This window comes from Zophobas morio, unplaced genomic scaffold (genome assembly GCF_036711695.1).
Source record: "Zophobas morio isolate AGI-343-1 ecotype UQ-CSIRO unplaced genomic scaffold, CSIRO_AGI_Zmor_V1 ptg000022l, whole genome shotgun sequence".
Lineage (NCBI taxonomy): Eukaryota > Metazoa > Arthropoda > Insecta > Coleoptera > Tenebrionidae > Zophobas > Zophobas morio.
The window spans coordinates 9,714,258-9,857,407 of NW_026972127.1; the positions used below are offsets into that span (position 1 = coordinate 9,714,258).

Here is a 143,150-nt window from a genome sequence, read left to right on the forward strand (position 1 = left end):
CGGCGTTGTGGATACACTTTTTTATAGAAGTTGGTCCAGTTTTGTTAGATCGGAACCATGTTTGTAGAATAGATAGGTTCGTACACTAACGGCTTGGGATTGCGACCAGAGGTATGGCACTCATACAAAATTGGTTGAATCACATTTAGTTCTGGGCGGAAATCATAGAGGACAGCACAGTAGGAGTTTTCAACAATTGTCACCAACTATTGGTTGGCACCCCTGTAGAAATTCCCAGAAAATGTTTGTTGTTTGAAAAGCATTCCGATAAAACTTCTTGTTTGTTTGGTTGTGAAGATACAACTAGTCGCAGATAAGTTGTAATATTCGACATTAAAATTTATTACGTTGATGTAAATGTTACGTGATAACAGGATGAAGTAACAAAATCTGTATCTTTTTTTTTTAGATTCTTTATTCCAAGGCGAAAGGAAGTTGCGGATATATGGATTCATCGCGTTGGAAATCCAAAAATCTATTTGGGAATGAAATCTTTACATAAAAATTACGTCGTATGTGAAAATCATTTTTCACGTGTATGTAAAGATGACAACAGGCGGCTATTAAGATATAGTCTTCGCATTTTAAACTTGCCTGGTAAGTTGTTATCTATTTTTTTACCAGCTAAATGAAATAAAATTATTTTTAGCATTTCATGAACCCTCAAGTGAGGAAAATTGTTTTTATCACCCCCGAAAATTAAGAGGTTTAATAATTTAAATGTTAAATATTTCCAAACAGTTAGTTTTGTCATGTCGTAGAGTCTCGTCAAATGATCCCTTCAACATCGACACATTCACCACAAACCTGCAGTGTAAAGATTCCTGAGAAAGTGTATGGTGGCAAGGTGAAAATGAGCGCAAAAAGGTCTCTGTTTTTGCCTGAGATGGCTAGAGGTACAATCATTCTTTTTTTTTATTACCATTTCATCAGTTGCAATTATTTGTTAATAGATCCCTGTGTTCAAGAAGAAACGAGTGTATATCTCCCAAGTACATCACATGTGGTCACTTCATCATCAGAACATGAACACCTGCAACGTCTTACATGTAAGTTTGTTTTTAATTTTTTAAATAAATCTTTAACAAGGGAATTACTTTGGTACTCGTAATAACTGCTGTAAATAATTTTGTTAATGTATATTGTTGTAATTATTATTATTAATTATTATTAACCATTTGCTTTACTAATGTGTCTTCATATCTCCATCTAAATCCAAAGACTTTTAAGAGGAATAAAAGATCACTTCGTTCTGGTGGAGTCATCCGTCAAGAAGACCTACTGCCTCAAACTAAGTTTTTCTACAAAAAAGCAAAGTACTTGCAGCAAGTGGCATCTTAGTTGCATCATAAACAAAGTTCAATCAGGAGCAAGGTGAATTATTATTTACAAAGGATTACTTGGGTATTTAAAAGATGTGAATGAAATTACACCAAACTTCGTTATGTCACAATTGAGAAACCAAAAATTCAAATCTAGGGGACGGCGATTTACTATCGACGATAAAATTTTGACTTTAGCAATAATGAAACAAAGTAGAAAAAGTTATAAATTTTTATCAAACACTTTCAGTTTACCGTCAAGTGAAGTACTTAGTACCATGTTAAATAGCATCCCATTCCGGGCAGGTATTAATGAACCTCTTTTCGAACATTTGAAAAACGGGTATCATTTTTCCGTTTACCCATTTTCCGCAATCTGAAATTTCTGCAACAGAAACTGTAGTGAACTTTGCATCGAACTATGTAGCTGGATATGCAGGGAAAAAAATTCTGAGCAAACACCCGTTCAAGTTTTGTAAACAGATAATGTGCAGTTCAGATACTATGTTGGAAAACCTGCTAATTTCTGAGAGGACTTACGAAGGATGTCACTTGATTCATCCATCTAGTAAATTTTTCAGGATTTTTAAGGAAGTTACCATTACATTGTTACAGTTTATTAAAAACTATATTTTATGTTATGGAATCAAAAGAAAACTCCAAACATTATTGGCTAACAATAGTAATATTCTCACACTTTTCTGCTCAGAACATAGAGAAAATGCCATCAAATTTATTAACGTTTGCGTAAACGTGCTTTTATATTCATATCTTAGAAATGTGAATAAAAAATTGTCTGGTAAGGATTTACGGTATGTTACTCAAGATCTTGTAGTCGCTTTGGCTTATCAGAAATATTTAAAAAGACGAAAAGAGTAGTACATATTATTTCAATTTTACTTTATTTACGTATTTTATTTTATATTATTATTTCAATTCATATACATATTATAGTTCATATTTAATTGTTCGTATGTGACTTTTATTTATTTTTTACTGTTAATTAGCTTCAATATATTTTGTTTCCACATGTTTTTTGTGTTTATATTAAACATTTCAAACAAAGTAAAAAAAGATAAAATAAAAGATTTAAATATCCCGGTCATAACCTCCCTGTACATAATTACAGGTTTCCAACACATGTTGTTAATTTTGGCCACTGAGGTTTGTGGCGGCAAATATAGATGGCGCAGAAATTCAATATACGTTTTGAGTGAGAGAGTCGCCCATATATTTCCATCTGATCTATGATTGCGACGCTTCATGCGGATCCCTATATCCATGGAAAGGACACGTACAATTAACGGTCTAGGACAATTAGGCGCGGCCGACTTGGCCATTGTTTAAATATATTAAAGTACTAGGAAAGATAATTGCAAACGCCATCAATTACTTTATGAGGGGTCTTTAGTACTTTGGACCGCAACCTGCAATAAAACCATTACAAACCCTTCGCAACGAAAGTACGACTTCGGCCAGGGCCGGACTTCAAATTTTGGAGCGTTCATATATGAATCATGGTAGAGTTAATTTTTATTGGGATTTTTGTAGGAAATATGTATTTGCAAAGATTTAAAAAGTTTTAAGAACCACACTTTAATTTAATTCTAAGATTAAATTTCTTGAAAGCGGTCAGTTTAACAATCTACCTGTTCATGTATTGAAACAAATACGGTCCTGGGAAGGTAAAGGTGGCGAGTAATCTTGATTGACAGTTTTATGCTCGGTGCACTTTTCGAAGTGGTCCGAAATTTTACGGCTGCAATTCCCATAATTGGAGTCATTTGCAAATATCTTTCGTCGTATAGTATTAGAAGCTATAAGGTTATATGGCCATCATAAAATTATCCCATTGTGTCGAAGTTAAGTTGTTACTAAGTTAAGCTTTCACTAAATATGAAAATCCACCACTCCGTTAATCGGCTACTACCTGCAGCCGCAGAGGGTTCCGAAATAACCAGTCGCTTTGAAAGCCGACCCTGTTAAATGTGAGCAAGATATGTTTTGAAGTAAGCTTAGTGCGAACGACACAAAGGAGGTAATTATTTTACTTTTATGGTGATCATATAACTTACAGCTTTTGGGCTACTTTACAATACCTGATACATAAGCAAACTTTTTACCGCAATTCGGTCAAAATTATCCATATAACAGAGTGCCTGATATTTAAGCGAAATTAGCACTTCAATTCGTATACGACCATATTTCTAGATGCCTGTTTTTGGTGTCGTTATTTTTATTTACAAAGAACAAACTTTGCTCTACAAAATTCCACAACCTTGAAAATTAAAGTCGATTTACTTTCCAACTACAAGCTAAAGAAATTTTGTAATTGAATCCATCGAGCGACAGCCTATTTTCATGTTTTCTCGACATTTCATGCCACTTTGAGTTGGAAAGATAGGTCTCCCGTTTCCGTCTGTCGGTCTGTCTGTCCTTTGTCAATTCTTATTAGACAAATAATCTTCGAAACTATCTGACCGATTGTTGTCAAATTTTAATATATGTTAGGTTTAATGTTATTTAAATTTTATTAAATAAAATACTCCTACACTTGTGCTTTAAGAATCCGTGTTGATTTTTTACACAAACATTAAGATTTTTGAAAAAAAATCAAAATTACATAACAATATTTTGCAGTTTAACTTTGAAAATCTACAATCGAATGCCGTGAACTTAATGTAACGTGTCTATAAATGATTCTGGTATCAAAAGCGGCTTTGAAAAATGTGCCGCAATGTGGTAAAAAACGGAAAAATAATAATTAACAACATAAATTCCTGAGTCATCCTTGATGTCACAATAAACACGATATAGAATCTCTATATTTGTACACTAAAACATTATCAAAAAAGTACATAAAAACATTTCTAAAAATATGCCAAATTTTATGTGTATTATAAATATTATGTACATGGTAAAATGCTAACCAACTTTGACTAATCATCCCCATCAATAATGTAATGACGTCACATCAAAATTGTACATAGCAAATGGGTTTTAAATTGTATATTCGTAAAATAACATAGTCCTACAGATGTAGTTTATGACTTTTTTTTTAAATCATGCATATGTTTTAAAGTTATGACAAGCATGATAAATTTTTTATCAAAATAAACTTGCTTATCCCTCCTCCTCAAAAAATTCGTGACTCAAAATTTTGACAATTAAACCGATTATATTTTAGATTTGCTTGTATACATGGTGTTTCAAAAAAATTAATAACTGAATCAATTTATTTTATTGATTTAATCAGGAACTGCAAAACGAACTGCTCTGAAATCTTGCAGACGTTTTGAAGATATTGTAAGCGTGGTAATCTAAATGTATTTACCTAGCAACCCCAAAAAAATGATGACGTCACCTCAAAATTTTGTCGAATAAATACTATCTAAAATGTGTAAAATTTGATCAGTTATACTTGTAATTTATCACTGCATTCATATTGTTTGGATTTACTTAAACAAGGGAAATCAAAAAAATTAATGAACCGGTCAATTTATTTTATAGAAAAAGTCAAGAATTGCAAAACTCAATACTTGGAAATCTTGCAGACCTTTTAAAGTTATCGTAAGCTTGGTAAGTTATTATTAATCAAAATATATCTGTTTATTTCCCCAAAAAACTGATGACGTCATCTCAAAATTTTGCCGAATAAATCTGTCTAAAATGTGCAAAATAAGACAAGTTTGTACTTGTGATTTTTTCTTGCATTATTATTTTTTAGAGTTGCTTATACAAGTGGCTCAAAAAAATCAATGAATGAGTCAATTTATTTTATTGATTAAATCAATAACAGTTCATTTCATTTTCCCAGAAATTTTTGAAATGTAATACGTTTGTTTTTAGTATTACACTGCACCGATCTAAGCTGATAAACGTGTTCTTGCAAAAATATTGATGATGTCATCACAAAATTGTGTAAAGTAAAAATTCAACTCGGGAATTTTTGTGTATAAGCCGAGAAACCAATCTGCAAAGTACTGAAATTTTTTCTTGCATGTAAAAATAACCTTTCAATGAAAAGTAATACTTAATACTAATTATCTAAAGAAATTTCTTTAGATAATAATTTGGAGACCTGAGTTTATATAAGAACTAATAAACGGCAGTTGATTGATATTAGAATGTAAAACTGCTTTTGAAACTTTTATTTAACTTATTTGAATGCATATATATTTAAGCTCTAATAACTCAATAAACGTGGGCCATTAGTGGATGTAGGTACCTCATAATTTTTTATGATAATTTTGGGCTCCTAACAATGTGGTGGAGCTGCGGTAAATCCTATTGTTACAGTGTCTCTTAAATCTACCTGGTTTGTAATCCAACTTTAATCTATTGTAACATGGGGCCTATATATGTATGAGGTAGGTATACCCTAAAAGACCCGAGATTACTTAATTGATTCCTAGAATTACATCCCCACCAAAAGGTCCCTTCAGGTATATAAGCAGGAGGAGTTGTTCCAATTTGTATACACAAATGGTGAATCGAGGTGCCAGGTGCCTTAGCTTAGACCAATTGAAGTTTGTTACTTGCTGAAGAAGTTCCGGTAAGTACTGTTATATTATCTGTGTAAAATAAACAGTGAGAAGTTCAATCGTAATAAAATTGTATATTACCGAAATTTCACTTTTGAAATTTTTTACTTTCGAACTAAGATGTGTGGATATCACCTTTGAGTCAGGTATACATTAACACTGCAGTTCTGTGTAGTTTTACAATGTTATTTTTAAGACAACAGTAAATTTCGCGCTTCTTATAGTACAAAATAATTTTTATACCGACATTTCGTAATTGTGTAAATAAAACTACAATTTTTGTTTATTCTTTCAGATACCATCATGTCTGCCGATGAATCTCAGGCCGAATTTAACGTCGATTACATCTACCCGGGTGTACACTTTTTTCGACAATTGGAATACGGTGTAGATTTCGAAAAAGCCACCGTTGAGCAGCGTATTCTCGAACTTGTCGCAAAAATCTTCAATTCCGACAACCCTCCAACAACAGATAACGTTACTCCGTGCATAAACATTCCTCGACGCCTAACTTATCTCGTCAACAAACCCAACCTCAGAATCTATGGACAACTGTGGCGATGGACACACATCCGTAAACTCAGAGCAGAAAGAGAGTTGTCACAATTTAAACCCGACAGAACATGTTATTCAGCAATTCATGGTGAAATTTGTCTCAATCCATTACACTACTTGAGGAAGAGCCGACCAACTTCAGGCCTCGCATGGTGTCCACCTCTTCATCCGTGGGCGACCATCGCGTATTACGAAAAGTCTCGCAAGTTAGAAACTTTTCAGTGTTTTCCACCTGAGATTCGTGTAACGTTTAATACCGTGCCTGGAGTAGGGTGTTTCAATTTGGAGGGAATTCAAAACGAGTTACGAGAGGACGAAGTGGCCAATACGAGAAGACAAATAGGAGACGGAATTTTTCTATATTATGAGAATGGGCAGGTTGTTATGCAACTGTTGTCTGACTCGGGCGTTTATATCCAATCGATTTATTGTAATAGGATAAAAAATCATGGAGAACATACTCTTCATTGGTTACAATCATTTGATTTAAGATCTATGAAACTGATGGATGATGATAAATTCCATATCTTATTGGATAAGGCGGTACAAGAAGGAGCTGAAGCCGTCTATGAGCTTGCAAAGATTTTTACCATACGAGTAGTTTTTGTGGACTACTGGAGTACGAATACACCGGTTACAGATTACAATTGTTGGATAGAGATACGATTATGTAGACAGATGAACTGGTTAGACAACGCTTTGCGCCAAATGGGAGCTCCTTGCGTATAAACTCCATTAGTGACATGTTTTTAACAATGTACGTAGCTTCAATTTTATAATAAAAGTTTTATTATAATGTTTCCTTTCTGGAATTACATTTTTTTTTGTGTGGTGACTGGTGCTATTATTAGCCAAAAGAAAAAATAATGAGAAGAAAACTAATGCAAATAAAATTTGTAAACAACGTGGAGAGACGCCAATCTCGAACATAAATCCTGAAAATTGTGATCCATTATCTGACACAACTATTTGCGGAAAACCTAATCTACCAAAAATATTCTTCAAGTGTTAAATCGCAGTATCAGCTGTAATAAATAATAAATTTTTCTTTCCTTAATTCGTATAAATCGCAACCTATTTTCTGCCATGGAAATTTTGGAACAGTAGGCGGTATTAACGGTTCCCTAAAATTATTCCTGCAATACTTCTGACAAGCTTCACATGACATGACTTTATTTTCTATGTCGCGATACATACCTAGCCAAAAGTAATTGCCTGGCTTTTAAGAAACATTTGCTGATCCCTAATTGACTCACATGAATAATATATAACATATTTTTCTCTAAGGATCGTGGTACTACTAAGCAATTTCCTTTATAAATCAAATCGTGCAAGAAAAATACTTAAAATGGACATTGGGATTGGAAAAGTATACGCTGGGGTATATAATGAGAGAAGAAACAAAAAGAGAGAAAATGAGAGTGGAAGGGGGTAAAAGGGCGGTTGGATTTAAACTGAAGTTTAGTGAGAGAGGTGATTGTGAGATATTGAAAGAAAGTTGAAAAAAAAATAAGAAAGGAAGGGGGAAAACATGTTCGGAACGAAAGAGACAAGTATTATGAAGGAAAGAAATATACATGTGAAGAAATAGGGAGAATGAGAGAAATGGGAAGGAGCATGAAAGAAGAACCGAGTGTAAGAGATAAGGATATAGATAAGCAAGAACGCAGATCGAGAATATCGGAGTCTAGATATAATGCAACGCATACATAGAAAAATAATAAAGGAAGAAGTACCAAAGTATAGAAACACAAAGAGAGAAAGTATAAGGGGGAAAAGAATGATGGCGAGATTTAGGTGTGGGAAAGAGAAAGAGAATAATTTTTGGATGGATGAAACTGACAGAAGGTGTAGGATATGTTGGAGAGAGGGAGAAACAATAGCGCATATGCTGGAAGGATGTGAAGGATTGAGAGAATCGAAGGAAAGTTCTCGATACGCAGGGAGTCCCACTGAGCCCATAACGCCTTGAAAGAGTTTGACTCGTTTGATATTACCGACCAAGCTGGCCGTTCTGCCCCAACTTCTTTCCATTTGAGCAACGGTCCGATATCCACGTCGTCTTCTTGATCTTTTCTAAGCTAAGCTGTAGTCCATTCTTTATCTTCGGTGACTGCTCTCCTCCCACATTTGAATGACGTTTCACGCTGCTCGATCTTGTCGCAGGGTTTGAAGTTCTTACATGGTCTTCTCGACGAAGAGTCCGCATTATTGTGGAGCTTACCAGCCCTGTGTCGAATTTTGAAGTGATACTGTTGGAGTCGTTCAAGCCATCTAGCCACTTGTCCTTCGGGATTCTTCATCTGAAAGAGCCATGTGAGGGCTGCGTAATTGGTTCTAATCAGGAATTCGCGTCCATAGAGATACTTATGGAAGTGTTCAACAGCCCTGACAATCGCCAGCAATTCCTTCCTCGTAGCACAGTAGTTCTTTTCGGGTTTCAAAAGTACGCTGCTGAAATATTCGATGACTTTTTCTTCCTTGTCCTGCACCTGTGACAATACAGCACCTATTGCTCGCATCCGTGTCCAAGATGAACATTCCCGATGATTGAGGATAGGACAGAATAGGACTAGAGCATAGCGCGTTCTTCAATCTTTTAAAGGCGGCTTCACATTCAGCCGCCCCATTAAACTGAGACTTCAAATCCATCAGCCTGTGCAGAGGAGCAGCAATATCAGCAAACCCGTTGACAAACCTTCTGTAGTACGTACACAATCCCAAGAAACTGCGGACTTCGTGTTTATCTCTTGGTCTTGGCCAATCGCGAATCGCGTTGATTCTAACTCAGTCTTTAGTTGGTGTTCAATTTCCTTTTTTACTTTTTCATCCATCAAGACCACATTTTCTCCAACAAAATTTTCCACAACCTTCAAATTTGTTTGTATGTCCTTCATTTGTTCTTTAATTCCCGTGATTTCATTTTGGTTTGCTTCCACTTCCATTTGGAATTTTTCACTTAGGCTGGTGATTATGGCATGTTTTTGCTTGTCTATTTTTTCGTCCGTCTTTTCCATCCTTGCATCCATTTTTTCGTCCATTTCTTTGTTTCTTGCCTCCATTTTCTCGTCCATTTTTTCCATTTTCGCGTTGATTTGTTCGCCTCTTGCATCCATTTTTTCCATTCTTGCGCCCATTTCTTCCTTCATTTAGTTCCCCATTTTTTCCATTCTTGTGCCCATTTTCTCGTCCATTTGTGCAAGCATAGCGATGATCTTTTCCTCCATTTTCGCAGTTTGAGCTCTCGTCTCGATAGGCATAAATTCTTCAGAGTTCTTGTCCGATTTGCCCAGATGTCGTTGTAATAAAACCGGTTATTAATTTTAGATCCCACTTCTGACACCAGTGTTACGTTTGACGGGTGAATAATTAATCGGGCGTAGGTTAAAAACTCTACAATTTATTCCTTTAACTCGAATTACACTACTAACTATAACAGCGATAACTTCGCAACTTAAACGCATTCGCTCATTCGACTCTTGACTAAATTATTAATTAATCATTCCCGATGGTGGTCTTTATTTATCCATATTTCGGAGATCCAGCTCTTTCTCGAATTAGGTATTCGCGACTTCCGCTTCCAGGCTTTTCGAACTCCGTTTTACGTACTGTTTTAATCACCTGATCACCCCACATTAGTATTCACTGTACCTATCCAAAGTGATAAACGTGTCCGTGCAAAAATATTGATTACGTCTTCACAAAATTTTTTCTAATTGAGAAACTCACTTGAAACATACGCGTAGCACGTTCCTTTATTTAAACTTATAGAGGTTCTTTTATTACTATTATTACACCCTTGATATTTAAATAACTGTTATGAACGTGAAACCGTCATATGATAACTTTAAAACATCTGCAAGATTTCAAAGCATTCGGGATGCAGATTCAAAATTAAATTGCAAAATGTTGTTTTATATGTAGTTTTGATTTATTTTCGAAAAATCTGGACGTTTCGGGTAAAAACTCAACACGGCGTGATAAAATACATACATAGGACTATGTTATTTTATAGAATTTAAAACCCATTTACTATGTACAATTTTGAAGTGACGTCATCACATTATTAGTGGGGATGATTAGGCAAATTTAGGTTAGCGTTTTACCATCCACACGATATTCCTAATACAAATACAAAATTTCACAATAATCGGTCCAGTACTTTCGGAGATTATCTGTCTAATAAATATCCGGGACGGCAGACAGACGGACAGACGGACAGACAGACGTAAACGAGCGACATATTTCTTCGTCTTCTAGGTGTCATGAAAGGTCGAGAAAATGTAAAAGTAGAGAGTCGGTCAATGGACTCAATTACAATATTTCCTTTGGGAAGTAAAAAGCACCTTTGACAGGATTCGAAACTTTGCAATTCACCAACAAGGTTTCTCTAAATGGCTCGTGAAATATTGTAGATTAATTACAATTACGACTTAAATAATACAAGTTTGGAAACGTTTATATAAGGAATCCAAATAAATTTATTTTCAGTTCAGAGACATCCGTCATACGTGCAGTTTAGTTCATCATTTAAGTCCGTTATTATCGTGTTTTCCCAATAAGCTGTAATTATTTAAGTAAATAATTGTAAAGTAGAATTAAGTGATACATGTGAATAATCAATAATCAATACTCAAATCATAAATAAGTAATCAGTGTTAGAATAGGAATTGTGAATAAAAATTAAAGTTCATTTTAAAAACAGGTTTATTTATCAATAAACTTAACCAGCAGTTAATTTTTGTTATAATTGGGATTTTGACTTATATTACATAATACCATAACACAAACTGACTTTTAAAACAGTCAAGAATCGACTGTTGTATTAATACAAAATACAATTATTTTTTTAATATTTATTTGTCTTATCTTATTCAGTTAATGGATGCACTAAGTAATTAAAATTCTAGCAAAAACAAGTTTGCATTAATTCGTTATAAAACCGCATATACCGCAGGATTCAATTTTTCCATAAAAAAAAACAAATTTTTTCATTCGAATTTTTATGCAATATTTAAATCTGTCAAGGCGCACATATTAACAAGTTTTTTTTACTATTTGAACTAATATCTATATATTTGAAAAAAGTAGTTGATAACAAGTAGTGTGCGAATACCTTGACCTGGAATGTCATCGACTTTCTTGCACAATTCTCCAAAACAACAATCTTAAGTTTAATTACAATGTTTCTTATTGTCAAATGGAAAGTGATCAATCCGGTTTTTAATCCACAAATTTTAAATTCGTTTTATCCGATTTTATTTAAGAATCTATGTAAATAAGTTAATTAGAGCTTCAGAAACATACTACGGAGAAAATGTTATTTTATTTTATTTTATTCTATTATGTCTCCAACAGACCGGAGGCCCAATTACAGGAGACAGGACAAACACAACACCCAGAGGCAGGGCGGGAATAGAACCCACGACCCAAAGTGTGGCGGGGAAGCACACAGAAGAAGTGCTTCCGACAATTTGGTGTTCTACCTTAGATATCGTTTTTAAAGATTTATTTTTGGAAATATTAAAAATATTTGACACCTTTTTGTAATTATTTTTATATTTTATTTTCTTTTACGTTTTCTCGACCTTTCATGACCCCCAAAATACGAAGAAATAGGTCTCCCGTTTCCGTCTGTCTGTCCATCTGCCGTCCTGGATTTTTTAAAAGTAACATTGGGGGCCGTGCATTCAGAACTACTTTCTAGAAGAAATACTAAATTTGTACCGGATATCGTTAGGTATTACATTTTTGTTACATCTTACTCTTGATACTGGACCTTGGTATGTACTTTCAGATTCGAGGAATTACAGAAATTGAAAAAAATTGTAAAAAAAATTTATAAGCAACTTAAGAAAATCATATATTTGGAAACAAATTTGTGTATATAATCGACTCAGTTTCGGTTCACGGAGATTTTGTTTCTAGCATTCCCATCAGAACTATATATTATTATGATATTATAATTATCTTTATAATTTAAAAAGTTATAGTTAAAATCTATATTTTTGTGAAAACTAACTCTTGCGGTTTAGGAAGCAATGTCAATCCACAAATCGGAGAAAAATCCACATCACCAGAGTTACATGCCTCAATTTTAAAATTTTTCACCACGGTAGCAACAAATAAAAACATCATCATTTTTCCTAATTCCTCTCCAACACACATTCTCTTGCCTGAAAACATTACGTTATACTAACTTGTTCACACGACCGCCAATTCGATTTTACCGGTCTGGAAAGGAAGAAATGCTTCTAATTGCAGAAATCTTCCTTCATCGTCTAAAAATCGATCAGGGGAAAATTCTTCAGGATTCTTCCAAAATTTCTGGTCCATATGAATTGCCCACAACAGTGACAAAATCATGCAACCTTTTGGTATCTTAAAATTTTCTATTTGTATATCTTCTAAAGCGTAGTGAGGAAAACCTAATGGTACCACAGTTCGAATTCTAGACACTTCAGAAATAGTGGCATGCGTATACGGCAAATTTTGTAAATCTTCCATTTGTAGAGATTTGTTTTGTAAAACATTATTAAGTTCGTTGCGTACTTTATTTTGCACGTTTTGGTACTTTGCCAGGTACAACAGAATCCAGAATAACGTATTTGAAGTAGTTTCAATGCTAGCACCAAACACATCGAATAGCAAAAACTGCAACTGCTCCGTGTTATAAATTTCTTCAGAGTCACACTTTAATTTCTGCTGAAAAAATGCTTCGATGAGGTTTAAATATTCGTCCTCAGAGTTATTAGAAGAACATTTTTCTGCCATTTCGATACATTGGTTTTGAATATGATGAACGTCCTCAACATATTTAGTAAGTGAAGAAATTGTGTGTTTGTACTGTGGAAGGAATCTGAAAGTACATAATAATAATAATACAAGAATTGTAAGTTTTTTTCGGCTGACCGTAAAAATGGTAAAAAATTTATAGGACCTCCAACAGCTAGTAGCTTTGTAACTTTATCATAGCTGTCTAACAAAGTTTTTCGAATTTTGTCCCCTCGGTTAAATGATTTTCCTAGAAACATGGTACTGGCTACACTAATTACATAATTTCCTATAGCTTCTGATGGATTCAGATTTGTTTTTTCTCCTTGACTGTTTAATAACTGTGAAAATAAGAAAATGTGTAATATTTTAACAGTGCTTAAGTAAGTGTAAACTTACTTCCATAAATTCTTCTACATATTTTTTTATAATATTTTCTAATGTTTTCTTTTTTGATGAAAATTTGGCTGCACCCGATGTCCTTAGAAAATTACTTACAAATTTACGTTGATCCCTCCATAAGTGCATAGGTGCATACGCAATTCCTATTTTAATAAAAAGGTTTTACACATAAGTTTAATAATATTTGATATACTGTAACCTCATTCGAGATGGACCAACTTTTATGACTGAAGCGGCTTAAGCCAAACCACCATTATAAGTCAACCTGGCTATTGTATTACTTAACTCAGTTCACAGCTACATTATGCCAACAATGGACAGTAATAATCTTGCGGTTTGGGTCCACAAAGCTTACAATAGCCAGTTTTACTTATAAGGGTGTTTTGGCTTAAGTCATAAAAGTTTTAACAAGTGTATCTCAAATGAGATTACTATAAGCACTATTTTAAATAACTCACCCTTTCCTTTAAACACACCGCTGAAAACATACATCGGCGGTCTTCCTAATGCCTCGTCTTTAACTAAAATTTTTTTTAATAATTTTGCATCAGAAATAACGACTGCTTCCAGTAATCCTAGTTTAATGCTATAAATAGGGCCATATTTTTGTGCAAGTTCCGTTAATGTCAAGTAAGGTAATTTTGTATCTAGCTTGTGTAAACAACCTAAAATGGGTAAGTTCCATGGCCCTGGAAGAGAGGCAGTTTTTCTGTGAATATATATACACAATAAAAATAAGGCCGTGGTGGCTACTGCAACAAATAGTGCTGTAGTTAACATCTAAAATGAACATATTATACAGTTTTAGTTTTATGCAAGTACAGTACCCACTCACCTTGTGTTTAATTTTAATTTTATAAATAACCCTATTTGTGGAAAGACACTAAGAATTTATTATATACATATACCGAACTGATTTAAAACGGCATACTACATTTGTAATTTTGTACCGAACATCATTTTTCGTTTCACGTAAATTTCTGTGTAACTTACACAAGTCTATGTGTTTATCAACATCGCGCATTATTGTGATTGATCGAATGATCGACCTTATTCTTTTAAGCAAATTATACAAGGTCAAGTGACTCTTTCAAAACCTGTTAAGCATATACTTTTTATTACATATAATGTTGTTAATATCCTTGGAATTCAAGAAATAATCTCAACTCAATTCAATTAAGTGATATTTCATTTTATAATAACTTGGTTTACCCCATCTACCTCGTAAACTCATAATGTTCAGCACTAGAAGTTATAAAATCAATAGGCCCGTCCTAAAGTTGGGTAGGCAATATTAATTTAATACGATACGCGTGATATTACAGCCCTGTAAATCAGGGAAAATATGGGAAATTCCATTCAAATGCAAAGTAAAATTATTCTTCTTTAATATTATTATTTTTTGAGGAAGCTGAATTGTCAATTATGTACCAAAAATCTATAATCTTGATCAAATTCATTGTCACTTAAGCATCAACAACGAATGAAGTGGGATATTAATAATAATAACAATAATAATCAAACTACATATTTTAGTATACTGAGGTGCTACAGATTCAAAAATTGATCGAGGGTTGTTTCGACAGAACTTTGCGCATTTTCTAAAAATTATGAAATTTGATTTTGCGAATTTAATTGGTTTTTTTAATGAGAACCCCTATGAGTTAAGATAAAATAGACTCCCATAGTTAATTCGTTTTACAGCCTTTTTCGAACCATAGCTTTTCCAAGAAATTTGTACCTGCCTGCCAGACTGGGTACAGTAAACTTCGGATTTGCTCTGACAGGTTCTTTATCTGTACAATAAAATTGGCGAAAGGGCTGTAAAACGAATTAATTTTATGGGAGTCCATAAAATTCTTACAATTCTAGACAAACTTTACAATGCTTATGACCTTTGGTGAGGATTGGTTAGGAAATCCTATTGTATGTTTATAGACACTACTTAGAAAGTTAGAGCCATAAAAACGGAATATCCTCAGACAACCTATAGGTACCTGTGTACTGAAAATTTTCAAAATGCAGGAACAAAATATGTATTTGATTGATCATAAACTTGTCATTTACAACGTGAGATAGAATAGCGCATGAAATTTCGATCTTAAAAAAGTAACATTAACCCCGACAATAAAAAAATAAAATTCGCAAAATCTCATTTTATAATTTTTGGAAAATGCTGGAAATGTTTCGTTGTGTGTATTTCAAGGACGAAGAAAGTTCTGTCGAAACAACCTTCGGCCAATTTTTTATAGAAAGTGAAAAACTCTCGGAGGCCCCTTCTATGGATTTTTTTATGAATCTTAAGAAATATCAGGGGCCCCTTGTGCCATTATTTTAAATAACTAGCGAATGTCAAATTTTGACTTGATTCGGGTATTTTTAGGCTCCACTCTACAAGTTTGTTGTGGGGGTAGTTTTTAACGGTTTCTCCGAACGGATTGAAATTTTGAATCAACAATCTTGGTATTGAGAAATAAGCAAATATCGAGTTTTAACTTGATTGAAGCATTTTTAACCCTCAGTCTGCAAGGTTGTTTTAGGGGTGATTTTTGAGGGTTTCTCCGAATGGGGTGAAATTTTGCATCAATAATCCTCGTATCGACAAACTAGCGAATGTCAAATTTTGACGTAATTAGAGTATTTTTAAGCCCTAGTCTGCAAGGTTGTTTTAGGAGTAGTTTTTAACGGTTTCTCCGAACGGGTTGAAATTCTGTATTAACAATCTTCGTAATGATAAATAAGCAAATCTCGAGTTTTGACTTGATTGGAGTATTTTTAACACCCAGTCTGCAAATCTTTTTAAGGGTGGTTTTTAAGAGTTTCTGCGAACGGCTTGAAATTTTGACTCAACAATCTTCGTACTGAGAAATACGCAAATATCGAGTTTTGACTTGATTGGAGCATCTTTAACCCCCAGTCTGCAAGGTTGTTTTGGGGATGATTTTTGAGGGTTTCTCCGAATGGGTTGAAATTTTGCATCAATAATCCTCGTATTGAAAATCTACCGAATGTCAAATTTTAACTTAATTAGAGTAATTTTAAGCTCCAGTCTGCAAGGTTGTTTTGGGGGTAGTTTCTAACGGTTTCTCCGAACGGGTTGAAATTTTGTACCAACAATCTTCGTATTGAGAAATAAGCAAATGTCGAGTTTTAACTTGATTGGAGTATTTTTAACCCCCAGTCTGCAAGATAAACTGTGGTCTGCAAATCAGAAACGCCGGATGGATTATTTTCCATGCGTTGTTGAACAACATCCAACACTTCATTGGTACATAATGTTGGTCATCCAGCACATGTTTTGTGGTGGACACTTCCCGTTTCACCAAATACTCGCACAGTGTTTCTAACAACGTTGTAAAATTTAAAAACGAGAAAGTAAGTCTGAAAATTTTTGCTCGAACTCTTGTAAAACATCACCATTGTTCTAATGCCATTCTCTCTCAATTTGGTAGATAACCGAATAAATTTTGAATAACGATTTACCGTGATTACGATAACCTTAAAACGTTTGTCAGAGCATGCGGTTTTGCAATTTCCAAGTTAAACTGCAAAATGTTGTATAGTTTTGATTTTTTTTCCAAAAATCCGGATACCTAGAGTGGAAACTCAACACGGAGTCGTACCCCACAAGGCGTACTTTTTTTTATAAAATAAAAAAAATATTCTAAATTTTGGAAATAACATCATCGCATTCGTGGTGAGTTCTACCATCTACATGATATCCCTGATACACATACAATTCGGCAAAAATCTGTCACTAGTTTCGGAGATTATTCTTATTTTAATTTGTCCTGTTTGTTTGAACCGTACCCTAAGTATCAAAGGATTCGGAGATTTGAAAGAGTTGGTCGATAAGGTTGTGCGAAGTTTGATATCTCCAGGCAGGAAAGTAACCGATTCTTGTGCCTCTCATCAGTGTTACAGCTGCCAGAAAGTGACGTTAACTTTTTATTATAGTAATTGGAACCAAAAACGATTTTTCTTAAGTATTCTTATTAAATAAAACAAAAGTCATGCTTCTAAATTGTATTGCCTCTAAGTCCATTCAAAACATTTTCAGCTACAAATTTTCGGAATCTTTTTAATTAACTGGGCCATGTATATCGATCCTGTCACTGAATTTAATTGTAACATCTTGGACCCTCATGTTGGGAGTTAAGAACTCCTGGAGAGTATCTACTCCGTTTCTAGGCAACCTGTCGAACGGGTAACCCATGGCACGGCGATCTGGGTACATCTTGTTCTTGATACCACAATAACTTCCAGCGTCGTTGCACGTTTCTCCGAGTTCTTCTGCGACCTTGTCGTCTTCATAATTGGAGATCATCACGAAGAGCTGGGAGGCGAAACCTTCCGGAGTCCCCTTAGGGATCAACATGTGGTGGGGCCATCCACAACCACAGAAGTTGAACTCAGCTGAGGACTCTTCTTCTTGGAATTTACGGAACGTTTTTTCGAAAGAAATGGTCACTGTGGACTCATGGTCCTCGCGGCTGTAGATTTTCTGGCCTCTCTCCACTACAAACCCAAACAGATATTAAAAATGGATTACTTAATCTGAAGACTTACAGTCAATCGTAAATTTATCTAACTCGATAAACATGATCTTCTGATCCCTGAACGACCACGGCTTTCCCGTTTCGTCATACTTTGGCGCCAAGAAGATTCTGCAGGTGCCTTTTTTGTTAGAGTTGGAGTGGTTGTTGACGGTGATCTTGTAAGTGAAGGGCTGGTGCTGCAAGTGCTTGAATCTCCAGTAGATGGGTCCTTTGGTGTCGAAGTCCAATCCTTTAGACAAATCCAGATCTGTTTTTTGCCAAAACGTGCTGAAAGTGTTGTTAGGACTTTGGTGCGACTGCACTTCGATCGCGCTCACGGTGATACCAGGATAGTTGAGCTGGCTTTCGCTGTAACGCGGCAGAGTGGCTTTATATTCTTGGAACATGTCGTCGATATATGTGTGCCATCTATAGAAAACTGGATCCCGCATAGCCATCGCCGAATCACCCATGACACCTAAAGATTTAAGGTGACGATTATCCGGGTCGTGGATGTTCCCGATGAAGTCGTGACCTGTGTTGTGGAGATCCCCATAGAGGGTGCGGTTATGCGACAAAGCGCTGGACTCGATTATGTTACCCAAAATGTCGATACCTTTGCTTTCAGTGAGGCTGATAAGGCATCCGCGTTCCTAAAAGTCTTATTGTCAGTCTGTGCATGACGGTTCTTGGAGTTTTACTTACGTCGATTACGCTCCCGTGGTGAATGGCGGCGTAAATCTGGTCGCTCCACTTCTTCAACTCGTCAACGTAGCGCTTGTCCTCTTCTCTGTCCAAATCCTGGAATTTTTGGTTGGCAACCCGTGCCGCGTACGACATGCCCGTCTTCAAGGTCCCCAGCTTCGGGAAATAAGCTTCCTCTATTTCCTTCGTCCAATCCAACTTCTTGGTCTTCTTCAAGTCGTTGCACAATCTTTCATAGTTGTATCTCGCGATGACCTGCTGGTGCATATAGTAGAACAGCTCCCCTCTACGATCCTTATCAACGATTTTCTTAGTGGCCTCCACTTGGGCTTCAGTTTTGTCCTCCAAGTCGCTGGTGCCATGCGGATACACCAAGTGCCAGTGCCAGTGATGCAGGTTGACTCCCATATCTTCCCTGAAATACATCAGCCGGTGCTCCACCTCTTTGTCGGACACCTCCTCGGTCACCTCGATGGGCTTTCTTGAGTTCTCAGATATCAAGATCGCCTGATCCTTCAGCTCAGCCAGTGCCTTGGCGTCCACGAACTTGTCTGGGAAGAATTCCACGAATGTCGGCACCGCCATATCCTTGGTGTCCGGTCGGTGCAGCATGGCCACCGTCAGCGCGTAGTGGAACAGGTAGGGATTCAAGCAGTCCCGGGCGCACATTGCTGTGAACAAGAGGTGGTCTAAGTCGGGCATATTCCAGAAGATGTCAATGAGTTTGCCAGCGAGCCTGCGATGCTTGGGAATGAACAGCGAAAAGTTTTCATCACGCTTAAGTTCGAGAATTTCATCAAACGAAGGAATGGGCGTCCTTTTGACTTCGACGAGCTCTTCGGCGTTTTTGTCAAAGCTGTTGCAGTGACTGACTCCTAAACACTTGTAACGTGGGTTGACTTTGAGGTATTCTTCGCACACTTTGAAAGCAGTTTTCTTGGGGCCCTTGGCGATGAAGACGGGCTGGTGGGGTCGCTCGAAGAGGAGGTGGAAGTTTCTCTTGAAATTGGACATCGTCGCGTAGCTAAAGAATTATTTTTGTTATTTTTATTTTTTAAAAATGCAGTAATGTACAAAATAGACTTATTTAAAGTATGCAACCAACAGTACACGATTTATTCATATACCGTGAGTTTTTTTTTTATCTGAACATAGGAACAATGTTAAGTTGGTTGCATACCTGCTTGTAACAGATTGACCTGAACTTTTAAAAACTGAACATAAATATCTAATCGAGATTTAGGATATGTCAAAGATATTGCCATTGACATTTGGCACTACTGTCTCCATGTTAAGGATTGTAATAAGTACAAGTTTAAAGAACAGAAAATTTACGTTATCGACCTTTTTAAAAAAAATTCGTCAAAAATTTTACTGTAAATGTCATCGTTGACATGGCCTACTCCTCAATTATTACGAATCTTATGTGATCTTATGTTCAGTTTTTAAACCCAACATACATACACGACCCCTATGTTCAGAGAAAAAAAAATTCACGGTATATGTACTTATTATTTATTTATTACCGACTTGTGTTTCTTTACAATCAGTTTTTTATTTTTATTTAGTATTGGGAGAAATTCCCTGCTCCACAATTATTTGTTTCTCTGACCTCAGGGCCTTCAGAGGAAATTTTGAAAGCGCCAAGGAAAATAAGGAATTCTTGTACGAGTACTATCGACCTTTTTTTAAATATTTCAATGTGCTATTAAAAGAGTCTGAAATTCCTAATATATGAAATAGTTATTTATGTATTAAGGGCATAATTAGGGAGATTATGCCACAAGGGAATATTTTAAGTCCGACGACGGATGGTTTTTAATTTCCTGAGTGCCACAATTGACAATTATGCCCGTGGTACATACGTTTTATTCTATTTTAGTTTTCAAAATATTTTTTGTTGCCGATGCGAATTGTAATATATACATAGCTGGCTATTCTTTTGGTGCCATGGACACTACGTTGTTTGTTTGTTAAATAATTCGATTATAAAATGCAAACTGAAGAAGCGGAAAACGTTTATTCAAAAGTTAAAATTTAGAAAATTCATTTTAATCAGAATTGAAATAGAACGTGTTTTTAAATGTATAAATTTGAAACAGAAATCATTTTCATGCGAAGAAAAATGAAGTAACTAAGGTATCCAATATTTGTATGTTATTCTAAAACTAAAATTATTTACAAATCTAGCAAACATTTTGCTGTTTACACTCTTTTTATGCAATACTGAAAATACTTTGAAAACAAGGCAATAGTTTAGTTGTAAGTACCATCGAAAATTTTTAAAATCATTTGAAAATGTTAGAAATTGTTAAATTTTGTATGCAGTTTTCATAAATTTAAAAATGTAGAAATTTGAAGATCACAGTAAATATGTATAAATTAAAAACTATATCAACTTGTGAACGCACACAATAGAAAAAAATTTAATCGAACAATACTTTTAAATCTACTGATTTTTGGCAGTATTGTGTAGACGCAGTAACTATAAACTAAGAATTAAAATAAAAATCAAAAATACTCACATTACAGCAAACTTTGCCCTTTAATGTGGTGAAGATCACAATAAATTACGATATGTTATTACACGAACAATATGCAGAAGTATGAGGAACATATCAATTCCGACGATATATATTGAAAAAAAATATCTTCCTTATTTACATTGAGCATTTCAGAAATCCGCTAGGATTAGTTCAGATTACGAAGAATCCGGGCTGTGGCCTCTAGTTTCAAAAGAATTGGCAGTACGAAAGAGGGCGCTTCAATTCCAAGGACGGAGTTAAGACCTCCCCACTACTGAAAAAAATTCTAGCCAATAATTCCGAGGAGTCAAGGAATTTTCCTCCTCGAACATAAACTCGGAGGAATGTTTTTTGACAAAACGTTGTCGCATACAAAATTTTCTCATAAAATGTACTGGAGTAAAAAGTGAAACTCATAAAAAGTCCCACAGAACGTTTTTGCGTGAAAGCTGTTAAATGTACGAAGATTAAATTAGTCGTTTGGGTTAGTTACGAACTGGTCGCTCCCAGAATATTTTTTGATGTTGTTCACGATATTCTATTTAAAAATTACTTTCGGTATGTTAAAAAAGTGTAACATTTAACATTAAAAATTGGATAGCTACTGTCTGGAGGCAGTAACGATACAATATTTTTCACTTTATTTTTTAATATCAACGCAATTTGTGATTGAGAGTAATGGAGTAGCTTTTTAACATTTACCGAATCTGCAGAAATTTGCAGTTATTAAATTAACACTAAATAGCAAAAAAAGTAATACTTGAAGTTCTTGTCAATTTAGCAAGTAGATAATTCATTACCATATTACAAAAAAATGCCACAAATCATAAAAATATTTTTTTTAAAGAGGTGCAAGATCCTGTGGTCTTATTAGCCGACACATGTTAACTAATTAATTACATATAAATTAATCTTTCACTTACAAATTATTAAATTCGAATTATTTAGGTATAGTAACAAATGTTGTACAAAAAATTATTTGCACACTTGAATTTAGCCCCCACATTAATTATTATTAATTAATTACAGATAATCATATAAATAAACAAATGATAAAGTGGAACTGCTATTACTAGAAATCATTCGTTATCGTAACTATGCTAAATCGCTAATCAGAATTCATCTGTTTATAGCCACCAAAACCCTGATGACATCTCAGAACTTAGATAAGTACATTTTGCTTGGAATTTTTTATGGTGTGATATTTTTTATTTATTGTTTCATAATGTATCCCTACATAATGTTAATGATATCTGCATATGCAGGTTATCCTAAAAAAATATTTTCTAAAAAAAATTAATTTAAAATTTATAACGCATTTTTTTATTGTTTTGAGAAGACACTAACATTGATTAAATGTTTTCAAAACGACTAAAATGTATTTCTACATAGAAAGATATACTCCTAACAAATATCGTGCATTTATTTAAATTTCTGATCTAGGCAGGCTAGGCTTTAGAACCGTATGTACATGTGATGTTACAATAAAAAAATATATAAGAATAAAAAACAAATTCCTCTATTTTCCTTCTAAAGAAATACTGTTAGCGTTGGTGGGGCTGACAAAATTTTTTAAACAAATGACTAGGGACCTTAAACGTCAATTTAAATATTGTCATTGTAATTTCACCGCGACGGAATGCAAACGAATTTTTTGATTTTTTGATCCGAGCTAATCGTAAATGATTGCCTAGCAAGACAAGAACTCTCTCCTGATCTTTCCAAATCTGCAGTATGCAGACTAGCAGCTAGAATAAATTTATGGTATTTAAGATCCCACATTTTATTCCTAATCTACGTAACAATCTCCTCATATCCTTAGTGACGGTAGGTGCAAAATACAGGGTTTCTATAAATGATTATAGAGTAGAAGTAGGTCATGAACACGCATCTGTATAACTGGTTGCCTAAATGCTTCATATCTGTTAAAAAATTAAACTAATTTATTACAATAAAAAGAAACAATTTATTGCGGTTAAACATCACAGTAAATGTTGAAAATGTTCATCATTTTCTTCAAGGCACATGTTCACTCTCTTTTCAATTTCAAAAATGTTCTGTAATCCTTTCGTCAGTGCCCATTGTTCATCTTCAACGGGAACTCCTGACTGCTCAGGAAATTTTGTCAAAGATGTTTGCGAATCCTGCTCAAGTCGTCTCAAATCATCAACAACTTCCTCAATACTGAAGGTCTTCCACGAGATTTCTCGTTGTTGACACTGTCAGTTCGAACAAATTTGTTGATTACATCTCTAATGTGAGCCTCTAACGATGTTTCTTGAATTATTAAATCACGGTAATTGCCAGATATTCATGCTTACAAGCGGTTACAGAATACACATACTCTTCGTTTGCGAAGTTTTGAAAACGACTGTTTTATTGTTTTGAGCTTGGATCAACGAGAATTACTGTAATTCACGCTTGAAAAACGTTAAAACAATAAAAACGACGACTTTAAATGACAGTTACAAATGACATTAATGACAAGTGAGAACTCTCACGATGAATTAACGAAGCATAATTTCAGCGAAGCGGGATTTTTGAAATCCATGACCAACTACAGTTCCTAATAAATGTTTGTTCATTGTAGCATTATTTATATAGAAATTCTTACTGAACAAAAACTAAGGATATTAGTTGACTAATTTTATGACAGACTGTGCTGATTTACTGCTACTTTCCATGTGTAAAACACATTTTTGGTGTACTCAATAGAAAAGCGCCATTTTGTTTTAAGGAAAAAGTAATAAAGAAAAGTGCCACTTTTCGCGTTAGTAATACTTTTTCAGTTAACAACTATCCAGCATCATTGTCTCATCTGCTTAATTTAATTTTTTTCTTCTTCCCCATTCATTAAAGCAATTATTTGTAACACGTTTCATATTTGGCTTACGATTTCGCAAGTAGTATAGACTAATTATATTTGACATCATTATGTAAGGAGTTATTTGGCAAAATTTTGAGATGACGTAATCAATTTTTTGAGGAAAAAGTAGATACATTTTGATTAAAAATTTAACGTGCTTATAATAATTTCAAAACGTGTGCAAGATTTCAAACCATCTGGTTTTGCAGCTCCCGATTTAATGAATAAAATAAAATGACTTTAAAAAGTCCTGAATCTTCTATGATTTTACTGTTGTGAAGAATGTATTAATTATGTTCTCAAAATTAAAATTTGTACACAAAATAATTTTCCTGTTTTGTTAACAGTGTTTATATTTATATTTGTATGTTTGTATCCGTTGATGCAATATATTTGTTCTGTTGTTATCTACATACATATGTCAAGTGTGACAAGCCCAAACAAATATTTGTGAAGCAATAAACTGGTTTTACCTGCAATTGCATTTGATGCCATAATGTAGTAGTTTGTTTGAACTTTTATATTAAATAATCCGCAAATCGCTTCGACCGTGACCAAGTTTTGTCACTCTGAGGAACTATGATTTTAAATTAATTTATAAACATAATTGTTCTGGTCGGTTGACAAAATCTTCTTCGAAATTCCTTGTTTTGTAGATAACTCATTCGGAAGCGCAAAAATACGGCACATTATATATCACAAAAATTTGGTGATTTTTAATTCCTTGTATTTTCATTTGTCACTAAATTTACTATCAATATCCTAGTTTGATTCTAGTGAAACAGCATAATTCCGTTGTAAATAAATTTGTAGAGGAAAAATCTATCTATCTATACGAGATTCATGCAGGAGCTGTAGTGCAATGTCTCAGTAAACAAAGAGATTTTGTTGCCTCTTTGAAATTAATCACAATTATTTAACAGAAGTGACAGGCTTTTGACATTGTAGTTTTTTTTAATTTTTACCATTAGATTATTTTCGTGTAGTTACACTCTGTTGTTAAATGTTAACTTCATTTCTACATTGCTCTTTCAATATTTTTAAAACAAATTTTTTGAAGGGCAATTTGCCTAGTAAAGCTTTTTTAAGGGTAAGGCGTACTGTAGAAATTTCCGATTTTTACATTTTATTCTGTTTTTGTTGTAGAAGTTCTGTTGATAGGCACCTGTTGAACAATTTAGAGCTAAAAAGGTAAGAGCCGGTTTACAAAGATCAGTTAAATATTTGATTAGGATTAAATCTTTAATATTTTAATAATGCGTTCAAGTACCACGTGATCGACTCTACCCCAATTAGAATCGTTAAACACCTCGACAACCTTGTGAGATTAACTTAATCTCAGTTAAAATATTGTATAAACCGACCCTAAATGTAGTTGTTGAACGAACCAGTTTTAACAAAAAAAAATATTCAGTTGGACAAATTATTGACAATTACGTATTCTTTGGGGCAAAACACCTTCATCATCGTGTTCTATTATCGGAAAGGTACGGTTTATTCAGTCAGTGCCTCTAAAAAGAGTAAGTACTCAGCAAAATTTACTGATGAAAATGATACTGAACACACAGCCGTGGTTGGCAGATTTGTAAAAACTGAAAGCGTGAATAAAGGCAAATCACTTTAAAGATTTTTTTCTAAACAACACTTTTATTGTAAAAATAAAATTATATCTAAGAGCATCATTTTTACAAGCGGCAAAATTTTTTAATCTAGAATGATCTTTTTCCAACGAGTACCTACTGGATGTATGAATGATTTATAGACCCTCTATTACAATTACAATGTTACCATCTGGCTTATTCACTGATAAGAAAAAAAAATAGATGCTTCTCCAGGGGGATTATTTAGTTATGAATTTGTAGATTAACAACAGAAACTGAGTGTACATTTTCTACAGGGATAAAAAACAGATTCAAAAAATTGGTCGAAAATTCCATTTGTTCATAATTTAGTTCATTATTGTACTATAAATAGTCGATAATGATAAAGTAAATTGGAGTTAATTGTCAAGATGTATATTTGTTAAATTTTTAATAAGAATTGTCTAAATTTAGTGACCAACTTTTGCACATGAAATTATTTTTTTATGCAGATTTACTTTGACTTGCAATGTTACTTTTAATTATATCATACTTGCTATGCTTATGCATGGTTTATTTTATTTATTTATTTTTATTTCCGTATCGGCGACGAGGGTTTCATTTTCATTTGGAAAAATTCTATGCTGTCGAACTTTTGTCTGACTTTTGTCGAGTCAACAAACTAATAGCAACAACGACACGTTGAACAAAGCATACTACAAACACTTAATTTTTTTTATATTTCGGAATGATAAATAAGAAAAAAATATTTGTAAAGCAGTTGACCATAGAACATTTTATTCAACACGTACATAATCAGTCGGCCCAACTCGTCCATAAACTGGGCTCGTCCAGCAAAACCTTCAATTATGTATTTGATACGTAAATGATATTTTATGTGTTTTATTTTAGATATAAGTGTTTATCTAATTTAAATTTACTACTAGTTATTACATGACCACGCTGTATTTGCTGTCGTTCCCCTGACAACCTGTAAATACAAAATATGTATTTCCATCAGTTGAATGTCTGTTACTATTCGGAGGTCACGGAAAAACCCAATGCCGTACCTATTTATCATAATGTTTGTAACAAATATTTTTACAGACACAGCGCACATTATTTTTGTTTATTTGTTGACGTTATCAAGTCAAAGCACTCCTCAATAAGCCGAATTCTCAATATGTTGTGATCACGGTACTGCAACCAGATTTAAATCATACGGAAATTATTATTTGTCATAGATTAGACTGTCCTACAGTCGTCCGAGATATTGGCTTATATTAGCAAAAGCAATGACCCAGTTTTTGTTTCTTCAAAGCAAGGAATTTAGTTTTAATCACGACGAGCTTTCACTAATCACCATTTCTCCTGTAATACGCCGCTGTAAACACGAGGTGACATAAATGAAAATGTTAGTGTTGAAAATTATCATTAAGTAGGTATGTAATATGTTAACATATCATTTGCATACGCACATTAGATCTCAACTAGTTTCCAACTTGATTCAATCGCATAATCTTTCCGTTTGTAAATTTTAAATTCTTAGTAACAAAAATTATATCGAAGGTTGTGAGAAAAAAAAATTATCGATAAGGAGATAGATTTAAGATATGTCAAAGGCTTAATCCATAAAAATAAATAACATGTATGTGAGTTTATGAGAAATGTGTTATTTTCATTTCTCGCAAAAGTGGCTTGTAAAGAAAGTGATAATCATTAGTCGGTAGTGACCGATAGGCGCTTCTAATTTGCAGACCACAGTTTATCTTGCAGACTGGGGGTTAAAAATGCTCCAATCAAGTCATCAATCAATCAACATTTGCTTATTTCTCAATACGAAGATTGTTGATGCAAAATTTTAACCCGTTCGGAGAAACCGTTAAAAACTACCCCCAAAACAACCTTGAAGCCTGGAGCTTAAAAATATTCCAATCAAGTTAAAATTTGACATTCGCTAGTTTTTCAATACGACGATTATTGATGCAAAATTTCAGCCCATTCGGAGAAATCCTCAAAAATCACCCCCAAAACAACCTTGCAGAATGCACCAATCAAGTCAAAACTCGACATTTGGTGATTTATCAAAACGAGGATTGTTGATACAACATTTCAATACATTCGCAGAAATCCTTAAAAAAAACAGACAGATATATTTTATTGATTTAATCAGGAACTACAAAACTGAATGCTTTGAAATCTTGGAGATGTTTTAAAGTTATGATAGGCATGGTAAATTTTTAGTCAAAATGTATTTGCCCATCCCCCTAAAAAATTGATGACGTCACCTCAAAATTTTGCTGAAAAAATACTATCTTAAATGTGTAAAGAATGATGAGTCTATACTTGTGATTATCACTGCATTAATATTTTTTAGATTTGCTTTTAAGCTTTGAGTCAATTAATTTTATTTATTAAATCAAGAATTGCAAAACTGAGTAGTTTGAAACTTTGCAGACGTATTTGTCTTAAATTACAAGTACTATACAGGATGTTCCTTTTATCTGTTTACTCCAGACCATTTTTGCATAGGCAACATATTATACACCCCAGAGACGACTTCGTCCAATTAATTTTTTTTTTTAATAAGCTATCATAGCAATCACAAAAAATGACAAAGATGTCAATGGCAAATAATGACAAAATTGAAAAAATTATTTAATTTATTTTAAAATACCCCGCTACAAAAATGTAATACGAAAAAAAAACATAATAGGCATGCAGTCGTCACGTTTCCGACAGCGAGGGAAGTACTGTCTAAACTCTGGAGCAATTTTTTGCTTCTGGAGAAGTGCAAGCCTGGAATGACGAAGAAACGTCAGGCATGTAATCTTCATTTATGTTTGATAATTGTTGAATACTTATTTGATTTTAGATTCGTCTTCCTAGAGATAATAAAAAAAAAAAAATATAGCGAAACCCCTGTCTTTCATAAATTGTTGGAAACCATTTAGGTTTGCTAGTGTTTCTAGTGTACAAAAGTCTAGCAAGTGCTTTACTTAAAAGAATCTATTAAATATCGATTAGCAGTAAAACTTCAACATTACACCTCCTACTTTTATTAATCGAACAGATTCATAGTTTACAAAAACCTCTCTGAAAAAATGATTGTTCTTCACAATGTAATTATTGTACTCTTAATAAATTATTAGTCTTATAAACGCAAATGCCATTTTAATTACGATTAGATAGAAATCACTGAGCCAATTTTTTAAAAGTAAACTAGGTACATAGTTTGCTGAAAGTTATCAGTTCAAAAATAGGTTCGTCTTCTACCCCTTGAAAATGGCAGAATTTATAATTATTATTCCTGAAAATGAAAAAACATCTACACCAAGTAAACAAGATAAAGAAAGAACACTACAACAGTACCTAGCAAAATTTTATAACCGCTACTTTGAAAGTTTGTCGGACAATGCAGAGGGATAACACCAATAAAGGAGCGTGCCGCCAGTGTATGGTGGGCTAGAAACATCTAGGGTTGCACTGAATTTGTGATTTATGGTTTGGTGGGTCCAACCTCCATGATTAACTTTGAAATACCAATAAAATTTTATTAGGTACTGTCGTAATAATATTCTTACTTTATAATAATAATAATAATAATTAAAATTATGTTTGTAATTTACTTTTGATGGTACTTTTTCAGGAAATTTTTTCGGTGTTTGACATTTTCAGAGTCTTTCGTGGATCTTCACTCTTCTAGTATTCTTTGGAATACGCACTCTCTTTTTCAGTCAGTCTCTATCCTTTCGATGACTGAAAAAACTCCCCCGAATCCGAGCATAGTAGTGAGTACCAATCCCAAAAAACTACTACCTTTTATAAATACCCATCGCCATTTTAGATCTACCCAGAATGGAACGACACAGACACCATTTTGTTCTACTTTTTCTGGGGGTACATATTAACCCAACTCGGTACTGGCCAGCTCAGTGAGTACTGCGAACCCAAGTGGTTCCTCGTTGGTATCATGGCCATCGGCTCCCTCTTCCACAAAATCTTACGTTAGTTTTACGTCTACAGATATGTTGGAATTGCTTCGTCTATAATTTTTGCGATATTTGCCGAAAATTCACCCTCTCAACACAAAAGAATATCAGAGGAAGAAAGAGAGTATATTGAAAGTAGCAATTCTATTACGCAAACCAAGAAGGTCTTGTATTTATAGTGACAAAAAGTTAGTGTTTTGTCGTAAAAATTACCAACACAGTGGTTGTCCATTGCGACGTCTGTACCAGTATAGGCGATCTTTGTGGCTGAGATTGCCCAGTGTTCGGGAGGTTTCACCCTTCTTACAGAGATACCCCGTTATATGAAGAGCATTATGCATTTTGACATCAGTTCGGTGAGTTTTTGATTTTCGTACTTGCATATAAAATAGTCAATGATCTGCTCTACCCTACCTAGCTCAGTTTCTAATGGGCTTAATCGTGTCGCCACTTTTTAATACTCTTGTTGCTAACAATACTATCAGAGTTACCGCTGCACGAAAGATTTCCAATTCTCTGGCGTCGGTACTATCAGCTGCTGCTTTAACATATCTAGCTCTCGGAAAATTTTAATGTTATTTATCTGAAATCCGAATTTTTCAAGGAAATGAAAAATATTTAGCCAAGAGGGCTATATACTTTGGCATATAGTGAAAATAACAGACATCAACATATTATATTATGGGAGGTAAATGCTGAGAAGTCTTCAATTTTCTTTGTTGCTATACAATATAAAAGTCCTGCGGCTACATCATTGTTTATTAATGCAGTACTTAAACGTACATTCATTGTGTCAAAATGACTCGGATTCAGTACATTATCTTTTAATCTTGGACACAACTTGATGACATCATTAGAGTCTCTCTGAAATAATCTTTTAATGGGAACTATAGAAATTTCCCCTGATGGCAAATTATATTTTGTCACCAAATTTTCACTCAAGATAAATTTATATCCCTTTGTAAGCGCCGATGCCATTTTTAAAAAATGATATGATAAAAAATAATCTTAGTATTAGCAATTTTTTCACGATATTTTGTAAAAAGTACCCTTTGTTAGAAGATATTCCATTGTGCCATAATATTCTGGAAAAAATTGTTCAATTGTACATAAAAAGTAGGTTATACTTTTTGCTCAAAAATATGGCGAAGGAGTTTACCAAAATGGGTGACTCGATGAGCAGCAGAAGTGTAGCTATGCGTAATCTTGTAAAAAATAAATAATTATTAGTTTGTTATTTCAAATTTTTCAACTCGCGGAGGTCATAAGAAATAACTAGAGCAACCTCCTGGCATTTTCATTCGGCCGAAAAATAAAATAAACTTTAGAAAAAACATGCACAAGCCGGCTCTTCCCCTCATTCGAAGGTCATCAGAAACAGGAGGGATGAGCTTGTTAGTACTACGATCGTCCGATAATAAGTAACCGCACGAAAAATCAGGGGATAATTTTTAGGAAAAATTTTAAATTAATAATAACAATTAAACACAGATTATCAGGCGTAGCTTTGTTGTTTCGTAAAAAGAAAAATTTTCATGGCACGTGAGCAGCATCGTTCAAAGTTTTAGGCAAAAGTTACGTCCCAGAGAAAAATTTTAGCCACCCGTAGATATAATCTTATCAGTAGCGGCTCGTGGTCTTTCCGTTAGGGGAGGCAACATTTTCGTTTCAAAATCAGCAGGTATTAATTAACATGTTCGCAATTACTTTTGTAAAAAGACAGATTCTTATCCGTTTTTATAAAAACAATACAAATAACTCTGAGTCAGTAACATATTTCCATCCTTTTCGAACAAAAAAACATTTAATTGCTTCACACAAACCAACGAGAATGTGTAAAGACTACAGAATTTGCTTTATTAGCATAAATTTCAATTCATATGATCTAGGGCTGATTTAAATATATTAATCAATTAATTAATAAAGTTCTGCTCAAATCTGGGATGAGAGGTTCCTAAATCTTTGACATACAACTGTTCGTCGTAAGAAAACCGTGCTTAAATATTTAAACTTTATAAGAAATTCTACAATATCGTTAGACAATTAGAGATTCTTAGTTCCTATCAGCATTGCAAAACTGACATTTTCATGGTCCTAATGTTTTCAAGTTAACTTAAGAGTTTTAATACATAACCTTGGCAATGCACATGCAGTGAACACCTTTTCTCGCGTCTAATTAATGCACAACTAAATGCACGCTAAATGCATTCAGCATCCCTGTTCAGCATTGTGCAGTTTCACTGTGAGATTAAAAAATTGGTCTAAAGAGTTTAGACAGTACTTCCCTCGCTGTCGGAAATGTGACGACTGAATGCCTATTATGTTTTTTTTTTCGCAGTAGATTTCAAAGCATTCGGTTTTGTAGTTCCTGAGTAAATGAATAAAATAAATTTAGGAATTTGTTATTTTTTTTGAGTCACCCGCTATATGCAAATTCAAAAAATATGAATGGGATGATAAATTACAAGTACACACTCATCATATTTTGTACATTCTAAATTGGATTTATCCGGCAAACTTTTGAACTGACGTCATCAGTTTTTTGGAGAAGATAATCAAATATATTTTGACTAAAAATTTATTATGCTCTTTATAACCTTAAAACATCTGCAAAATTTCAAAACATTCCGTTCTGTAGTTCCTGATTAAATCAATAAAACACATTTATACGCATTCATTATTTTTTTTGGGTCACCCTGTATATGCAAATCGAAAAAATATGAACGGAATGATAAATCACAAGAAGAGACTCGCCATATTTTGTACATTTTAGATAGGATTTATTCAGCAATATTTTGTGGTGGCGTCATACATTGTTTAGGGGGCCGACCAAATAAATTTTGATCAAAAATTTACCATGCTTATGATAATGTCAAAACATCCAAAACATCTTCAAGATTGCAAAGCATTCGGCTTTGTAGTTCCTGAGTAAACCAGTAAAATAAATTTACGCATTCATTAATCTTTTTGAGTCACCCTGTATATGCAAATCCAAAAAATATGAATAGAGTGATAAATCACAAGTACAGACTCATCATATTTTGTACAGTTTAGATACGATTTATTCCGCAAAGTTTCGAGCTGACGTCATCAATTTTTTGGAGGGGATAAGCAAATATATTTTGACTAAAGATTTATGATACTCTTTAGAAACCAGCAAAAAATAAAATAACTAAAAATTAAAAAAATGTTCAAAAATCGGAAAAAACGAACTAAAACCGAAAAATTATAACAATAAAACATCGAAGAGTTTAAGACTTTGGGAAATAGAAAATAGAAAAATTGAAAAATTGTAAAAAAAAATAGAGAGAGGAAAAAACGCAAAATTGAAGGAAACATTAAAATGTCTAAAAAACTGAAAAATTGAAGAATGGAAAATCGAAAATTTGAGGAACTGAAAAATTAAATAATCGAAAAATTGAAAAGTTGAGACACCGAGAAAATTAATAATCAAAAATAAAAAACTTAAAAATTTTAAAACTGCAAGATTGAAAAAGTAAAAAATTTAACAATTTAACACATTTCTAAAAAATCGTAAGATTGAAGAAAGGAAAAATTGAAACATCAAAACTTAAAAATCAAACTAAGTACTAAAAATCGGAATACTAAACATAAAAATTAATTTATTTTGTTTAGTTTGATTTATGTAATGAACACTTTCGTAAATAAATGGTTGTTATTTAAAAATCTAAAAATTTAAATCGAGAGACTGAAAAATTAAAAATCGAAAACTAAAAGTTGAAAAATTCCAAAATTCCAAACCACGAAAAATTAAAAAATACTACAAAAATCGGAAAAAATAGGAACATTGAAAAATTAAACTGCAAAACTTAGAAATTAAAAAATCCGAAAGGAAAATCAGAAAGAAAAACCCCAAGATTGCAGACCACCAAACAAATAAAATCACTAATCACTAATCACGAATCACTGATCATTGATCGTGATTTCGTGATTTCTTGGTTTCGTGATTCGTGATTAGTGATTCGTGATTCGTGATTAGTGATCAGTGATTCGTGATTAGTGATTCGTGATTAGTGATTCGTGATTTTTTTTTCAATTTATTAAGTTTTAAAGTTTAAATGTTTCAGTTTTGAACTTTTCCATTTTGGGTTGTCTTGATTTTTAAATGTTTCAATTTTTCAATTTAGATTTCTCGGTTTTTCGATTTTTCAATTTTTAGATTTTTCATTTTTCGGCATTTCAATTTTAGAATTTTTCAATTTTCCGATTTTCGGTTTTTCTTCTACAATTCTTCGATTTTTAAAATTTTTACATTTTCGATGTTTCAGTTGTTTTTCAATTTTGAGTTTTTTTCATTTTTTTGATTTTACAATTTTTTGATATCTGATTTTTTTTTGGATTTTTCAATTTTTCGGTATTTATATTTTTCGATTTTTCAATTTATTCTTTTTACTTCCCGAGCGTAAGCAAATGAAGTATTGTAATCGAGTCCGTCGGCCGACTCTCTACTTTTACGTTTTCTCGATCTTTCATGACACCTAGAAGATGAAGAAATTTCCGTCTATCTGTCCGTCTGTCTGCCGTCCCGGATTTTTATTAGACAGATAATCTCCGAAAGTACTGGATTGTTGTGAAATTTTGTACTTTAATTAGCAATATCATGTAGATGGTAAAACGCTAACCAAAATTTGTATAAAATAACATAGTCCTACATCTGTAGTTTACGACTCCGAATTGAGTTTTTAAGTGAGTGAGTGAGTGAGTGAGTGAGTGAGTGAGTGAGTGAGTGATTGAATCACGAATCATGAATCACTAATCACGAATCACGAGTCACTAATCACCAATCACAAATCACTAATCACGAGTCACTAATCACTAATCACGAGTCACTAATCACCAATCACTAATCACGAATCACTAATCACTAATCGCGAATCACTAATCACGAATCACTAATCACTAGTCACTAATCACTAATCACTAATCACGAATCACTGTTCACCAATCACTAATCACTAATAGCGAATCACTGATCACGAACTAATCACGAATCACTAATCACGAATCACAAATCACTAATCTAATTTTTTTAGTGATTCGTGATTAGTGATTAGTCATAAGTGATTAGTGATTCGTGATTCGTGATTACGTGATTTCGTGATATTGTGATTTCGTGATTAGTGATTCGTGATTCGTGATTAGTGATTTCGTGATTCGTGATTTCGTGATTAGTGATTCGTGATTAGTGATTCGTGATTAGTGATTCGTGATTCGTGATTAGTGATTCGTGATTAAAAAATAACATGGTCCTACATCTGTAGTTTACGACTCCGAATTGAGTTTTTAAGTGAGTGAGTGAGTGAGTGAGTGAGTGAGTGAATCATGAATCACGAATCACGAATCACGAATCACTATTCACTAAATCACTAATCACGAATAACTAATCACGAATTACGAATCACGAATCACTAATCACGAATCACGAATCACGACTCACTAATCACGAATCACGAATCACGACACACTAATCACGAAATCACGATATCACGAATCACGAATCACGAATCACTAATCACTAATCACTGATCATGAGTCACGAATCACTAATCACGAAATCACTAATCACGAAATCGCTAATCACGAAATCACGAAATAACTAATCACGAATCACTAATCACTAATCACTAATCACGAATCACGAGTCACTAATCACTAATCACGAATCACTACTCACCAATCGCTAATCACGAATCACTAATCACTAATCTAATTTTTTTAGTGATTCGTGATTAGTGATTAGTGATAAGAAATCACTAGTGATTAGTGATTCGTGATTAGTTATTCGTGATTAGTGATTAGTGATTTCGTGATTTCGTCATTCGTGATTAGGGATTAGTGTTTCGTGATTAGTGATTCGTGATTTCGTGATTCGTGATTGGGGATTAGTGATTCGTGAATAGTGATTCGTGATTAGTGATTCGTGATTAGTGATTCGTGATAAGTGATTCGTGATTCATGATTAGTGATTCGTGAATAGTGATTTGAGATTAGTGATTTCATGATTTCGTGATTAGTGATTAGTGATTCGTGATTTCGTTATTTCGTGATTAGTGATTCGTGATTCGTGATTAGTTATTCGTGATTAGTGATTAGTGATTTCGTGATTTCGTTATTTCGTGATTAGTGATTAGTGATTAGTGATAAGTGATTAGTGATTTCGTGATTTCGTTCTTTGGTGATTCGTGATTAGGGATTAGTGTTTCGTGATTAGTGATTCGTGATTTCGTGATTAGTGATTCGTGATTCGTGATTCATGATTCACTCACTCACTCACTTACTCACTTAAAAACTCCGAAAGTACTGGACCGATTGTTGTGAAATTTTGTACTTAAATTAGCAATATCATGTAGATGATAAAACGCTAACCCAAATTTGTAGTTTACGACTCCGAATTGAGTTTTTAAGTGAGTGAGTGAGTGAGTGAATCACGAATCACTAATCACGAATCACGAAATCACTAATCACTAATCACGAATCACTAATCACGAATCACTAATCACGAATCACGAAATCACTAATCACTAATCACGAATCACGAATAACTAATCACGAATCACTAATCACTAATCACGAAATCACGAATCACGAATTACATACACGAAATCACGAAATCACGAATCACTAATCACGAATCACTAATCACGAATCACAAAAAAAATAGATTAGTTATTAGTGATTCGCGATTAGTGATTCGTGATTTGTGATTCGTGATTTCTTGATTTCGTGATTAGTGATTTCATGATTTCGTGATTAGTGATTCGTGATTTCGTTATTTCGTGATTAGTGATTCGTGATTAGGGATTCGTGATTAGTGATTCGTGATTAGTGATTTCGTGATTTCGTGATCAGTGATTCGTGAATAGTGATTCGTGAATAGTGATTTGAGATTAGTGATTTCATAATTTCGTGATTAGTGATTAGTGATTCGTGATTTCGTTATTTCGTGATTAGGGATTCGTGATTAGTTATTCGTGATTAGTGATAAGTGATTTCGTGATTTCGTTATTTCGTGATTCGTGATTAGTGATTCGTGATTAGTGATTTCGTGAATAGTGATTCGTGATTAGTGATTCGTGAATAGTGATTCGTGATTAGTGATTCGGGATTAGTGATTCGTGATTAATGATTAGTGATTCGTGAATAGTGATTTGAGATTAGTGATTCGTGATTAGTGATTTGTGATTCGTGATTAGTGACTCCTGATTTGTGATTCGTGATTAGTGATTTCTTGATTTCGTGATTTCGTGATTAGTGATTCGTGATTTCGTGATTAGTGATTAGTGATTCGTGATTAGTTATTCGTGATTAGTGATTAGTGATTTCGTGATTTCGTTATTTCGTGATTAGTGATTCGTGATTCGTGATTAGTGATTCGTGATTTCGTGATTAGTGATTCGTGATTAGTGATTTCGTGATTAGTGATTCGTGATTAGGGATTAGTGATTCGTGATTCGTGATTCGTGATTCATGATTAGTGATTCGTGATTAGTGATTTGAGATTAGTGATTCGTGATTAGTGAATCGTGATTAGTGATTAGTGACTCCTGATTTGTGATTCGTGATAAGTGATTTCTTGATTTCGTGATTGGTGATTTCGTGATTAGTGATTCGTGATTAGTGATTCGTGATTTCGTGATTCGTGATTTCGTGATTCGTGATTAGTTATTCGTGATTAGTGATTAGTGATTTCGTTATTTCGTGATTAGTGATTCGTGATTAGGGATTAGTGTTTTGTGATTAGTGATTCGTGATTTCGTGATTAGTGATTCGTGATTAGTGATTTCGTGATTTCGTGATTCGTGATTAGGGATTAGTGATTCGTGATTCGTGGTTAGTGATTCGTGATTAGTGATTCGTGATTAGTGATTCGTGATTAGTGATTCGTGATTAATGATTCGTGATTCGTGATTCATAATTAGTGATTCGTGATTAGTGATTCGTGATTAGTGATTTCTTGATTTCGTGATTAGTGATTTCATGATTTCGTGATTAGTGATTCGCGATTAGTGATTAGTGATTCGTGATTAGTGAATCGTCATTAGTGATTAGTGACTCCTGATTTGTGATTCGTGATTAGTGATTTCTTGATTTCGTGATTGGTGATTTCGTGATTAGTGATTCGTGATTAGTGATTCGTGATTTCGTGATTCGTGATTAGTTATTCGTGATTAGTGATTAGTGATTTCGTGATTTCGTTATTTCGTGATTAGTGATTCGTGATTAGGGATTAGTGTTTTGTGATTAGTGATTAGGGATTAGTGATTCGTGATTAGTGATTCGTGATTCATGATTAGTGATTCGTGATTAGTGATTTGAGATTAGTGATTCGTGATTAGTGATTTGTGATTTGTGATTCGTGATTAGTGATTCGTGATTAGTGATTTCTTGATTTCGTGATTAGTGATTTCATGATTTCGTGATTAGTGATTCGCGATTAGTGATTAGTGATTCGTGATTAGTGAATCGTGATTAGTGATTAGTGACTCCTGATTTGTGATTCGTGATTAGTGATTTCTTGATTTCGTGATTGGTGATTTCGTGATTAGTGATTCGTGATGAGTGATTCGTGATTTCGTGATTCGTGATTAGTTATTCGTGATTAGTGATTAGTGATTTCGTTATTTCGTGATTAGTGATTCGTGATTAGGGATTAGTGTTTTGTGATTAGTGATTCGTGATTAGTTATTCGTGATTTCGTGATTAGTGATTCGTGATTAGTGATTTCTTGATTTCGTGATTAGTGATTTCATGATTTCGTGATTAGTGATTCGCGATTAGTGATTAGTGATTCGTGATTAGTGAATCGTCATTAGTGATTAGTGACTCCTGATTTGTGATTCGTGATTAGTGATTTCTTGATTTCGTGATTAGTGATTTCATGATTTCGTGATTAGTGATTCGTGATTAGTGATTTCGTGATTTCGTGATTCGTGATTAGGGATTAGTGATTCGTGATTCGTGGTTAGTGATTCGTGGTTAGTGATTAGTGATTCGTGATTCGTGATTCGTGATTCATGATTAGTGATTCGTGATTTGAGATTAGTGATTTGTGATTCGTGATTAGTGATTCGTGATTCATGATTCACTCACTCACTCACTCACTCACTCACTTAAAAACTCAATCATGAATCACCAATCACGAATCACGAGTCACTAATCACCAATCACAAATCACTAATCACGAGTCACTAAACACTAATCACGAGTCACTAATCATCAATCACTAATCACGAATCACTAATCACTAATCGCGAATCACTAATCACGAATCACTAATCACTAGTCACTAATCACTAATCACGAATAGTGATTTCATGATTTCGTGATTAGTGATTAGTGATTCGTGATTTCGTTATTTCGTGATTAGTGATTCGTGATTCGTGATTAGTTATTCGTGATTAGTGATTAGTGATTTCGTGATTTCGTTATTTCGTGATTAGTGATTAGTGATTAGTGATAAGTGATTAGTGATTTCGTGATTTCGTTCTTTGGTGATTCGTGATTAGGGATTAGTGTTTCGTGATTAGTGATTCGTGATTTCGTGATTAGTGATTCGTGATTCGTGATTCATGATTCACTCACTCACTCACTTACTCACTTAAAAACTCCGAAAGTACTGGACCGATTGTTGTGAAATTTTGTACTTAAATTAGCAATATCATGTAGATGATAAAACGCTAACCCAAATTTGTAGTTTACGACTCCGAATTGAGTTTTTAAGTGAGTGAGTGAGTGAGTGAATCACGAATCACTAATCACGAATCACGAAATCACTAATCACTAATCACGAATCACTAATCACGAATCACGAAATCACTAATCACTAATCACTAATCACGAATCACGAATAACTAATCACGAATCACTAATCACTAATCACGAAATCACGAATTACATACACGAAATCACGAAATCACGAATCACTAATCACGAATCACTAATCACGAATCACAAAAAAAATAGATTAGTTATTAGTGATTCGCGATTAGTGATTCGTGATTTGTGATTCGTGATTTCTTGATTTCGTGATTAGTGATTTCATGATTTCGTGATTAGTGATTCGTGATTTCGTTATTTCGTGATTAGTGATTCGTGATTAGGGATTCGTGATTAGTGATTCGTGATTAGTGATTTCGTGATTTCGTGATCAGTGATTCGTGAATAGTGATTCGTGATTAGTGATTCGTGATTCATGATTAGTGATTCGTGAATAGTGATTTGAGATTAGTGATTTCATAATTTCGTGATTAGTGATTAGTGATTCGTGATTTCGTTATTTCGTGATTAGTGATTCGTGATTAGGGATTCGTGATTAGTTATTCGTGATTAGTGATAAGTGATTTCGTGATTTCGTTATTTCGTGATTCGTGATTAGTGATTCGTGATTAGTGATTTCGTGATTTCGTGAATAGTGATTCGTGATTAGTGATTCGTGAATAGTGATTCGTGATTAGTGATTCGGGATTAGTGATTCGTGATTAATGATTAGTGATTCGTGAATAGTGATTTGAGATTAGTGATTCGTGATTAGTGATTTGTGATTCGTGATTAGTGACTCCTGATTTGTGATTCGTGATTAGTGATTTCTTGATTTCGTGATTTCATGATTTCGTGATTAGTGATTCGTGATTTCGTGATTAGTGATTAGTTATTCGTGATTAGTGATTAGTGATTTCGTGATTTCGTTATTTCGTGATTAGTGATTCGTGATTAGTGATTCGTGATTTCGTGATTAGTGATTCGTGATTAGTTATTCGTGATTAGTGATTAGTGATTTCGTGATTTCGTTATTTCGTGATTAGTGATTCGTGATTAGTGATTCGTGATTTCGTGATTAGTGATTCGTGATTTCGTGATTAGTGATTCGTGATTAGGGATTAGTGATTCGTGATTCGTGATTAGTGATTCGTGATTCGTGATTCATGATTAGTGATTCGTGATTAGTGATTTGAGATTAGTGATTCGTGATTAGTGATTTGTGATTCGTGATTAGTGATTCGTGATTAGTGATTTCTTGATTTCGTGATTAGTGATTTCATGATTTCGTGATTAGTGATTCGCGATTAGTGATTAGTGATTCGTGATTAGTGAATCGTGATTAGTGATTAGTGACTCCTGATTTGTGATTCGTGATTAGTGATTTCTTGATTTCGTGATTGGTGATTTCGTGATTAGTGATTCGTGATTAGTGATTCGTGATTTCGTGATTCGTGATTAGTTATTCGTGATTAGTGATTAGTGATTTCGTTATTTCGTGATTAGTGATTCGTGATTAGGGATTAGTGTTTTGTGATTAGTGATTCGTGATTAGTGATTCGTGATTTCGTGATTAGTGATTCGTGATTAGTGATTTCGTGATTCGTGATTAGGGATTAGTGATTCGTGATTCGTGGTTAGTGATTCGTGATTAGTGATTCGTGATTAGTGATTCGTGATTCATGATTAGTGATTCGTGATTTGAGATTAGTGATTCGTGATTAGTGATTTGTGATTCGTGATTAGTGATTCGTGATTAGTGATTTCTTGATTTCGTGATTAGTGATTTCATGATTTCGTGATTAGTGATTCGCGATTAGTGATTAGTGATTCGTGATTAGTGAATCGTGATTAGTGATTAGTGACTCCTGATTTGTGATTCGTGATTAGTGATTTCTTGATTTCGTGATTGGTGATTTCGTGATTAGTGATTCGTGATTAGTGATTCGTGATTTCGTGATTCGTGATTAGTTATTCGTGATTAGTGATTAGTGATTTCGTGATTTCGTTATTTCGTGATTAGTGATTCGTGATTAGGGATTAGTGTTTTGTGATTAGTGATTCGTGATTAGTGATTCGTGATTTCGTGATTAGTGATTCGTGATTAGTGATTTCGTGATTTCGTGATTCGTGATTAGGGATTAGTGATTCGTGATTCGTGGTTAGTGATTCGTGATTCGTGATTAGTGATTCGTGATTAATGATTCGTGATTCGTGATTCATGATTTGAGATTAGTGATTCGTGATTAGTGATTTGTGATTCGTGATTAGTGATTCGTGATTCATGATTCACTCACTCACTCACTCACTCACTTAAAAACTCAATTCGGAGTCGTAAACTACAAATGTAGGACTATGTTATTTTATACAAATTTTGGTTCGCGTTTTACCATCTACATGATATTGCTAATTTAAGTATACTTGTCCAAAAGGTATAAGGTTATATGACCATCATAAAAGTAGTTGACCGCATATAAATACCCCCTTTGTGTGGTTCGCACTAAGCTTACCGATTGGCAATAAATCGTCTTCTAAACATTTCTTGCTCACATTTAACAGAGCCGGCTTTCAGAGCGAGTGGTTATTTCGGAACCTTCAGCGGCTGCAGGTAGTAAAGAAATAGTAGAGTGGTGGATTTTCATATTTAGTGAAAGCCGCCCCTGAACAAAACCAAAATAGCCGGTCGAGCTGCAGTGGACAGGTTATTTACGACCCTAAAACCTTTTCTATTGTAAACAACTTCACTTCGACACAATGGGATGATTTTATGATGGCCATATAACCTTATCACTCTTGGTCCACTATACAAAAGGACTAGTAATATGAAAGGCAACTGAAAATCGTTTATGTATAAACATTCTTAATTTAAGATGACAAGCATGACAGCATACGTGAGAGTCAAACAGAGAAACTGTAAACAAAACGACCATCGGTTTTATTGCTTCGACTTCCGCTTATTATATAAAACATTGGGTTTTATTTTAATTCTTGACGGTGAAATTCACAATTGGTTGATTATAAACATGTCTATTCCACATTCGCGGAACCAAGTGAGCGCATAAAACAAATGCAGGTCTGTAATGTTAAAGTCGATGTAAATAAGCGTGCTACCCTTATGTTTCAACCGAGTTTTTACTTTAAAAAATTTTGTGTCTACCAAATTGGGTTGGTCCAATGTAATACTAATAATAAGTGTTGCCTTTAATTTAATCAATAAAATAAAATAACTTCATTAATTTTTTTGAGCCACCTCTTAAGAAAATCTAAACAATATGAATGAAGTGATAAATCACAAGTACAGACTCATCATATTTTTACGCTTTAGATAGGATTTATTCGGCAAACTTTCGAGCTGACGTCATCAAATTTTTTGAGGGGGGATTAGCAAATACATTTTGATAAAAAAGTTAACGTGCTTATGGTAGCTTTAATACATCTCCTATGTTTCAAAGCATTCGGTTTTGTTGTTCCTGATTAACTCAATAAAATAAATTGACGCATTCATTAATTTTTTTCGGTCACCCTGTATATGCAAATCGAAAAAATTTGAATGGAATGATAAATCACAAGAAGAGACTCACCATATTTTGTACATTTTAGATAGGATTTATTCAGCAAAATTTTGTGGTGACGTCATAAATTTTTTAGGAGGGGACGACCAAATACATTTTGATCAAAAATTTACCATGCTTATGATAATTTTAAAACATCTTCAAGATTTCAAAGCATTCGGTTTTGTAGTTCCTGAGTAAATCAGTAAAATAAATTTTGCGCATTCATTAATTTTTTTGAGTCACCCTGTATATGCAAATCCAAAAAATATGAATGGAGTGATATATCACAAGTACAGACGCATCATATTTTGTACATTTTAGATACGATTTATTCGGCAAACTTTTGAGCTGACGTCATCAAGTTTTTGGAGGGGATAACCAAATATATTTTGACTAAAGATTTATGATGCTCTTTAGAGCCTTAAAACATCTGCAACATTTTAAAACATTCGGGTTAGCAGATTCAAAATTAAATTGCAAAATGTTGTTTCATGATTTTGATTTTTTTTCCAAAAATCTGGACGTTTCGGGTAAAAACTGAATTCGGAGTCGTAAACTACATGTGTAGGACTATGTTATTTTATACAATTTAAGACCCATTTACTATGTACAATTTTTAAGTGACGTCATCGCATTAGTGGTGGGGATGATTAGACAAATTTTGGTTAGCGTTTTACCATCTACATGATATTCCTAATATAAGTACAAAATTTCACAACAATCGGTCCAGTACTTTCGGAGATTATCTGTCTAATAAAAATCCGGGACGGCAGACGGACAGACGGACGGACAGACGGACGGACAGACAGACGGAAATGGGAGACCTATTTTTTCGTATTCTAAGAGTCATGAAAGATCGAGAAAACGTAAAAGTAGAGAGTCGGCCGACGGACTCGATTACAATACTTCCTTTGCTTACGCTCGGGAAGTAAAAATTCGATCCGATTGGCTTAAGGGTGCCCAGTAGCAGACCGAAAAATGAGCTAAATAGATTTTTAATTTACAGGCGTAATTTCAACTTTGAAAAAAAGATCGACATTTCCATTGATAGAATATGTCTAAATCTCTGGGGAAGACACAATATTTTTTCAAATAAGTGATTGTTTAGTGTTTAATTAATCGTTCATTCTTCGAAGGAATTTGCATTTTTAGACGCGGAGAGAGCATTTTTCGCTTCAACTTTTATATCAGTGTGAACAATTCTGGGGTAGAATTGTGGGAGTGAGTAAGAAGCCAATAAAGCTTAATACTGATTTTATTCAAAACAACCTAACTTATTTATACAAAACTAACTATTTACAGCGTGTGAGTGGTTCTAAACTGAAGGTAATAATACATATGAAATTATATTGCGTCCCAGTTTCTTGTATTTTCTTTTGTTCCATTACCGCTGTCTTCGTAACGGTGACGATGGTGGTCTTGTGGTAGTCAGCGTTTCGTAGTTCTGGTGCTTGCAATTCCATGTTTCAGCGTTCTACATTCGCGTCGTTGGTCTTGACCTTCTTATTGGTGACGTAAAGAGGAAATTTAAATTTTAGAAATTATTGTTTAAATTTAGGATTTAAACATGTTGGGTCTCTCGAAATGGACAGGAGCGATGGGGTTTGTTGAAGGGTTGCACTGGGAACGCAATGGTATGGGTTGGTAATATATAAGGGTACTCTTGGCGGGTAAGTGGGCATCATCTCAACAGCCTCCTCTTGAGGTTGTGGTTGCGTCCATTGTCTTCTTCGTTGAATAAACAACCATGCTGCCCAGATTGCAGCAGTGGTCGTTGTTAGGATGATCCTTCTGATGATGACGTTGAATCTTACAGTGTGCAGAGCTATCTTTGACCACGTTGTTTCTTGAAGTTTGGACTGTATTTCTTCTTCTTCCTTTTCTAATTCTTTTGGTGTGCTGAGCCTGGACCATGGCTTCTTTTATTGGTGTTAACTGTTGGTGGATTTTTTGTGGAGCCAAATTTGCCACCACCGGTTGTGTGGTTGGTTTGGGTGTGACTGGAACTGATGCCATTTTTCGAAGTGTTGGTGGATTTTGCTTTGGTCTTGAAGCAGGTTTCCCAATTTTTGCAGCTTGCCGATTTTCTTTTCTTGTCATCATGCTTTTGACCGTTATGCGTTTGTTGTTTCTTTTTTCTTCTTTTATTATGGTACCGGACAAGATCCATCCAAATTCAGTTTTTTGACCCATTAAACCATCGTTTGTTTTTTGGATACCGTTGAGTATTATGCTGCGGTATTCACCCGCGCCCAGCAATACATCAATTGGGCCCTTATCTTGGAAGACTGGATCCGCGATGATATGATTCTGCCACACCTGAAGATCTGTTTCGATGTCTTCTTCTGGTAGAGATTCTGTAATTTTTGGTAGTACCAATAGGTCTGTTGTGAGTGTGAAATCACTCGAGAATCGTGAAGCGCACTCGACTCTAATTTTGGAGTTTGATTTGTTCGGTATTTCTCCTCCAAGTCCAGTTATATCGGCTTGAATGTGTTCTCTTGGTAGTGACAAGAGCGATGCCTGCGATCCCGGGTCAATAAGGGCTCGTAGGTATTCGTAGGTTCCATTTGCTGTTCGTACTCTTATTAGCGCTGTGGCCAGAAGTACTTGTTTGTTTTCAATGCCTACATGGCTTTGAATTTTCTTCGTTGAGTTCTCTCCAGTGTTTGGAGTTTGTTTGTTTGTTGAGTTGAATGTTTTTTGCTGGTTGACCTTTGGGTTGCTTCTTCGGTTGTTATGTAATAATGTATGGTGTCTTCTTTTGCATTTATGGCATGATGCTGTGCTGAAGCATTGTTTGCCTGCATCGTGGCTTAGGCAGTTCGTACACAGCTGTTCGTTGTTTATGAATCTCCATCTGTCTTCTGGCGATTCGGCTTGGAAGTCAGGACATTCGTAAATTGAATGGCACTCTTGGCAATATCTACATAATTTCAAGTTGGAAATGGATTCCACTTTGTTAAACTCGGCATCTTCTTTCTTGTTTGCCGTAATTATCTCGAGAGATAGAAATCTTGTCTGCAGGAACTCCATCATCTTCTCGAATTTTTGCGTATCGTGTGGGTTATTCAATGACTGTTCATACAGTCTATTTGTTTCTGTGTCCCATTTTTGAGATATTATTTTGGTGAGTATTGGTCCCCACGTGTCGGTCTGAATGTCTAAATTGTTTAATGCTTCTAGACATTCTTTTGTCGTGTCATGTAATTTTTTCAGCTTTTCTGCTGATTCTTCTTGCATCCTTGGCTGATCCAAAATTTTGTCTAACAACTTACTTACGGTAAGCCTTACGTTGCTAAATCTTTTTGCCAGCAGCTCCCATGCAGTTTGGTAATTATTTTCTGTTATCTGGAGATGTTGAATGATTCTGCTGGGCTCATCTCTGATGTACGTCTTCAGATACTGCATCTTTTCAATGTTGGAGAGCGATGTATTTTTGTGAATGACTTTGCTGAATAGATCGTGAAAAGTGGGCCAATCTTCATAATTCCCGCTAAACGTTGGAAGCTTAATTTGGGGTAATTGAATGTTTGGTGTCTCCTGTTGATGGGCGGACGGTGACTGGATTTTTCTTTTCAGTTTTTCGACCACAACCTCGTACTTTTCCTCAGCCTTCTCGTACATTTCGTCGGCGAAATATTTGTCTTCGAATTCCCTTTCATGGACGTAGATTTCTTCGTGCAGTTCCATGATGCTTCTCCACTGACCTTGGATTTTTTCGGCTAGAAGTTCATACCTGGCTTGGCTGTAGTCCTGATCTAAATCGCTCTTTATCTTGGTCAGCTCGGTGGATATTTTCTGTAGTCTGAATAATTGACGTCGGATGTGGGCTTCTTGTTCCGGGTCGACGTCGGGCGACGTCTGAACTGATTCGAGGTATTTCTTCGCATCTTCGTGCAACGCTTTTAGCTGATCAAAATACTTCACCTCGAAATAATTGTGGGTAGTTCTGAGGGTGGGCCCTAGTACCTTGAATTCTTCATGGTTTTGCTGAATCTCATTCCAAAATTCTTGGAGTTGTTCTGCCCTTTTGGATCGCCAATTCTGGGTTTTTCTTTTTGCGGGGTCTTTCCTCGCATTGGTTAGGAGAGTTTCAATTTTCTTCCCCAAATCCTCTTGTTCTTTGGCTTTCTTGTTGAATTCTTCCATGACAAATTTTTTCTTGCACCCTTAATTTTGCGAAGGCGTGCTGGGGATAAAGGGCACCGCCGACCGAAATTTCTCTCGGAAGTGGTGCTTGTGTAAGGATGGTACCACCGGACTGCAGTCTCACAGCCCGAAATTGTAGACTTGGAAATGGTACCGGATTAGGGGATGAACACCACCGAACCGCAGTCTCACGGCCCGAAAATTGTAGAATTGGAAATGGTGTTCTAGTAAAAAAAAGGAGTAGTGCCACTGGACTGCAGTCTCACAGCCCGAGTTTGTAGACTTGGAAGGTGGCACTGGGTAAAAAGGAATAGACACCACCGAACCGCAGTCTCACGGTCCGAAAATTGTAGACTTGGAAATGGTGCCTATGTTAAGGAAGGTGCCACTGGACTGCAGTCTCACAGTCCTAGTTTTTAGACTTGGAAGGTGGCACCTGGTTCAGTAATGGCTCGAAGCACCATGAACAATGGGGGCGTAGAATTGTGGGAGTGAGTAAAAAGCCAATAAAGCTTAATACTGATTTTATTCAAAACAAGCTAACTTATTTATACAAAACTAACTATTTACAGCGTGTGAGTGGTTCTAAACTGAAGGTAATAATACATATGAAATTATATTGCGTCCCAGTTTCTTGTATTTTCTTTTGTTCCATTACCGCTGTCTTCGTAATGCTGACGATGGTGGTCTTGTGGTAGTCAGCGTTTCGTAGTTCTGGTGCTTGCAATTCCATGTTTCAGCGTTCTACATTCGCGTCGTTGGTCTTGACCTTCTTATTGGTGACGTAAAGAGGAAATTTAAATTTTAGAAATTATTGTTTAAATTTAGGATTTAAACACAGTGCAAAGACAACATTGAGCTCTATGAGGAACACCCGGTCATTTTTGTTTAAAATTTATATTTATCAAAATATTTGCGTTTTAAAAAAATACTGAATAATGAAATTAAATTGAAACTAGGCAACTCTATTTACAAAGGATTCGTTTCCATAAATGGTTGAGTTTGACACAGCAGGGAGCCTTGCCGACCGACCCTTTCAGGTAATCCGTCCAGGTACTTTAGATCATAAAACTCATAAATCCTTTTAGCTTACGAACATTGTTGAAACTCTTTTACAAGTGGACTTCTTTCATTGCTAACATAATTTGAATTAAAAGTATGCAAATTTTTATAATTTTATACATTCTACTATAACATTTTCTTACAAAAAATGATTCCAGTATTTTTTACTAATCTGTCATTCTATATATAAATCAATACACAAAACTGACAAGATTTAGATTCTCATCACTTCACTAACCACGTATTTACCTGAACAATCATATTTATTTAAATTTAATTTTTTGATACTCTTTTCCGCACCACCTATAATGTAGAGTATTATAGGCACGTTTTTTACGTGATATCTCCAGTAAACCTATTCCAATATTACTATTTATTCCTATGTGTGTTTCTACTAGAAGGGGAAAAGATTTATATAAACTACACATGACGCGAATGCAAATAAAAAATATTTTATAATTTCTAAGATAGCGTTTTTGTTTATTAAGCCGTCTGACGATGCCGCCAAAAATGTACAAACCGCATTGTCTTATTGTCAGTTTGGTGTTACTGCAAAGTGCTTCAGTTGCCCTTGCATCATCAAGGTTTGAAAGTTTTTTGAGAAATACTTTTTGCGCTGTGACATATCAGGTATTTCAACTGCCTCGTTATTAGATACATCATCGCCCGAGAACTTGTATGATCCACAGACCGGAGCGCGCTCAGGACAATGTCGACTCTATAAGCCTCCAGAAATTCTGCGGGAAATAGTTATTATTTAGATGCTTTTGTTTACACACGTCTCACATGTTTCACTCGACTTTGACACTCAACTATTTTTTTGTTTAACTAAGAATTAACACTTTCACTGCGTTTGATACTAACGTCATAAATTAGCAATACTAGTGGAACAGTAATCAAGCAATAGATTTTTTTGGGAAAGTTCAGTTAATTTTTATGTTTTAGCAGCAATGTGTTCTATTTTCTATTAATTTTTAGGTACATATTTTTAGTCACAATTTTGGTAGTTATTTTTTACTTTTATTTTTAGCAATAATAAATAGTCCAAACATGAAAAAATAAAAAAAAATTAAAGTCGGAAAATCTAAAATTTAGAAATTGAGAAATTGAACAATCGTATAATTGAAAAATCGAAACATCGAAAAACTGGAAAATCGAAGAATTAAAAAAAAAATGGAAAATTGGAAATATAATGAATTCCGAAAATTGAAAAACTGAAATATGCATAGAAGAACTGAAAACTGGAGAAATCGAAAAATCTAGAATTTTAAAAATTGAAAAATTAAAATATCGAAAAGTTGAAAAATTGCGAAATCGTATCACTGAAACATCGGACAATTGAGAAATCGAAAAATAAAAAAATGGAGAAATCGAAAATTTGAAGAATGGAAAAATTGAAAATGTCAAAAATTAAAATACTGAAAAAGTGAAACATCAAAAGTTGAAAAATCGAAAAACCGAAAAGTCGAAAAATCTCAATAATGTAAATTGTAAACCACAAGTTCAGGATTATGCTACTAAAAAATTGATAACATCATCTCAAAATTTTGCTGAATAAATTCTACTAAAAATGTGCAAAATATGATGAGTTTTTACTTGTAATTTATCATTGCATTCATATTTTTTTAGATTTGCTTATATACCTAGGTGGCTCAAAAAAATTAATGAATGAGTCAATTTATTCTATTGATTAAATCAGTCTCGACTCACTCCATTTTCCCAGAAATTTTTGGAATACTGTTATTTTTAGTCTACTCCACATTCATTTACGTGTCCTTGCAAAATGTTGATGATTTCATCACAAAATTGTGTACCTAAAGTAAAAATTTAACTCGAAAATGCTGGATATGTTTCATTGTATTTTACGTGCGAGGGAAGTTCTGTCGAAACAACTTTCCACCAATTTTTCTTGCTGTTATATTTGAACATAAACAGTTTATTTTATATATTTTTAAAACATTATAAAGAAAATAAAAAGTTGTGTTAGACTGAACCTTGTGGGTTTCTCAATCTATTTTCCGCAGCATTTTAAACTTTCAACTCAATTTCTTTCAAAATAGATAGAAATGGATTTCCATGGTTATTTCCCTGTACCCTTCATTTCAAAATAAATAAGCTTATCTGGTGTTGTTTACCGATTTGCATTTTATGACGGACTCCCTACAGTGACCATAATCTCTCCTCTCTTGGGTCGCTACCTGCCGTGCATCCGTACTTTGGGTTGCATAGTTACAAAAAATAATTCTTCTCACTGAAACCGATTTTGCGGGCGACGACTGGGGACCCTTAAGGACGGTAGGCGTTGGTGCCTCCGCTGGCGCTTTGATAAAGCACTGCTGACTATTGTCTTTCTCAAAAACATATTAGCACCACTGACTAATCATACTGAAGATATCCGTCTATCTGAGGCATGCCTCCGTCTGAAGTTGGCCTACACGGTGATGATCAGCGCTTATTCCTGTCGAAAGCGCGTACTTCAAAATATGTTACCAAGACGCGTTTTAATAAATCACAGTGTTCTATAAAAGTTATTTGCTATATCTTTAAAATATATTTGAAGTTGAGAGATATTAAAACAAAAAGTAATAATCAATTTTTCCAGGGGAGGCACTGCCTCCCCTGCCTCCCCTGACGAGCCGCCACTGAATCTTATGTAACATTAACTTTATTCGCACCCAAATTTTCATATAAAATTAGCTAGTCTCACAAACAGGGGAATAATACGTGTATTCACCATAATTTTAGGTAGTTCATTAAGCATTATCATTGTCAATCAGTACTACCAAACCGGTAATAATCAGAAATACATCATTAAGGGCGCGATTTTAATTACGGGAATCAACGACGCTTTTACCGACAGGAAATGTTGCTTGAGAAAATCGCAGGAGGCGCTGCTCATAAAAACAAAAATTAATTAGCAGAATATGAGGTCGGAGGTTAGGCAACCAATTAAACTGAATTCAACTTTCTCGCTAATAAAACGTTAGAAATAGGCTGATAAGAAGTGGATGAGAACGAAAGGTAGACATTTTGCAAAATTTATTTAAATAAACATTTCTTAAAAACTAATTACGAAAAAAAAACAAAGTTTATTTAATAAGAAAAATGACTAAGGGCTCACCCAGCGTATTCCAAAACCCCCACTGTTACACCCAAGGTGTGGAGATGGTCCGGGCGCTGCCCCAAGGGATGACAAGGCCCGGACCGGCGATCACCTCATACCGAGGCACCGGGGCGACCATCGGGAAATAACCCGGCATCATGGGGAACGGCGCTAGAGGTGGAGAAGCAGATATGAACCCCGGGGATAGTTCCGACTCTGGAACGGAGACCGGCCGCGGTGGGGGTGAAGTCGCAAGAGACGCCAAAATCTCTGACAACGTCACAGAGGAGGGAGAAGGGCTGTGAAAGTCAGAACCCGGAGGGTTCACCACTGGTCGAAGATGGTGATCTGAAAAAAAAAAACACCCAGAGAAACGTTAAGGGAAGCAAGACACAGAGCCGCCAACCAGCCCATTACAGAGCAAGAACAAATAAGAGTATCACTTTTTGAAATTGAACAAAGAAATTTAACCATAGAAAAAATTTCATACATACCCATTTCGTATGCTTTCGGGAACAAAAATGAGCACGATAGGACACATAAGAAACTTAATATCTGGTTGACCGAGTTTCACTCGGCTCGTTTGGTAGTATTAGATCAGATTAGGACAGATAAATATGCGTATAGTATGCATTTTGAAGTACACGCGCTACTTAAAAATACACATTAAAAAAGAAATTCCATAAGCAGTCTTTGTTTTAAACACTGATAAGTGACATGTAGAGATTAAAGAACAGAAAACTGGAATTATTGTTTGACATCTCATTTGTTACCCAAGTTTTCTCTCTGTCGTTCTTTTTTTTTCGTAGTTCTCTCTCTCGACTCTAGAAAAAGGTCACAACCACATTCTTACTGCCAGAAGAGTTTCGCCTCTGGTGTGGTTAACATATTGAGTTAAACTGCTCTTTTGTGCTATTCCTAATTTCTCAATCTCAACCCTGCTCCCGAAGATGCCATTTACGAAAGTGTGCGAAACGTTGAGCCCAAAAACTCAAATAACACGGTCCCATCCCCGAAAACGATCACATGTTGACACTGACCGTGGAACCTCTGAAATAAATGCTTGACAAAATAATCTCAATTCAACACACTTTCGTGTGCCTTTTATCCGCTCACTGTTTAGTTTTTGGTAAATTTTCTCACCTCAGGAGGTGAATTTCAACGTCCTCTATACAGTGGAGTATGTTTCGGTACGTACAATTGAAGATAAAAAGGTACGTCAAACGTACTGTCAGACTGTCACCCAAACTTCTCATATAAAACAATCTCGTGTTCGTGTAGTGTCATCTGATGTTGCCTAGCAACAAATATAATTCACTGCCTGAAAATTGCTGAAAATGCATGAAGCTGTAATTTTCAGAAGTTAAAACTATGATCAATCGATTTCTTGACCCAAAAAACCCCTAACCTGTAAATTTCATCGAAATCGTTAGAGCCGTTTTCGAGAAACCCATTATATATATATATAAATATATATATACAAACTTTGCTAGTTTAATAGTGAAATCGTTAGAGCCGTTTTCGAGAAACCCATTATATATATATATAAATATATATATACAAACTTTGCTCGTTTAATAGTATTAGATAAATACCATTTCTGCCTATTGGGGAATTTTTAATATAAACACTGCCGAGACACTACCATGCAGAAGTTATGAATTCTCATAATTCATTAAGCGACTACAACAGCCCCTGTGTTCGATTGAAACACCGTATGAAAAGGAAAACAAAATATTTACTTATTTTCATTTATTAAACCAACTCAGAGGAAAAACAAAAAAAAAAGAATACTCAGGTGGTTTTAAAACTGGAGAACCACTTTGATGTGCTCCCTGGTATGGGAGATAGCCGCAGGACGAGGGCCCCGTCTAGGCCCAGGTCCCCCGCTGCGGGGACTCCCGTCGTTACGGCCCTCCATACATCCATCCTCATCATCGCCATGTGCCCTAAAAAAAGCACAAAAACACTTTCACAAATCGGTTCAGCATCCAAAGAAAAAAAAAAACAACAACAACAACAACGGAAAGGAAATGAACATAATAAAGGAATTAATTCAGTACTCACCGGTTCCGGGTGCTGCAGGTTCGTCTGGGACGACGGCTACATAAAAAAAAACAAACAAAAATAAATAATAAACATTTAGAAGAGTAAGAAAGTAATAAAATCTTTGGAAATAGAAAAACCCCTCCCAAGAAGGGAAGAAATAATATACATCTATACTCACGGGCCTCGTCCCAGCTATTTCTCCTCGAGTCCCGCGCAATGAAAATTCGACGATCTGTAACAACAAAGTTAAGAAAAAAATTTTTTTTTTAAAGGACGGGAACAAGAACTTGTAACACTGACAGCTCAGTTAGGTGTTGGTGAGCAGGGTGATGGATTCACATATATACCTATTTATAATATTTTGGGCGCCAAGTAACTTACCTATGCCGTGTCACGCCGACTTAAGTTACTGAGGGCCGGTTGCATAAACGCAAATCAAATTTAATCTCTGATTAAGAACAATTGTAACTATAATAATAACAATCGTTACTATGGAGTTAATCAGAGATTAAATTTGATTTGCGTTTATGCAACCGGCCCTAAGTCTTTTTTTTTTTTTTATTAACACTCTGTGCACTGGAAGAGGGTCAAATTAAATTCGGTCAGATTTGGTTGACTAAGTTTAATGAAAATAAAAAGTAACTTCAAAGTAATTATAAAATTATTACAAAAAATGAAAAAATTATAATAATAATTAATTATTGTGCAAAAGTTGTAAAAAAAATTATAGAATTTGCGAAGCAGCTTAAAATTAATAAAGTTAGTAACCTTAATTAAATTAACTGAAGTAACTTAGATGAATATTATACAAAATAAAGTTAAATTCTAAGTGAAATTTATAAAGTTGAAAGCATATATAAAAACAATTCTTACTAATGCTGATAGTAAGCGATAGCGATAAGCCTAAGATATTGAAGCGAAAAAAAACTAAAAAAACTTAACTTGGAAAATTACAATGTGGAGAATTAATATGGAATAAGATGGAATTATAACATAACGAATCTACAAAATAGCGCTAACACGTGCCGTTATAACATGACGGTCCTTAAGGATGTTATTAAATATTATTTTGACCACTCAGTACTGATTGGCGCTTTAAGATGTAAAAAAAACTTATCTAACTGTACGCAAAGAGATAGAATTGGAAATTTCAATTAAAGCGAAACTAGAATTTTACGATAGTTCTAAGGCGATAAGAACGGTAAAGGACTTAGCTGGTTGTAGATCCAAGGACGTCTGCAGCTGGTGAACTAGCAACGTTCTCACAGGCGAAGCAACTGCGATCTGCCCCGGGAAGTTGATAGCAGCGATCTGGAGTTGTTCGGAAAGCGAAATTCAGCGCCATTCTTGACTTAGATTTTGGAAAATCTCTCAATTCCAATATGGCGACGCAAAAAAAAAATATCGATAATTACTTTGAGAAGGCCTCAAACGATATCCTCTGGAGTTAAGAGGTTCACCAACGATACTTGGTTAAGTTACACAACCCTAAACGGTACGAAAAACGATAGATATCGGTAATCGGCACTAAGATTTCAGGACTCCTCCTGAACCTCAGAACACGACTTCACTCGCCGAATCACCACGACCGAATCTCTCTAAAATGGAAGACTTCCTCCACCATCCCCTCTTAAGGAAGACCTTTAATTCGCGTCGTACGCGTGTATTGACATATTTGACATCAAGATGGCGGATTGTTTACATCCGGAAGTCGTACCGATATTTTAGGTTCGCGTAGGCTTATAATTATCGTGGTTGATGAGATGTTGTTAGTACTAGTCGCAAAAGAATTAGAGTGAAGAGAAGAAGCGTGAAGGGAAAGTGATAGTAAAGTAAGAATGGAAAGATAGAAGAAGGGTTGCACTGTTTGGGGTGTCGACAAAGAGTGGAAAGGAAGGGAAGACCTTCCCCAAAACAGTACAACAGTACTCTGGGAAATAGAAGAGAGAAGACGAGAGGAAAGATAAAAGTGTAGAGAAAGAGATTTGAGTGGTATGGCACCCAGGAGTGCAGAGTGACACCCCCTGTGGCTTATAGCAGCCACCCGCTAAAATGGAAGGGGTAACAGGCGTAGCTCCAGCCGCCCCATATTGGCTGGCGCCAAAAACAAAAATGAAAACGGTAAGAAAACCTGAAAATCCGGAGAAAAACAAATATATGCAACCAGTTATACTTAATTTGACTACCGTAACTCTATTATACTTTCTTTTAGGCCCTTTTCTCTTTTTTTAGTTGTCTTTTAAGGTGTTCAAGACAGATGTTAAGTACCCAAGCATTTGTGTGGCCCTTTAAAATACGCCCCACACACCGGCAAGTAAAAGTAGCATGCTACAAACTCACCCATCCTGGCAGAGAGTCAGGGACAGAATGAAGAAAAGCCACCAATACATTTTTAATCACCAGACAGAAGACGCATTGTTGGCATAAAAATATGGTACTGAGGATGACAAACAAGAAGGTTTATCAGATGCACTTGTTAAATTATTTACTTCGTACTTGATTGGCAGAACACAAGTTGTAACTTCAAGCGGTTTTCAATCTTTTGAAATTCAAGTCACTTCTGGAGTACCACAGGGGTCCATTCTTGGGCCTCTTTTTTTTGTTATGTTTGTTAATGACATCAGTAAGGACCTGAATTCAGAATGTCTTTTATATGCTGACGATTTAAAGATTTTTAGAAAAATATTAACATTCTCTGACCACGTAATGCTCCAAGAAGATTTAGCCACAATTGAGACAAGGTGTATCCAAAATGGATTGTACTTAAACATTTCGAAATGTAATGTTATGACATTTTCATTAAGCCTCTGTAACAACTCGTATGATTATAGAATCGGTGACATCAGTTTGAACCGCCTCTCTCTGGTGAAAGACTTGGGAATTATGTTTGATAAGAAACTTTCTTTCACTGCCCATTATGATTTCATTACATCATCCGCAATAAGAGCTCTAGGGTTTGTTATCAGAAGCTGCAAAAACTTTCTTGAACGCACAACATTTTTACACCTTTATTTTGCATTTGTTAGGTCCAAATTAGAATATGGCTCCGTTGTGTGGTCTCCTGGTTACAACAGTCACTGTCTGCAACTGGAGAAGGTTCAACGAAGATTTTTGAAGTTTTTGCATTTGAAGTCTTACGGTTTTTATCCGGAAAGAGGTTTTCCTCAAAGTGATCTACTGAGAATCTTCTCCATACAAAGTCTAGAATCTCGAAGGCTAAACATTTCATTACGTTTTCTCCATAAGCTTGTCAACGGGGTAATCGATACCAATATTTTACTTGGAAAATTGTCTTTTCTGGTACCTCGATTTGGATCGCGTAATCCTGGAAGTTTTTATGTTGAAGTTTCGCGAACTAATGTACACATGTACTCGCCAATAATAACTATGTGCCGTAATTATAATTTGCACAAAGACAAGTTCGACCTTTTTAATTCCACGCTTAGACAAATAAAAAACTTGCATTTTTAAATTTTAAATTGCGTACTTACCACCCTGATAATTGGTTTCACTGTGGGGGTGGTTATCAATAATAATAATAATAATAATAATAATAATAATAAAGAAGAGAGAGGGAACAATGGGAAAGGGCGCTGACGAGGACCGACCACCGACCAATGCTTAGTTCGAAAAGGAAAAAGAAAGAAAAAAGAAACGGAGACGCGATAAAAGATAAGCTCGAGTGAACAAATCACAGAAAAAAAAAAACAGGAAAGGAGAAGAACAAGACGCCAAGGAATCTTCAAAGGAATCGCCGCTTAAATTTTGAAATCCCCCGGGAACCCCCCAGCAAACGCGAGGGCTACCCACCGGAAACAACAGCCAGAAACCCTACAGGTCCTAAAAGGCGTGAATGAACATCAGGGAAAAAAAAGCGAAATGCAATCCCGGGAAGCAAGCGATAAGCGAGCCAGCGAATATGGACGCTAATTACCCCTGAAAAGATAACAGGCAGGCAAGCAACAGAAGACGCTGCACTGTGCAGTTTGGACGTGGGCAGAAAGATAAAAATAAAAGGGGACATTAAATACAGAATTCTTCCGATTAAAGGTGGGAACCCAACGATAAGAGAAAACAGCAAAGGGGTGTAACGGGGACAGAGAAAAAAGATCAGAGGTCAACCACAAACAGGGCCTCCCCAGCCCGCCAAAACTAACACCCTCACTCGTTCAATGCGCAAAAGCACCTCATTTTAGAAAAATTTCTCAACAATTATTCAAGGGATGATTCTTACCAAAATGTAGAGACCCTAAATAAGATGGGTCTCTACCAAAATGGGAACTCTTACGCCATCTATCGGTAGAAGATGTAAAGGAGAGTTCGAGCGCACACCGTCACTTCGCGGGCACTTTCACACGCGAATCTCGCGTTACCGTGATGTCGCACACTCTTGAAGACCGCACGTGACCAAATAATTAATCATTTGTGAACATTAAGCTAGTGCCTTATTGATCAATAATCCAACTTACAATAAGTAGAGACAATGAATTAAGAAAGTAATAGCCAAGGGGTTGTTGACAATCGGTAACCATCGGGGCACCTCAATGACAATCAACAACAAAGGAATCTCGCGAATACCCCCGTTCCAAGTACCACTAATACTAACCACCGAAGCGTATAAACGAACCAACCACAGGAGCTGATAGGAGTGATAACTCTGGAAACTTATTTTCAGACTACGAATTCAAAAATAAATCATAACTCGATAAAAGATCTATAACTTAAACAAACAAAACTGTGGAAAGAAATAACTCAACAACAACACCAACAAAAGAATTTATAATGACCCTCCCCGACCGGAGGCACCAACGGTAACCTTGGAGTCAATTCCAAGCTGATAGGCTAGAATGACAAACAAAAGGTACAGGTGGCCAAGCTAAAACTGACTGGAGACGATTAGGGATGCGTAAAAAATACCGGTTTTCCACTAAACCGATTTTTTGCTGCGAAAGAACCTACTATAACCGGTTTTTTAAAATTCAGTTATAACCTGATGAACCGGATGCCGTATGTCAGAACCTACTTGTAGGTTTTTTTATTTTTTATAGCAAAATAATGCAGGCAAAAAGCGTACGTGGTACGTTGGTGGTTATTGTACCTACCCAGTGTTGGTAAGCTTGGAAGTTATACGTTTGGGGGGCAAGTAAGATAGCAATAATTAAAAAAAGAGAACTAACAACGACCAGTGGTGATTGGCTGATTGGATTGGAAAAAGGGTGCTCGTGACAATTTTCTCGTGCTGTGGACATTATTATCACAGACTAGTGTGGTCTGTGATTATTATTTTCCCGCGCGTTGCAACGCTTTTGTACTTCCTAACCTAATTCCAAGTGCGTACATGGATAGTAGTCTGATTAATAAAAGTAAGAGAATAAGAGAAAGTCTACAAACAATCAAAAGTATTCATTTTCCAGCAAATCAAAAATATTCCTGTAAACTAGTGTTTGCATTATAGGACGACATGCCAAAACATAGAAAAAGCCAAGTATGGGAGTTTTTCACCCGATGTAATAATCAAAACTGTAAGTGTAATTTATGCGGAAGAATTTACAAAACTGGTGGTGGGACCACAAACCTAAATAATCACCTTATTCGAAAACACCCAAAAGTCAATGCTATTAATTTCAAAAAACATGTCGCAGATGAAGCCAGAGTGAACAAGAAACCAAGGATCGACTTTGATTTGACAAACTCAACGCCTTCAACGTCTCATAGCAATGCAGAAGGAGGAGATGCAGCGAAGGAGATTGAAAATGAAGCCCTAGACTCTCAGCATGAGGTGAAGAATTAATTCTTAGTTTTCATCATATGGGAAAATTTCTATAGTTATTTGAATATATTTTCTATCATAGGACAGTGATGACAGTTTTGAAGAGAATTTAATAGAAGTTCATAGTATCGGGAGTGCCAGTACCATTACTGCAAGCAGTACAAGCAACATAAACTATAATGGTAGTAACAGCTCGCATCTCTCTCAACCTAGTATTCACCAGATTTTTAATGCACAAAGATGTTATGAATGTAAATATCATACCTTCATAAAAAAATTAATCCTATGCATGGAAATTGTGAATCTCTATTTGATATACACTTAATGTTTCAGCTGGAGGGTCAAAAGAAGCAATGTTAACCCAAGCTTTAATCTTCATGATATGCAAAGACAATTATCCATTGCAATGTACTGAAAAAGAAGGTCTCAAAAGGCTTTTAAAAGTAGCAGTGCCGTTATATCATGTTCCAAGTAGGAGTACAGTAGGTCCATTGGCTCTAACAATTTAAATCGGCAAAAATCTATTATTTTTAGATTACAAAATATGTTGAACAGAAGTACAACAGCCTGCAAATATTTGTTAGCAAAAAATTGCAACAAGCTCACCATCTTGCCTTAACAACAGACATTGCAACAGTGATCAATGCGACAAGAAGTTTTATAGTTTTAACTGACCATTTTATCAGTAAGATGAATTATTTTGTTTCTTTTTTCATTTAAAGATTTTAATTGATAGATGAAGAAAATAATGAAATGGTTACTATTGCACTTGGTGTGAGTAATCTGACACAGCACCATACAGCAGACAATATAAGCAATGATTTGCACACTATGTTGAATAACTGGAAAATTTTAAAAGAAAACATTGTTTCAATTACGACTGATAACGGTGCAAATATTGTTGCTGCTGTAAAGAAAATTATGTAACAGACTTCTAATCATTTCCATGTCAGTTGTTTTGCGCACAATATAAACTTAGTGGTAACGAAGGCATTAGGAAGTTGTCCAGATGTTGTCACCATAATTGAAAAAGTAAAGACAATTGTTGCTTATTTTAAGCACAGTAATGTTGCACAAGATCAGTTAAGATATGAACAGAAAAATGAAGGAAAAAAGGATGGAACATATCTGTATTTAATACAAGAGGTTCCCACTAGATGGAACTCCACGTTTTATTGCTTACAAAGGTTTAAATACCTATCGGGTCATGTTGGTAAAATTTTACTGTCGTCTGAACACCAAAAAGCTCCACCAATGTTGACTGCTAATGAGCTGGCAATTATTGATGAGTGTTTGAAGTTACTTGGGCCATTTGAGGATGCAACTAAAAATATATCAGGCGAAAAATATGTCTCAGGAAGCTTGGTGATACCCATGACCAACTGTATTAAAACCTCCTTACATAGAATCAACGTCAGTAATCCCTTTGCTAAAAACTTAAAAAAAGAACTTGAGGCACAAATAGAAAAAAAACTTGATCCTTTAGAAACAAATATTCTTTTGTCAATAGCCACAATTGTAGATCCCAGATTTAAGCGTCTTCATTTTTCATCAGCAAGAAATGTTGCCAATGCCATTACAATAATAAAAAACGAAGTTAAAAAAGAACATCAGAATCAAGGATCGCTCACTCCACCAGTACATCCAAATATTATAGATGATGTAGATGGATGCATTTGGAATATCCATGATGAGATAGCCTCAAGGCACTTACCTGATTCAGATGGTTGTGATGGATTACCCGCAGAGTTAAAATTATATTTGAATCAACCGATTCAACCAAGAACTCGACATCCAATACAGTATTGGAAAGAAAATAAGAATGCATTTCCAGGAACGTACAAAGTTGCCATGAAATACCTCACTGTCTTGGGAGCTTCAGTTCCAGCAGAACGCCTGGTATCTACACTTAATAATGTTTGTTCTGATAAAAGAAGTCGTTTGACACCACAGCACATCAATGAGTTAGTATTTCTTAATTCTTTGGATAGTATTTACTGGAACATCTAATTTGGAATTCATTTTTTGTTTATATAATCCAGACTAATGTTTTTTTGTTAAACATGAAATACATTTTTGAGTTGCAACGATTTATATATCAATATTATTACCTATTCACCTTTTTTTTACTTTCACATTGAATTGGGAACAATCGGTTAACCTGCAAACCGGTTATTGCAGGTTCGGTTAAACTGTTGGCAATTAACCTGTTCAAAAATAAATCGGTTAACTGAAAACCGGTTTATTTTGTAGAACCGAACATCCCTAGAGACGATCGTCGCTTACTGGAATGGAATGACAAATTACGAGACACCGACACTTGGGAAGAGACCAGTGGCGGCTGGTGCAGGAAGGGCAAACGGGCAATGCCCCACCAAAATGAAAGCACATTTTTAAATCTGAGAATTTCGCGCTATTAATTATCAAAATGCATTTAATTAGGAAACCTACGAGTTGCCTATGTTCAGAACACAATCTGGCATCATCTCGGCAGGGTATCATACACCTTTGCCCGTCCTGCATGTTGCCAAATTGTGAATATTTTCATTGACCCGTACTTGGCAATCTTCGCGATTATATGCACAAATGCACGATATTGCAACATCTCGGCAGGGCATAGTAATCGCTTCGTCTTAATTATGTACTGCAACTTAAGTACTTAAATGCATATACGATTGCATACACTTTTATCGATTTAGTCATCGATTTTGAAACAAAACGGTCGAGTGAAATTTGCTAACTTCGTCAGTTTTAGTTTTCTGTGCGTTTGCAGTGATTTTAAGAAACTTAAAAAACTGTGTTGTAGAGTTGTCAATAATATCAATATGAATTCGATTGAGAGAATTTTGCGGCTACAATCTGAAAATAAATTAAGCCATGATGAAAAACTATTAATAAAAAACGTTGGACCGCCAAGACCCGATTTGGACATTGCTGTGTCGTCTAAAGTTAAAGACAAACTCGTGCATCGAAAATTTAATAAGACTATGTATCAAAGTGAGTGGTGGTTATGTGGTTGCAACGCGAAAAACGACCTTTTCTGTTTTGTATGTACCCTTATGAATAACGGAGATGTTGATAAAGCTTGGACTGAAACCGGAATCACGGATTTAAAACATTTGGGAGAAAAAGTAAAAAAGCATCGCTCGAGTAAAAAACACTTAAATCTCAACGTATCGTTCGCAGTCTTAGGTAAAGTAGACATAAGAAATCAGTTAAATAGTGCTTATAGAGAGAACGTCGAGAAACATAATGATCAGGTAAAACAGAATAGATACATTTTAAGTAAACTGATTGACGGTATAAAATTTTGTGGAGTCTTTGAGTCGGCTTTAAGGGGGCATGATGAAACGCATGATTCTGCAAATCCGGGAATTTTCAGAGGTTTAATTAATTTAATGGCAGAGCTTGACACTACATTAAAATCTCATATAGAAAAAACGAACAATCGCGTTTTCATGGGTCTTTCAAAAACCATACAAAACGAACTACTTGATTCAATTTATGCTGTTTGTATTAATTTAATCAAAGATGAAATTTTGGAAGCGGACTATATATCTATTTTAGCTGATGAAACTACAGATGTAGCTTCACAGTCGCAGCTGGTTTTTGTCGTTAGATATGAATTGAAAGGTAAAATATTTGAAAGATTTTTAGGATTCATTAATCCAACAGATCACACAGCTGATTGTATTTCTAGTATTATTTTAAATGAGCTCGAAAAACTTGAAATCAATCAAAATCCAAAAAAACTTATATCTCAGTCTTATGATGGTGCTTCGGTTATGAGTGGATGACAAAATGGGGTACAAGCAAAAATCAAGGAACATTACCCTAAAGCTCAGTTTATTCACTACTATGCTCACCAGTTGAATTTAATTATAGAAAAGGCGGCATCAGCACACAGCCAAGTAAGAATTTTTTTTTCAAATTTAGAATCATTTTCCTCGTTTTTTTCAAGATCTCCTAAACGTATAAAAATACTTGATAATATCGTTTCTAAAAGATTACCAAGAAATTGTCCGACTAGATGGAACTTTAAGTCACGAATAGTTAATACTGTACATAGTTTTAAAAATGATTTGATTAACTGCTTTCAAATTATAATGGAAGATAAAAATAGTGATAAATTAACAATTGCCAAGGCAAGTAGTTTACGGAAAACATTAGAAGATTACGATTTTAATTTTTGGTTATACTTCTTTCACAGAATCATGCCTAGTACCGAGATACTTTTCAACCAACTTCAAATTCGCGAAATGGACTTAATTAAACTTCAGAAAAACATTACTTCTTTTAAACTTGCCATACAACATGTAACAGATTCTATCGACTACGATTATTACCGAGAAGAAAACGAAGAGGGTGAATCTTCAAAAAAGCGGTCTCGTTTTAATGATAATAAAATTGCAATTGCTAAAGAAATTTGTGACAATATTAAATTTAGTATAAATGATCGATTTTTAGAAGCAGATTATATTACAGCAGCAAATTTGTTTCAGACTAGCTTATTTTCATATTTTCAACTAAATTTTCCATCAAAAGAAGTTGAATTATGTGCTACAAAATATGATTTAAATTTTAATGTGTTAAAAAATGAGTTAAACGTTATTTATAATCATCCCGATTTTTCGACAGCAAATGGTGCCTTAACATTCTTGAAGTTTATGTATGAAAACAATTTATTAGACGTATTTTCAGAAACAAAAAAATTATTGAAAATTATTTGCACATTACCGATGGTGACAAGTGAATGCGAACGATGTTTTTCGACGTTAAAACGTATAAAGACATTTTTACGAAATACAATGTGTCAAGAAAGATTGTGTGCCTTGGCAATGTGTTCAATAGAAAAAAAACTAGTGCAAGAAACCACGAATTTCAATGAACTAGTTATAGAACATTTTGTTCGTAACAAAGAAAGACGTATGGATTTTATATATAGAAACATTAATTAAAAAAATTGAAAATAATTTAAAGTGGGGGATACCTATTGCATCTACTGGACACGCGATTAACAAAATTTTATTTATATTTCTTATGGCAACAAATTTAAAAGGAACTTTGAGTTCGCCCCATCACCGTTGGGGAAGTCTGGAATTAGGTCCACCTCCTCGTGGTTCCAGATGGTAAACAGAAATTATCGATTTTCAATTATCAATTTTCAATCAATAATTTCTGGCTAACGGACCTCTAACTTGACATTTTTCTAAATTTTTAATAAAAAGAAACAATAATTTTTACCTAGCATAAATTTTAAATTTAGCATAATACTGTGTATTAATTTTGCCCCCCCAACAGAAAAAGTCACGAGCCGCCACTGGAAGAGACACCCTGTATAACTAAGTCTAAAAAATATTAATGCAGTGATAAATCACAAGTATAAAAACTCATCATATTTTATACATTTAAGATAGGATTTATTCTGCAAAATTTTGAGGTGACGTCATAAATTTTTTAGAGGGGATAAGCAAATATATTTTAATTAAAAATGTATCATGTTTATCATGACTTTAAAACATCTGCAAGATTTCAAATTATTCGAATTTGCAAATTCAAAATTAAATTGCAAAATATTGTTTTATAATTTAGATTTTTTTTCCAAAAATCTGGACGTTTCGGATAAAAACTCAACACGGAGTCATAAACTACATGTGTAGGACTATGTTACTGTATACAATTTAAAACCCATTTACTATGCATAAATTTGAAGTGACGTCATCACATTATTGGTGGGGATGATTAGACAAATTTAATAATTTTGCGACATTTATGAAAAAAATATCAGTTAACAAAAATCGCTCGTTTTTATTATTATGCCAGTTACATGTCACTCAACGACAATATAGTTTTTTTTTATTTATTTATTATGAACATTTAAGAGTATTTTATTTGAAAAAGTGATGAAATTTTTTATACGGAATAATTGGTCGAAAGATGTTAGAAAGCAAAATAATTCCTGTCCGGACCATCGTTACTCACGAACGAAAGTGACCATTATTTTATGGGGACAACTACCTGCTAAATCTTCTCCGACAAATTTGAGAGAACTGGTGTGAGCCATAAATATTTCTTACCAAATGTAAATTTCGTTGTAGTTTGAGTCTACCTACAAATTCTGCCCTTGAAGGATTTGGACCGCCTTCTTCGGTGAGGACAGGCAAAAACGATCCGCCCATAGGCTCAAAACATTTGCGTGCAATTGTACAACCACGAGGAAAAAAAAATTGTGACCTGGGAATTTTGGTTTTAACATGGGGCTGAAACAAGAACTATCTTAAGTATTTCTAGTGGTAGCCGTTGGTTGCACAGCTTTCGTGATTTCTGGTAATCTTATTAATATCATTGATGCAGCACCCAACCATGCGGAAACGATTGTGGGTATATTCTGGAACCTCTGACTGTCGGTCCGTTTAGTAATGATAAGATAGGTTGAATTATTAAAATCAACTTGTTTATTTTCGTGGTACTGTAATTTAAACAGATCCAATCTTTTGGAGGAAAGTATTTCTTTTAGCAGCTGGAATTTACTTTGCTTGTGCTGGCTTATCCATAATTTTTGTGTCGGCTGACTTGCAACCGTGGAATGACGTAGAAGATAAAGAATCTTAAGAAGGTATTAAAATTTCGAGTTTTTAAACAGTGTGTAGCATATGTTTTTGTAGATTAGTCTGTAACCAAAGAGGAAAAAACTGGATCTGTTTAGAAATTTTAATAAAAATTTATCAAATTTATATCTTGTCTGTTTTGTTATGTATTGTAACCATTCATGTATTGTATTCATAATATAGGAAAAGTACATTTATCTTAAAAAATTTAAGTGCAGCAATCCACGTCTAATTAGCCTGCAAAAATTTTAAAGTTCAAATTAGTCAGAGAACTGATTATAAAATATGCACTTATCTTCAAGTTGAAGATAAAATTGATGATGATAATCGTTTTTTTTACAATTTGTATATAATTTAATTGACGATGATCTCACGTGTGTTGTCACTCATGGTGGTACTTGATCCAGTGTTTGTTGCTGTATGGAATTCACCTGTTATGTTTATTTTTTCACTCGCAGTACTTTTATTATTTATTTAGCTTATGTCACATTCTGTTTCAGGGGTTTAGTCATGAAAACTTTTTTGAAACCTGTTGTTTCTTTTTAAAATTCAAATTTTGAATAAATCAAAAAATTATATTGTTTTTACCTTTTTCTGACTCGTCCGTTTAACAGACAAGATCTTTCTGAACAAGCGAACATTAACTAAAATGAACAGAAAAGGTATAGAATTCAGATAGGTACTGCTAAGAACCACTGAAAATGGCAATTTTATTATTTAAAATCACAGATATAAACAATTAAACACCAAATCGTTTTGTACTGAAATCAATAAAGGACCTAGGAAATACTTTGATGGTAAAGTAACATCAAAGAAATGATAAGATTTAATGTTTTATTTTAATTCGTAATTGGAACTGATTACTTTCACATCGAAAAAAGGAAAACACAGAATAACGTCTCCTCAAAGCTTGCAGTAACCAAAAAAAAAAAATTGGTCTAAAGAGTTTAGACAGTACTTCCCTCGCTGTCGGAAACGTGACGACTGCATGCCTATTATGTTTTTTTTTTTCGCAGTGGATTTCAAAGAATTCGGTTTTGTAGTTCCTGATTAAATCAATAAAATATATTTACGCATTCATTAATTTTTTTGAGTCACTCTGTATATGCAAATCCAAAAAATATAAATGGAGTGATAAATGACAAGTACAGACTCACCATATTTTGTACATTTTAGATATGATTTATTCGGCAAACTTTCGAGCTGACGTCATCAAGTTTTTGGAGGGGATAAGCAAATATATTTTGACTAGACATTTATTATGCTCTTTATGACCTTAAAACATCTGCAAGATTTCAGAGCATTCGGTTTTGTAGTTCCTGATTAAATCAATAAAATATATTTACGCATTCATTAATTTTTTTGAGTCACCCTGTATATGCAAATCCAAAAAATATGAATGGAGTGATAAATTACAAGTACAGACTCATCATATTTTTACAGTTTAGATAAGATTTATTCGGCAAACTTTCGAGCTGACGTCATCAATTTTTTGAAGGGGATAAGCAAATATATTTTGACTAAACATTTATTATGCTCTTTAGAACCTTAAAACATCTGCAAGATTTCAAAGCATTCGGTTTTGTAGTTTTTGAGTAAATCAGTAAAATAAATTTACGCATTCATTAATTTTTTTGAGTCACCCTGTATATGCAAATCCAAAAAATATGAATGGAGTGATAGATCACAAGTACAGACTCATCATATTTTGTACATTTTAGATATGATTTATTCCACAAACTTTTGAGCTGACGTCATCAAGTTTTTGGAGGGGATAAGCAAATATTTTTTGACTAAAGATTTATGATGCTCTTTATAACCTTAAAACATCTGCAACATTTCAAAGCATTCTGGTTAGCAGATTAAAAATTAAATTTCAAAATGTTGTTTTATAATTTTGATTTTTTTTCCAAAAATCTGGACGTTTCGGGTGAAAAGTCGATTCGGAGTTGTAAACTACATGTGTAGGACTATGTTATTTTATACAATTGAAAACCCATTTACTATGTACAATTTTGAAGTGACGTCATCGCATTAGTGGTGGGGATGATTAGACAAATTTTGGTTAGCGTTTTACCATCTACATGATATTCTTAATATAAGTACAAAATTTCACAACAATCGGTCGAGTACTTTCGGAGATTATCTGTCTAATAAAAATCCGGGACAACAGACGGACAGACGGACGGACAGACGGACAGACGGACGGACAGACGGACAGACGGACAGACGGACGGACAGACGGACAGACGGACAGACAGACGGAAATGGGAGACCTATTTCTTCGTCTTCTAGGGGTCATGAAAGATCGAGAAAACGTAAAAGTAGAGAGTCGGCCGACGGACTCGATTACAATACTTCCTTTGCTTACGCTCGGGAAGTAAAAATCATTTCCGTCTAAAATTGTTGGTACTTTAAACTAGAATCTGAGTAACATAAAATTTTCGAAAAAATAGTTATAAATAAAAAAATATTTTTTCTAACACTATGATGAAATTCAAATGATTGCGCAGATAAGATACAGAATGCAGATAAGAACTAAGAACTACTTAGTGGTGTTTTATTATTTAAAATTGCAATGTAAACACACATTGTTTTATACCTTGATACACCAGTAAAGTACTACCGAAAAACTTCACTGCTAAATTGCAAATTAATAGTTTTAATTGTCACGATTAGATAAAATTACAATAGATCTTTATATCTGTATTCGTTTTTTGTGAGGCATATATATAAGACAATCGTTTGATTACAACCAACCAAAATGTCAGATTTTAATCTACAGGTTGTCGCTGGCGATCCAAACCGAAACCGAGTAACAATTACAACAACCTATAGCCTTAAACTGTGCTAATTTGAGTAAAATTCCAGAAATCGGGATACGGTACTACCAGTTCGCCTTACTGTTCTTAACCCTCATCGTTTGCTTCATTCTGCGAACTATTCCTTCAGTAGCAATTATATCAATGACTGCAAAACTACCCCCGGATCCCAGCATACCCGTAAGTACCAAAAATATCACCATATAGTACTTTCATTTCAAGTTTTTCAGACATACCCAGAATGGGACAACACCGACATAGTACTATCATCGTTCTTTTGGGGCTACATTATTCCCCAAATCGGAGCAGGCCAACTAAGCGAATACTTCGGCCCCAAATGGTTCCTCTTTGGTACCATGGTCATGGGATCAGTTTTCAGCATTGTCGTTCCACCAATGGCCGCCACCTTTGGTTCCACGGGAGTGATCATCTGTCGTGTAATACAAGGTTTGAGCCAAGGCTTCTTGTACCCTTCAATCCACAACCTAATAAGTCGATGGACACCTTTCTCGGAGCGGGCAAGGATGTCAAATTTCGTCTACGCAGGAGCTACTGCCGGAATCGCTCTTGCTATGCCCATAACTGGTGCTATCTCCGAATCGAAACTAGGCTGGCCAATGGCGTTTTACTCAATTGGTGGTTTGGGGGTGGCATGGACCTTAATTTTTGCCATATTTGTGGAAAATTCCCCCGCAACTCATAAGAGAGTAACGGAAGCAGAGCTGATATACATCCAGGAGAAAAATGCGGTTGAGTATGGTACCACTAAGGTATTGTTTGTGTAAGTTTGTAACCAAAATTTTACGTTGTGGGTGCCAGAAAGTACCAACACCATGGGTGTCCATAATGACGTCTTTGCCAGTATGGTCGATTTTAGTGGCTGCGTGTGCCCAGTGTCTTGGAGCGTTTACTCTGGTTTCAGAAATGCCAACTTATCTAAATGGGGTTATGAATTTTGATATACAATCGGTGGGTGTTTGATTAGTTTTTGTAACTGAAAAAATGGGTGTGTTTTAGAATAGTCTACTCTCGGCTATACCACATATGGCCCATGCGATTACAGGTGTAGTGGTGTCACCTATAGCTGATAAGTTAATTTTGAAGAACGTTGTTAGTATTACCAGTGTGAGAAAAATCTTCGGTGCTTTGGCTATGTATGTACCAGGGGCGGCGCTCATATGGCTTGCGTTTATTGACAGTACCCAGAAAGAACTAGCTATAGTACTGTTAGTGGTAGCTGTTGCGTTCACCGCTTTAGTACAGTGTGGTTTTATGGTGAACATGATTGATGTGGCGCCTAACCATTCCGGAACTATCGTTGGTATGACGTACGGTACTTCGAACGTCTTCTCGCTTTTGGGGCCCATAATAGTCAGTTGGTTTGGTACTGACAAGGTAATAGTTATAATTAAATATTAGGACTAAATCTAGTGATTTTTTTTAATACAGACGGATCCGATTTTATGGAGGAAGGTGTATCTTTTAATTGCTGGTGTATATGTTGCATGTGGTACTTTTTACGCAGTATTTGCATCAGCAGAAGTCCAGTCATGGAATGACTTGGAGGAGAAAACCGGTACTTAATAATAATAATAACCATATTGTGAAATGGAAACAAGATTTATTTATTTTTAGATTTGTCTTAAACCGACGAGAACCGTCTGCTTTAACTCTTCAAAAAATATCGGTTGAAATATTTTGTAGTTGTAATCTCAATCAATACGTGAGTAATTAGTTGGCGAAAATCTCAAGTGCATAGTAACAATGGAATCTAATAAATATGATTTAACACGTTGTAAAACACACATGTAAAATAGAAAAATTGATATATTTTTAATTATTTAAGAGAAATTTGTCATTAAAAAATGCAAAAAGAGCAACTTTTAACAATAATTATCTGTCCAAATTGTGATCGGCATTTTGTTGAGGTACTTGATTTAGTCAGAGGTTCGTTGTATGTTTTTTTTTTAAGAAAAAAAATCCTCAGGGTCACCTTTAATCCTTTTTTTTAAAGCATATCATATCTATTTCTAAAAATTTCAAATTCTGCTAGTGTTAATAAAAAATATGTAGCTCCTTTGGCAATAAAAATGAACAACTAAGTTTAAATACATGATTTACATAAACAAAACAAACTAAATTACCGTGATGCAAATCTGATTAATAGAACTTTCGTTACTTTGAGATAAGCAATCGGGGGGTCAGGGTTGTAAATTACCATCATCATAATCCTAAGCGATTGAGGGTTTCCAATAAACAGTTTTGGGAACAGAAATTAATGCTAATTATCAGACTCTACTCCACTTTAAAATCCTAACCAAATAAGTTAATAAGAGGGTTTTGCCTTATTTGCCATAAACCTCGGGAATTATTCCTCTTCGTCTGCAAAAGAAATTAAAATTATTTTTAACTGGTAATCAGCTTAAGGCGTCGTAGTGACATTCTGCACCTGCACAACCCCTACTCTCCTTCTATAACTCCAATAAATACCCACAAATTTGCAAGTCGTATTTGTAGTTTCATTCTTTAAGTCGTTTAAACCTTCTTTAAGTAGCTTGTCTGGTTTCCATTGTTTTCTTTCATACCTAGTCTGGTCCTTCATTGTGTTTCCGTTTGATTCACCTTCGTATCGCTTCTTTACAGATGTTTATTCATAAATAGAAGGGTAATAAATATCACTTGATAGAAGTTCATACCCTAATGGTAATCCTATTATGACGTTAACAGTTAGGTATGCGACTTCCATTTGCCAGGATTATACATTAGACGGTATTAAGAGTGAAGTGCATTATGTTGACAATGAAAGAGAACTAATTAAAAAATAGTTAGAAAGGTACACTTTTCTAAGTGTAGAAGATTCACCAAAAATTAGGAGGAGCAGATAGCTAATATGGTTAATATATTGTTTTTTTTATTTGATTAAACCTTCCAACAAAAAATATATATTATTTTGATCTGCATTATTGTTTATGTCCTTAAATTCTTCGGTCATTCTCAACCTTGATTCCTCAAAATTGTTGACAGGTGTTCGATAAATAATTTTTTTCAAATAGGGCCGCAAAAAAATCTGCAGTAGTTAAAGTCACAGTTGACGTAAAATACGAGTGGACTGGTGGAACTACTTACATTTACTCAATAAAAGTTAAGTTCTTGGACCTCCCTTGTACAGGTTGCGAACTATTTCTGTACTCCTATTGCTCGATCGACACCATCTCTGGAAGAAACGCAAGCTAAATCGATAGCTATTCTGAAGAGTACCTACTGTTCACCATGGGACAAATAGTGAGCAAACTCTGGAAAGTTATATATACCAGGCAATTACCAATCAAAGATCAAACAGAGCATTGTCAATAATATGGGATTTTTGGAAAAGTGGTAAACAATAAATCATCGGAGGGTGTCAACATAAATAGAAAGTCTGAAACGATTAGTCCTTTAATATCTTTTAAGTGCTTAATAGTTGGAACGTACTCAGATGGTGACGCTTTTCTGCGACATTAGTAAATGTAGAAAAAAGTTTGCCGCTCAAAGAGAATTGAAACTGTTTGGTTTCAGTTTGTAAATAACTTTCTCTGGATTTTCAATTACGTATGTTCACATGGGACTTTTTTAAGGACTTAAACGTTTTTTCTGTTGCAGACGATCCATTACAAATGTTGTCAAACAAAGATGGCGAAATAAATCATTCAATTATTGATTACTGAGTTTATTATCGGTTTTGAAAATTTACTTACAATATATATAAATAAATGTCATTACTATGCATGAGTTGATAGTGCCTATAATAAATTAATAATACCAGAAATCCAGAATGTTTTTACGTTGAATTTTCAAAAATAAACATACATATGTTTTCACCTATTGTCACTATGTGTCGTAACTATAATTTATACAGAAATCATTTTGCGTTTATAATTGTGAATTGGATTTTCTCTTTTTTTTTCTTAATTCTTCCCCATCCTTATAAATGGTTTATCTGTTAGAATGGCTAAATAATATTATTAATAGTAATAATAATTAGTGGGGTAATAAATAATGATTGACAGATGTTATAAACATGACAGATGTTAATTAAGACATCGATCTTAATGGAGTTTTTGACGTGTGTGTCAATCAAGATACCGATCTTAATGGATTTTTGACATGTGTCAATCAAGCTAATTCTCGTAATGGATTTTGATTACTCATCATTAAATTTTTAATCGTGAACGTAATTAAATTAATTATATCATTATTAAATTTAATTAGATCACTTTAATTTGATATCGAATTTAAATATATATTTTTATTTCCGAACAGCGGATTACATAATAGTAATATCTACATACATACAACTATCGTATAATCACATGTCTATACCGCTGTAGCCGTCGTCTTCGTAAACCAATAGAGGGAAATACCTTTGTCGTCCATAGTGCCCGTAGGGGAATCTCGATCCTCTGTACCCAAGCGGGGTATCTTGGCAAACAGATCGTCTACTGTTTACGATATGGGCGTTACATCTTGCGCAATATACTTTGGCCATCGTGTGTATGTGTGCTACCCACATTGGACTGTTGTAATTCTTCGCGCAAAATCGACAGAAATTTTTTTTTCTCAAATCCTTTCTTGAAGGGGCCTTCCGCCTAACGGAAAATAATACTACACATTGATCTAGAAAAAAAGAAAAAAACTTATAAGAAATAAGAATAAATTACATTCTTAAAAACTTACTATGGGCCATCTCGTTCACAAGAATAACACACACGGTATATATATACATACAACGTTTAGACGAAGCTGAATGTTAAAATAGGAACGTCTGTACTTTGTAAAGCTTAAAGCAAAACTAATTTTTCAGAGGGATGACAAGGGGAGGGATAGGGCAACGCAAATGTTTTGAGCCTATGGGCGGATCATTGTTGCTGGTCGTCACCGAGGAAGGCGGTCCAAATCTTTCAAGGGCAGAATTTGTAGGTAGGCTCAAACTACAACGAAATTTACGTGTTCACCAAATTCTTACTCTGAATTAGTTTTAATTTTATAAATACCCTATCTAAATTGTTCAAATTATGATGAGCCTATACTTGTGATTTATTTTTTAATTTATATTTTTTGGATTTGTTTATACAGGGGGACTCAAAAAAAAATGACTGAGTCAATTTATTTTATTGAAGAAATCAAGAATTGCAAAACGGAACACTTTGAAATCTTGTCAATTACTTGGAAACTGAACCCAATTTTTTTTTCAATATCTGTGATGTGCAATTAGTTTCCGTAACTTATAAATTTAGAAAAAAAAACCTGTTCTGCTCTAATAAAATCCAGAAAATGCTCAAAAATCACACTAATATTAGGTCTGATTGTACTGACCATCGTTGTAAAATTCACATTAAAATAAGTCACGGACATTTTTTGAAGTGTAGGCACTACATTTCAAAAAACAAAAAAAATGTTCAGTTTATAAACTTCATAATTTTGGTTTAAAATTTATCAATCATGTTTGCAGCTTTTTTTATCCGTTCCATTGGTGTCTCTTGGGTTGGGTTGTAAAGTTCTACGAAGAATAATTGCAAACGCCGTCAATTACTTTATGAGGGGTCTTAAGTACTTTGGACCGCAACCTGCAATAAAACCATTACGAACCCTTCACACCCGAGCTACGGCTTCAGCCAGAGCCGGACTTCAAATTTTGGAGCGTTCATATATGAATGATGGTAGAGTTAATTTTTATTGGGTTTTTCTAGGAAATATGTATTTGCAAAGATTTAAAAAGTTTTAAGAACCACACTTTCATGGGTCCTTAAATTTTAAGATTAAATTCCTTGAAAGCGGTCCGTTTAACGATCTACCTGTTCACGTATTGAAACAAATACGGTCCTGGAAAGGTAAGGATGGCGAGTAATCTTAATTGACAGTTTTATGCTGGGTGACCGAACGTTCTTCGACCGATAGGATAATTTATTACTTCCGTCATCTTTTCGGTGACAAATTTAATCTTTGCATACTTCAGTGTAGTTAGTGAACTCGTAACCACTGAAAAATATTGTACGACGAAAGATATAGAGTTATATATAAGGATGCGGTTTTGGACAACAACGATCGAGAATCATATGGTCTTTTGTTACGAAAAATAAGACAATTGGGTAAGTTGATAATAGATGATATGCTAAATTAATTAATAACCAGTAATAATAATTCATACAAATTATTTCGTAAAAGGCAGTCTTCACTTTCAACTCCAACGCAATCAACTGATGTCGACGAAGAAGCTAGTGTAGTAAATGTATCGACATCGACATGGTCAAAAAGGTATGTTGAAAATGAACATTTATTCATAACAGTTTATAATACGGAACGTTTTAGGGGCTACAGAAGGTGACGAAAGTGAAACATCAGATGTTCAAAGAGGTACAGGGAAAAGAAGCCATACCTACAGGTAATATATAGAATATAATAACAATAATAAATAATAGATCATTAATAATAATTATTTCGCAGTAAAGGGAGATCACAAATATTTCGATGAAAAAAGCGAGTGTGAGGCGTTCATACGTAAATTTGGGCTAACGGCAAGACGGATGGAATTTTCTTTTAAAGATGTGAACGATGACAAGATTGGTTGAAGGTAATTTAAAAAAAAAAAACAAAAAAAAAGTTAAAATTTACGTTTGTTTAGAAAGCATTTCAAGAACTACTTGATTACATCACACGCGGATTTCAACCCAGCCACATGATTGGAGTGGTCATTGAAAATGAAGAATTTCCGGACAAGCTTGTAGGAGTTTTTTTTTGGAAGACTCGCAGCTGAACGCCGACGTAGTGATGGACATTATTAGCGCGATTATGCAAAGCAACGCGAGCTTTTTCGCTAACGATAAGATGACTATCCGCATAGATGTGATTGATATGCCAGTAGGTAGAGGGTTTTCTGCACTAGATGGTAAGTGCGTAAATTTTAAAGAGTTTTGTGTTGCCAAAAACAGTATTTTTGTGGTAGATGTAAATAATTTTTGCTTAGCGGCAGCTCTAATTGTTGGTATCGAGTATACTGCAAACGGTTGTAATAAGAAGGTGCTACATAAGTTTAAAAAAAAAGGGTAACACAGATTTGTTAAATCTTTCTCGCACATTTTGTCAACGTGTAAATGTTCATATAACGCATGGTGGTGGACACGCTGAAGTACAACAGTTTCAAGACTACTTCAAAGACGATTATATATTAGTAAAATTGTTTACAATAAACGTGACGGAACATTGGTTTATTTTAAAGGTGATTATAATATCATTAAGCCGCGGATTAATCTTTTGTTGGAAGATGAACACTATAATTTAATTTTAAGTTTAACTGGTGCATTCTCTACGCGATTTTTCTGCGAATATTGTCTCACAAAGTATTCGCAACAAGAACGGCATAAAAATTGTCCATTTAAATGTCCATGCTGTTTAACGTCTCCTCCATGTAACGACGATCCGATTTTATTAACTTGTAATGTACAACAGAATTTTTAAAGGGGAAATTTGTTTAAATAAACACAAGAACGCCAAGATTTGCGATCGTATAAAGCGTTGTAGTACTTGTCATGCGGAGATTACACCAAAAAACAAGAAAAAGAGGAGTCACACGTGTGGAAAAAAATTCTGCAACACTTGTAAAGAGGAAAAAGATATTAGACATGATTGCTAATTATGTAAAAAGTGCTTGACGAACGATGGTGTGAGCGAAAATTGTGATGTATTGTTTTTTTTTTTGTATTTCGGGACACGTGGACATAAAAAGAAGAAGAGATGTCTTCTACGTCAACGGTTTCGCAGTTTATTTACCACTTTTTCAAGATGTTCAAATATACGAAATATTCTTGAGGCGAACCATTTGCGTCTTAACTTAAAAATGATGACAATGACATGTGAGAAATATAACAATATAATGAATAATGGACGAGAATAAAACTATTAATGAAAACTGTTGTCTGAAGATGCACATCATCCGGCTCTATATATTGATTTCTGGTTTAAATACCATAAAAATCCTAAGACTCCTTTATGTGATAAAAACGGCTTGTATAATTTTCGGAACGCCAATTTTTTTGGGTTGTATACATCCCTTACAGAGATGAATTGGTCTGGTTTAAAAAGTATAAAAGATCCCAATATACCTTGTTCCGAGTTTTATAATAAAATATACAGGTTGCTAGATGAATAACACTATATGTGGATCTGAAAATAGTATGTAAATTATTTATTTATTTATTAACATTGTTAATTCGTTCTCTTTTGTTTAAAATATTTTGTTTATATTATATGAAAAACTGTGAATAAATATATTTATTTCACCATTACGCTGATTTTTGTCCACACCCCACACTTCTGTGAATGAAAGCGGATTCGGTCCTGCATAGGTAGCTCTCGAAAACCTTTAAGATGATTTATGAGACGGCTGTTCACACTTTCAATAGACCTCCAAATGCTTGCGGTAATTGTTATTGCAGTGCCATAAAAACGGAGTACGATCTGGACGACTACTATACCAAGGGCGTAATTTAAAAGGAACAATATACAATAGTTTCCACAAACATCTGACATCAAATGTTGAATTTGTTTAGTGTTTTAAGTGTATATTAGACTATTCCTCAGTATAAAATGTTGATGTAATTCGTTAATTTTGTTGTGTATTTAATAACCTTAGAGTAAGGAGTCTATTTTTATAATGTCTATGGTATTCGCAATATACTACTTCAGTGTACAAGTCACGGACCTAGATAAGGACAAACGACTGTCAATCTCACGGCGTTAAAAACGTGGTTCCATTTACTTTCCGTTATTTTTGGCGCGACCGCTAGAGGCGCCACCGAACACAAGCCCTAGTTTAATATGGAAGCTTAAGGAAATTTGAAAGTTTTTTTTAATTAATTTAATTCAAAAAGGATATAAAAACCTTATCAGGCGTAAAAGTTGTCTGGTCTGCGATAAATAAAACGCTAATTCATAGTTTAAGGTTACTTTTTAATTTAGAACAAGTAAAAACTGCATTTAATACTAGCAATGTGAATTCTTTTTAGAACTACTTTGTTTATTAAAAGTTACTGCGTCTCAAATATTCTTCCAAAAAATATGACGTTTCTCAACTTCACTGCAGGTGGAAAAGGTCACAATATGTCACTTAAAGAAAAATTAAAAAATATACACTTTAAAGACACATTTCAGGAATCTGCTAGTTCAAAGCTAAGTACTATGTAATTTCCTTCGAATCTGTTCAAAGTTACATTCGATATTATTCACTTCCACGTGATTTACAAAAAAATGTAAATGAAAATTTTCATTAACTAAAATATGTTGCACGTTTGGCTTTTGTGTTTTGATAACTGTTTTTGAAAACATTACATTTTTAGTGTCACCTTCACTGTATGTGGTAACCTCACAAAAAGGAGGCAATCGAAATGGTATATTTCCATCCAATAAATCCTTAAAAGGGTTTTTAATTACGTCTAGGTCTTCGACTGTTTTATCTACAGGTTCCAAATTTTCAAGCTGCTCCATTTTTGCCCTTTCTGATAGAATTTCATGTCTTTCGATTATCCTCCTTTTCAATTCTGTTGTTGTTGTCAAATAACCAGGACAATTAGGAAATATTGTTGGTATTGCCCCATGTTTTAATTTTGTACGCTATAGAACGCCATCACCAGTAATGACACCATCATCAATAAGATCACAATCACCTTCTCTGGCATTTGAGATTGGAGGGACAAGCACTGAAAAATCACCGCAGCCAAAACAAACCCCAGCAAAAGAAGCACGTGTCGATTGGGGAAACAGAAAGGCTCTGCATTTAAAAACTCCATTGAATCCAAAACTACAAGCTGCAATTAATGGAACAAATGTATTGGAAGAAGAAGCTGCACCGCGTAATAGGATGTTAGAGAGAACCTCACCCATCCAATTTCCCTCAAAAGGAAAGAAGAGAATTACTACAGACAAAATGGAATGGGTAAAAAGAAGAAGGCCTGCTTTATGCGCAACAACTTCAATCGCCCAGAAGTATGAAGATGTTGCGGATATGAAAACTGAAATTGGAGCTGTTCAACTTTCAATCTTGAAAAGAGCTGAGCAATTTCAAATCCAGGCAAAAAAAGAGTGGGAAATAGATGTAAAGAGGAGAAGAGAACGGGAAGAAGAAATTCACTGCTACACGGTTCAAGCGCAGAAGATAGATATTGCCATAAAACAGGCACAACTAGATCTTCTCCAAAAGAAAAACAATAATTATTTGTCATAAAGAATATTATTATGTAATAAAAAAGTTAATTATAATAATCGTTCTGCATTGGTAATTCTGCGTTGTAGAATTTAAAATAAAGTGGTTATTTACAATGCAGCAAAGTGTTGTTCTATTAAAATTTCTCGTGTACCATAGCGAACTGGGTCTGGCCCTTCTTCAATGTTGGGCATTTGTCCGTCATTTATTTGCACTTCCAAATCCTGCTCATTTATCTCTTCAGGAGCAGGGGGTGCCTCTATATCATTTGTCTTTAAACAAATATTGTGCAAAACACATAGTTACAACTAAAGTGCTAAATTTAACGCCACCGCCTTCAAATGTTCCATTACATTTCATTAAGATCGATATCTTAATTGACATTTGTCATGTTTATGACACCTGTCAATCATGATTTATTACCCCACTAATTATGGGCACTATCAACTTGCATGCTTTACGAAGTAATGGTTTACTAACCACGTCTGGGGCCCTTTTCAAGAGTATTTAGGCCATTCTCGTAGTCGAAAGAGACATCTTCTTTCGTGTCGGATCACTTCTGCGCCATACCCAGGGCCGGCTTAACACGGTAAGCAAAAGATGCACCGCATCGGGGCGTCCGTGACAAAGGGCGCCGGGCAGCGGGGGCCGCCTATGCTATTATATTAACTCTATAAAAAAATATATATATTAGTTTTGCATTGAATCACTACCAATAAAATATTATAGCAGTAACAGACCAAGGCGCCCATCGAAAACTTTTCAGAAAAAGCTACATTTTAACATTCCACTATGACCACCAAAACAGATCCCAAGAAGTCAATGGCACTTTCAAACTGTAATAATTGAAAAAAAGTGCACCTTTGGGTTGGATGATGGGACCTTTAGATCAATACCGACAAAAAATAACCAGATTTATGATGCATTATCTGGGTAACAATTTTACGAGACAGCGGTATGACCACACCCAGATGTTTTTCCTAACATTTGTCACGTTTGTTTTTACCATAAAAGTCCATGTCGGCATACTTAAAAATTTTATTTTCCAACTCTAGTCGATCGGTTTTGGTTGTGGTGGTTGTTCAACAGTTTTGTTACATTTTTAACTGTTCCTGTTTGTAGCCGAATGTGGTTGTGTGTATCATTTCGTGGGTTTTTGTTATCATTAATTTTAAATTTAAATTTCGATTAACATTGAGGTAAGTCTAAATTAAAAATAACTTTGAAATCGTATCAATTTTACAATATTAAAAATTGAAAAACGTTTGTAATATAAATATTTTTATATTTATACTATATATAGTTTAGGAAATATCGGTGTACCCTCTAAAATTTTATTGACAATAACGAGGCGGACAGTAGTACAGTGGTAAGAAATATTTATGGCTCACACCAGTCCCCCCGAATTTGTAAGAGAACATTTAGCAGGTAATTGTACGCATAGGATCGGACTTCCGCTGCTTTAGAAATTTAAGGTCTGCAAATTACCGCCATGCGACAACTTTAAGTTGTAAATATCTCTTGTTATTGTACTACTGTCCGTCTCGTTATTGGCAAGAAAATTTTATAGGGTACAACGATATTTCCTAAACTATAGAAAAGTTGTTGTCCGCAGCTCCGTTTGCGTGGAATTCGCAATCATTTTTCATACACGATCGTTTTCCGGGTTGGAACCGTGTAAATTGGGTTTTTGGGCTCAACGTTTCGCACACTTTCGTAAGTGGCATCTTCAGGAGCAGGGTTAAGAATAAGGCAAAAGAGCACGGTAACTCAATATGTCAACCATATCAGAGGCGAAACTCTTGAGAAATTACACGGTTCCAACCCGGAAAACGATCATGTATTGATTCCGACCGTGAGAGCCTCCGAAATTATCATTTTCCATCTCGTTCACTCCTCCCTCCCCAGTGAACCCGTCTGACTTAAAAACTCACGGCATTTCTGCACAAAGCTTCATCCCCTATTTTGTCCCCGTAGGGGCGGAATTTCCAGAAATCTTTTCTTAGTGGGTGCTTATGACATAAAAGTAACCTACTGTCCAAATTTCATGTTTGTAGCTTCAGTAATTTAGGCTTTGCGTTGATGAATCAGTCAGTCTATCAGTTAAGACAAACATTTTTATATATTAAGATTGATTCATCATAATTTTATGCATGTTTTTTAATAAAAAGTATCTCTCTACAAAAATATGTGATTACAAAATTTTATTTGTTTTTTTTTTACAAAATTTTTTTAAGGGCGTTGAACAGTAAGTTTGCATCGGGGCGCCTGGTCCCTTAGAGCCGGCCCTGGCCATACCCCTTCCATTTTGCATCCGTCGAATCTGCAGGCCACCTCCATCTAGAGATACAACTGCCTCTTGAAGTCCTGACAGGTCGAAGTCTTCCTGACAAACTGGACATTTTGCTATCTGCGAGGTTTTCAGTAGTTGGTAGTGGCAGTCATGGCAAATACTGTGTCCGTTTCCGCATAAAGGACAGAAGGACGAAGAATGTCCAGACAGACTGGACACTCCATGTACTTCAAAAAGTCAGCTTGTGACTTTTCCATTCTTGAACCTGCAAAAAAGGAAAAGCTTGGTTAAAAAGACTACAAAATCTAGAGTCAACTTACCGGCTTGTGTGCTGTGCGAGGGTGTATGCAGTTGTCGACTACTGAGGAGACTGAGTAGGAAGTTAATCACGCATTTAATCAAGCGTTTAACGATATCTGATTGGCATAGAGTCAGTCACTAGTATAAGCTTTCGAAATTCTAATTTTTTAACTGACTGTTATAAAATTAGGGTGTTGTGAATTGGACTATGGATTTATTAATGAGGAAAAACCCATAATCATAAATCGTTTCAACTGTCATCGCACAAATCCTTGATTTATGACGGTAAGCTGGTGCCGGTGACCACCCGCACTCTTAAGGGCTTATTATTTCTCATTGTTAGATTTAGTGAATTTCGCGATATTTGGTTTGAAAATGAATTTTTGAAAAATCTTAAAAATTGCCATGGCTTTTAGGATCACAATTTGAACGATTTAATTGAGTTTTCATAAAAAGGTTCTAAACCTGTAAAAAAAACCTTTAGGTGATTTTGGTGACTGAAAAAGGGTCGAAAATTTCACAAAGAGCCAGGATTGACAAATTTTGCCACAGAAAATTCGAAAAATGTTTGTGGTTCCAGAACGAGAATTTCGAAATATTTTTGAAAAATCTTAGAAAGTGCCAAATTTCAGATTGGCGATTATGGAAAAATGGTAGCAATTTAAAAAAAAAAAACGACGTCGAAAATAATTGCTGGAGATCGAACAATTTTTAAACAATAAGTGATTCTTCATTTCTGCATTCATTTTTTTAAGTGTAATTAATATCCAATTATGGGACGCCGAGTGAAAGGGTTTCGGAAAGAAGTTGTCCGACAAGAAACAATATTTCGAAATCTAAAACAGAGACATATTTATAAATAAAACAATAATAATAAAATGTTCACGTAAGGGAACAAGCTTTCAAATAAAATAGTGAAACGCTCCATCGAGCAAAGCGCAAACTTTTTACCACAATAGGAACATATTTTTTACTAATGGGGTACTTTATCTCACCGTCAAAATAAAAGCCTCAAATCTCCACTATCGGCTAAACCCAAATGACAGGTAATTAATTATCAAATTAAATTACCTGTACCAGTCGTTATTAGAATACATGAAGGAAGGTTAAGGATTTTGGAACTAAAATCGTACCTTATGACAATAACTATGGGGCAACGATTTGGATTTCTGAAGATGGGACCCGCATAGTTAGTCGAGTTCAGTATGATAGTGTCACAAATAGACTAGTAGGACTCGTAATTCCACTAGATGATACAACAGGGCTTCCAAAAGAAAATGTATATTGTTAGAAAATTTGGCGCCATAGGTGGGGGGCGATCCAGTAATACACGGGTGGATCCCCCACTAGAATATTCACTCGGTTCACGGTGGGGATGACGAATATTCATTCGCATTCAAGCCATTGGCTGAAAAGATTGATTATATGATTCAATAAAAGTTAATAAATTTAACATCAGGTGTGGGGTTACTGGGGTGTGCATGTGTAGTTTATAAACTGGCTGTGTATAGTGCCTTTTATGCATCAAATGGAGGAACAACTTACGAAGTCATTGGGCGCCGTGGCGGCCGTCTTGGAAAATTTACAACGCCGTGTGGATGCAAGCTCATCACAGGGTTCCGCTACGATTCATAGACCTGGACCTGTACCAGTTTCCTTGGCTTTTGAAGATTGACGGGTATAAAAATGAATTCGGGTGGTCTGATCGAGAAACTGCGAGTAGAATTGGTCCTTTTTTAATTAAATCAGCGCAAAGTTGGTTCGCCGCTTGGCAATCTACTGACGAAACATGGGAAACATTCAAACAGGATTTTTCAGTTTCGTTTCCTAAGCAGAAAAATTTACGTAAACTGCTGACCGACGCTGTCAACTATTGAAGTACTGATGCAAAAAGTTACATACAGTACGCCCGTGTTAAGCTAGCAAAACTGAAATCTTTGCGTGCTAATTGGTCGGAAGCAGATTTGACCGAAATTATTGCGTATTCGATCCATGACCCGGCGAAGGAATTGTACACGTTTAAAAATAACACCCTGTTTCATATAATTACTTCCGAAAATGGTCAATCTGAAGAGTTACTATTTGTCCCAGCTAACAACCGATATAATCTATTGAAAATTTTTCACGACGATCAGTGACATGTTGGTTGGGAAAAAACCCTTGCCTCAATAAAACGTTATTTCTGGTTTCCTCATATGACTCGCTACGTAAAAAAATACGTTGAACACTGTCTCCTGTGCGCCGTACGTAAAAATCGAACCGGTCCCAAGCAAGGCTTCCTCCATCCGCACCCTAAACCTAATGAACCATTTCATACCGTGCATATTGACTGCTTGGGGCCTTTGCCCAAAGGTTCCGAGAACAATAAATTTATTTTGGTCGTAGTTGACGCATTTTCTAAATTTTGCCTCCTTTATCCCCAACCTAACCTCAAAACAGAAGAAACCAAGCGCAACTTCTCCAATTTTATTAGCATATTTGGAACCCCTACCAAAGTCATTCACGACGCTGGAACCAACTTTACAGCCCAATCCTTCAAAAATTTTGGCGAATATTTTGGGATTGAATTGCACGTGACAACCCCAGGTACACATCGCTCTAACGGCTAAGTCGAGCGCTACATGCGTACTATCACCAATCTGTTGAGAGTTGAATCAAATAAGTCATCAGCTTGGCCGAACCATCTTTGGAAAGTCCAACTTGTCCTTAACACCACCAAACACAAAACTACGGGATGCTCCCCTTTTAAACTAGTCTTCGGACAAGAGGGCCAAACCCCTCAAATTCGTACAATTCTCGCCGACTTACCTACTCCAGAATCTACCAAAAGCCCAGAAGATCCTCGGAAGGTGCTACAAAAGCTCAAGATTAACGCCGAACACGAACGTGTCGCTTTCAGTCGCAAACGAAGGGATAACTTGTGTTTTAAAGTTGAAAACTTTGTACTTTTGAGTAGAGGACAAAGGCCCGAGAAATTTGGCTGTGAATTCGTTGGGCTGTATATCATAAAATCCTTAGCTCCGCATGATCGCTACATACTTCGTAAGCTTAGCGCTCGCAAGCTTATCAAATGTTCAAAAAACCAGTTACGCCTTTGGCCTACCGATTGGACTCCCGACGACTTTACGGAGTTGCTTCAATTCAATGTTTGTAAGTAGTTTACTTGTGAATTTTTGTGGTTGTCGTGTTAGAGAGAGCGAGAAAAACAAACAATGTTAACAAAAACAAAAATTGTGACCCATCGTGAATACCGCTATGCGGATTCCCATCGTGTCCGATTCTTATTTGCAAGTTTTTGCATTCTATGCATCATTGCATTTGCAAGCTGGAAAGTTTTGGTATATGTGATAGTATAATATTTGTTATTAGATCTTTGTTAACAGGCAGGCATCAATTTGCGAGTTGTGGTGGATTTAAATCAAATAGGTATTGTGTTAACAGTGGTGTGGGACAAGGGTCATATCTAGGACCACTCTTGTTCAATATATTTTATAATGATTTTGTGAAATATTTAAACTGTAAGAAGATTTAAAAATAGCAAAGGTTGAAGATTGCACTGAATTACAAAATAGTTTAGATCGTTTACTTAACTGGTGTGATGATAACTTGCTAAGTGTTAATAAAACTAAGTGCAAAAAAATAACGTCAGCAAGAATACATAATCCAGTTAATTTTTATTATAATGTTAAAGGATATGTTCTTGAAGATTGTAAAGTATTAGACAGCCGATTTCTGTCGGGCTACGTCACGATTATAGGTGGGGACGCGCTGGATCGCCGGGACTCAGCGGGTGATAGACAATCACTGAATTTAATCGTCACTTATTCCATAAATACAATTAACGATTTATTAATCAAACGACTAAGTAAATGAGAACGGGAATTAACAGCAGAGTGCAACGAAGCAGCGTTATTCGAGTCTCAAATAAATGAAGTGCAGCCCTAACTGCAATGAATTCCCATCCCGTACGAGACGTACCGAGTTTGGCTTTGTTTAGCCCGACAGAAATCCGCCCTCTAGCCATTATAGACAGTAATTTCTCTTTTCATTCACATGTTGTACATATTGCAAAACACGCTATCAAACTATTAGGTTTTATTTATAGAAACACGAAAGACTTCTCTAACACTCAGTGCATTAAATTGTTATTTTATACAGCGGTTAGAGCAAAACTAGAATATTGCTATGCGGTATGGAAACCTTACCATGTAACATATCTAGATCTATTACAGGATGTAGTGAGAAAGATGCGAAGTATGTATATTTGAAGATGTTTGGTAGATATCCTTTCAGACAGTGATCAAAGTAGTTTACTTGACATTGTTAGTGAAAATTCTTGACTTAGTAGGAGGAATATGTCATGTTTGATATTTTTACAAAAAATTGTAACCGGACAAATTTATAATCAAACTTTTCTCAATGAAATTACGCTTAATGTACCCAGGTTAGGCAGCCGTATCCAGATAAGTTTCACATATAACATTTCAAATACACTTCAACACTTCAATAGTCCTCTTATAGCTTGTATTCGTTTGTTAATTATACATATTACTAGCAGAGATCAAAATATTGCCATTTTTTTAATAATCTTTATAACATTGGGATCAGGAACAAGATACTGAAAATTCTAGTAGTTGTTTTGTAATGTCGTTGTATCCACTAGAAACATAATTGTCTGCTGGAAAATAAATTTACTTATTATTATTATTGTTGTAACATTCTGCACATGTGCAACCCCCACTCTCTTTCTACAACCCCTACTCTCCTTCCACAACCCCTATATAAGGACGAAATGCACGTTCATAGTTTCATTCGTCGTCGAAAACACAGCATCTCTTCAACCAGCTCAAGAATGGAAAATTACCTGCAATTATATACTCCCACAAAACTCGCCGACTCTTAGTGTTTAGTTTGCCACGACGCTGAGGTCCCTCGTCCGGCAACCTTGTATTGGGCAAATCAGGGACCCATTTGCCACGACTGCTACAAAAAATAAAGATAAAACATCTTCAAGCAGCAGTCACAGAGACACATAACCTACAAACACATCATCGGTAAGTAACACTTAGTTCCTAGTTTCGGAAATAATTTCTTTGGTTTAGTTCTAGAATGAAAAAGTTCCTGCAATTATATACTCTCACAACACTCGCCGACTCGTGGTTTTTAGTTTGCTGCGACACCGAGGTCCCTCGTCTGGCAACTTTGTATTATGCAAATCAGGGACCCATTTATTACGACTGCTACGAAAAAATGCAGGGACAACATCTTCTAGTAGCAGCCACAGAGACAAATAACGCAAAACTTTAACGGTAAGTAAAACTTACCGTTATTTGTTACTTACTTTTTACTTTCCAGTTTCCGAACTAATTCCTTTGGTTTAGTTCCAGGATGGAAAATTCCCTGCAATTACCCACTCCCAGGAAACTCACCGACGGCGACACGTGGTGCTCACTTTGCTGCGACGGCGAGGTCCCCCATCGAGCAACCCTGGATTGTCCAAAATACGGACCCCTTTGCCGCCGTTGTTACCAAAATATCCAGGAGTTGTGTGAAGAATGCAAGAGGATCGGACTTCGGTAGCTGTTGTCAATTATTGGAAATGTCCTATATTCAATTGTGTCTTTTTTCGTATTATACAATTTTGTTCACTTATTTATTTAATTGGATATGGTTTTTTGTAATAAAGGGGCAAGAGCAAAAAAAAATTCTTTTGTCTTACACATGAATTTATTATTTTTTGCAATGGTCACAACTACGAAAAGTTTAGAATTAAAGATAACGAAGAAGTTGTTGTTATTATAATATTTACTGATCAAAGAACCCGCATAACCCTAGACAGCGGGATGAAGGGGAAGGTATAGCATGAACAAATATATTCCGTATTTATTGCTTTATAGGTATATAATTTTTACCATCCATAATAAATAACCGACCGCTGTGAATTCTGTTTACTTGCCGTCAACAGTACAAGATCGTCTTCCTTATTTTACTTCATATTTAGAAGTGCCTATTATTCTTAAATCATAAAATTTACAAATGAACATCAACAACAAACCATTTCAAAACCATTTATTAACATAAATTACACAGTTTGAAACAGTTATAAAGTTAACACCAGACGCTGTTCCCATGTTGAAGCTGGGCTTCTCCACCGTGACCTAATTTGTTGAACCCATAGTAACTGAAAAACCCGTTATTTTCCTAGCAATTATTTTCTTATTTTCGACAGATGTTTCAACATATCCTTCTGCCATGCTATCCGACTTCCAGCCTCTATGACCAAGCAACATGTTAATTATTCCCTGAAAATTTCCTCTCGTTATAGCAAATTCTACATAATTTTAGTTTTTGAATTCAGTAAGGTGATCTTGATAAATTCTTTTTCGGCTCTAACGTCTCGTGTCGTCAAATTTGTGATCTCCTGGTGTCGACAAGCACCAAACACTCCGACTATCAAAACAACCTGAAACTATATAAATTTGAGATTGTTTTTTATCAATATGAGTTGCAATTTGCCCTTCATAAATAAGAAATCCTTATCATTCATTTTCTTAAGAAATTGATTTATCTCTTCTTTGGAAAAAATAAACGATTTTCTGGGTCGGGAACCTTCTGATTTCCGAGAAAAAAGCCACAACCTGATGATATTCAGAAATATCAACATTCTTCGTAATCAACACCAAGGTTCGCAACATGGAATATCGGCACCATAAGGAGGATGGTTTTAACTTCTCTGGTTGTTCAGCAAAATAGGAATGCATCACCTTGTTCAGAAATGTCACCAATTTTCTTAACTTCCATTCATTCATCAAAATATTTGTACGCTATCTCGTAACGTTCTTCAGATTTACCAGGAACTAACGTATCGATGGCAGATTGAGTAGCCACTTCAATATCGGAAGGCAAATTATCCTCTGAATCACTAATTTTTGCACATAAATTGCTTTCACTGAACGCTTGTGAAAAACGTAAACAAATCAGTAACTACGGTTACTAATTTAGCCACCTTATTTTTCTCCATAAACACATTTTAAAAAATTACAAAAATATCTGTGTTAATTGTTATGAAAATTATTGAAAGTAGATAAAACGTTGTACAATATTTGTATCGTAAGGTTTCTTTACGATCCTTGATGGATTATCCAACTCGCCTTCGGCTCGTTGGACAATTTTTCCATCGCGTATCGTAAAATTCCACATTACGATACACATATCGTAAATATCTATTTCATTACGCTCCATCCTGGCAAACTGTTTAATATTGCGAGGTATGCAACTCACAATGTTAATCGTAGGTGATGTCATGTGATGTGTAGGTTAAGTGGGGAGTACAACTGTACGGGGGAAAGAGAAAAACCTTCTCTCTCGCCCTCTCGCAACAGTTTGGTATAGAAAGAGGATCAAGTTGAATAAGTGTTATATAGGGGATCCAGTGTTTTAATCCCAAGATATCACAAATATTTTTCACTTTTAAAAATGCTTATTACCTTTGGTGAGTCATTTGAAAAATCCCGGCCTGTCAGAACTGCGGTAGTTAATTACTCGATCGAATTGCCGTTCAAAATTTTAAATCCTCACCTGAACATCTCCCAGCACCCTTACTTTTCTTCTACACCGTAAATACGGCAAAAATTGAATATCGAAGTTATTATGAACAATTTTAACTTGTGTGCAATACCTTTGAAAAGTGAAATTCTGTTGGATTCAACACTGTTGAAATTGTAAGACGAAAAAAGAGCATTGTACAAGATGTCGACCGAGGTAATTAACGTTATTATTTCTCTTCCGCTTATTTATTTTTTTCATCAAATCTTTTTGTCTTCCTATGCGAAAAACTACGGCTTCAGTTCTGAATTCCTAGAATCGTTGTAGTCGTTTCAACGAGAGCTACGCAGGAGAAGCAGAAAAAAATCCCCAAATCATTAGCCTCTTGTGGCCCTGTTAATGCGACATTAATAAGTTACACACATGGGATGGAGGAAGTGTTTGAACTTTCAATGAACAGACAACATATTTTTTTGAGGACATTAGACAGACATTTTTCGGTCCCGAAGTATGTCAAAACACCATTTTTATCACAAGGATGGGAAACGATATTACGGTAGAATTTCGCTCTTCCCCATTTTACTACGTCATTATATTGAAATTCAGATGTGAGACTCAACGTCTTTTTTCCCTGCAAGGTTGCCACCTTGTGGGTACAGGCCAAACAGCCGTCCATCGTCAGTCGCAAGGTACGAATTATTATCAAAAAATTGTTTAAAACATGTTTGACATATATAATTTTTTACAGGACTTTATCTGTGCAGTAAATGGGGAAAACAAGGGGAGGTGACAGAATTTCTCAGTGTGATAATATGAAAATATGAAAATGTGTTTGTCGATTTGTACAAGACCGATTTTGTAAATGTTAAGGAGTTAATTATAATTTTGCTATTTCTATTATAACTCATTTATTTTAATTCCTTAAATGAATCGTACTATGGTTCATTCAGAAGAAAATTAAATGTGACTATATCAGACGTTTTGAAAGAACTTCAAAAATACTGTAATTTTCAAATTGTCAAAATTCGGTTTTTTCAAAAACAACTTGTGTTTCATTACTTAGTTTGTTAAAATAACTGAAAAATAGAAGAAACTATCAACTTTAGGTGTGGAAAATAGGTAAGTCAGAACTTGAGAGAATATACAGGGTGAGTCACTAAGCGTACGGTCCTCGATATCTCATTCATTATTATTATTAAAGATATAATTTTTTTTAGGCGTGGCGCACAATTTTTTAAATAGAATACCCTATGTATTTTTACAAATTCTCATTAGCCTCTTCTTAGACTTATATAACTATGGTTTATTTTTAAAATTTCGACGCGACGTTGCTAAGTTATTCCAATTAATTATTTTGGGAATACAGGAAATAAACAGAAGCACGCGCTTTGTTGTGGTTCAAGTAAATTAAATTGTAATATACAGAGCGCATATAAAACATTCTAAAACGACATCTTGTGTTTTAGTACTTATTTTGCCAAAATAACTGAAAAACGGGAAGAACAATCAACTTAGTGATGGAAAATACTTTGCAAAAAGTAAATTGAATAAATGTAATAAAATAATCAGTGCATAGAGGTGGGCGAGGATAATTATATCTTCTTCTGTAGAGTGAGAGTGGGAACTAATAGAACTGAAGGTGACATGTAGCGACGGCCATCTGAGAATACGGAAGAATCAGTCATAAACTGGGACTCTGTAAGTCCTGATTTGTTCAAATAAATTCTAACTGAAAAAGACGCTCTGATCAGTGAATTAAGGGACAAAATCCGTTTATTAGAAATGGTGTCCAACAATAAGGTTACCTTTTTAGACAACAAAAAGGAGGAATCTTTCATTATCAATCCACAGGCTCCATCCTAATACAACAGCTGACCATGTTCAAAAGTTCTTGGAAGCCAAACTCTTAGAAGCTAAAATTCCAGGAGTTATAACTTGTGAAGTACTACAATCGAAACATCCTGATATCTATTATTCATTCAGAGTGTCTGTAATTACTGAAGATAGACATCTGCTGCTGGATCCATCCCTGTGGCCCAATGAAACAAGTGTTAGGGAATACTTCTTCCCGAGAAAATTGGCATCTAAACACCAGCCTGAAAATTCAAATTTTCCCCTGTCCCAAGTAATCCTAGAAGTAAAGTAATTCATGTAAAACGTAGCTCGCTTAGTCTTCTGTTCATCAACATCCAATCTCTGCGGAACAAAATTGACGAATTGGAAGCTTTTCTACATGGACAATGTAAGTTATTCTCGAATATCTGTATTACAGAACATTGGCTTACAGATCTGGAGTCTGAATCCTTAGCAATAGAGAACTACAATGTCACTTCATCTTTTAGCAGAACTGACGGTAATGGTGGTTTCTTAATACTAACCCACGGCACCTGTAACTGCACAGACCTTCAAAATCTATCTATCCTCTCACAGGAAAGTTTTTGTGAAGTTTCTGCGGTTCTTAGTGCAAGTATTAACCTAGTCATTGCCAATGTGTATCGCCCCCCGAAAAGTAAATTCAATGAGTTTTTAGAATCGATGAATGATGTGCTGCGGTCTATTAATGTTTTGGATAAAAATGTTGTAGTAGGAGGAGAGTTCAATGTCTCGTTTACTAAATATGATCCAAATTATAATGAATTTTGTAATTTTATGTTAACTTTTGGTCTAAATCCTATTGTGAACTTTCCTACTAGAGTCAATAATGGATTAGATAACATCTCCACTAATTTAAGCTCTATAAAGTATAATGTATCGCCACTTGAGCTGGGATTATCTGATCATTGTGGAATCCTTTTAGAAATTGATGCTAACTTTGAGCCAAATAATACCAGTGATCAGTGGCGTGTCGTGGTTTTTGAAGAGGGGGAAGCTGGAAAATAACTTACCAGGCTATTTAAAACTGAGAGGAATTCTCCTAGTTTTCTTTGCAAACTCGTCAATGACTTCGTCGTAGAAATGTTGCTGTAATGCCATTTCTTGAATCAGTTCTTTCTCAATAGACAACAGTGCTAAATGTGAAAGCCTTTCTTGCCTAGTTGAATTTCTCATAAATGTTTTTATTCTGTCCAGAGCAGAAAAACTGCGCCCTGTTGAGACACTTGTCGCAGGAATGGTAAGGGCTAATTCACATAATTTTAAAACTTCAGAACAAGCTTGATCAAGTTCACAGTTTTTTATGGATCGCTATAAGTCACTCACACTATTTATGTTTAAACCTTCCGATGTATTGTACATTACAAAAAGTTCAGAACGCAAGAAGGGAAAATCAAAATAAACTGAATAGTTCCTTTTAAGACACTCAAAAGCACTTTCCGAACACTACAGTATGACTATTAAAATCCACTAGTTCTAAAAATTCTAGATTGCTGAAATTTTGAAATCGCGTATCCATGTGAGACGTAATATTGTCAATAATTTCAAAATATAGTCTCTCCAAGCGAGCTCTCTGATCTCCAATTACAGCAATGCGACTTCTTGTCATAAATCGCTTATATTTTGTCCGTATTTCTTGGCATACGAAGTCTTCTTTTCCCAACAAGAAACTGACAATATGTTTAAATATTCTGTTGTTGAAAAAAAAAACTATATAGGTATTAAAAAAAAAATTGGGAGACGAGGAAAGGTGTGTCGAAACAATCTTCGGCCAATCTTTTATAGATAGTGAAAAAATCAACTCTCTGGGGTCCCTTCTATGTATTTTTTATTAATCTTAAGGAATCTCAGGGGGTCCTTGTGTCATTATTTTAATTAATGTGAAAGAATCTCAGGGGTTCCTAATGTGTGTATTTTCAAAGATTTTTAGAGCATCCCAAGAGCTCCTTCTGTTTTTTACGGATCTTAAAGACTCTCAGGGGTCCCTTGTGTGTGTTTTTTTAGTCTTAAAGAATCTCAGGTGCCCCTTTTGACTTTTTTTATAAGAGGTGAAAGAATGTCAGAGGTTCATTGTATGTTTTTCTTTTAAAAAAGCATATCGTATTATTTCTAAAAATTTCAAATTCTGCTAGTGTTAATAAAAAAATGTGGAGGCCCTTTGGCAATGAAAATGAACAGCCAAGCTTAAATACGTCATTTATATAAACCAAACCATCTAAGATACCATAATGCAAATCTGATTCATAGAATTTTCGTTACTTTGAGATAAACAATCGGGGGGTCAGGGTTGTAAATTACTATCATCATAATTCTAAGCGATTGAGGGTTTTCAATAAACATTTTTGCGAACAGAAATTCATTTTAATTATTATCAGACTCTACTACATTTGAAAATTCTAACCAAATAAGTTAATAAAAGGGTTTTGCTATATTTGCCATAAACCTCGGGAATTATTCCTTTTCGTCTAAAAAACAGATTCTAACTATCATTGGCTGGTAATCAGCTTAAGCTCTCATTGTAACATTCGGCACCCCCACTGTCCTTCTACAACCCCTACAGAGGACGGAAAAATTTGCACGTTCATAATTTCATTCGTCGTCGAGAACGCAGCATCTTTTCAGCCAGTTCAAGAATGGAAAATTACCTGTAATTATATACTCCTACAAAACTCACCGACTCGTGGTGTTTAGTTTGCCACGACGCCGAGGCCGAGGTCGACAACACAACCCACTACAACATCATCGGTGAGTAAAATTTAGGTTTTCTAGTTTTCGAACTAATTCTTTTGATTTGGTTCTAGAATGGAAACTTCCCAGGAATTACATACTCCCAGAAAACTCACGGACGCCGACACGTGGTGCTCACTTTGCTGCGACGGCGAGGTCCCTCATCGAGCAACACTGGATTGTCCAAAATACGGAGCCCTTTCCCGCCGTTGCTACCAAAATATCCAGGAGTTGTGTGACGAATGCAAAAAGCTCATGACAGTCAATCCCGATAAAAATTCTGCACCCTTCATCACGAAAAGTTGTCAAGGTCCGGTGGGACACGTCTCCATGTTACGCCAGGACATCCCCTGGCAGGACAAACGAAAATATCTCGGTGTCTTCAATGACAAAAAGCTCACTTCCATTCCGCACATTGACTACATTGTACTCGAGACCAATGGATTCTAAGGCATCCCGGCACCATTAATGGGCAGGCGCAGCAAGATGTCGATCAAGAACAAACTTCCTTCCTACCGAAACAACATCATTCGTCCCACAATTTCTTATGTCTCAGTAGCCTGAAGCTACGAGCCTTCCAAAACCCAATTACATCGTCTGGAAGTCCTCCAGACAAAAATTCTCCGACAAGCTTTCAGGGCTCCCCGGTTCGTCAGATACAACCAGATTCTTCGGGAGGCTAACATCCCGAAGTTAAAGCAATTTCTGCACAAAATTGCACTTCGCAAGAAAGCTGAAGAACTCTACTCTCTTGGTCCGAGAAGCCGTCGACTACGAGTTCGACGAGGAAGCCTTAAGAGGACGCAAACGACCCCGCAGAGCTCTGCATGACGAGAAAATCGGCGTATGGATCCATCGGCGGCTCCTACCGATGGGCCACCCCCGACCACACCGCCCCCAAAAGGCAGGTAAGTATATCTAAAGATGATGGGGGCCACCCGTTAGGCGCAGATCAATAGCTCGACCGAACTTGGTAGCACAGCACCTCTGTGTCTACCCAAGAAGCGAGATCCGGGTGAAAGGGACAAAGTCCTGTTATCCGAGCAGAAGAAAGGAGGGGTTTTAGGGTGGCAATTTTATTGCAATCCCCCAGTAACCCGTGGCCAAGAAAGTGGCATGAACCATCATGGTGGTCTGCTTAAGGCATTTCCCCTCCACCAAAAAAAAAAAGGAGAAATGGAAGAAACGCAATTCTTCGTCATAATGTCTTCCTGAATCGACAGCTGCATAGACTCTCCAGATCTTCCACAGCACACATATCGGTAAGATAAACCTAGATTTTAGTTTTTTTCTGAAAACTCTTTTCCTCTTTGTGCAGATTAAGAATGGGAAAGTCACAAGCGGACTTTTTGAAAAACACGGAGTGTCCAGTCTGTCTGGACATTCTTCGTCCTTCTGTCCGTTTATGTAAAAACAGACACAGTATTTGCCATGACTGCCACCACAAAATCCTGAAGACCTCACAGGTAGCAATATGACCGCTTTGTCGGGAAGACATCGAACTCGACTCTTGCCCTGTCAAGGAGCAGTTGTATCTCACGATGGAGGTGACTTGCAGATTTCACGGATGCTAAATGAAGGGGTATGGCAGACGTGGTTAGCAAACCATTACATCGTAAAGAATGCATAGTAATGACATTTATTTATATAAATTGTAAGTAAATTTTCAAAACCGATAATAAACTCAGTAATCAACACTATCCTATTCCGGCCTCAAATGAGGTATACACAAATTGAGAACTGACCCTGCACCTTCCACGACAACAGTTTTATACTAATGTCACAGATTACATACCCTTACAAGATGCGAAGGCTTGCGGTAGTACCTTTGTTGTTGAAGGCTGCGAGTTCTGTGGCCTTGAAATAGGGCGGCCATTAAATAGGTAGTACTTTCGACCGGGAAATTTAAAATACATTATGCTTCCCAGAGTCACAGATAAGGTACATAACCTTACGTTAGGTACGTAACCTGTGTCTAAATTATTATACATATTTCATTTATAGAAAATCAGAGAAAGACAGAGTTTTTGTACAAGTGCGTGATGAACATCCTCTAACAATACACGCTGTACCTCCTCTACGCTCCATTTTGCAATTAAAAACTTAAAAGCTTGCTAAACACTGAACACTGTTCACAGAGCACTTACAATAATAATTGAGGTTAACTACAATACCACCTATTTAATGGCGACTAGTGTCATCCGCTGTAAATTTCGTCTTGGCGGGAAACGGACACTTACGCATCTTGTAAGGGTATGTAATCTGTGCTTATGTCTACCTGACCATCCTTCGATTTCTACTCGGAAATCATTTGTATTTGTAATTGTACTTAAATAAAATTCCGAGGAACGATAACAAACGCTTGCGAATCGTTCCACGTGAAATTTAATAACTCATTTAGTTCTTGTCATCCAAATATTTTTACTTTTTGCGAAGTGTGAAGGAATTGCAAGAGGAAGCTTTTATTTTGATTCGCGGGGCAGCTCAAAGTATTAGAAAAATAAATAAGAACCTTCTGACAGGGCAAGCGGCTATAACAAGCAATATTATAAAATACAAAGGTCTTATTGATCGTTCCAGTTTTGTTAAAAATGTTTCAACACCACATAAAAAATCAAATATAACTTGTAGGTACAATCAAATTACGTATAGTAATATTAACTATGTTTATTGTAGAAATTTTAAATATTCTAATATGATTCATTTGTTTTTATATTAACATTTGGTTTTCTTTAATAAAGAAAAACACCATGCTTAAAATTATGAAAAAAAACCTGGGTATGCTCCAGCCAAATTTTACCTGCTTTAAGAAGGAAAAATCGGGTTACCTAGGTGTCAATATTTTATAGGTAGCGGGCGCAATTCGGAAAATTCACCTACAATATCGCGGCGCAACTCGGGTACGTCCGGTAAATCGGCGTTGGTGTGATAATATTTCCAGGTAGCGGACGCCACTTGGGACCTTTACCTACACTAAAAAGTGCGCAATTCGGACTTTTTGAGTTCGAAAACTCAGGTAGAGGGCGCAACTCGCATATGTCCCCTTCTTTCTTATTATTATTTTTGTTAGCATGATAATGACACGAAATGCCTCCTTTACTTATATAAAAAGAGGCCTCTCGTGTTTTCAGCCCTACAGTTTTACCAGCTTTAGAAGTGAAAAGTCAGTAGAACTTTTAGAAGAACGAAGGAAGTGCAAACAAAGTGTCTCGGCTTCTTGCAGTCGGAACGACAAAAGGTAGGTTTTTTTGTGAAAATATATAGCCGATGTATTATAGCTTTAAAACATCTGTAGCGGTATTTAATTTTAACTTCGATTAACACCATTTCTTAAATGCAGCTTGTCACATAGTAATATTTTTTTAATTGAAATCGACTTGCAAAAATATGTACTTCAAATCTATTTTCTTGTTTTTTTTTGTCTTCGTAAATTGTTTTTCTCATATATAAATTAAATACTTTGCAAATAGATATCAAATGCTTTAATATGCAGTATACTACTATATTATATTTCACGGTGTCTACAATCATCACGACATTATTTAAAATCACCACTCCACCCCTCATCGCCACCGAGTTATTTACTTACAATACCTTCCTGTTGCAGAAGACCTTTTTCGCTTTATTTGTGATCCGGTAGGAGTGCCTAAACCCCGGCGCAGTCGACTTCCCCTGATTTTTGTGCGGCATATCACTAACTGTCAGCTCAGTACTACACTATTATACGTAATTTTACTGTAATTCGTTGAAGGGGATTACAGTCAAATTGTGGTTTGTTAGAAGTCAAACAAATGTATCGCAGCGTCTTTTATTCAGATACACCAAGATGAGGGCGTTCTAGACGTACACCAGTAGAATAATGAGACAAAAGCTACAGTCACGGAATTATCCTTTACAAATTAGTTCAATACAAGAAAAGGCAATTTTCTTGTAAGTAGTTGTGGCGTTGTTGTGATGTTGATATAGGCAACACAACACGCACGTACTACCTCCTCTCGAATCCGAGTAGGCAACTCAATATGCGCGCCGAATACCACTCGCGATTGGTTAACCTGGCGTCGACGCAAAAACGAGATGGGGAGGAGGCGCGAGTACGGCAAGTAGTACCTTCTGCCGCCGTCATCGGGACGAACAAGACTGGCACCGTTTCGTGAAAAGTCCTATACCTCGTGTAGATACCGATATCCCAATTTGTAAATAAACGATACGGAACCCTGTTAGTCATTTTCCACATTGGTGACCCCGGAGAGAAAATAGGAAGAGCTAGCACCATGGAAGAAATGCAAAAGAAACTGCAGGAACAACAAGAAATAATTTGCCAGTTCCAAGCACAACTAGCTACCAATCTCTAACAAACAAGTCCTTGAAGAGGTAAGAAGTGGTTCATCAAATCTCAAACTACCGACGTTCTGGCAGCGAGACCCGGTGCTTCTCACAATTCGAAGCCCAATTCAATTGCGCCAGAATCACGTCCGACCAGACTGAACCGTGGTAACCGTAGACTGCGCGACGCTGTAGTCGGTTGGTAGATTTGGTCGCCAACCCCCCAACAGAATAGAAAATATGAATCCATCAAATCCAGATTGATCGCCGCGTATGCAGACACCCCCGAAAAATAACTCCGGAAGTTGATGCATGAAATGGAGTTAAAAGATAAGCAGCCGTCACAGTTCCTGAGAGAAATAGAAGCCTTAGCGGGTAAGGGGATCAGCGGTGACGTCCTTAAGACTCTGTGGTTACAGCGCTTACCGCCACAACTACAAATGATACTCGATGCAAATGAAAAAGAAACGCTCGACAAAATGGCGACCATAGCGGACAAATTAACAAAAATCCACCATACCAGTGCCTAAATTCAACAAGACATGTTTTTCCAAAAATTGTATCATTCATCCTCTATTTTAGTCGCTAAATTGTAACTATAATAACTTATTAAATTCTAGAGCTGCAATTCAAAATATGATTCAAACTTTTGAAGCATTTTTGCACTCAGGTGTTTTCAAGTGTCTGCACGATTTAGTTAATTTAATCTCAGAGACAGGTAACTCAATAAAAATTGCATTAAAACTCAGTTGAATACTTTCGAGAAAGTTTTTGAAAATTTGAATTCTGAATATAACACGTCTAACAGTGAGGTTTAGGTTTTTTCCGCAACTATGAGAATTAATGATTAATTAGATAAAAAAGAGGCTGAGACCTTTATGAAGCACAAGCAGAACTAGGGCCATCTAGGTAAATGTAAATAAACAAATAATCAGGGTCTATTCCCAAAAAAGGAACCTGTAGTTAGAATAAGCTTATAGAGAGAATCTCGCGCTTATAGAGGTAAATGTTATAATCGCGTTTTAATAAACTCACTCTTAAATTCACTGGCCCCTTTATTGTAACAAAACTGCTGGATCATAACAAGTTGGAAATACAACATCCAAAAACGAGAAGAACACAAGTGATTCACATTAACGAAGTTAAATTAACCAATATTGTTCCAGATGGGTCAGCCTCAACACAAGAACCCAAGTAAATTTTCACGACCTAAATGGCTATCCCGGACTCCTTCCTTACAAACTAGGTACAGCCAAAATTTTGTCTAATCATTGGTCTCTTATTCAAATTTTTACTGCCCGAGCGTAAGCGAAGGAAGTATTGTAAACGAGTCCGTCGGCCGACTCTCTACTTTTACGTTTTTTCGACCTTCCATGACCCCTAGAGTACGAAAAAATAGGTCTCCCAGTTCCGTCTCTTGTCACGGATTTTTATTAGAACAGATAATCTCCGAAAGTACTGGGCCGATTATTGTCAAATTTTGTATTTATATTAGAAATATCATGTAGATGGTAAAACGTTAACCAAAATTTCTCTAATCATCCACCAACAACGGGATGACATCCACGCAAAAGTTTGTATAATTAATATATCTTAAATTTTATGAAGTATTATTTTCTACCGTGCACGTTTTTTGTTTTTCTAATAGAGCTATTAAAGGACCCAAATGACGTTAAAGCGGTTCGTTAATAGCCGAAATGGGTTCTGAAATAGATCTGGTGTAATTTGGATCGGGAAGATTGGTAGCCATGATGAAAAATGTCAGGTGAACGTCAGTGGCAAATGTCAAATTAAAATTTCCCGTATTTCGGGATGCGTAAGGACTTCACTAACTTCCTCACAAGCCATTTTAACCAATTTTAACTTAGAAAAACTCGAATGCATTCGAATTACAGTTGTTGTTGTGAAAATTCGAACTTCAAACATTTCGTGGTTCGTGTCAGACCAACCCATCACCAACCACGACAAAATTCCCCAGATTTAGAAAAACGCAAATTTCAATTAAATTTTGCGAAAAAACGTGCGCGGTAGAAAAAATAATATAAATAACTAGTTCATGATGCCATTGTGGCACTCATCCTTTATATAACTCGCGGCTTCGCCGCTCGTTCTATAAACTTGGATTCGTGCCTTATGAAACTCGCTCTTTAATATACTATACTCCCACTCGTCTGTTTTGTGAATCCAACCTGCTTTTGTTTATTATTATTATAATTTGATGCTCAGCATCACTGTTCTTTCACCGCATAATGCGTCGCCTAGTAATACCGGGAAATGGCTCAGCTATATGAGTACCTGCTTCCCATACACTGCATGCTTTGTCAGAGTGCGCCAGCGAAGCTACCGAAGACGCAACCGCAATCCACAGACAGTGAGTAAATACATAAATGATTTTTTTTTTAATACAGAGTAAATCCTATCAAAAATGAAATACATTACATGTAAAAATATATAAACACTAACAAACCCAAAATATCAAATTAGTGGAACTGTAAAACCTCAGAATTTGTTTGCCACCGCTTTGACGCCATATGCGACGATGTCTTCTTCTGTCAAGTATCTGGATAAACAATTCCACTCCTCCAGAAGACACATTTTCCATATTTTGTGATCAATTTTCTCCAATGCACACTGGAATATATCTTGTAACAATGTTTTGAAGCTGCTATGTAATTCTTCTTCGATAAATTGTTTTACGCCTTCATGAGGAGTTACGCATCAAACAATATATTTATCAAGATTTTCTTCAGACACGGTCTGTCTAATTCTTTTCATTTCACCTAAGAGTTGTAGATGTATTTTTTTGTAATATTTTCGATTGAGCAGCAGTTTTGTTTTTTCCCTCTGCAGACTGTTTTAAATTGCTCTTTAAAACCTTTTCGATGTCATCGGCGATCCGTCGTCTTCTGATAATTTGTCACGGTTAACGTTATTTGAAAACAAAATTTCCTGGTCTGGCTGATCTTCCATAGTCATTACCTCGTCTAAAGAATATGATGACTGATCCAATTTTCCTTCCTTTTCGCACTTGATAATGATAAACATAGCGTCCCAACGCTTGCGTCTTGAAGGACACAAGGCCTGGACATGCTTTATAAATGCTCCTTCAGCAGTTATTTTCATTTGGTTTTAAAAAATCGGCCTCAGCGTGACTTAAAACTTACTGCACTTATTTTTATAATATAATAGCGAATTATACGGTGCATTATTACTGGCGCAATTAATGTCTAAAGTATCAAAGACACATTACGTTTTACCAGAACATTGTCGTGTTTGAACAGATTCTAAAATCGTATTAGCTTGGTTAGCCTCCGAGCCTCAACAGTGGAAAACTTTCGTATCAAATCGAGTTGCAGAGATTCAGCGATTAATAGTAGTTGACAATTCTCTCGTGGCGCTTATTCTAGCGGTTTGCAAAAGAGTTGCTTGTGGTTTGAGGGCCCTTTCTGACTTCACAACGTAAATATTACACAAGAGACAAATTTAGGTGTAGATAATCAAGAAGTTATTTAGAGAGGAAAGTAACGTCATATGTTAATATCGTGCAGAATTTAGATTTTTTCATACTGAAAATTCACTCTAGTTTTTCAAAGCTAAAAAAACAATTTCTTGCTGGAGGCGTGTTATACAAAACTTATCAAATCGAGTTAAAGGTCAACCCAAAATAAAAGGAGAACTCTGATAATGAATTGCAAAGTGCCATCTTAAAAATTATTCAATTAGCACAAGCAGAAACCTTTCCTCTCGAAATTAAGTAACTTAAAGAGTAATAAACCAATTAAAAATAGTTTCGCAGCATCACTTAATCCGTTTCTAGACAAGAACAATATTATCACTCAACCATCGATAACCTCAAACGTGTGTGTGGTGTGACATGAGGCTTATTCAGCATTATAACTGAAAATGGAGTATTTATTGGGAGTATTAACTGACGATGAAGACCCTTTGGAAGTGGTTATTCAGTTGAAAGAAAATCACTTTAAGAAGTGGAATGCTGGAGAATTTTTGAGGAGATTTCGTTGTTCTAAGACCGGTGTATGGTTTATTTTACAACAACAGCTTCTCCAATAATTCATAAAGTCACCACAGCAATAACAACTTTGCACTATGTTTTTATCAAAATTTATTTCAAACATACGCGTAGTACGCTTCCTTACATTTACTTTAACATTACATATTTATATATGTTTATTTCAACTTATTTAAAAATAAAATTCTCAAAATCAAATTTTATAATTTATCGAAAATGCTGCATATGCTTTATTGTACTTCACGAGCGAAGGAAGTTCTGTAGAAACAATTTTCTACAAATTTTTTTCCGTTAATCAATTAAGTAGTCGAGAAAAAACATTCCACACTGTAAATCATGTGGTTGACTTTCGCCAATTTTCTGACTACATTTTTAACTTCAAAAATATTATCTGGAATTTACAATAATACACACAACTGAATCTATGCACATGACATACACTGTAACTGAATACATTTATAATAATCAATTATGCCAACTTATGAATTTGGTTACAAATTTTTAAAAACACTAGGCAAACAGCTTAGTACACCAAACTATTTGGAGGATGCAGAAAGAGAAAGCGATTTTTACCCCGGATAAGAAAGTCTCCCGAACGGGACCAAAAATGAAAGTTATGGTGAAAAATCATGTCAATGAAAACCCTCCGACAGGCACAGGGGAGACTGCAGAAAATGTCAGACAGTGGTTGTTCAGCGGTTTGAAGCATTTGAAGTTCCATCCGTACCCCATTATTTTGAAACTTCGTCTGTAGTTTATAAAACCAATCACTTTCTGAGGGCGAGGGTGTATTTTGAGGACAGTCAAAGTCAGTGAGAGTGAGTATAAAGTAGCCGATAGGCGTGAAAAATAAAACTGTGACAAGACAATTTAATCACAGATTTTACGAGTATGCAGAGTGGTGGCGTTTGGTACTGAATATTGTGATAAATGAGGAAATTCTGATAAATCTTAGGTAAAAGCTCGCGTTAAGCATTTGTACCATTTAGGTGAGAAAAAAAACAAAGCATAAAATGGTCGGAAAACATTTATTTTATGCCGTTGCATATGTGACTCTTGAGTAAATATTCAGACTTAATTGGATTCGGCCTATCGTTTAAATGTTAAAAAATATAATGGTCTATTCTGGATTATCCAAAACAATCCAAAATGAATTACTGGATACCATTCTAGGAGTTTCGTTGGAATTAATAAAAGACGAGACCACACAGTGTAATAATATTGCAATCGAAGCTAAAGCAACTGATAATTCAACAATTTCTCAGTGGATTTTTATCGTACGATATATTTTGAATGATGTAATACATGAAAAATTTATGGGTTTTTTACTCCAACCCCCACGCATATTGAAGCAATAAGTGCTTGCATTTTACATGAATTAGGAAAACTTAATTATTTATTAACTTATTTTCTTAAAGTATATATTTGCCACTCTGCATACCTCATCGCAGCAGCAGCAGCAGAAGAAATACCCAGTAACAGAAAATTTCTTGCATAGCTTGTATTAATACTTTCCTAAAAGTCAAAAAAGACAATTAGTTCTTGAGGAATTGCAGGATTATTTCAAAAAGCAAGACCAGGTTACATTGTTAAAATGTCTCTAGCGAGTCCTTGATCAGTGGGACATTTTGCTAGACCTGTTTAGGTCAGCCGCATTTGAGGATAAAAAAAACCAAATCAAATTTTGCGACAAACGCTGAGTGCATTATTAAGATTAAAATTGGATATGGCAACCAATAAACAGTGTTAAGCGACTCATGAGTTTAACGAAAATCATATAAATAAGTACAAGACTGATTTGTACAAAAGTATTGTAGCAAAAACACAAACAAGTACAACCTCACTAGGTGAATCAGACTTCGAATCCGATGAAGATTAGAATAGTACTCTAATAATGTTAGTAGATTTTAAATTTTGGTATTAGGCGTATTATTCAATCCTGTTCATGAATAATACATAAACATAATTGCCTTACATGTTTCGTTTTTGTTTTTTTGTTTCTTGTTGTTTTTATACTTTTTTTTTCGTCCTCCTTTCGTGTGTCATAAATAAAAGGGATATATGTATTTTTTGGTGGAAGCGATAACTGTTCTGAAACTCCCGGCGACAAGTTATCAGAAACGAAAAATACATCAGCAACGCCATCAATCTAGAAGATGTTGAAATGGATGTCAACCCGATTATTAAATTGCCGCTCTCGTACCATCCAGTAGGCGATTTCACGTTTAAAGACGACCACGAACTCAGTCGAAAACAGGGGCCCGTAAACTAGATCAAAAGGACAACACACCGCCCAGCGAAAGACCCGTAGAAGATTTCCCACCCCTAAAAACAGTAAATAACTTTGCTTTGATAAATGAGTATTTAGTCGCATAAATTTGTATTACTGAGGAATACATTATTGAGTTTTTCCCACGCCGATTTTAAATACCCGTAAAACGTAACACTGGAGTAGGAAGTGAGATACAAGATTAACAATTGGTTTTACGAGAATGTCCGGTGTTACCGGAGTGAATTTGTGAGACCGGATTTCGCGTGTGAACAATAATTCGTAATTAGTTGATAAAATAGATAGTAGTCAATATTATGCAATTGATATTGGAACGAAGAAATCGAAAATGTGCGGAAACCAAACAATTAAGCCAACCTCTTACAACAAGTGATAACTGTACAATTGTACATATCCTTTTCAATCGGCCTTGAAAAGTGTAAACACTTGTTTGAAAATAATTCATGCAATTGTTGCAGAACATCGACCTGAATGTTCTCATGTTTGGCAGTTAATACAAATTTACATCTATGATTTAACCACAGTGTGGGACAAAAAGTCTTCAATTGTTTCTGCTCTGATTTCTGATTTGAGTGATGAATCTGAGAAGTAATATTTAAAAATAATGAATTGTTGTCACAAATTTTCAAGTCCAAAAAAAAAAAATATATTGCATATAAAATATAGACAATGGTATGATGGAAAATATATTCGCTGCATTCGTGTCAAAGAGAATTTAGTTCATACAACTTTTTTTACAAACATCTTTCGAATTTTCACCGAAAACACTTTCTGAATAATCAGTTACAGGTCAGTGTTAGTAGTTAAGATACAAATTTTACACTACCTTCAATCCATACAGCTCCCAATATTGTTGCATCAAAAACAACAGTTTCTGCTAATAATTGTATATAATGACATAATTGCAAATAAGGAAAATACTTTGAACATTGGTTCACCAAAGTCAATGCCCGAAAAACAGTACTAATCAACACCTATAGACACAAGATCAATAACCAATAATTACACCTGTCAAAATGCAGGACAGAAAAATCGTCTCTTCTCCCTACGTTAAAACCTCGAAGTGACAATAGACGACGACAGCAAACGGGACATGAGGACAACTCTACGCCTCGTTATAACCGAACATTACTGTACATGCATCATCAAAAAAGCACAGAACAAATAAAACAAAAATTGTAGGAACAGGAACACGTCAACAGGCAAACATTTCTTTCAAAAAAGAGCTTGAATTTTCCTGTACAAAACTAGCAGAATCTAGTAGTTATTCACACTATTAATGTGGAAGAAACATCGTTAGATCTTGGAAGTTCGTTTTTATCTTCATCGTCGAGTTCTCAATCAACAACAATGGATTAAAGTTGTCCCGAAACCACTGAAGCCCGTTTGACACGATGCAAAATCTCGCATCAAAATTTACGAGAAAATTTGTTGTAAAAAAAATTCAGCGTTGCATACAAGTGAAAAATGTAGCAAAAGATTTTGCAAATTTTCACGAAAATTATTTAGAACGTGTTCTAAATATTGGGTAAATATATTGAGAAATCGACGCCCAGACAATTTGCGCAGTCATGCGCATAGATGCGATACTCTCGTAGCGGCAGAAAATAACCTTAAATGCAAAGGCGGAATGTTTAGTGTAGTTCACGTGTAATTTCAATGACAATAAGTTAAAAAATAACCGTGTCGTGGAGTCGGGAACAAGTACAGTGCCTAATTGAGGAATGGAGAAAACATCCCTGCCTGTACGTTGTGAAATCTGCCCAGTATAAAAACAGGCATGAAAAAAAGGTGGCACTTGAAGCAATAACCGGTGCCTTAGCGGTTCAAAGATCTCGTGTTTCATTACAAGATATTAAGGCAAAATTTCATGGGCTGAAAACGAATTTTTTCCTTCACCACAAGAAACATTTACAATCCCTGCACAGTGTGATGGGATTGCGTAAAAATTGCTGCAATCTGATTCTTTTTACATACGAGTTTTAATTTTAGGTACTGTCGAAAATCAGTTTTATATAAATATAAATGGAAAAAGAAAGGGTGGTATAGTGCAAAGCCTTTTTTCAAGCGTTAGAATGTTGCGTTTCCTTGCACTTTATATTTAATTTACATTAGCCGAAGGAGACGTTCACATTTCTCGAGAATTTTTTTAAAAATCCATCCAGACAGTAGAAGCAAATCACGCAAATTATCAGCCTCCAAAAACAAGGTGCTTGTTCCCATGAGAAAGTTAATAGACATTTAGACAGTTAGATATATGTTACTTATAGTTGAGTTAAGTTTAGTTAAAATATAGGTATGTTTTACATTAATGTTTTTATTTTGTTATTTTTTTCATATTTAAAATAAATGTATACACAACTTTTACAAAAAAATTTTTCATTCTGCGGAACACTCAGAAAAAATAAACCCTGCATTCCATCAGAATTATTACCAAAAAACTATAAACCTGTGAATTCAAGCATGTTTTGTTTTCGACCTAATTACACCTTAGTGTCATACGTCCCAAAAAAAAAAAAAAACAAGCTGTGGTACTTTTGTCTTCGGAACATTTTGAAGATGATGTCGCAGGAGAAGCAGAGAACTATAAGCCTGACATAATCCTTCACTATAATCACACCCAAGGTGGTGTCGATTGCACAGATAAAATGGCTAAAGAATATTCAACAATTCGTGGAACCAATCGATGGCCTATGGTCTTGTTTGGACATTTGCTGGATATAGCAGGCATCAACGCCTTTAGAATATGGGAAGATAAAAAAGGCACTGTATCAAACAAAGTTATCGATGCCAGAAGACAATTTCTACTGTCACTAGGAAAGAAGATGGTTCGAGAAAACATTATTCAACGATATAGAAACAGCACAAGAATTGGGACAGAGATAAGATTCACAATGGCCAAATTGGTGCCCGAGCTTATGGCAAATGATGTTATTTCTTGTAATTTTTTTCATATTTTGATTAAACTAAAATTTTGATATATATCACCCAGTATATACAAGTTTTGAAGAAGACATGTATTTGTTCTTCCTTCAGTCAGCACATTAAAATTGATGTTGACAATGACAAGTTATAAAACCCATTCTGGTTACAACAAAAAATAATTTGAATGGCTACAACAAAAAGCGTGTACAATGGAAGACAAAGAAAAGAAATGTATATTTTTATTCGACGAAATGGATATTAAACAGGATCTACAATTTTCAAAAACATCTGGTGAAGAATTAGGTTTTGAAACCATGGGTGAATTTTATTCAGGAGCTGTGCCTGATAAACATCTACTGTGACCGGAAACGACCAATCTGATTATTTTACAGAAAATGGTGTAAAAGCTGATGTGTTAGAGAAAATTGTAAAAAGCTATTTGGTGTATCTAAAAGAAAGTGGTCTGGAACTGCTTGGAGTTGTGTGTGATCAGTCTACAATGAACCAAAAGTGTTTCAGACTAATGGGTATTACAGCGGAAATGCCATAGTTTGAGCTTGATGATGAAGAATTTTATTGTATTTATTTGGTGAAAAGTATTCGTAACAATTTAATGTCAGGAAATGTTTTGTTGCACGAAAAAATAATTTCATGGTATTGAGGAAATTTATATTTTACATAAATCTAGCGTAACTGGAAGACCGTAAGTGAAAATCAAGGATAAGTTGCTAAAATCTACACTCTATAGCACCGATATTGCAGCATTAAAGTGCTCTAGTCTAAATGTGTATTTTATAGAAAAATATTTTAAATGTGACGTATACCTTTTGTATGTTATTTAAATGTGTTGACGTGGCTTAAACATGTATTTTTTAAGGACAAATAAATATCTATCCATCTATCTATCTAATAACATATACGTTACGAGTGCGTTCGGTAAAGGTTTAGGCATTATGTATAATTTAAAAAAGTGTACTGTTGAAGAGAAAATCAATACCCTTCCTTGTTTTCTTGGAATGATCCAAAGTATACGAGCCATCAAAGTCTTACAAAATGTATGTAAAAGTGAAGAACTGCCGTACATTTTAACTGGCAGATTAAACCAAGACCCACTTGAGAATCTCTTTTCCATTTACTGATAATACATAAATTAACCGAAATAATTGGTTAGTTTACAAACCAGCCACGTTGTTCTGGTTAAAATAAGAACTTTTTCTCTAGTGCGATAAAATAACCAATGAATTGTATCATATTTTAGGCAGTTTTGAAACAATTGTATAGTCGTAACGAGTTTGAACTGTGCAAACAAAACTTTTTAAACTTGCACGATGTAAAAAAAGAAACAGAAATAACTCTAAGAGGAGCAGCCGGGAAAAATTCAGTATCAGGAACAACTCAAGGTTATGCTAGATGTCATTGCAAGAAAGGATGCTGTAGCAAAAAATGTAAATGCCTTTCACAAGGGTACACTTGCAATAGCAAATGCCACAATAGCGGTTCTTGCAAAAACAAGTAAAAAAATGTATTAGAAATCGAAATAGAAATTATTTCATCAGTTGTTGATGTTTTACGTTGTCTTTTCATCAGAATTTATTTTGTGTTTATGTTTTTTTTTATAGTTATGTTTCATATAATTCTTCCAATCAGTTTACCTTTTCTAAGTGTTGCAATTATTATTTTTTTAATAAAAAATATTGTCACTCTATTCCATTCAGTTTTCCAATTGCATATTATTTCTCACGAAGATCTTTAACGATTTCCCTAATCTTACACATTCTTCCAACATACTCATTCTATTCATCTGCGTTAGTTTATATACTAACTGCCTAAAATATGATACAATTCATTGGTTATTTTATCGTACTAGAGAAAAAGTTCTTATTTTAACCAGAACAAAGTGGGGTTTGTAAACTAACCAATTATTTCGGTTAATTTATGTACTTTAAAAAAAGTATGTAACACCTGCTTCCGAATGCGGAGTTACTATAAATGGATGTTAGCAAAACCTGATGTTGCACTTTCTTCCGTTGCGTCATCCGGGCCCGTTTGCGTATACGGAATAACTATAAATCCGGCTTAACAAACCTGGAGTCACAGTACATGACAGAAATAAAGAACGTTGTAACGAAACCACCGCCGATCGATAAGTACGAGTAATTGAAGACGGAACTCAAAACACGGCTCTCTAGTTCGCAAGAACAAAAGACAAGGCCGTTGCTCGAAACAGAAGAACTAAGTGACCGTACCCCATCGTGAACAAATTCGAAGGGCGCCAAATTGTCAAAGATGTAAAAATGTGAAATGATAGAAATTAATTAAAAACTCCACCTTTTTTACAATTATACAAAGGATCTAGACGTTTTTTGTAAATTTGACAAGTATATAGTATGTACTTACGAGTGTTTTAAAAACTCTCAAGAGCAAATGCAGTCAAAGCATTATTCTAACAAATAACAGAAGTGTACGATATGCTAAAAATATCACTTCAAATAAAAAATCGTTGCAATCTGCCGAAAGTAACAGTCTACTAAAACAAATTCATTTAAAATTTTGACGTATGTTATCTGAATGGAATTTGATACTACAAGAAACAGAAAAAAAAAATGAGGAATAATATTTTTGAAAGTATTTTTGATGACTGTAAAATTTAGCAATAAATATGAATATTTCAACAGAATTTGAGAAGAAACAATAAAGAAAAATGAAGAAATTAGATAATCAAGAATCAGTTAACGAAAACATTAATTTTTCAGAAAAATATTTGTATACAATGGAAATGGAAAGGTACTGGACGTTCTGATTTTACAACCCAAATGGAGGTATAAAAAACTGGATGAAAAATCTGCGGATTTTCAGACTGAAATATTCCTGTAAACATCCCAACTGCGGTAATAAATATTATCTGCATGGAAATAACAAGCATATGTATACGTTTCCCAAGGACAAAAATATGCGTTCTGCTTGGAGGGAAGTGTGTAATATAGACGATGCAACAAATTGCGATTCCTTTCGAACAGAAGTTTTCAAGCTGTTTGGTTCAAAAAATTTAAGTGGTTGGAATATTCGAAATCTCTGAACGCTGCCTTTTGTTATGCATGTCGACAATTTCGACCGTTAGCGAGTAAAGAAAGGCCGTTTACTACAAATGGTTTTCGAAACTGGAAGGACGCTTTGAATAAAGAAAAAGGTTTTGTCAAGCATGCCTCTTCAGAAATTCATTAGATACTCGTAGCAATGAGTATGTGGAACGAAAAAGATAGACGACAAAATACTGGAATATCAATTTCCACTCTTATTAACACTGACATTTTAGAGCGTCACAGATACTACGTCAAATCTGTTGCCGACGTTATCAAGTTTTTAGTTGTCAATGAATTAGCTTTGCGAGGAACCTATGACATTATCGAACAAGAAGAGAAAAGTTTATTCCAAAATCTTTTTGAATACACTATTAGAAAAGATGAAAAACTTGCTGAATGTGTAGAAACAATACCAGCTAATGCCACATACTTATCCCCTGAAATTCAAAACAGTATAATTCAAATACTAGCAGATATGGTGGCTGAAGATATTGTTAAAGATGTTCAAAATGCTGACGTTCCTTGGTTTTCTATATTGGAGGACGGAACACGTGATAAAAATAACAGAGAAAATGTTTCAATTGGTGTTAGATATATCAGACATGAAAAAGTAAAAGCAGTTATTCTTGTTATAAAAACGTGTAATGATTTAAATGCACAAGCATTCACCGATTTGACATTAAAAGTTTTTGACGATTATGGGCTAGATTCGAGTTTCTTCGTTTTTTGGATTTCCTGTGAAAATTTGCCATAGTAATGTATACTTTTTTTACACCATCAGAAACTAGAGATTTCAACGAACAAAAAGCACACGGATTTTTTTAAAAAAGCAAACATTTTGACGATATTAAATCAAAATAAGGGGGAAAAATAAATATTTTGAATCAAAAAAATTACAGTAAGTTTGGGACATAAATAAGTAAGCTTTCACCAGATTTCGTGAAAAAAAATTTTTTGTGGGAGATAAAAATAAAAAACCAAAAACTCGGTTATTTGCATTTTTCGCATAGATTTTGAGGTTATGCAAAAAAAAGTCTAAATACAAAAGTTGTACATCGTTTTATTACCTAGAACTTTGCCATTTAACTTTTTTCGATAGGGCTTGTAGTTTTGCCGAAAATCGTGATAAACCGTTTTCTACCCTTAAAAGCTCACCCTCTCCACTTCTCGACCTCAGATCGCCCGTAAATTATTTTTCCTTTTATTTTTGTAATATTTTCTTTCTTTTGCAATGGGTATCATCCTGTTCTAAATTTTTTTGTTCTGAAAAATTATCGGCACTGGCTTATTAGTGATTATGAAATCCAGGAAAGAAGTTGCAGAAATAAAACATTTTTTTGAACAATGTAATATGTTATACAATTTTCTGAAGAAAGCAAATATCGCTAAAATGTATGATGGTCATACTCTGTCGACTTTTAGATCAAAGGTGGAGGGGACACTTAAACGTAACGAAAATTATTTTCAACAATTTTCAACATTAGAAAAAGTTACAACTTATTCAGACATGAACGGAGACAACATTGCTGAAGCCACAGGATTACTTGTTATTATGAAAACTGAAGAATTCAGATTTTCTTTAATCTTCTTGAAAAAAAGTTTTAGAAATCACAGAACCGGCTGACAAAATTTGTCAAACACGCGAATCCAGCTTGAGCGATGCACAAATTGTTTTGAACTCTGTAATGCAGGTTCTAAAAGATTACAGAAGTGACAATGTGTTTGAAGACATTTTAAATACCACGACCTGGGACTTTGATGCTGGAGATGTTTGTGTAACTATACGAAGGAAAAGAAAAATCAATACAAATTTACAGGATTACCTAGTTACAAGTAGTACCTATTGGACAAAGTTTGTAGGAAGAAAATTTAACAGAAAATTGCCATCTTAAGTTAATATATTATCAAACCCTGGATACCATTTTAAACGAAATGAATAGACGCTTTTTTAACAATAATGAACTGTTACATGCACTCTCAGCTGCTGAAGAATTGGATTTACCAAAAATAAAATATTTAGAAACTTTGAATATCAAACTTCCTAGCTACGAAGAATTAGCATTGGTAAACAAATATCTAAAAAATAAGCAAACGAAAGAAGAAAATATGAATATTTTTGAACAACGAGCTGTATTTGAAGATACGTATCGGTTACTCGCAACTTGCAAAATATTTGGTTGTAGTACTGCTGTATGTGAATCGTCATTTTCTGTATTGACAAGAATTAACCGACCGCGGCGGTTATCTATGACACATCAGCGAATGGCAAATTTGATTTTACTTGCTTTTGAGAAGGAACGCACGAACAATATACCTAAATATGGACATGTTCTTACAAAAATTTAATAAAATAAAAAATCCACGAATTCATCTTTTTTAAACTAAAGTGTGTGTGCAAATAAATTTTCGTAACATGGATGTACAATTCTTTAAAAATATTTTGATTGAACCGGAGAGAGTCAAACATCATTATAAACGTAAGCATAATAATAAAAGTAGAAATTGTATTTTTCTGTCTTTATATTAAGCATTAAGCTTATATATAGTGAACCAAGACCTATAAGGTTATATGGCCATTATAAAAGTAGTTGACCGCAAATAAATACCCCCTTTGTGTGGTTCGCACTAAGCTTACCGGTTGGCAATAAATCATCTTCTAAACATTTCTTGCTCATATTTAACAGGGCCGGCTTTCAAAGCGAGTGGTTATTTCGGAACCCTCAGCGGCTGCAGGTAGTAAAGAAATAGTGGAGTGGTGGATTTTTATATTTAGAGAAAGCCGCCCCTGAACGAAACCACAACAGCCGGTCGAGCTGCAGTGGACACGTTATTTACGACCCTAAAACCTTTTCTATTGTAAACAACTTAACTTCGACACAATGGGATGATTTTATGATGGCCATATAACCTTATAACTCTTGGTTCACTATACTTTCAATTTTTGTTCATATGTACTTATTTTTGTATGTATCTGCTCATTATTACTATCTATATCACAAATATGTACCCTGCCACCCCTGAATTTGTGAAAGCCTCCCCTGAAATTTAGTTCTAGCTACGGCCCTGTTGTGCAGTCACTTCTAAAGTGGGTGTTCTGTGCTATACATACAGTAGAATGGGTGGAGATATCAATAATCTTTTTCTGAAAATAACTATTAATCTCTTTGTGCTCCAAAATCCGTCCTTTGGTTATTATTACATAAGAACGAAAATAAATTATGTAGTCCTTGCTATTTCTATTGAAACCCCACCTGCTGACGTTGCTTAAAATTTAGCAATTGGTAACAGTTTTCGGTTGATTGCGAACGGCTTTTAGTTAGAAAATTGTCTACGAACGTTACCAAATTTACAGTCAACAAGTGGAAACGGCAAAAACTAGTACGTTCAACCTCTGGTTCAACCATCCCACGCTTCGTTAATCTCACAATTTGTAATTTGTTTACTTGGGAGTCGATGAACGATCAAAAACTTTATTTGTTTTAAAAGCGAAACTTACCGTCTAACGATCTGGATGATATAACCATTAACGGTAGCCATTTTATGGAAAATCTTCCCCATATTTCAAACACACTAGCGATGCGTAACCACCAGATAAACAAGCACAACTAAGAAAACCTTATTTTCCGAAAATATTTAACACAAAACAAAATGAAATGGTTCATGAAGCATTCACAATCTCCTCCAATTTAAACAACTACGACTTCACCAACTCGCCATTATCGCACACAATCACAGAACACGGAACAATATATTCTAGATAACTGTGTGCGCAGGCTCCGGGCAGAACCTCTTGCAGAATTTAGGAGGTGTCTACGTAGCCACCGGCGGTAATGAAAGCTATTTTGCTATTAATTTATTTATTTACTAGCTTTTCGCCTGCGGCTTCGCTCGCGTAGACGATTCGTTGTGTTGAGCATTATTGCTAAGTTTCAAGTAAAAAATGTGTTGAAGACCATCAATACAAAATTTCAAGTAAAAATTTCCATAAAAATATTTTTCCTCATACAAACTTTGTGACCTCCTTTCATTTTCTTAGGGGTGGAATTTTGAAAAAATCTGAAATACATCTTTCATTATTTGTGTTGAAGAGTATTACCTAATACCAAGTTCCTCTTAAAAATTTAAATTTACAGTAGAAATATTTTCCCATACAAACTTCGCCACCACTTTTCACTTGAATCTCGGAAAATGCTTAAATACGTGCTTCATTACTTGTATTGATGAGCCAAATACCAAGTTTCACGTAGAAATTTAAATTTGCATTAGAAATATTCTTCCCATACAAGCTTAGTCTTCCACATTTCACTCCCTTAGCATTAATTTAATGTCAAGTTTCACGCAAAAATTTAAATTTACAATAGAAATATTTTCCCACACAAATTTAGCCAGTATTTTTGACCCCCTTAGGAGTTGAATCTCGGAAAATGCTTAAATACGTGTTTCATGTATTGGAAACAATTAATGCCAAATTTTCATGTAAAAATTTAAATTTACAATAGAAATATTCTCACACAAATCTAGCCACCATATTTCACCCCCTGAGGGGTTGAATCTGGAAAAATGCTTAAATACGTGTTTTATTATTTGTGCTGAAGAGCATTAATACCAAGTTTTAAGTAAACATCACCATAAAATTATTTTTCTCATACAAACTTAGCCACACCCTTTTTTAACCCCTTAGGAGTTGAATCTCGGAAAATGTTTAAATACGTGTTTCATTATTTGTGTCGAAGAGCATTAATACCAAGCTTCACGTAAAAATTTAAATATACAATGGAAATATTTTCCAATACAAACTTAGCCTCTACATTTCACCCCCTTAGGGGTTGAATTTTAGAAAATGCTTAAAGACGGGTTTCACTATTTCTGTTGAAGAACATTAATACCAAGTTTCACGTAAAAATTTCAATTTATAGTAGAAATATGGTTCCTATACAAACTCAGCCGCCCAAACTTAGACACCACTTTTCACCCCCTTAGGGGTCGAATCTCCGAAAATGCTTAAATAAGTAATTCCTAGTAATACTAGAGTAAACTTTCATTAAAAACTAAAAATTTGTATTAATGTCGGAATAAAATTTTTGCCTTAAGAATACATGACTTTATGAATGTAGTCTATTTTGTTCATGGCATCAAAAACACCCAGTCCTTTACAGTTTTAAGGAAGCATTTTGGCGCTTAGTTCTTTTTTGAGAAAACCGTAATATTAAATTTATTATTCCGAAAAAGACATTAAGTAATTTTTTGAAAAATATATATATTTATATTAATTTAACGACCTGCTACAATAAGAAACATATGCCATGAAACAAAAACAAAAATGATTGAACAAGAAGGTAATGAAGATGTAAATATTAAAGTTTTCGTTTTTACAAAATCTAAAATAAATTTATTATTTAAACGTACTTATAATAATTAAGGTATAATGTAACTATTTCATTGCAATTGATACTCAATAATTGCCTTTTTCAACCATTCTATTTTGCCATGGAACAGCACCCCTTCCATTGAAGTATTCCATATAACTGTATATTCTCTTTTGCATTATTTGAATTATTTTTGTAATGTCCTATCTGTAGCTCTAAAAGAGGAGTGTTGTCATTTCTCCAATCACCTGGACAAACGTTATAGTTCTCGCAATCTTCGTAGTCTAGCATTCGCCTAAACATGTAGGTAGTTCCGGAAGTTTTTCTTAAAAAATTGTGTAGTACACATGCTGCTAATACAACTTTATCTAAATTTGTTGGTTCCATTGCGATCTGTGTGAAAAACTCGGAACCTGGCGGCAAGAATACCAAATGCATTTTCCACTATTCGTCGTCCTCTAGATAATCTATAATTAAAAATTCTTTTTTCCATAGTTAAATTTTTTTGGGGGAAACGGTTTCATAATATGTTCACTAAGGGGAAATGCATCATCTGCTACGAAAATAAAATTCAAGTTAATTTCATTCTTATCCTTTGTTGGCAGATTTAATTTATTTTCTGCCATGCGTTTACAAAATGTCATATTTTCATACACTCCTCCGTCTGACACTCTTCCATTAGTACCAAGTTCCACGTAGATAAATTCATAGTTTGCATTTACTATAGCCATCAACACGCACTTTCAAGCCAGTCTTCTTCAGTACTTGGTAACTGAAAAAAAATATCATTTACATCATGCTAAAAACCTTTCATAAACTGAGTAGGTTTAAGTTATACAGTTAATGCTGTGATAATATTATCCGATAATTGTTTATCTTTTAGATCTATGCTGAAAGAGAGGAAACAACTTCTGTAAAAGTTAGCAACCCTCGCAAAAGACAAAAAACAAGGAGGGAAACAGTATTGGAAACAGCGGAGAAAATATTGCAAGCACCGGCTAGCGACGAATATGATGCGTATGGGGTAACTGTAGCATCAAAGTTACGAAGAATGGAAGTTTCCCAACGCATTTATTGCGAAAATCTAATAAACAAGGCCATGTATTTGAGTACTTTAAATAAACTTACGGAAACTTTGGACATTGTAGCACCATCTTCTGGGATCCCTACTTTCCCTCCTCCTTTTTCTCAACCTGTATCAACTATTTCTCAAATGCCTAATTCTTTCAGTTCTCATATTGCTACCTCTACTACCTCAGAAGCTTCTAATTCTTTTATTCCTCTTCCGCACTCTCTTGCAGGTACCACTTTTACCATTAATAGTTTGCTCTCTCTTTCAGCTGAGTCTTCAGGAAATAGTTCTTATAATGAATTGTAAATCCCTGTATGTGTTTTGTTATCTAAGTAGTTTATACATTGACTGATATTTGTAACAGTATTATTTTTTAATTTTGTTTTCTGTTTTGTAAACTTGAATATCTTTTTATTTGTGGTTTAATGTTGTTTATACATATTATATGTTTTGTTATTTTTTAATATTTACATAATTATATTTCAGTTACATTGTGCTAAATTTATAAATAAAAAATAATTAAGTTACCTGCAAGTACTTCTTCTTTAACACTTGATAGATAATATTACATGTTTCCGGAATTATAAGCCGAATTGCTTGGGGTGATATTCGGGTACTATATTTTGAATCTTCAAACGATCTTCCGGTCGCTAAATATCTTAACGTCACCGTCAATCTTTCTTCTGCGGACACTGGTTCTCGCATACGCGTGGCTTGTTTAATCAGAAAGGCCCTGATGTAACTTAAGGGCAGATTAAAATTTGTTTCACACATTCTAAAATAATTTTTAAAATCTTCTGGCTCTGTTTCATTAATTTCCCTCAATAACAATACATGATTATCGACTTGTCTTTTTTTGTACCATTCTTTCATCCATTTCTGTCTTTTTCTTTTTTCTTTTGATAATAACACAATCACGGCTGCTGTCCGTTTTTGTTGCATCGATACGAACATTCTGAATGTTGACGGGGTACTGTTTTTTTTTATGTTGGCACGAACTGAATTCTCTGTGTGTAGTGCGCAATGAGTTAACTGTGCGGATCTGGCCTTAAGGCCGGATCGCTGTGTGTAGGGCCAGCATTAGTTCGAAAATTCACTGGCGTGTTATGGATTCTGCGTGCTGAAGGTCAAACGCTCTATGCAACGCAACACCAAAGTTGAAATTCGAGAATCTCCGTGTTTCCAAAAGAAAATTTCTACGTGGTAGAGCTAAGTTGCCAGAAGGCAATACATCATTAAAAGAGGCACCAGGTATGTCTCACATCTATATTGCCAAAGTGGAACTAAATGTTAGATGTGAAGACTTGATAGACTATTTAAAATGCAAGTTTCCTCATGAAGAATTTATTATTAAGGCGCTAAGAAGTTACATTTTTTATCAGGATAGAAAAAAGAAACACAAACTGTAGGGAATGCACAGATCAACAGAAAGAAACAACACTTTCTCGCATTAGAATCAAATTGAAGGATCTATATTGCGCTGCTATAAGCAAAAATTACTGCGCCATAGCGTTAAGTGAAACGTGGTTATCTCAGGAAATCCAAAACAATGAAGTTCTTGACAGCAGATACTTAATGTACAAAAACGAGAGAAACAAAAAGGTGGTGGCTTCCTGTTGACAATCAACAAGAAGCTCAACTCCATGCAGTTGACTTCTGTTAATTCCTACGTCGAAGAAATTTGGATAAAAGTTTCACTTGCTAATCAGGATCTCATTATCCGCTGCGTTTATATTCCACCTAATTCCGCATTGTTAAAATATTCCGAACATGTTCAATCTCTGCAAAACATATGCGATATTCATCCTAACTGTGAAATTGTAGTAATAGGTGACTTTGATTTAAGTAATATTGAATTCGACTCAGGTACCTGACTTTGATGGTATTCTTCCTACTAGAGAAACTGAGACATGCATTTACAAGAATTACTTCAATCTATTGTTTCATCAGTACAAGAATATCAAAAATTTCGATAATAGAATCTTAGACTTGTGCTTTTCAAACTGTAATGGAGTTGAAGTGTCACTATGCGAGATTATGTCAAAGCTCGATCATTATCATCCCACCGTTATAGTTAACATAGATGTCTCTTTGATAGCCCATTGTTTAGGACAGTCGAAAGCTACTACGGTTTTAAGCGCGCAAACAACACTGAAATCTGTATGGCCTTATTCGATATTAATTGGTTACTGATTTTAGCCCTAAAAAGGTCTTTCGTTTTTCAAATATATTTATCTTTGTTAAAACTCAATGCTCTGCTTTATCCGTTCATGTATATGTTCATTATAGATTTTTAAACAATATACACTACAAAATTTAGTTAATACCTCCAGTAATGTCACGATTAACGAGATGTTGGAAGCATTTCGCGGGCGCTTCTCCTTTCGACAATATATTCCAAATAAGCCAGCAAAATATGGGATAAAAATATTCGCCCTAGTGGATTCTGCTTGCTACTACATGAGCAATCTGGAAATATATGCAGGAAAACAAATGGACGGTCCCCAGCAAGTTGTGGACAATTGGTTTTCTTCTATATCGCTTGCAGAGGAATTGGTTCAAAGACACAAATTATTATCCATGTTAGGCACTATACGAAAAAATCAGAAAAATTTGCGTAAGACTATGACACAACTAAAAGTGGGCGGTGACAGAAGATTTGTTGGATCATCTATGTTCGCCTACAGAGACAATGTAACATATCAAAACCTAAAAGGCCAAATATATGTCAGATTTCTAGGTTTTATTACACCAGAAAATTACTCGGCAGACGGTATTAGCGTCCACTGAACGAACCGAAAAAACTGAATATAGACAAAACTCCCAAAAAAGTAGTTGCACAGACTTTTGATGGAGCCTCCATTATGAGCGGAAAAAACAACGGGGTGCAGGTTAAAATCCGGGAAATTTAGTGCACGGTTTATTCACATCAGGAATTTGATAATTGAACGTGCTACGTCCCAGAATAAGCAAATGAAAAAAATCTTTTTCAACAAATGCAAATTTGGAGTGAATAGGATCACTTATTTGGGCTATGAATTTTCGGAAAAAGGAATGCACATAGATGAAGAGAAATTGAAGGCAATCGCAGACATGCCACCTCCAACGACAAAGCAAGAATTACAAAGATTTTTGGGCATGGTGACATATGTCGGAAGATTTATAAAAAAATTGTCAGAACAAACTGCACCACTTAGGGAAATACTCAGAGATAAAAATTGTTTTGTCTGGAATCATGCACAAGAAAAAGCCTTTCGAAATCTTAAAGTCATGCTAATAAACAGACCCTGTCTACAATACTTTGATCCAAAGGAACCAATTGTGTTATCCGTTGACGCTTCGAAATCTGGTTTAGGTGCTGTACTTCTTCAAAAAGGACTCCCATGTTGTTATGCTTCCAAGGCAATGACTTCAACACAACAGAAATATGCACAAATTGAAAAAGAGATGCTCACCATCTGCTTCGGAGTCGACAAATTTCATCAATACATTTATGGCCAACGAGTTACAGTCGAAACTGATCATAACCCACTTGTACCCATCTTCAAAAAGAATTTAAATGATTGTCCTCAACGTTTACAGAGAATGATGCTGAAACTACAAAAATATGACCTAACGATCGTTTACAAACCCGGAAAAGAATTATTGGTTGGAGATACATTATCCCGTGCATATTTGAAGGAAGAAGATGAAGACAGTTTGGATCTGGAGATGCAAATTTGTTCGATCATGGAAACAATCACAATAACTGATAAGAGATTGGAAGAATTAAAAAGAAAAAAAACAAAAAATGATGACGCACTTCAACATCTAAAGAAATATATAGAAACAGGTTGGCCTATGAATAAACGACAAATACCGGACTCTGTCAAACCGTATTACAACTTCAGAAATGAGATAACACAAGGTCAGAATCTAATTTTTAAAGGAAATAAAATAATCATACCAACTTCAATGCGAAATACAATACTGAACAGCATTCACAGTGGACATTTTGGTATAAATAAATCCATTCAACGTGCTAGCACAGCAATCTACTGGCCAACATGAATACAGAAATTGAGAAGATGATAAAAGTGCGAAACATGCCAAAAATACATGAATTCAAATTCTAAAGAACCACTCATACAACACGAAATTGTCGAAATACCATGGTACAAAGTAGGAATGGATATCTATGAATTATATGGGGAATACTATTTGATTTTGGTAGATTACTATTCGAAATATCTTGAAGTTATGAGTTTGAACAAACATTTAACTTCTAAAAACATCATTGAAAAATTAAAAAGTATATTCGCTCGACATGGGGTACCAAACATTGTGATTTGTGACTCAGGAACGCAACTAATTAGCCAAGAGATAATAAGTTTTACTCACAAATGGAATTTTGAGGTCAAACCAAGCTCCCCGCACCATTAACAATGTAACGGCATGGCGGAAAGAACAATTGGCACCATCAAAAAACTATTGAAAAGACCATCGACGACAAAGAAGACATCTACTGAGCTTTACTTGCTTATCGCAACACTCCTGTTTACAACTCATACACACCATCTCAAATTTTAATGTCCAGGATTCTAAGAGATAATATGCCACTTTCCGAGCCCGTGGAGTATCTGAGTGGCTTAAAAGTACAAGAAAACACTTCAAAAGTGACGTTTCTGAAGAATTTTAACAGTTTTCTTGTATCTACGAACGCCAGAATGCATAAAATTGACCTAAACGTCTCCTTTTCCTATTCTGAGTCGATTCTGCATGCTTTAAGTGTGTTTGGTGGCTCAGAACCATCAAAAAACGTTGAAATATAGTTCAAATTCAATAAAAATCGACAAAAATACAGTTTCTAGCTAAAATTTGATGGTTTCGTTGCACTTTCCGAGCCCGTAGGGTATCTGAATGGCTTAAAAGTACAAGAAAACACTTCAAAAGTGACGTTTCTGAAGAATTTTAACAGTTTTCTTGTATCTACGAACGCCAGAATGCATAAAATTGACCTAAACGTCTCCTTTTCCTATTCATTGTGTACATTTGAACAATGTGATACCTGCCGTATATGCTTTATTGCCAAACAAGACGCAGCAAACATATACTGAAATGTTCCAAGCATTGAAATCATTACAAGATGGATTAAACCCAACGTCCATAATGGTTGACTTCGAAAAGTCCGCAGTAAACGCAATCCACAAGGAATTTGGCGAAACCAAAGTTCAGGGTTGTTTTTTCCATTTCACGCAATCCTTTTGGAAACACATTCAAAGATGTGGACAGCAACAGAGATATGTCACTGACGCAGATTTTGCGTTAAATATAAAAAGTCTGGTAGCGATAACATTTTTTCCAGAAGATGCAGTAACATCAGCACATATTTTTTTTCTGCAAGAATGAAAATATTTTGCAGCCACTTTTGACATATTTCGAAACGACATGGTTGGATGTTTTAGACAGAACAGGACGCAGGCGAACTCCACAATTCTCAATCTGTATGTGGAATTGTAGAGACTCCGTCGAGAATGATTTACCAAAAACGAATAATGCTATTGAAGGTTGGCATAATAGTTTTCGGTCGTTGGTAAATTCCGTGCATCCTGATGTATGGAAATTTATTAAGTGTTTGAAAAAGACTCAGTCATTAAATGAATTAAAAATTCAACAAATTTTGGCTGGCAACTATACAGTTCAGCAGAAGAAATCTTATAAAGATTTAACACGACGTATTAAAACCATTAGTGGAAATTATGAAAAATATACAGTTATTAACTATGTTAGAGCCATTTCGCACAACATTCAATTAAGCATATAAATTTGTAAAAAATATGCCTATGTTTTTTTTTAAATAATTGTATAATAAATCTAGTTAAGAACAATAAACACTTTTTTTTGTTCAGTACTTATTATAATGAAGCTAGTTCCTATAATCTAATAGGTAAAATAAGCAACGATATAAATAGTAACAAGTATTCATAAAAAATAAAGTGCAACTGCAAACATCGTGACTTAACTCCAATCAAATTGGTTTTAATTCGATATTTACACCTTACCTGATTGCTAAATTTATTGCAACTTAAAATTCAGAATACAAAATATTTAGTTTTAATGAAAGAAAATACTTCCCCATGAATTTTACCTTGCGATCAATTGTCACTGCGATCAATCTGCGTGCGATCAACTGTCGCTGTGATCAATTGTCACGCGATCAGTTGTTTGCGACCAGTTGTCGTAGAATCGCGAAACGTAACGATGGGTGCCGTAATATCGCGAACGGGGACAATAATTCTTAAATCTAAAGGTCAGTTTACATTATGGGATTTTTCTTAGGATTTCCTTAAGAAAGTTCTTATGATAATTCCTAAGCAAAAATTCAGTTGTTTACACTATGTGATTTTTCTTAAGAACACACTCCCAAGTGAAATCCTAAGCGATTTCTTAAGCATTCATAGGCCGTCCCAAGGAATACGACGTAGCTATTTCTTGTGACAATTCACAGCTTTGCTATCCTAAATTTTAAATTTGACGCCGTTTCTGAGCAACAGCTGATGTTTTGTGAAGTTAGAAATTCAATAATTTGTGTTTTGCTTCACGTTGTTTCATACGACCACTGTTGGGTGACCAGTAGCAGAAAATAAAAAACGTACTTTAAGAGTGATGGACAATAGTCAGAATAATGTCTTTTCAGATAATGGAATGGAATCGCAAAATGACTGAGGAAATTAATAAAGCGATATGAACAAAATCCATGTTTATATGATACAAAACATCGCTTTTACTCAAATAAGCATGCGAGGCAAGATGCTCTGGGCAAAATTGCCGAAACTTTAAAAACACTAAATCCCTTGCTTACCGTGGAAGAAGTGAAAAAAAAATCATAAAAGTGAGGTCCCAGTTCAGCAAGCAAAAATAAATAAAAAGAAAAATAACAAGTCAGGTGCAGAGGAAGATGACTCTGGTCCCAACCCTTGGTGGTACGAATCCTTACTGTTTTTGTTCAAGGGCGAAAAGGAAAAACTACTTTGGATAAGAGCACGGTATGTTTATCACATAACATCAATTATAACTAACGCAGCTTTATTATTTATAGTCTACAGAAATACCACCAGAAAATTATGACATACCTTCAGCTGTAGAACTCGAGAGGAAGCCTCCTTCTCCAACGTCATCTGCTTGTGCACCGCGAACTACCAAAAGAAAACGCAATGTATCTAAAAGTGACATCGACACATCCATACAAAAAACTCTCCGAGCTATTGATAAATTTGATTTCGCAAAGGAAGAAGATAAACATACCGTTGTTGGAAACTTTGTTGCCATTGAATTAAGGGACATTCACGATGAAGAAATAGTAAATGATGTTAAACATGGTATCAATGAAATGTTGTATAAAGCGAAAAAAGAGTGCATTGTTGTACACAATCTGTTGGAATAATTATAAAATATATAATATAACAACACTTGAAAGTTAAATTTTTTAATTGCTTCCTATTGCCATGAAACGAATCCTGTCCCATTAAAGTATGTGGTAAATTTCTTGCGTATTTCAATTGCTTCATTTGCAGGTTTTTTTGATACTTTTTCAAGGTCAGTCATTGTAGTGTCCTAATGTACCGACATGTACGGCCGGGAATGCAGATTAGCATTGACAAGTGACAGGTAAAAAATGTAGAAACACACTTGTAATAGTACGTTAATAAATACACGTTATTCTCCGATTCAATTCGCATTTATTAACACAACATTGGCGACGAGGAAAAGGATAAAGAAGATGAATGCCGACAAGACGGGTATCAAAACGTTCGACCCGACGGGGGAGGAATCGGAAACAGCACAGAAATGCGACCGATGGTTACGATCGTATGATATCTGCACTAACCGCAATTTTTCAGCCAAAAAAGAACTATACGTACGAAAGGCACGTGTTTCGGTCATTAAGCCGGAAAGAAGGCGAAACCATTATCTAGTTCGTCACCCGCTTAAAGGCGCAGAGTGCCAACTGCAACTTCAGAAACAACGCAGACGACATGATCATCGACCAACTAATCGAGAAATGCACTTCAAATGACCTGCGAAGGCAACTGCTAAAGGAAGGCGACAGTTTAACAGTAGATCGAGCCAAGGAGCTGGGAAGAATCTTCGAAGCCTCCGAGAAGCAAGCCGGGCGAATGGAAGCCGGAAGTCAAGACATCCGAAGAGTAGATAAGAAAGTGAACACGAAGCGTCCACCCAAAGCGTCCAAATGTTACAGATGCGACGGGGAAGGTCACAGAGCGAGTGATGAGAAGTGTCCTGCAAGGAATAAAACATGCAACAAATGTGGGCTGATAGGACATCTGGGGAAATGCTGCAGAACAAAGAAGAAAACGACTGAACAAGGGAAAAGAATCCGAAACGTCGAAACTGGAGATCCGGAAGACAGCGAGTATGCTTTCCAAGTACAAGACGAAGACAGCGACCTAGACAGTATTCAAGTTTTAGTCGGAGGGGTCAAGGCAAGATTTCTTATCGATTCAGGTGCAACATGCAACGTAATAGACAAGAAGAGTTGGGAAAACCTGAAAGCAAGTAACATAAAAAGCACCTGTGGGGAGCCGGACACGAAGAAATTATACTCGTATGGGGGACAAGTACCATTGAAGACATTGGGTACATTCAACACCACCGTAGAACTAGAAAATTGAAGGAAGCTAGACTCGATCAAGTTCTACGTCGTTGATGTCAAGGCTACACCAATAATCGGAAAGAGCACTGCTAGGACGTCGGGCATCCTGCGAACAGGATTCCCGCTACGAAACGTCAGCAGCATAGAGGTCCCTTCCATCGAATCGCTAAGCAAAAAATTTCCTAACGCTATGGGCGACGGAATCGGGAAACTCCATGATTACTCCTTGAAAATCGCTATTGATGAAAAAATTCCACCGTTGGCACAGACTGACAGAAGAATACCGTTCCAGCTACGACCTTTGGTAAAGGAAAAGCTGAGGGAGCTAATAGAAAGCGATATAATTGAGAAGGTCAACGAACCGCCGCGATGGGTATCACCAGTAGTTTGTACAACAAAGAAAAACGAAGAACTACGCATGTGTGTCGACATGAGGGCAGCAAACGAAGCCATAATCCGAGAACGTCATCCAATTCCAACGATCCACGATTTGATTCTGAGCGTAAATGGAAGCAAATGGTTTTCAGAAATTGACTTAAAATCAGCTTTTCATCAAATCGAATTAGAAGAGAGTAGCAGAGAAATCACAACATTCGCTACATGCGATGGGCTTTACCGATTCAAGAGACTATTTTTTGGCATAAACTGTGCACCCGAGATATTCCAACGCATCATGGAACAACTACACCTACACGGTGTAGAAATATATGTAGATGACTTCTTGATCCATGGGAAAACCCTAGAAGAACATAATAGAAATTTACTCGAACTACTCAAACGACTTGAGAATTCTGGCATAACAGTGAACAAGGACAAGTGCAAGATAGCACAGAAGAAATTAGAATTTATGGGCCATGAGATCAGCGAAGAAGGTGTACGACCGCTAAGAAGCCGAATCGAAACAATCAAAAACTTTCGGGCTCTGTTGATATTAGAGAAAACTACCCTTTTTGCTAACTGTATTACCGACATAAGCTTGCGCATGTGCGCACTTGACAAACTAGTACTGTAAGTTTAGTTGATGTACCACGAAGTTGCAATACACATTTCAATCGTTTCGTTCAGTTTTATTCACCTATAATTTCCAAACAATCAATTCCACTGGATAAAGCAAAACCTTGCTACAGGTTATGGGCCCAGGGTACTGCTGATTGTTTGGCCGCGTGTAAAAATAAGGTGAATCCGATATATCTCAGTGATAAAAACTTTTGTGTTCCGGCAACAAAATGGCAGCGTCCACGCTACCACCGATCGAAAAACTACTAGGGCGCGAAAACTTCAACTCATGGAAATTCGCAATGCAAACATATTTGGAGCATGAAGAGTTGTGGGAATGTGTTGAGGGTACGAACACTACGGCAAAACAAGTTGCAAAGGCTAAGGCCAAAATAATCCTGTCAATACACCCCATAAACTATGTCCACGTGCAAAATGCGAAGACAGCGAAAGAGGCATGGGAAAATTTAATCAAGGCCTTCGACGATAAAGGACTTACGCGAAGAGTTGGCCTGTTACGTACCTTAATCACAACTCAGTTGGAAAATTGTGATTCCGTAGAAGAGTACGTTAACAAGATTATTTCAACAGGACATAAATTGACGAATATTGGTTTTGTTGTAAGTGATGAATGGCTCGGAACGTTATTACTTGCTGGATTGCCAGACCATTATCGCCCAATGATAATGGGACTAGAAAGCTCCGGTATCGCCATTACCAGTGACTCCATCAAGGTGAAATTATTACAAGATGTCAAAGTCGATACAAGCAGTTCAAACAAAAATGGAGTAGCGTTCTTCGGAAACCACGCCGAAAAGAAGAACTACACTAAAAATGGGCCACGGTGTTTTGAATGTAATAAAATTGGTCATCTCGGGAAGAATTGTTTTAAACGAAAGGCTCGCCTGCAGAGAGAAAATGGCAAATCTTCCAACACGAAGGAAGCGAAATCCTTCTTAACAGTCACAACGGAAACGATCATGTTGAAAAAAATGAATGGTATATCGACTCCGGCGCATCGGTCCATCTAACTAACGACAAAACATGGCTGACATCCGCAAGCAAACCTCCTTCATCCACCCAGGAAATTATAGTAGCCAATAAAAATCGTCTAAATGTCGATGCAGTGGGGGAGGTAAATTTGGACGTTTGTACAGGTGGTACACCTGACAAAATAAACGCAAAAGAGGTTATGTTTGTGCCAGATTTGACAACAAACTTGCTGTCTGTGAGCAAAATAACCAATAAGGGGCACAAGGTCTACTTTGAGAGCAGTAAATGCAGTATATACGACAAAAGCAACGCCCTCATCGCCAGTGCCACACTGAAGAATGGCATGTACAAACTGGATCGACCGAAAAATAAGGTGCACGGTGCTAACTCAGTATCAGTTGCTGACAATATACATCTATGGCATAGCAGATTAGGCCATCCGTCAACGGACAGCATGAACCGAATAAAAAACGGGGTCGTTACGGGAACGAATTTCAAAAATTCCCTGAGTGAACCTTGCGAGGTATGTGTGCAGGGCAAACAACACCGTCTACCATTTAAGCCACATGTCAAGAACTCAAGCCGACCCTTGGAACTAATCCATTCAGACCTATGTGGTCCTATGGAGGAAAATTCATTGGGAGGGTCAAAATACTTTCTCACTTTTGTGGACGACTTCACCCACAAAGTATTTGTTTACTTCCTAAGAAACAAATCAGAAGTACACGATGTTTTCCAAGAATTCAAGAATATGGTAGAAAATCAGACGGGAAATAGGGTCAAGACTCTGAGGACTGACAATGGAACTGAATATGTCAACAACAGGTTGCTCAAGCTGCTGAAATTGTCTGGTGTTTGTCACCAAACAACGATTCCACATACGCCCGAACAAAATGGAGTTGCAGAGCGGATGAACCGCACCATCATAGAAAAAACGCGTTGCTTATTAATTGGTGCCAATTTGAAGAAAAGGTTTTGGGCAGAAGCCGTAAATACAGCTGTCCACTTGATCAACAGAGCACCGACAAGAACATTGAAAGATGTCACACCAAATGAAGCTTACACAGGTAAGAAACCTGATCTATCCTATTTAAAAGTGTTTGGTTGTAGGGCATTTGTTCACGTGCCTAAACAACAACGCAGAAAATTGGACCCGAAGTCAGAAGAATGCATTCATGTGGGCTATGCAAATGGTTCGAAAGGCTACCGGCTCTATCACATAAGAAAACAGAAAATTGTGGAGGCTAGAGATGTTGTATTTTTTGAAAAAGAACTTCCAAATGTATCGCAATGTGAAAACAATGATTGGTTGTTTTACCCAATCACCGAGAAAACGAACCTCCATGATCATACTGAAGAAAGTGAAGAGTGTGAGATCGAAGAAACTCAAGCAGACGAAATTGATGAACAAGAAATTGAAGAAATTCAGGTTGAATGTAATGTCCATGAAATTGAAACCAATGATGATGTTGAGCAAGTCGAAAACACCGAAAGAGAAGAACCCGCTATAAGAAAATCAAGTAGGGAAAGAAAAGCAAAGGAATTTTCTGAATATATTTGCTACCATGTTCAGTCGTTGACGAGGGAGCCCAAAAATGTTGAAGAAGCTGTTTCGAGTCCTGAGTGTACAAGATGGCTTGAAGCAATGCAAGCTGAATACGATGCACTCATTGAAAACAAAACATGGACTCTCACAGATTTGCCAACCAATGCCAAAGTGATTGACAGCAAATGGGTATTTAAAACAAAATTAGATCAAGACGGGAAAGTAGTGAAAGGTTGTTGTCAACGTAAGGGGATAGATTATCAAGAAACCTATTCACCTGTGGTACGATACAATTCGATTAGATTGATCTTAGGCCTTGCAGTCAAGTATGACTTTGATATTGATCATATGGACGCAATGACTGCGTTCTTGCAAGGAGATCTTAACGATGACATTTTTATTCAGCAGCCTGAATTATTTGAAGTTAGAGGCCAAGAAAATAAAGTTTGCAAATTAAACAAGGCAATGTATGGTTTGAAGCAAGCTGGAAGACAATGGAATTTGAAGTTACATCAAGCGTTTATAGAAATTGGGCTAAATCAATCAAAACGAGATGAGTGCATATATTATCTTTGCAAGGATAATAAGATTGTCATTGTCGCAGTCTATGTAGATGATTTACTCATTTTGGGCAACGATTCAAAAATGAAAAATGAATTGAAGAAAGAATTGGAAAGCAGATTCAAAATGAAAGATTTGGGAGAATTACAGTACATCCTGGGAATTCGGGTAACAAGAGACAGAAAAGAGGGCAAATTATGGTTGGACCAATCAAAATATTTAGAAGAGGTTTTATCAAAATTCAACATGGCAAACTGCAATCCGACTAAAACTCCGTTAAGTCCATCCGAGAAGCTAACAAAAGAAATGTGCCCAAAATCCACGAACGAGGTTCAAAACATGGAGAATGTACCATATCAAGAGGCAGTTGGGTCATTGATGTATGCATGTCAGGGTACGCGTCCGGACCTGGCATATTCTCTAGCGTTATTGAGCCGATTTAACAATAATCCAGGCTCTGCTCACTGGTCAGCTGTGAAACGAGTCCTTCGATACATCCAGGGCACAAAGGACTTCAGACTTTGTTTTACAAGGACAGAGAATGGAAAACTTGCAGGTTTTTGTGACGCAGACTGGGCAGGTGATGAAGATGAGAGACGGTCAACCACAGGATATGTCTTTACATTCCAAGGGGCCCCTGTATCATGGAATAGCAAGAAACAACCCACCATTGCTTTATCCACAACTGAAGCAGAATACATGGCTCTAAGTGCAGCGGCGCAAGAAGCTATATGGTTACAGGGCCTTCTAAATGAATTAATGCCTGAAGTCGATGACGAAGGACCTATTCTGAAATGTGACAATAAAAGCGCAGTGGATCTGAGTCGAGTGGGAGGATACAGAGCAAGGACAAAGCACATAGATGTGAGACATCACTTCCTTCGTGAGCAAATTCAAGAAAAGGCCATACAAGTTCAACACATTGCTTCGAAGGAAATGACAGCTGATGTGATGACCAAAGCATTACCTCTGGAACTGCATGAAAAGCACCTGAAGGAAATGGGACTCAAGAAGTGTTAATTTTACTTTATTTAAATTTAAAATTTTTTTGTTGATAGTTGTAGTTTTCTAGTGGGAGTGTTGATATTAGAGAAAACTACCCTTTTTGCTAACTGTATTACCGACATAAGCTTGCGCATGTGCGCACTTGACAAACTAGTACTGTAAGTTTAGTTGATGTACCACGAAGTTGCAATACACATTTCAATCGTTTCGTTCAGTTTTATTCACCTATAATTTCCAAACAATCAATTCCACTGGATAAAGCAAAACCTTGCTACAGGCTCCGAAAACAAAAACCGAGCTAAGCAGTTTCTTGGGCTGGCTAGGATTTTGCAGTAAGTTTATACCCGAATACTCAGCGTTAACTGCTCCGCTTAGAAAACTGATTAGAAAAGACGTACATTTCCAATGGAGAAGAGAACAAAGCAAGACGTTTGAACGACTAAAAGGGGAACTAATGAGGAGTAAAACCCTGGAATTCTTCGATCCACGTTGTAAATCAACGATCATAGCTGATGCAAGTCCGTATGGCTTAGGTGCAGTTCTCGTCCAAATGCAGAATGGGGGGGAAGAAGATCATTGAATACGCAAGTCGAGCCTTAACAGACGCAGAAAAAAAGTACAGCCGAACTGAAAAAGAGGCCCAAGTCTAGTATGGGCATGTGAAAGATTTCACCTGTACGTATACGGCGCTGCATTTGATATAATTACAGACCACAAGTCGTTAGAATTCATATTCTCACCCAGATCAAAGCCTTGTGCACGAGTAGAAAGATGGGTCTTGAGGCTTATGGGATATAACTTCAACGTTATATACCAACCAGGCAAGAAAAATATTGCAGACCCATTGTCCAGGCTAACTGCCACGAATACAAAATTAAACATCGCCGATGATGAACATCACTGTAGCAATTTTTTTTTCGATTCATCACTACTCTTTGGTGTTGACAAATAATCCCTTTGTAGCACTTCATAGATCGCATTTAATGTCTCTGGAATAAATAGTGACAGAGAGGGTACAGAAATTCTAAATGCATAATGTAAACTTTTAAAACTCTCCCCAGTAGCAAGATATCTGAGAGTAACTAATAACCGAGTCCGAGGTGCTATACATTCTCTGAAACTAGTATTAGTTTTATGTATCTTTGGCTCAACTTTTAATAACAGGTTCTCAAAAGTAATTGTTGACATCCGAGTAAAATTTTTAAAACTTGTTTTGTCTTCTATGGCTAGTTCGTTAAACACCAAATTGGATCATCCACGTCCAATATTGCGTCTTTCTAGTCACTTTCGGATCCATAATAATAATAAGAAGACGTTGAAATTAACGGCAATGCCCTTTATGGAAAGCAGATGTTCTGACGTTCAAGAAAATCAACCTTCTACTTCATTTCACTCAGCAGAAAGAAGTCAGTCATTTAGCTCATCTGCAATTTCGACAGAGCGTTCACAGACATCAGTGGAAACCGAGCCAGCAAGGAAATTGCGACCTGTTAAAAGGAAATTGAGGTAATTATATAAAAAGTTATCAAACTTTTGTGTTTTTTACTGATAATATAAAAATTATTAGCACAGTGAAGTTGTCGATGGATCAATCTGCGAGTTCTGGTACTCCAAGTTCAGATAGTAGTGAGAAACGCCGCAAGATTGCGTGTATTCATAGCTACAGGTAATAAAAGTTAAGGATTAAAATAAATTTAACATTAACTTGTTCTTTTACATATGAAATTAGTATCTCGCCTCGAAAATTAAAAAAACAAAACATTCAATTAAAGACCAAACAGGCCCAGTATCGTAAACAATTGTATGCGGCGACAAAAAAGTAAACATTTAAATAAAAGATGTAAATAGTGGTGAAAGACAATAATTTTCTTTCAAATCATGCTGTGGAACATCTTCATCAAAGTTATGAAAATGTACCAAATCTCCTCATGAAGCGTTATTTGAAAAATACTCAAAATGAGTCAGTAACGCGAGAAACTTATCCATCATTATTGCGCCAGTTTGCCTAAATGTCGCATTTTTACTCTCCTAAAGGTTATGAATACGTTCGTCAAACTTTTGCATTAGCTTTACCAGAACCAAGAACGCTGAGAAGTTGGTACAGCAATGTTGATTGTTCACTAGGGTACGTTGAGGCAGCATTCAACGCTCTTAAAATTAAAATATCTGAAGCATCAGCAAGAGGTCGAGAGGTCATATGTTCATTGCTGCTTGACGAAATGTCGATCAAAAAGCAAATAGAATTTGTTGGAAATAATATGTGGGGATATACAGACATCGGAATTGAATGTGAGAATGACAACATAGAAGCTGCTACTGAAGTTCTTGTTATTATGGTGGTGGCGCACCAGTCCTGTTGGAAAATACCAATTGCGTATTTTCTAATAAAATCGTTGACTGGGATAGAGAAGACCAATATTGTCGAGGAATGTTTACGGCGCTTACACGAAATTGGAATAGCAATAACTTCTATAACGTGTGATGGTCCCACAGCCAATTTCAGAATAATCACGGAGTTAGGTTGTGAAATCCAAGACATTCACAACTTGAAAACTTGGTTTGGTCATCCATGTGATGGAAATGTTAGAATTTATTCTGTTCTTGACCCTTGTCACATACTGAAATTGCTGCGAAATTTGTTGGCCACTTTACAAGACATTTAAGATCCTCAAGGTCACATTATCAGTTGGCGATACATACAAAAACTGCATAATTTACAGGAGACAGAGTCATTAAATATTGCCAATAAATTGAAAAGAGCGCATATTGAATGGTACAAACAAAAAATGAAGGTACGTATTTTGTCTGCTTTTTAAATTAAAGTTGCATAATTTCATATCAAACGTTACAGGTAAATTTAGCAGCACAAACGTTCAGCGGAAGCGTGGCTGACGCATTAGAGTTTGTCGGAAAGGAGTTACGTTTGCCAGAATTTGAAGGATGTGAAGCAACCGTTGATTTCATCCGAAGAGTTGATACTCTTTTTGACATTCTAAATTCAAGAAGTCCGTGGGCAAAATCTTTTAAAGCTCCTTTGAGAACAAACAACGAAGAACATTGGAGAAGTTTTCTTTTAGATATGATTGAATATTAAAAATACTGTACTGATATTGCGGGAACACCACTGTGGTGTATTCCAAGACGAACAACAATAATAGGTTTTATAATTACATCATTATCTGTATGTGGAATATTTGATGACTTTGTATCAACAAGGCGACTCAATTACTGATTAACGTACAAAGTTTGTATTGATGAGGCTGATACTTGTTTAAACTCCATATTAATTTTAATAATAATGAAAAAACTTTCAGAGTTTAAATGATATATTTGTAGTCACTGCTACACGTGTTTCGGTACACAGTACCGTCTTCAGGCAGAAGAGAAACTGGGGTTTTACAGAGCTATTCCTGAATTTATACCTGATTTAACAATGGTGTTTTTAAAATTTATGTTAAGTAAGGGAGACTTGTTTATTTCGGTTTGGTCGTTCATTAGTGTATTTAATTTATTGTACCTATTTATTTCCAGACATTCTAACGCGTTTAATTTTGCTCCTTTATTTTCTATGTGTAAAATTTTGAAATCGTCGTTGAAATTATGCTGTTCTTGGATAAGGTGGTTCGCGTACGTAGAATTTGATTTTTTGTTGACAAATGCTGATTTGTGTTCTTTTATCCTTTCCTCAAATTTTCTCCCTGTTTGTCCGATGTATACTAAGGGGCAGTCACCACAACTGAGCATGTAAACTCCAGAATTCGATTTCTTAGGTGACTTGTCTTTACTATTGTTTATTAATTTATGTAAAGAATTGTTGGTACGGAAGGAAATTTTATAGCCTGCATTTTGCAGTATTTTTGCAGTTTTAATAGAAAGTTTTCCAAAATGAGTTAAAATGTTATATTGATTGGTTTCTTTAATTAAAGGATATATTAATGCTGATGTGATTTTTTTAATTTTCTTTTTTAACATATTATCTATGATCTCGTCCGAATAACCATTGTTTTTAGCTATTATTTTTATTCTCTTAAGTTCGACCTCAAAGTTATTTTCAGATAAGGGGACAGTCAACAATCTGTGTAACATTGATTGATATGCGGCTAATTTGTGACTCCAAGGATGTAAAGACGTTCTGTGAATAGTAGTATCTGTATGAGTAGTTACTTGATACCTGCTTATCACAAAATTACTTTCAGTTTGGTGGTAAATACTTCAGACAAAGAGATGGCCTAGCCATGGGTAACCCTCTGAGCCCTCTGCTGTCCGAGATATTTATGGCCAGATTAGAAACCTCTATTTCACAACATAAATTATTTAAACATTGTATTTACTGGATTAGATATGTGGATGATATTTTAGTGTGTTTTAACGGTACAAGTAGGCAATTAGATATGCTACATAATTACATAAATTCATTACATAGAAAAATAAAATTCACAATAGAAATAGAAAGCAATAAAACTATCAATTTTCTGGACCTTCAAATCAGCCACCACAAGAGTTACCATGAATTTAATATCTACCATAAACCTACTCATACAGATACTACTATTCACAGAACGTCTTTACATCCTTGGAGTCACAAATTAGCCGCATATCAATCAATGTTACACAGATTGTTGACTGTCCCCTTATCTGAAAATAACTTTGAGGTCGAACTTAAGAGAATAAAAATAATAGCTAAAAACAATGGTTATTCGGACGAGATCATAGATAATATGTTAAAAAAGAAAATTAAAAAAATCACATCAGCATTAATATATCCTTTAATTAAAGAAACCAATCAATATAACATTTTAACTCATTTTGGAAAACTTTCTATTAAAACTGCAAAAATACTGCAAAATGCAGGCTATAAAATTTCCTTCCGTACCAACAATTCTTTACATAAATTAATAAACAATAGTAAAGACAAGTCACCTAAGAAATCGAATTCTGGAGTTTACATGCTCAGTTGTGGTGACTGCCCCTTAGTATACATCGGACAAACAGGGAGAAAATTTGAGGAAAGGATAAAAGAACACAAATCAGCATTTGTCAACAAAAAATCAAATTCTACGTACGCGAACCACCTTATCCAAGAACAGCATAATTTCAACGACGATTTCAAAATTTTACACATAGAAAATAAAGGAGCAAAATTAAACGCGTTAGAATGTCTGGAAATAAATAGGTACAATAAATTAAATACACTAATGAACGACCAAACCGAAATAAACAAGTCTCCCTTACTTAACATAAATTTTAAAAACACCATTGTTAAATCAGGTATAAATTCAGGAATAGCTCTGTAAAACCCCAGTTTCTCTTCTGCCTGAAGACGGTACTGTGTACCGAAACACGTGTAGCAGTGACTACAAATATATCATTTAAACTCTGAAAGTTTTTTCATTATTATTAAAATTAACGTACAAATGTAGCCAGGATCATTTAGAGGTATTTTTGCTTTAGTTAGGTAAGTGATGATGAATTGCTTACAGTACATCATATTACCAACATATTTTGTAGAAGCAAGAACGGATGGAACAATAATCCCAAATCTTTGCAGTTTGTTCGGACATTTAGACAACTGTTGTTACATGCTAACATAGCAGGTCGAGAAGGCAACTGCAGAGTATTGGACTCGACAACAATACTCACAGTACCCAGTACTGCAAGTAACAAAAGTCCACAGACTTATGACATTTCATTATATAGAAAATATAATTTAGACATTGCCGATCACGTTTTACAGGATCATGATTACGATGTACTGCCAAATTTTTTTAGCATTTCAGAAGTATCTGCAAATATTTGCTTATATCAGCGGTTTTGTGCTGAAGTTATTACATAAAAAACTGAAATGTTACGAATGTTTAGAAGCGTGTGGTATAAGTAACGAAACAGCAGAAAGTACTTTTACTTATAAATTAATATTTTTAAAAAACAGAGGTAATATTTATACTTCTATGTTTTATTCAAATTTCTCTTTCTTTTTCATATTGTTTCAGGTGGCTTGTATATACTATCCAAAGCCGTAACTACCATTTGTCTAGAAACTGAGGCAATTATTAGAAAGGTGGTGTCTTTTACCGACTACAAATTACCAAGTGATTCTGGATTTCATATGTTTTTTACAACAGCTGTCAGCCAGAAGTTCTACGGCAAAATATACAATATATCCCAATCATTGGAGGATCACTTCAAGGACACTCCATTAGGTGAAGAGAATCATGGCTATATCCTAGTGAAAGAAATCGTAGCCACATATTCTAGAATTCGATTTTTTAATTTGGCAAAACGTTACACGGCTGTTTTACAGGGAACTCTAATAGAAGACAATTAAGCCGATTGATTTTGTTTCATCACCAACGACTTATTTTTGAGAAACGTTTATAAAAATAAATCATTGGTGATGAAATGAAATGTATGTAATCAGTTATATGTATATTATAAATAATTTTATTCTGTTCATTAGTTAAGTAAATATTAGGATTATAATTTTCATGACTATTTGTATTGTTTTTATGAAATTGAGGGACGAGTATTCAGCTATGGTATTTTGAAATTCGCGCGTCTCTGGACGTTTAAGGCTTCAAAATGGCTGCCTTCAATATTAGCCAGTTGGCGCAGGTCGACATCCATTCCTCCCTACTCTAACTTCCTTGGTTCTCAGATACAGTTGTCACCTCTTATAGGTTAGAAAATTTTAGATTTAAGGTTAAATATCAAAACCAACCCTAACAAAAATCACAAGTAATTTCACAACAATGTAAACACCAGAACTCGAATATTGCTCATAGTGTTCATTCCTAAGCAATCGCAAGAAAATCAAGGAATTTGCTAAAGAAAGCTCCTAAGAAAAATCCCATAATGTAAACTGGCCCTAACCCATGACGAATGAACATCATTTTTGGCGGTTTGGTGAAATTATTAAATTTGAACAGTTAATGAACATTTTCATTTTAAAGTAGGAGTATAATATAAAAATTTTTAAATGAACACAAACTGCAAATTATAAATAAAAAGTTTATACATATAACCCAGAATAACGAAATAATCAAAGCCCAAGAACGAAATGATAGGTAGGTGTAGTCCCAAATAGCTTAGTTGAGAATTTAAAGACTTTGCATTTGAATGATTCAATAATTGTAAAAATTCAAAAAGCCCTTTTGTTAGGAACATCTCATATTGTTCGTAAGTTTCTCGAACAGTCTGATCATGTCAGTTAGATTAGATTAGCACCAGTAGGTCAGAGTAGTGTAGGTCACTTTCCAAGTTAGTGATGCGCGGATAAATATCGGTAGTTACGCTAGACTTTTGAGGATGGGGTGAGATTAGAGAATAATAGCAGACTAATTTGTATGCTGTAATTCTAGAATCTCGAAAGTTGTTTTGTTAATCTAATCAATGCATATCATTACTTGGTCTTAGTACCCGTAATGATAGAAGTCTTGCCTGAATGCCGGTCATTTCCGGGTCAGTGGTTGGTCTTAATAATATAATAAAACAAGCAAATCATCGTAACACTTTGGTATTTTAATTAATTGCCGAATATAAATTCTTAATATAAAAATTTCACGAATTTACATTTAAAAATACTAAACGACTTACACTTTGGTGGCCGAGACGGTTTCGACGATCCGTCAATAGCATACCGGTTTAAGAAAAAACCCTTTCGCAGGGAACACTTGTCGCCACACAAGACAATTTGTTTTTCATAATTTTTGTTAAATTGGGAAAATTATGTCAATTTGTTTTCCACCAAAGCAATGGATCTTCAGTCCTTGGAAGGAAACTTTCATTGATATAATTATCAATCTCAATGATGGCTCGAGACATGGCAGTACCAGAACTACCTGAACCTCCCTGAGCCCATAGTTCTGCAAAACTCTTGTCAAAAGAGTTCCATATAGAAAATTTCTCTGATGGAGCATTGACGGCTGAAATGGTGGCAGAAGTTAAATTAATGTTTGGGTACAATCTCTCCTTATTTTTAATTTCTTCAGCCAATTCATTTACCAATTTTTTTTTACATTTGCTGCGTTGTTTTTATCTCTAAAACCCATGTGCTTAAATCGAGAATCCAAAAACGTACATGTCCCAAGCGGTTTGCTAGATTCAATGCCTTCAAAGCCTGGTCTACTTGATTTTTTATTTCTCTTATGACTATTTGAACAGCAGGTAAATAGGTGCTGTTAAATTGATTTTCAATAACGTCGTAGAAACCTCTTACTAGAGGAATTACCAAGGATGCCGTTGGGTAGTTTTCGCCGCTTACAATTTTGGTCACATTTTCGAATGGGCGCAAAACGTCACATAGTTCAGCACAAATTTGCGCTTAAAATTGGTACTGTAGCTCTGTCCATTAAAGCAATAGTAGCCCTTAAAGCGTCTTTTAATTCAATAAAACGCTCCAGCATGTAAAAAGTCGAGTTCCACCTGGTTGAAACGTCTTGAATGACTTTCTTAGGATCCATATTATTATTCTTTTGGAAATTCATTAATTTCTCCTTTCCAATAATGCTTCTCTTGAAATATGAAACCACATTTCTTACTTTTATTATAATTGTGTCAACTAATTTGAGAGAATTTTGGACAACCAAATTAATTGAATGGGCAAAACATCCAAAATGATTTAGTTGCAAAATGTCTCTTATCGCATGTGTAATATTATTCGCATTATCGGAAATAACTAAGGTGATTTTACCTTGCATCTTCCATTTAATAATAATTTTTCCAATTCAGTGGACATATTTTGGCTGGTATGGGATTCATTCATCTGAATGCATTCCAAAAGGAGGGATGTTAGCTTAAAATTGGCATTTATAAAATGAGCAGTTACGGCCAAGAATGTATCATTATTGGATGACGTCCAACAATCTGTGGTTAATGAGTTAATGACACATTTTGTGTCATCTTGTCGACACTTTTCATACGCCGCAAGAACAAGGCTTTTGCTGATAGTGCGACGATCGGGAAGTTTATAAGTTGGATTCAAACCTTCCACAAAACCCCTAAAACCCCGATCTTCGACGATACTGAATGGTTGATAAATAATCTTTCGTAAATAGTTTTATCAACGAATCGTTGATTTTTTTTGGGCAGCGGAATTTAGTTTTTTTTTGGCGCAAAAACGTTGTTATGTTTTCTTGTGCACTTTTAGGTTTTGCACTAGTTCCTGGTGGTATACTGATACTATCAATGGTGGCATTATTATTAGCAGTATCTTTGTCAAATTTCTGTAATATTTTACATTAATTATTGCAAATATTTTTAATAATTCACTTACCTCTACTGGGGTTTGATTAATATTGCTTCAATTGCTGGAAAAGAGCATGTGCCACTGTATGATGTACCCCATTTATTGAAGGGCATTCGCAATAATTTATCAATATGGGCATTGCCGAATGGAGAAACGGCTTTCAGACAGCTTCATGGGAACATATTACTCGCTTGTATGAAATTGACGATCAAGAAGATGATTATCGCCTTTTTCAGAAACTAAAACAAGCACACAAGCACATGCAAGGCATTTAGCAATTCATACAAGTCGCTAATAATTACTGATTTTATGTCTACGCATTCACCAAGCTCAAATTGTCAGTCTGATGATACAGTCTCTATGAACAATTTAAGAGAATTTGTATTTACAAAAGATAGGGCAATAGTAACAACTGTTGCTGAAGAAGCAAATCTTAATATTGATGCAACTATAGCTGACAAAATTATGCAGGAATTTTATGAGGGTACACCAATATTGAGAAAAAACGTATATTGAGGGGGTTTCGTTACGAAAAAAAAAAATTAAAAAGTATCCCACAGTGTCATAAATGCAGAAAAATTTAATAAGAAATCAGTGCAGTAATTAAAAATCGGGCGTACACGGTAAAATCTTTGTTCTTGCCACATATCAATTTTTATATGGTTTTTAAAAAAAGCAATTTTTTATTGACACGCTTGCTGCGTCTAATATCGCATAAGAATCACATGAAAACTTTAGTTAGCAAATGTGTACAATTTGTTTGTAGCACACAAAAATTTCATTTTGAATGTAATGAACCTGATAGTTATTTTCTGATTACCTTGCAGAATTTCATATTCGTGTATGGACCAGAAATGTGAACAAAATATTAAAGGGTCGTATGAAACTTTTAGTGTCCAGTGACCAAAAAAAAGTATCTTGCCCATAAAAAATTCAGCGAGATGATCAGGAGTATGAAAGTTTTAGCTAATTAATGTAATTAATTTATTATTTAAGTAAGTATGTATGCATATAGCTTTTTAGTTTTTGTTTTGTGAAACCAATGTAACAAGTACATTAAATGTTTATTAATACGCAAAAGAGTTCATTTTCACTCAAGTCACGTTGTGACTCTGCAGTTGAGATTACAATTTAATTTTACTACGAGTTTCGCACCTAGAATACAGGGTGATTCACAAATAGTGTCCATTTTAAAAATTGTGTTTACGAAATCCAAAATACATTTTCACAGATTGCTTCATGAATTATTCATTTTAATAATTTTTTATAATCAGAGTTATCCAATTTCGAGAAACGTCATATTGATTAGTGAAGTTTCAAATAATTAATAATGTGACCTAAAAATATTTTTGACACATTTGACGTTTCTCAAAATTGGATAACTCTGATATTAAAATAGTATATTATTAGCCAAGGTTGCAAGGCCAAGCATTCTAGACCGAGCGCAAATTAGAACCCGAGACGCGCAGCGTCGAGGGCTCTGAAGCGCGAGGTCTAGAAGTACCTTTGCAACCGTGGTTAATATACTATTTTTTTCACTAGTAGAAACCATAAGACAATAAATTGAAAAAATAAACGTTCAATTTTTTGACGCAACATGATTTTGTTTTGATTTCTAATCAAACTTAATCTAAATCTTCAACACAAAGAAAACCGTTTATACTTGTCGCTGAGTTAATTATTTTATCTTCTACCGTCTACCAACTACCATGCGTATACTCAAGTAATGTTTGTAGCACACATTTGTTCATTTTTAAGAAATAATCACATCAAACATTGCGTACATAACCTCAATTTTTCTTTTTGAACCCGTGGTAGCAAAAGTTGAATTTGCTACCACTAAATGAGTCGACATTTGCATGCGTCCTGGCTGCTAGTGAAAAAAATTGGTCTAAAGAGTTTCGACAGTACTTCCCTCGCTGTCGGAAACGTGACGACTGCATGCCTATTATGTTTTTTTTCGCAGTGGATTTCAAAGAATTCGGTTTTGTAGTTCCTGAGTAAATCAATAAAATAAATTTACGCATTCATTAATTTTTTTGAGTCACCCTATATATGCAAATCCAAAAAAAAAATCAATGGAGTGATAAATCACAAGTACAGACTCATCATATTTTGTACAGTTTAGATAGGATTTATTCGGCAAACTTTCGAGCTGACGTCATCAATTTTTTGGAGGGGATAAGCAAATGTATTTTGACTAAACATTTATTATGCTCTTTATAACCTTAAAACATCTTCAAGATTTCAAAGCATTCGGTTTTGTAGTTCCTGAGTAAATCAGTAAAATAAATTTACGCTTTCATTAATTTTTTTCAATCACCCTGTACATGCAAATCCAAAAAATATGAATGGAGTGATAGATCACAAGTACAGACTGATCATATTTTGTACATTTTAGATATGATTTATTCGGCAAACTTTCGAGCTGACATCACCAAGTTTTTGGAGGGGATAAGCAAATATATTTTGACTAAACATTTATTATGCTCTTTATGACCTTAAAACATCTGCAAGATTTCAGAGCATTCGGTTTTGTAGTTCCTGATTAAATCAATAAAATATATTTACGCATTCATTAATTTTTTTGAGTCACCCTGTATATGCAAATCCAAAAAATATGAATGGAGTGATAGATCACAAGTACAGACTCATCATATTTTGTACATTTTAGATATGATTTATTCCACAAACTTTTGAGCTGACGTCATCAAGTTTTTGGAGGGGATAAGCAAATATTTTTTGACTAAAGATTTATGATGCTCTTTATAGCCTTAAAACATCTGCAACATTTCAAAGCATTCTGGTTAGCAGAATAAAAATGAAATTTCAAAATGTTGTTTTATAATTTTGATTTTTTTTCCAAAAATCTAGACGTTTCGGGTGAAAAGTCAATTCGGAGTTGTAAACTACATGTGTAGGACTATGTTATTTTATACAATTGAAAACCCATTTACTATGTACAATTTTGAAGTGACGTCATCGCATTAGTGGTGGGGATGATTAGACAAATTTTGGTTAGCGTTTTACCATCTACATGATATTCTTAATATAAGTGCAAAATTTCACAACAATAGGTCTAGTACTTTCGGAGATTATCTGTCTAATAAAAATCCGGGACGGCAGACGGACGGACAGACGGACGGACAGACGGACAGACGGACAGACGGACAGACGGACAGACGGACAGACGGACAGACAGACGGAAATGGGAGACCTATTTCTTCGTCTTCTAGGGGTCATGAAAGATCGAGAAAACGTAAAAGTAGAGAGTCGGCCGACGGACTCGATTACAATACTTCCTTTGCTTACGCTCGGGAAGTAAAAAGTATTTAAATAAATAATTCGCGAATCAGCCTGTGAAAATATATTTTGAGTTGCATAAACACAACTATTAC

At 35.2% G+C, this 143,150-nt stretch overlaps 7 protein-coding genes and 1 long non-coding RNA gene across 10 annotated transcripts; 4 read left to right on the plus strand and 4 right to left on the minus strand.

Moving 5' to 3' along the window:
• Positions 1–310: 310 nt before the first annotated feature.
• On the plus strand, positions 311–11,925 carry LOC135133594 (uncharacterized). The gene is made up of 6 exons (XM_064062043.1): positions 311–353; positions 410–597; positions 650–706; positions 762–896; positions 954–1,049; positions 11,780–11,925. The coding sequence occupies exons 2-6, from the start codon at positions 486–488 to the stop codon at positions 11,923–11,925; spliced, it is 546 nt and encodes a 181-aa protein (XP_063918113.1). The 5' UTR covers positions 311–353; positions 410–485.
• A 334-nt stretch (positions 11,926–12,259) lies between these two features.
• LOC135133705 (cytochrome P450 306a1-like) lies at positions 12,260–14,630 on the minus strand. The gene is made up of 6 exons (XM_064062187.1): positions 14,433–14,630; positions 14,056–14,377; positions 13,595–13,740; positions 13,334–13,536; positions 12,652–13,280; positions 12,260–12,597 (listed from the first exon to the last, which is right to left on the minus strand). Exons 2-6 carry the CDS (start codon positions 14,375–14,377, stop codon positions 12,422–12,424), a joined length of 1,476 nt encoding a protein of 491 aa, XP_063918257.1. The 5' UTR covers positions 14,433–14,630; the 3' UTR covers positions 12,260–12,421.
• A 2,978-nt stretch (positions 14,631–17,608) lies between these two features.
• LOC135133612 (phenoloxidase 1-like) lies at positions 17,609–21,477 on the minus strand. The gene is made up of 4 exons (XM_064062068.1): positions 21,366–21,477; positions 18,841–19,864; positions 18,167–18,788; positions 17,609–18,115 (listed from the first exon to the last, which is right to left on the minus strand). The coding sequence occupies exons 2-4, from the start codon at positions 19,852–19,854 to the stop codon at positions 17,679–17,681; spliced, it is 2,073 nt and encodes a 690-aa protein (XP_063918138.1). The 5' UTR covers positions 19,855–19,864; positions 21,366–21,477; the 3' UTR covers positions 17,609–17,678.
• Positions 21,478–51,370: 29,893 nt separating this feature from the next.
• Positions 51,371–114,113, minus strand: LOC135133539 (uncharacterized). Of its 3 annotated transcripts, none has more exons than XM_064061991.1 (5): positions 113,813–114,113; positions 53,679–53,732; positions 53,519–53,554; positions 53,271–53,400; positions 51,371–51,799 (listed from the first exon to the last, which is right to left on the minus strand). In XM_064061991.1, coding segments are annotated over exons 1-5 (249 nt in total). In that variant the 5' UTR covers positions 113,841–114,113; the 3' UTR covers positions 51,371–51,798. The 3 variants fall into 3 exon arrangements, with proteins under 3 accessions (XP_063918061.1, XP_063918062.1, XP_063918060.1); XM_064061992.1 differs by lacking the exon at positions 113,813–114,113 and adding an exon at positions 55,841–55,952 and having other exon boundaries at positions 53,246–53,400; XM_064061990.1 differs by lacking the exons at positions 53,271–53,400; positions 53,519–53,554; positions 53,679–53,732 and having other exon boundaries at positions 113,813–114,106.
• On the plus strand, positions 58,757–61,690 carry LOC135133813 (zinc finger BED domain-containing protein 4-like). Its single transcript, XM_064062335.1, has 9 exons — positions 58,757–58,863; positions 58,915–59,279; positions 59,353–59,521; positions 59,604–59,752; positions 59,805–59,955; positions 60,007–60,193; positions 60,272–61,234; positions 61,452–61,456; positions 61,524–61,690. The coding sequence occupies exons 2-9, from the start codon at positions 58,962–58,964 to the stop codon at positions 61,688–61,690; spliced, it is 2,109 nt and encodes a 702-aa protein (XP_063918405.1). The 5' UTR covers positions 58,757–58,863; positions 58,915–58,961.
• On the plus strand, positions 62,096–70,284 carry LOC135133814 (putative inorganic phosphate cotransporter). Its single transcript, XM_064062336.1, has 7 exons — positions 62,096–62,530; positions 62,597–62,903; positions 68,750–68,880; positions 68,931–69,446; positions 69,487–69,669; positions 69,718–70,095; positions 70,150–70,284. The coding sequence occupies exons 1-7, from the start codon at positions 62,096–62,098 to the stop codon at positions 70,282–70,284; spliced, it is 2,085 nt and encodes a 694-aa protein (XP_063918406.1).
• On the minus strand, positions 79,002–82,384 carry LOC135133640 (uncharacterized). Its single transcript, XR_010281188.1, has 3 exons — positions 81,545–82,384; positions 81,230–81,489; positions 79,002–79,602 (listed from the first exon to the last, which is right to left on the minus strand). It is a non-coding gene; the product is annotated as an uncharacterized LOC135133640 (long non-coding RNA).
• A 10,400-nt stretch (positions 114,114–124,513) lies between the features above and the next one.
• Positions 124,514–126,488, plus strand: LOC135133596 (uncharacterized protein K02A2.6-like). Its single transcript, XM_064062045.1, has 4 exons — positions 124,514–124,651; positions 124,728–125,359; positions 125,429–126,415; positions 126,473–126,488. Exons 1-4 carry the CDS (start codon positions 124,514–124,516, stop codon positions 126,486–126,488), a joined length of 1,773 nt encoding a protein of 590 aa, XP_063918115.1.
• Positions 126,489–143,150: the final 16,662 nt, after the last annotated feature.

Excerpts from the sequence above, each read along its gene's own strand:
- LOC135133594 (XM_064062043.1), top strand. The coding sequence starts at position 486 with ATGAAATCTTTACATAAAAATTACGTCGTATGTGAAAATCATTTTTCA. Across the intron at positions 707-761 it reads TCACCCCCGAAAATTAAGAG|AGTCTCGTCAAATGATCCCT; the intron begins GTTTAATAATTT and ends GTCATGTCGTAG. Across the intron at positions 1,050-11,779 it reads ACACCTGCAACGTCTTACAT|ACCGGAGGCCCAATTACAGG; the intron begins GTAAGTTTGTTT and ends TGTCTCCAACAG.
- LOC135133705 (XM_064062187.1), bottom strand. The coding sequence starts at position 14,377 with ATGTTAACTACAGCACTATTTGTTGCAGTAGCCACCACGGCCTTATTT. Across the intron at positions 13,741-14,055 it reads CGGTGTGTTTAAAGGAAAGG|GAATTGCGTATGCACCTATG; the intron begins GTGAGTTATTTA and ends TTATTAAAATAG. Across the intron at positions 12,598-12,651 it reads ATTTCTTCCTTTCCAGACCG|GCAAGAGAATGTGTGTTGGA; the intron begins GTAAAATCGAAT and ends TAATGTTTTCAG.
- LOC135133612 (XM_064062068.1), bottom strand. The coding sequence starts at position 19,854 with ATGTCCAATTTCAAGAGAAACTTCCACCTCCTCTTCGAGCGACCCCAC. Across the intron at positions 18,789-18,840 it reads ACCACGGGAGCGTAATCGAC|GAACGCGGATGCCTTATCAG; the intron begins GTAAGTAAAACT and ends TAAGACTTTTAG. Across the intron at positions 18,116-18,166 it reads AGATAAATTTACGATTGACT|TGGAGAGAGGCCAGAAAATC; the intron begins GTAAGTCTTCAG and ends TTGGGTTTGTAG.
- LOC135133813 (XM_064062335.1), top strand. The coding sequence starts at position 58,962 with ATGCCAAAACATAGAAAAAGCCAAGTATGGGAGTTTTTCACCCGATGT. Across the intron at positions 59,280-59,352 it reads CCCTAGACTCTCAGCATGAG|GACAGTGATGACAGTTTTGA; the intron begins GTGAAGAATTAA and ends TTTCTATCATAG. Across the intron at positions 60,194-60,271 it reads GCTGCTGTAAAGAAAATTAT|TTGTCCAGATGTTGTCACCA; the intron begins GTAACAGACTTC and ends GGCATTAGGAAG.
- LOC135133814 (XM_064062336.1), top strand. The coding sequence starts at position 62,096 with ATGAATTCGATTGAGAGAATTTTGCGGCTACAATCTGAAAATAAATTA. Across the intron at positions 69,447-69,486 it reads TATACATCCAGGAGAAAAAT|TTTGTAACCAAAATTTTACG; the intron begins GCGGTTGAGTAT and ends TGTTTGTGTAAG. Across the intron at positions 70,096-70,149 it reads GTTGGTTTGGTACTGACAAG|ACGGATCCGATTTTATGGAG; the intron begins GTAATAGTTATA and ends TTTTTAATACAG.
- LOC135133539 (XM_064061990.1), bottom strand. The coding sequence starts at position 113,840 with ATGGTTATATCATCCAGATCGTTAGACG. Across the intron at positions 51,800-113,812 it reads ATCATCCAGATCGTTAGACG|ATCACCATCTTCGACCAGTG; the intron begins GTAAGTTTCGCT and ends TTTTTTTTTCAG.
- LOC135133596 (XM_064062045.1), top strand. The coding sequence starts at position 124,514 with ATGAATGCCGACAAGACGGGTATCAAAACGTTCGACCCGACGGGGGAG. Across the intron at positions 124,652-124,727 it reads CAGCCAAAAAAGAACTATAC|GCGCAGAGTGCCAACTGCAA; the intron begins GTACGAAAGGCA and ends ACCCGCTTAAAG. Across the intron at positions 125,360-125,428 it reads GACACGAAGAAATTATACTC|GAAGCTAGACTCGATCAAGT; the intron begins GTATGGGGGACA and ends AGAAAATTGAAG.